Genomic DNA, 144,179 nt, shown 5'->3' with positions numbered 1-144,179 from the left:
TGACAGGCTCACCTGCAGGGCTCTAGAAGTGTCTCCAGTCTCTGGAGTTTGTCCCACTCTGGAGGCGTCAGGAGGACAAGTTTATGCTTTTGTTTATCCAGAGTCGCGGTTACTGCAGTTTGGTTGCGGATCAAGCGCTTCACCATCTCCAGCGTGGAGTTCCAGCGCGTAGGCACGTCCTGGGCCAACGGCTCCTGCTTGCGCCCCAGTGACACCTGCTCTGCGTTCAGCTCTGCTGTGTTTGCTGGGCTGTGCTTAAAATGGCCAACAATTTTGCGGCATTTGGCCAGCGCAGTGACAAAGCCACTGTCTGCGAGACTCACTGTGATGCATCTCTGTAGAATGTGCGCGGTACACGGCATGTGATTGAATGGCATGATGCGAGCCGCGGCGATCATATTGCGCGCACTGTCCGTGCCTACTGTTGTCACCTTCTCCTCAATTCTCCACCTGCGAGCAACAGTCTGGAACTGCTCTGCACAAGCCTCCGCAAAGTGCCGCTCTTCCGTTTTCATTATAGTCAGCGCAAAGGATGTCAGACCCCAGGCTTCAGTGATTAAATGCGCAGTAACTCCCAGGTAATTGTCATTACTCAATGATGTCCAGTGGTCTCCTGTCAGAGCCACGCATTCTGTGTGAACTAAAGCCTCTTCTTTTTTCTTTTTCTCCGTTTCATACAGTTCGTGGATTCGAATTGTTATTGTGCTTCTCGCTGGGGGCTTGTAGGACGCGTCCTGAGATGCAACCTTTAAAACATCCGCAAAGCCCTTGTCCTCCACAATGCTTAGCGGTCTGCAGTCCTTTGCTATCCATTTGGCTATATTGTCGGTCAGTTTGTCCAAAGAAGACTTACCGAGTGGCCTGCGTTCACTAAGAGTGGTCTGACGCAGGCCGGGTGAAGCTGCTGCCCCGACAAACGCGTGTTTGGCATTAAGGTGGTATTTTAAGGTCGAATTTGAACGGTGAAATTGAAACTCTTTACTACAGTGAGTGCAAATTACAACGCGTTTGTTTATTGTCCCATCTATGTTCTTCTTGTATTTAAATTCCCCATCCAGAAGGCCATCCGCTTCCTGCTTCTCCATTTTCAGTGGCGCGGTAAACAAATCAAGTGGAATTATGGGAGCGACTTATCTGCGTGTTGCGCTAAATAGTTAAATATTCTAACGTAATTAATTCCAAAATTTAATTATCGCAATTAACGCGTTAATTTCGACAGCTATAAATATAATATAATATAATATAATATAATATAATATAATATAATATAATATAATATATCATGTTGCTATTTAATGTTTTTTGTTCGTGTTGCAGCTGCTCTGTGAGCCAAGCTTTCGTTGTCTAAATTCAATGGCAATATATCTCTGCACCACACGATGGCGATAGATTCTCACAGACAGTCTGTGCTCTGCTTCCGCCACCAGTCATCTTTAAATCTTTTTTTTAATTCAATGAAACCTTTATTTAACTGTCCATCTCGCGGCATTACTTAAAAAAAATCATATTTAAATACAAAGAAGATTAAATACATGAACGACAGTAAATTGATAAAATAAGAGCAAATAAATATATTTACAAATGATAGCAACATCAATGGAATAAAAGCATGAACAGCAGCAGAAGGAGAAAGAGGCCTGTATCTACATTATTACTCTGGCAGCTCTCAGTCTCCATACAGACAGGACACGTTGCAGCGTAATTGCAGACAGGTGCGTGGGCCTGAGCTCCGCCCAGGCAGAATGACGAGTGGAAGAAAGCAGCAACACAATAAACATATGTAGCCTTGCGGAGCCGGCCGGGCAGACACCGAGACAGAGTGCAAAGATTTTATACGTGACAACACACACAAAAAAACACACACAACAAAAATCAGAATGTGTTTGTGATTTGGATTTTTATTTAAAGGTGAAACCTTTTTTCTTTTCTTGTTTTGCCAGATTAGACATTTTGATTCATTTCATTTAGTTTTTTTGTTTTACTTTGATGCTATAATAGATGTTTTTAAAATGTAGTCATATTTAATACTATATTGCATCATGGCAAAACAACAGTCTCCTCAAGCTGCTTTATACTGTAAGGTGAAAACACTACAGAAAAAGCCAGAAAACCCCAACAATCCAAAGATCCCCTTTGAGCAAGCACTGGGCGACAGTGGGGAGGAAAAACTCCCTTTAGGAAGAAACCTCCGGCAGAACCAGGCTCAAGAAGGGGCGGCCATCTGCTGCGACCGGTTGGGGGTGATGGAAAGAGAATAGAGGGAGACAAGATGAAGTATACTTCTAATGGCCTATTCCAATTGGTGGTAATACATCATAAGAATTGAGGAAAGGTGGTGTTGATGGAGACTCTGGGGAAGGCCTTCGTCTGCCAGGGTGTTTTGGAGCCACTTGAATAAATTTAGTTTGCACTGGAGGTGGACGAGGTTTAATCTGTGGAAAGATCTGAGACGGAGTCGGAGTCTCCCCATAACATCTCCCCATCACGCCTCTATGGACCAACGGTGCGAGCTTTTGTCCTTTCTGTTTTTCTAATTTAAGCTGGAGTTGAACGTCTTTCACTCTAGATTTTAGATGACCTATCTCTTTTTCTTCATTGCCAGCTTTTCTGATCATCTGGTTCACTGGTCCAATGAGCTCCTGTTTTTGTTTGAATAAAGCGTATTCGGAAGACTTTACCATATCATTGTACTGCTTTTTAAATGATTCCAGCTCCCGTGTTTTATCTAGTAAAGCTGCATCTAGATCCTTGCATCTGATACGTAGACAGTTCAGCTGTTTTTCAAGAAACTCCTTCGTTGTTCCAACAAAGGGGATGCCTTCCACACCGTCTACGTATTTCTTTTTCAAGTTGTGGAATATATCCCTAAATTCCACCTTTTCTTTTTCTCTGAAGTGACCTGCATGTGGAAATGCCTTTTCAAAGGACAAAACGCACTGGTACAATTCCTCTTGGAAGTGGCGCTTTTTCTTTTCCAGGCAATTCGTTTTTTGTGTGAATATTTCTGTTTGCTTTTTTGTGGCGCGCAGTTGCTCTTCCAGTGAGATCTTTTCAGCCAGTGCCTGATTGTGTGCCGTTTTTACTTTATACCTGTCCACTGCTGTCTTTCTGTGGTTTTCCTGCTCTGTGCTTAGGGCCTTTTTTAGGTCTTCATTTTTCTTTTTCAAAGAATCAACTTCATCTTCGACCATAGCCTTCATTTTCTTTTCAAAGGCCAGAGCCCTAATATTTCTCTGACATTTCCGTTTGATCTCCATATTCTGGGCCTTTTGGTTGTCTATTACTTTGCCCATTTGATCTTTCTCGTCTGTTAATTCTTTCACGGTTTTATCCATCAATTCATTTTCGTCCTGTAACTTTGTATTACGTGTCAGAAGACCCTCAATCCAACACTGCGAGGATTGATGTTGTTCCTCGCGTTCTTTAACCGCATTGACGGCCACACCTCTACTATTTTTTACTGTTCTCTCAAGCTTTTCTATTTTGGAATCATACATTTCCATGACCTCTTCTAACTTTCTGTCTGCAGCATTGGCTTTGTCTTCGAGTTTTTTTTAGTATTTTCCTCGTAAAATTGCTGCATCTTATTTTTTTCCTCTTTGTGGCGTTTCAATAATAATTCAACAACTTGGCTGTTGTGAAATTCCTGACGTACCACCTTTTCTTTTGCTGTTTCCAGCAGTCCTTGCAGGACTTCGACTTCGTCCTCATCATCTGTGATTAGGTATTGAAACAGCTGTTTACTCCCCAGATGTTTGTGTCCTCAAAGAAATTCCATTTAGATTTATGTGAATGTATTGTGCAGGTACTTTCTCTGCTTCGCCCTCATTGCTTGCTTTATCTGAGGACATAATCTGCCTTCTTTCAGCTTGGGGTAGGCCTCAGTTTATGTTTTAAATTAAAAAGCTTGAAGACAAAGTGAACTCTGGACAAGCGTGTGGCCTACCTGAAGCCCAGGTGGGCTTGTTGATAATCACATTTTCACACTCATCTCGGGGCACATCCGTGGTGTTCTGGTGCCAGCCTGTCCCCTCTGTTTTTGTGGGGGTCTTCCCCACATACGAAAATGGCCGCTTCTGCCTGGAGGGAGTTTTTTATTTTTGCTTTGCAGCTGCACAGGATCTGTATAGAAGTTTTAAACACTTCTATTTTAGGCAAATTTATAATATTTTAGACGACAGCACTGTTACGAGTTCAAAAATTGGGGATGGAGACAAGAGGAAAAACCACAATAACAACACTGGTCCGGCCGGGTTAAGTCAAACGATGATTTTAATGATCACACGCGTGGGAGATGGACACTGTATGCAGACAGCCTCAGATCTCAAAATGGTGGAGCATTGATCAAACTCTTATAGCCTCTGGTGCCCCCACCTTATCATAAAAGCCTAAACATTCACATGCTTTCTCTCACACGGCGCCTAAGCTACGACCTTGGCTCCCTGTTTATCTGCTCCTGCTGAGATGGGGCAGAAAACTCCAGCATGTTCCGTTCTCTTCTAATCAGACAAATAAGGCGATGACTTTTCTGCAAACAGTATTTCTTATAACTCAGCAGTATAATGCATCATGAAACAATATCATCCATTCACAATAAATCAGCAGTGTAATGCAAATCAGTTTAACAAATGCAATAGTTATCACCCTCTCCTAATTCAGGAGAATAATGCAAACTAAAACTACATAATAATTCACAATCTTTAATTAGGGGTCTAACATGGCATAAAATAATATTATAAATCTCACAGCACATAAAACACTGTTTGCTTGGATGTGTGTGTTTGTGTGTAAAAAGTGAGATGTTCAGAGGTCTTGCTTCATGGTATCGAACAGCCCACACAAAACAGGTTCTGTATGATTTAATTTAAGTGCTGATGTAAACCACAATGTTCAGCAAACATCTATCAGGTCATTGGACTGTATTTTTTTAAAGCTTAAGTATGCGCACATGGGATATATTAAAAACTGACAAGCCGTTTGAACACATGATGTGAAATCACTTAATCAACCTGCTGGATTTTCCAAAAGTTAAAATATTTATACTACTTTGGCACATTGCTCTTAACTTATTAAGGTGGCTATTAGTGAGGGTCATGATAATCAATTCAATTGAGCAGAAGTGACATTCTTACTTCGATTCGTCCAAATTCATGTGAGTTCCAGTCTGTTCAGCCTGTTTCTGTGTAGCACCAAGCAGTAGACCTAAACCTGGATGTGCTTCTGGGTTCTGCCTCTAATGAAAACGGATGAGTGTAAAATGCAACCATTGTTTGTAGTTTGCTGCCACCTACTGAGTGAAAAAAGAACTGAAGTTGTAAAAAGTCACTATTCCTAATGATAGGCTTCGTTTTGTTTCAGTTTCAGTTCACTATACAGCTCATCAAACTGTTTTCCCTTTACGTTTTGATATACATTGTGAAGTTTGGGTTGTCATGTCTACGTCTCATTATGTTTCCTGTTTTATTGTGAAGAGGTCTGGTGTTTCTGTGTTCATCGTGTTCAGTTTTACTCTTCCCCTGTGGCGTTGTTATGTTCATGTTGATCTACTGTGCCTTTCTGTTCCATGTTTCAGATCCCTATGTTCTGTCTCCCCCAGTCTGTTAAGTCCACATGTCTTGAGTTCCGTCAGTGTGTTTCCTGTTTTACTTTCACAGTCTGTTCTATGTTAATGTTTCTAGTTTTGCTTCCCTTGCCTCGTCCTGCTTAATTACTCTCAGCTGTGCTCTCCTCCTGTGGCTCATTCCCCCTCGTTATCCCTCAGTGTATTTAAGCCCCATGTTTCTCTTTGTCAGTGTTGCGTCCTCCATCATAGCTGTGTGATTTTTCCCTGTGGCTCCTTGTGCTTTAGTTTTTCCCAGTTTAGGTTATTTTGTATTGTTTTTCGTGTCCCACTCCACGCCAGCAATAAAGCTGTGTTTTTTGAGTTTAACTTTTGACTCTGTGAGTTTGCGTTTGGGTCCTTCTCCTGCCTGCCACACAGCCGAACTGTGACACTAAGTAAAGAGAAGGAAGAACACAGAAAGACAGCAGTGGACAGGCATAAAGTAAAAACGGCACACAATCAGGCACTGGCTGAAAAGATCTCACTGGAAGAGCAACTGCGCGCCACAAAAAAGCAAACAGAAATATTCACACAAAAAACGAATTGCCTGGAAAAGAAAAAGCGCCACTTCCAAGAGGAATTGTACCAGTGCGTTTTGTCCTTTGAAAAGGCATTTCCACATGCAGGTCACTTGAGAGAAAAAGAAAAGGTGGAATTTAGGGATATATTCCACAACTTGAAAAAGAAATACGTAGACGGTGTCATGGTCCTGAGTCTGAGGACTCAGTGTTTTGTGTTTCCTTATGCTTTTGTTCATTCCGAGTGTGTATTCTGTTGTTATTTTGCCATTTGTTAGGTTTCTGTTCTTTGCCTGCCTGCTCCCACTTCTCTGTGTTCCCTCTGTCTGTCCATGGTGTTTTTGTGTCTGCTCATGAGTCTGCCTGTCAAGTTCAGTGTCCTGTCTGGTTCTCTGTCTGTTAATTTCCTGTTTTATTCTGAAGGTTCATGTCTGATGTGAGTGTGTTCAGTTTACATTTCCCCTGTCCCGTCAGCTCTGATTTCTCCCAGCTGTGTTGCCCTCCTGTCTCTTATCCCCTGATTACTGGTGTGTGTATTTAAGCCCTGTGTGTTCTCCTGCCTGTTGCCGGTTCGTCTGTATTACTCCATGTAAGTCCGCGCTTTTCTGCATTCATCTGTGTCTCTCTGCGTCTCTGTATCCTCCGTCAGTCTGCGTCTCTCTGCCTTTCTCCCCGTGTCCTGTGGATTTCTAGTTGCTCTTTAGTTTTCCCAGTTTAGGTTTCCGTTAGTTTGTCTCATTATTCGTTTTCTGTTCCTGCCACTGACACCTTGTAAATAAACTCCACTAATCTTTTCATACACTGCTTGCTCTTGGGTCCTTTTTCCAACTCCACACGGCTCGCCTCGGCAGCCGTGACAGACGGTGTGGAAGGCATCCCCTTTGTTGGAACGACCGAGTTTCTTGAAAAACAGCTGAACTGTCTACGTACCAGATGCAAGGATCTAGATGCAGCTTTACTAGATAAAACACGGGAGCTGGAATCATTTAAAAAGCAGTACAATGATATGGTAAAGTCTTCCGAATACGCTTTATTCAAACAAAAACAGGAGCTCATTGGACCAGTGAACCAGATGATCAGAAAGGCTGGCAATGAAGAAAAAGAGATGGGTCATCTAAAATCTAGAGTGAAAGACGTTCAACTCCAGCTTAAATTAGAAAAACAGAAAGGACAAAAGCTCGCACCGTTGGTCCATAGAGGCGTGATGGGGAGATGTTATGGGGAGACTCCGACTCCGTCTCAGATCTTTCCACAGATTAAACCTCGTCCACCTCCAGTGCAAACTAAATTTATTCAAGTGGCTCCAAAACACCCTGGCAGACGAAGGCCTTCCCCAGAGTCTCCATCAACACCACCTTTCCTCAATTCTTATGATGTATTACCACCAATTGGAATAGGCCATTAGAAGTATACTTCATCTTGTCTCCCTCTATTCTCTTTCCATCACCCCCAACCGGTCGCAGCAGATGGCCGCCCCTTCTTGAGCCTGGTTCTGCCGGAGGTTTCTTCCTAAAGGGAGTTTTTCCTCCCCACTGTCGCCCAGTGCTTGCTCAAAGGGGATCTTTGGATTGTTGGGGTTTTCTGGCTTTTTCTGTAGTGTTTTCACCTTACAGTATAAAGCAGCTTGAGGAGACTGTTGTTTTGCCATGATGCAATATAGTATTAAATATTACTAAATTTTAAAAACATCTATTATAGCATCAAAGTAAAACAAAAAAACTAAAGTATACTTCAATGAAATTAATCAAAATGTCTAATCTGGCAAAAAAAAGAAAAGAAAAAAGGTTTCACCTTTAAATAAAAATCCAAATCACAAAAATTCTGATTTTTGTTGTGTGTGGGGGTTTTTGTGTGTGTTGTCAAGTATAAAAGTTTTGCACTCTGTCACGGTCTCGATGTCTGCCCGGCCGGCTCCGCAAGGTTACATATGTTTATTGTGTTGCTGCTTTCTTCCACTCGTCATTCTGCCTGGGCGGAGCTCAGGCCCACGCACCTGTCTGCAATTACGCTGCAACATGTCCTGTCTGTATGGAGACTGAGAGCTGCCAGAGTAATAATGTAGATACAGGCCTCTTTCTCCTTCTGCTGGTGTTCATGGTTTTATTCCATTGATGTTGCTATCATTTGTAAATATATTTATTTGGTGTTATTTTATCAATTTTCTACTACTGTCGTTCATGTATTTATTTATTTTTTTGTATTTAAATATGATTTTTTTAAAGTAATGCTGCGAGTTAAATAAAGGTTTCATTGAATAAAAAAAAGATTTAAAGATGACTGGTGGCGGAAGCAGAGCACAGACTGTGAGAATCTATCGCCATCGTGTGGTGCAGAGATATATTTCCATTGAATTTAGACTACGAAAGCTTGGCTCACAGAGCAGCTGCAACACGAACAAAAAACATTAAATAGCAACATATTATATTATATTATATTATATTATATTATATTATAGTGCAAACAGTGCAGGCTTCAGCTCTGGGGAAGAAGCTGTTCCTCAGTTTGGGTGGATTCTGTCACTCACAGCGTTGTTAGCCCTCTTGTGCGCGCAGACTGCAACCCCCCCCTCCCCTGCCCCCCCACTGTGCGTTGCCCTGATATCTGCAGTGTGAGGTTGGATCGCTCATTTTCATCCTCACACTGATGCCACTTATTTCGGTCTTTGTTTGACATAAAAGGGCATATTTGTCACTTTATTGCAACTATATTTGCACTCTTGAGCTCCTTCATTCACTGACTGATTATAAAGTTATTACTTGCGTTATGTATTCATCCTTTTGAACATAATTAATGAAGCCACATGTAATCACTAAAATTTGTATTTTGGGTACAATAAGAGAGTTTCAGATGGAATGCTGTTTTGTTTAAATTTCACCAACTTGCTGATGCCCACGGTTGTGAGTGCAGCTTCTTACTGTACATGGGTGGATGGTTGTAAATCACATCACAGATGCCAAAAACCTCTCAAACCAAGCCCTCTTGCCGGTGATGCTGTGCGCAACCTCGTGACAACCACATGACTGATACTAACTCCTGAGCTGACTGTATGCTAACATGCGCCACAAATAAGGGTCATATTTGGATTTAAAACAATCACCGAGAAGCTTCCACTGAATGCTACTTTCCCCTGCATGACACTGAAATCATTAACACATACTAACCCTCACTTATGCTCTTCAGTTTTCTCAGAAATGGATTAAGCCTACACCTAAACCAACGGATATGTTCACTGACTTTTTCTCTTAGTCTGGAAATACTTAGTCAGCCCATTACGCAATTGAATTGATTATCATGACCCTCACTAATAGCCACTTACTAAGCTAAGAGTAATGTGCAAAACCCATTAGCCAAAGTAGTATAAATATTTTAACTTTTAGCAAATCCAGCAGGTTAATTAAGTGATTTCACATCATATGTTCAAACAGCTTGTCAGTTTTTAATATATCCCATGTACGCATACTTAAGCTTTAAAAATAAAGAAAAGTGCAATGACCTGATAGATGTTTGCTGAAAATTGTGGTTTACATCAGCACCTACATTAAAATACAAAGACCCTGTTTTGTGTGAGCTGCTCGATACCATGAAGCAAGACCTCTGAACATCTCAGTTTTTACACACACACACACACACACACACACACACACAAGTGCAAGCAAATGGTGTTTTATATGCTGTTGTCTAAAATATTATAAAATAAACCGTCTCTTTTTATATGTGGGGGGGGGCACTCAAAAAACGGAGGGGACAGGTTGGCACCAGAACACCACAGGTCTGCCCCGAGATGAGTGTGAAAATGTGATTATCAACAAGCCCACCTGGACTTCAGTTAGGTCGCACGCTTGTCCAGAGTTCACTTTGTCTTCAAGCGTTTTAATTTAAAACATAAAGTGAGGCCTACCCCAAGCTAAAAGAAGGCAGATTATGTTCTCAGATAAAGCAAGCAATGAGGGCGAAGCAGAGAAAGTACCTGCACAATACATTCACATAAATCAAAATGGAATTTCTTTGAGGACACAAACATCTGGGGAGTAAACAGCTGTTTCAATACCTAATCACAGATTGTGCTCTCTGTTTTACACGTTTTTAGTAAGGCATAATTAACTAAAAGGCTAGAGAGATGAAAGGATGCCAAGCTGATACCAGGCCTCAGTCACATGGATTGTTTCTTAAATTCTGAAATTAAGTGGACATGCAAAAAGATCTGGCACTTCATATATTAAACTGAGAAGCTGTGCTGACCCAAGAAAGCGCCCAGAAATTTGGGCAAATGTCTGCTCTGAAGTTTTTAGCCAAACCAAACTGCAGGTCAGTTTAAAGCGCAAAATTGTGCAAGTAGTCCAAACTAAACCGTTCTTGAGATGCAGAAATGTTGTCACACACAAAAATCAGACGATTGTGCCTCCAAACAAATTGCACTTACAAATGCTTGTAACATAAATGATGAAAATAGTAACTGCAAAGTTGAGACTGAACAGTGTTTCAGTTAAAGTGATAAGCTAGCCATTCAGCTGACTCATTGGTGATTGCAATGATTGCAGGTTTCATTATAGAAGAATATCAAGGAGAAGACAGATGGCAGGGAGTCAGAAACGGGGGATGGAAATGCAAGATATTGAGGACAACTTATGAGCCCAGGCGTCAGGTGTGAACAACAACAATAACTGGGCTGTATTTAGGTGTACAGATCACATGACCATCAAAAGAGCAGTGTAGGAATGAGAGAAGATCAACAGGGGAGCACACAAAGAGGTTTATGGACACAAACTGGGAAAGGTGGCATGCTCAGTTGATCAGTAGAATACCACACTAGACTTTCTTCCAGGACGGTTGAGGACCCTGTTGTGGGGGCGAAGCTTGGGTCCAATGTTCCCTCTAATTTTTCATGTGTCTGAGCGAACACACAAACTCTCTGAGCGGTCCCTTGGACCACTGTGAGCAACAGCAGGCGTGTGCACTGTGGTCACGTCAGCATTGAATCCATCCAAGTTACATGGTTTATTAAAATAATCAAATTACAACATTTAAATTTATGTTAGACTTTTTTTTAATTAACTCCTTTAGCCCACTTACAACAAAAATTCAAAAAAAAATCTTGTTCATGACCTGTGTAGTATGTTAACACTATTGGAAGTAAAAATAACTTGAACTCCAATTTTGAAAACGCAACTTTCTTTTTTAAAAAAAAAAAAAAAAGCTCTGACTTGTATTATGAGTATGAGTCTGTGGTCTGGGAGAGAGTCCTGTAACTCTCTGTCTGCAAAATACAGTATATAATGACCAATGTTGGGCAATTAATTATATAATTACGTCTTCAAAAAAGTAACTGATCTATGCAAACAAAGTTTTTTGCAGCTGTTTACTTAAAATGCAGCCAAGGCGTTTTTTTAAATAAACATTTCAAACTATTTACAGAACAATCAGCTGTTCTGCATCAAATTTGATGCCACACAAATTATTTGTGCCACTCCAAAAATAATTTCAAATCAAAATCAAATCAAATCACTTTTATTGTCACATCACATGTGCAGGTACATTGGTACAGCACATGTGAGTGAAATTCTTGTGTGCGAGCTTCACAAGCAACAGAGTTGTGCAAAATACAATAATGTAAACAAGCAAAATACAAGAATGGCTACATCTGAAACTAATAAATATATGTACAATATATAATAGTATATGCATTTCTGGATGTGTATACTAAATATTTTTCTACGTGTGTGTGTGTGTGTGTGTGTGTGTGTGTGTGTGTACACATATTTTACAAATTAAATAGAGTCAACAATAAATAAAATATATAAAAATATACAGAGTTGAGACATGTGCAAAACAGTGGCGTTACTGTACAGTATGGAGTGCATAATGTTAAAGTTCCAGTAGTGAAGCTGAGGTGTCTATGAAGTGTTCAGCAGTCTGATGGCCTGATGGAAGAAGCTGTCTCTCAGTCTGCTGGTACGGGACCGGATGCTGCAGAACCTCCTTCCTGATGGAAGCAGTCTGAACAGTTTATGGCTGGGGTGACTGGAGTCCTTGATGATCCTCCCCGCTTTCCTCAGGCACCGCTTCCTGTAGATGTCTTGGAGGGAGGGAAGCTCACCTCCAATTATCCGTTCAGAGCACCGCACTACTCGCTGGAGAGCTTTGCAGTTGTAGGCGGTGCTGTTGCCATACCAGGTGGTGATGCATCCAGTGAGGATGCTCTCAATGGCACAGTGATAGAAGGTCCTGAGGATGCGGGGGCTCATGCCGAATCTTTTCAGTCTCCTGAGAAAGAAGAGGCGCTGCTGCGCCTTCTTCACTGTTTTGTTTGTGTGTACTGACCACGTAAGATCCTCAGCCAGATGTACACCAAGGAACCGGAAGCTGCTCACTCTCTCCACAGCAGCGCCGTTGATGGTGATGGGGGTGTGTACTTCTCTGCACCTCCGGAAGTCCACTATCAGCTCCTTTGTCTTTGCGACGTTGAGTGTGAGATGGTTGTCTTGACACCAGTGGGTCAGGGCGCTGACCTCCTCCCTGTAAGCCGTCTCATCACCATTGGTGATAAGACCCACCACTGTAGTGTCGTCCGCAAACTTCACAATGATGTTGGAGTTGTTAGTGGCTGTGCAGTCGTAGGTGTAGAGTGAGTACAGGAGAAGGCTCAGTACACACCCCTGTGGAGCACCAGTGTTCAGTGTGATGGGGGATGAGGTGATGCTGCCCAGTCTGACCACTTGGCGTCTGTCAGACAGGAAGCTAAGGATCCAGCTGCAGAGGGAGCTGCTCAGTCCTAGATCCTGCAGTTTCCTGTCCAGCTTCGAGGGAACGATGGTATTGAATGCTGAGCTGTAATCTACAAACAGCATTCTCACATACGTGTCTCTCTTCTCCAGGTGTGACAGGGCAGTGTGTAGTGTCAAGGCTATGGCATCATCAGTGGACCTGTTGTGGCGGTATGCGAACTGTAGAGGGTCCAGTGACCGAAGCATTTGCTTACGATGGGGGTCAGGGCTACAGGTCGCCAGTCGTTCAATGAGGAGATGGTGGAGGATTTGGGTACAGGGACGACGGTGGCCATTTTGAAGCAGGCTGGGACTACAGACAGAGAGAGGGAAAGGTTGAAGATGTGCGTGAACACTGCAGCCAGCTGAGCCGCGCATGACTTGAGGACGCGGCCGGGAATCCCGTCCGGACCAGTAGCTTTGCGTGCGTTCACCTTCCTGAAGCACTTCCGCACATCCTCCTCAGACACAGTGTGCGCACTGACGTCATCCGCGGTGCGCACACTGTCCGGTCTCATGGTGTTCGCTGTGTCGAATCTAGCGTAGAATACGTTTAGATCCTCACACAGAGAGGCCGTGGTCTGCGGTGTGCTGGTTTTCCCTCTAAAGTCTGTGATCGTGTTTAGTCCCTGCCACATACTCCGAGGGTTGTCGAACTGTTGCTCCACCCTGTCCCTGTACTCACGTTTGGCTGCTTAGATAGTCTTCCGGAGTTGGTAATGTGCGTGTTTGTAGTCCGATGTGTTCGCGGAGGCAAAGGCGGTGCTCCGTGCCGCCAGTGCCGCGCGAACATCTCCGTTAATCCAGGGTTTTTGATTTGGGAAGGATTTAACTGTTCTGGATGGGACGACATCTTCCACGCATTTCCTGATAAATCCGCAGACTGAGTCTGTGTACTCGTCAATGTCCCTAGCAGCCACGTGAAACATTTCCCAGTCCGCGTGATCAAAACAGCACCGCCCTCCGGGTTGGAGCTTCCTGTTTCAGCTTCTGCCTGTAGGCGGGCAGGAGCAGGATGGAGCGGTGATCTGATTGGCCGAATGGGGTGCGGGGGAGGGCTTTGTACGCATCCCGGAAAGAGATGTAGCAGTGGTCGAGTAGCCGGTCTCCACGAGTGTTAAAATGGATGTGTTGGTGGAGTTTGGGTGAGACTTTCTTCAGGTTTCCCTTATTAAAGTCTCCGGCTGTGATAAACGCTGCCTCTGGGTGTGCGGTTTCCTCACTGCTGATCGCGCTGTACAGTTCCCTGAGTGCTCGGTCAGTGTCGGCTTGTGGGGGAATGTAAACAGCCGTAATAATCACTGCTGTAAATTCCCTCGGTAGCCAGAATGGCCGGCACTTAATCATCAGGTACTCCAGGTCCGGTGAGGTCCAGGTCCACTTATGCTTACTCCAAGCACCGCTGCGAGTTTGGCCGTCAGTGTCAGTTTTCGGATTCGCCTGCTGAGCTGCTGGTGGAGATCCACCCGGACCCAGTGGCGTGTCTAGAAAATTTTTGTTGGGGGGCCAGGTAGGGGCACAGATTTGGAGAAGGGTGGCAGATGTAATTGGCAGATAATGTTTTTAAAAAAAAAATCTACCAACCGTTAACCATAATTCAATAATCCTATAAACCTAATAACCGAATGCGCTTTTAATTCTTATTAGAATGAGATTTTAACCACTATGGTGCAAAGTTTTTAGATACTGCGTTGATAAAGTACAAGAGATACAATCAGTGCTTTGTCAGTGTTTACTCAGCATTCAAGGACAGCAATATTTGCATAATATTTTTACTGACATATAGTGCACATATGTTTTGGGCAAAAACATTTTTGAATATTAAAATACGAACATTTGTAACAAAGAATTGACAAATTAGCCAATGCCAATGCAAAACCAATGCCTATTAAAAAAAAGAAGATAATCTTCTCACAAACTGGTGTTTGATTTTGAAACAGGAAAAAAGTGGGGAAACAACTGAAAAGACTAACATTTGAATAAAACCTGAAAGCAAGTAAATACTTTCTATGCTGCCTTATGGTAAACTTTGGTAATATTGATCAAGAACAACACTGGCTGATGATGAAATACAGTCAGCTGGCATGGTGACACTGCCAGTATTAACCTGCAGGGCTGGACTGGGACAGAAAATCAGGCATTTTGACTAGAGACCGGCCCACCAGGTATTAAAGCCATAAAGACTTTGACTGAAAACAAATGCTGTTGTGACAGTGATGTACACTGTCTTGTTGGTATATGTATGATTTCTATACATTTTACGTCAGATAAAAACTTTGGTTGTAAGATTTAGATAATTATTTAATAAAAGCTAGATATTTTAAATGAGAATAAGAAAGAAAAGTATTTCTTTGTGCCCCACCTTTCCCTGTTAATGCCCTACCTGGCCCCCTGGCAAAACTTTCCTAGATCCACCCCTGCACAGTTGCCAGCTGTCAGCTACATAAAAAAGGATCCTGGTGTTATTTGTGTCTCAGAAACAGTTCATAACTTCCCTTCAACTCATTCATGTGAACTAAAAGGTAAACCTGTTTCTCCATCACCTGTTCAGCTCTGATGATTCAGTAAGGACATCTCCTGGTTTCATCTTCATGTTTCCCTCTCACCACATATCCAAACCGATATCATGACCAGCAGCTTTTACAGCTGTGACTCCAGCAAACATCAGCTGATACTAGAAAGTAATATCAAATAAATTCTAACAACAGCTGATCAAGCTTAAATGTGCTGCTGTTGTTTAGCGCGACATCTGCTGGTTTCCTCTTTCTGGCGCAAAGTGGGCGATAAATAAACAAGGGAGAAAAGCCAATCAGCTGATCATTGATCAGTTTCATGATTGAAGTAGCAACAGGAGAGGCAGGGGAGAGGATGAGAGGAGAAGAGGCAGCTGTGCAGCGTAACGACAGAATAACTCCAGCTTTGTGTCTTTTTTTCATTATAGCGAAAGTCCGGGACAAACTGTGTTCCTTCTCAGCTCAATACGAAACGTGTAATATTTTCTCTGAATGAGGGACCATTCCATTTTTTTAAAGAGCCGTTGGCAACTCTACTAACTAACCTTATGAATAAAATAAAGTTCACTATCAGTAACGTCATAGCACCCACCCAGCTGTATATAAACTCTGTCAAGCTGGCTAGAACCAGTACTAGTTATTGCAACTGAGGGTAAAAAGTCAGCACAACGAAAATAAACTCCACCTAAACTTGGTTTATATCTGACCCAGATAGACTGCAGGTCATAACTTCTTACCTGAAGTTCAGTTCACCTGACACTCGGACTGGCGGTGTTCCAGATCTACTGGCGTTTAGATCAACTGGCGTTGGTCGAACAGATGTGTGGCAGTCTTGCGTTTCAGGAGCTGCTACCGACAAACCAGCAAAAAAACGCCAAATGTGTCATCTGTGACACTTGTGAGGTTATCTCAAACACACTCCGTCAGTCTTGATGCTGTTGAACAACAAAATGTTTAAAATGTGGCGAGTTTATCTGGTGATATCCTCATTCGCGACGCGATCGCGAAAACAGCAAACAATTAACACCACGCCGATGTTGTTCACAGGACAGCAAGAGTAAACGATCGGGAGACTCTTGTCGTCGTTATCGTTCCGCTCGCACGGTTTATTTCTCCGATTTCAGCGTTTTTGCTTCACAACTACAGCGAGCAGTTTACTTTGTGCACTAACATGGAGTCGAGTCAACCAGCGCCACCTCTGGCCAAGTGCCACAGCCTACAGCCAGATCAACCTGTGACACACATCTGCACCACGTTTGAATTCGTGTCATGCACATTTGTACCTTTCAACTGTGTCTGTTTAAATCACGGGCTTAAAATGGACCTGATATCAGGACAGGAAAGGGACATTACTGAACAGGGTTGCTTACAGTTCTTTTGTCTTTTTTCTTATTATTTTCTTTTGGGACTATATAGGAAATTGGACTAGAATGATGTTGCAGTTTTCAGCCAATCATTTCATTGACCCACAGATTTAGCCTAGGCTACCTTTGTTTTGTTTTTTTTATCACCCCCATTTTACAACAAATACCAGTAAAGCAGAGGTTGTAATTTATTTGCCATTATTCAGTTTTGGTTTTGCAAATAATCTGAATGAGCCTCTGTAGTAACTCAGAGGGTGACTGATATCAGGAACTTTCTAAACAATGAATCAAAGCTAGAGATGACTTAAGGCTTTCAGGATGACTTTTAAACACAATGAAGGATTCCCCTGTAGGCTACCAATCACTAATAGTATTGTATTTGCTAAGTGTGAGCTGGTTGGTGTCAGTTTATCTATGCAGACAAGGCATTACCTCCTGGGTTTCCACACTACCTGTCCCTCTGGAGGCACAGACAGCTTTGGGTGGGGCTGAGACTTAGTAAGGTGGTGGTGGTTTTTGAGTTTGTTAATGAGGCTATGCCACCCAGTAATCTGTGTGTTCCTCATTGAAAAGTGGAATTTATTTGGAAAAATATTTCAGTACATTATACATCTGTGATTTTAATTTGTACATTTTTCCTTTTAAAATTGCTTTGTCCACAAAACAGCAGCCATTGATCAGATCAGAAACAATATTATTTACTTGTGTATCCTTTGACAGGTATGACTGGTGGATTTTTGTTGTTTGAAACAGAAAAGCTCTGATTGTGTCAGAAACTATATTTAGATTGAGCACAAACGTTTGACTGTCTGACTAAGAAAGCCTCACTTATTTTTATGTGATGCTATATCGGTGCACTTCTATTTTGAAGGCGACACATCTAGGTTATTGTCTGTGAGCCAGTCACATGCTTGTGTTTGTAAATTAACACCCATTTGGGCTAAAAAAAAACAAAAAAAACAACACTTTTTTTTCTTTATTTATTTTTTTTTATAATGTAGCACAGTACTGCAACAGCAACTCTCTGGGTGCTCCTGCTAATGTCTCCTGGTGTTGTGCACAGTACTGGGCCAGAAAACTTGGCCAGTGGAGCCCACCATGAGTTGGTTTTGGAACTGTGTAATGTAGACCTGACCATAGGGACTGATTGCTTTTCCTGTCTCCTTGCCAGAGCTTAACCACAGAGAGGGAAGCTCTGCAGGTTCTGTGCGCTGTAATGGCAGTGGGTGGCTTTGTGTGCATGTATTTTAACATCTCGCAAATCACACACCTCAGATCAACCTTTTTTCGTTATGACATAAAAAACAGCCAGGGTGGTGAGCTGATATTTAAGTTGTGCCTTTCCTCTGAATGTTTCTGTGTTAAAACAGGGGCAGAGAATGGCTCCTCTTCCCAGGGTGTGGTGGGGCAGACCGGGCCTGTGGTCAGCTCCACGGGGGGAGTATCCAAGACCTCCAAGGGCCAAGGGTCTACAGAGAAGGAAGAACAAGCTGGTAACCAGAAAAGAGCCCGTCGGCAGTGGGAATCCTGGAGCGCCGAGGACAAAAACAGCTTTTTTGAGGGTCTTTATGAGGTAAAGCTTGCAACAACCTTTTACCAAGTTAAAAGTTTACCATGTGTAGATCTTTTGACGTCGTAGATTCACGGCTGCCCTCCTTTGTTCCCAGCACGGGAAGGATTTTGAGGCCATCCAGAACAACATTGCAATGAAGTACAAGAAGAGAGGCAAGCCAGCAAATATGGTGAAGAACAAGGAACAGGTCCGCCACTTTTACTACCGAACTTGGCACAAGATCTCCAAACACATCGACTTCGCTAACGGTGAGTTGCTTTTTTTCTCTCTCTCTTAATTCACCTTGGAATTTTTGATCCCCAAATATGAAGTTTGTACACTGTAATGACTTTATCGAATGACGCCTCATAAAAATGTGTACAACTCATACAACAAGGTGATGTCTTAGGCTGATCTTAATTGGTTTATTTTAGGTTTGTGTTTAGTTGTTTCAGTTATGCTACTTACTGCAGACACTGTGAATGAGAAGTAAAGAAGAGATGCTGTTAAACAGCCACATATATTATTATTTTTTCCTACAACAGAACTCACACTGACATTTTTGTTTTTTAGCAAGCAAAACATATGTTAAAGAAGTTCACCAGATAAGCTGGAGCTCTTTTCCCCTACAAAAAGCACCCAGTGTTACTCTCATGTTATCTTTATGTAGCACGCACAGGCCTCCACCAGTGTTGTGACTTGTGCTTCCTTTCCTTCTCAGTGTACTCCAGGGTGTTAAAGAAATCTTCTCAAGAACTGTACGGCCTCATCTGCTACGCCGAGCTTCGCAAAAAAGTTGGAGGATGTAAGTGAGGGCTGTGAAAGCGCTTGGATGCAATGTAGACTGCGTGTGTTTTGCTGTTTGTTCTGCTGGTTGTGGACACAGGGGATGTGATTAAACTCCAGATGATCCCTGTGGCTCGGGGCAGTTGCCCCTGAGGAGCATGTCTTAACTAGCTGTCTTGTGTTTTGTCTTTGACAGTGATGGATGATAAGAATGTGGCAAAGCTGAACGAACTCATCCAGCAAGGGTAAGTCTGTGGCAGAAGCTTTGGCTAGTGGGTTTACGTACACATCTGGGATTGTGATACTTTAAACTGATGCACTAGATCACATTTGGAAAGATACAGATTAGCACTTTGCTAGTATGAAAAACAAATCTGAGGGCTGAGTTGACAGTATGTAGTCAGATGCTTTCTCTGTGGCACGGCAAGGTTTAGAGCTTACAACATATATGAATAAAGATTCTTCTGTTCCACCAGGGCCACCACCGTGCGCTCTAAGGGGAGGAACCTGCGGATCAAAGCTCCAATGTGCCGAGCGTTGAAGAAACTTTGTGATCCAGATGGTGAGTATGAGCCTGCAGAAACCCAGCACACGCGTTACAGAACAAGCACTGAAAACCTCACTGATGGTGAGACTGGGGGGTTCACGGGGGCGGGGCTTTTTTACAAAAACCATGGCATCAAGTGGGCTGGTGGTGTTTCCATGGTAACTTTGGGTGCAAAGTGAGGAGGATGAAGGAGATGACTGTTCTGACCAGCTGTCATCAACCCCTCTGCTCAATAACACCCACTCATCACACTTACTGAAAATATTTGCTTTCATCAAGGGTAGAAAAAGACTGTCTCTTGTCATTGTTGTATGTAAATCTGTGAATGGATCCCACCGAGATTGATGGCTGCCTTTTCATTTTGTCGTGGTTGATTAAGTGAGAGAGCATAGTTGAGTTTATAGGTTTTGGGCTTTTCTTATAGTGGCTGAATCTGTAATTTTGTGTCCTGCAGGAGTGAGTGATGAAGAGGACCAGAAGCCGGTGCGTCTGCCCTTGAAGGTGGCAGTGGAGCTCCAGCCACGCAGTAACCACTCCTGGGCCCGAGTTCAGAGTCTTGCCCACAACCCTCGCCTCAGGTCTGACATGGATAAGAACCACAATATATTTTCAAAAGCATAACATCCAAGAGTCGGAGAGATGTCATACCTTCATTAATTCATTTTCTATTATTATTTTATTTATTTATTTTATTAGTTCAAGCCATGGTGATGCAACAAAGCCTGAGCTAATTTAAGAACCTCTTCTTGGCTTCAGACTGCTTATTTCAGTTTGATGGTTTGCATGTTTTCCACCGTTTTCTGGGTCAGCTCTTTTTTTTTTTTTTTTTTTTTTTGTGCAAATTAAATATGTGTGTATATGTTTTTTTTTTAAGCTAACTCGTGAAATTTGAAAAGTGTAAACACCCTCAGACATGATGCTGTTCAAAGTTTAAACTCTATTTCTTTCATTTTTAATTTTTGTTCTCAGTTCAGTTTTCAGTTAGTGTTCAGACTGGGTTTGCTTCTTTTGAGGTTCAGTTTCGTTTTTACTGGTTTCAGTGTTAGGGTTTTTTTTTGTTTTTTTGTTTAATTATTATGATAATAAGGGTTATTTATCATGGGTAGGTTGAAGAAGGGTAAAGACTTTGTGAAAATGGCTGAATTACAGCAATGTCAGTATGCATTTGTTTGCAAACGTGACAAAACAAATATAGTAAAACTATACATTAATGAACATTTCTGTTTTATTTTAGTTATTTTTGGAGCACGTAGTTGGCGTTTTGATTTTTCCCACACAGGATTATTTCGGTTTTAGAAAACTCTATTAAATTTGATCCACAGTAGTCTAAGTGTAAAATGTAGAAGTAGTTTATGTCAGACGTATTCGACCTGGTAGTGTTGTATTTTGCAAAGTTGACATCAAATGTTTTTTCTGTTTTCTCAGGATGGTGGTGGAGCTCCACAGGAAAGTTTCCAGCCTCATAGAGTATCTGAAACAGAAGTGGGCTTATCATGACCAGTGGATTGTATCCTTTTTAAAAAAAACATTACAGTGCAATATGTATGCAAAACTCTTCAGAGTGTTTTTCATTCCTAGTGTACATATTAGAAATGTACTGCTCTAACATGCTGCTTTCTGGGGCATATACAGTGGGGCAAAAAAGTATTTAGTCAGCCACCGATTGTGCAAGTTCCCCCACCTAAAATGATGACAGAGGTCAGTAATTTGTACCAGAGGTACACTTCAACTGTGAGAGACAGAATGTGGAAAAAAAAAAAATCCATGAATCCACATGGTAGGATTTGTAAAGAATTTATTCGTAAATCAGGGTGGAAAATAAGTATTTGGTCAATAACAAAAATACAACTCAATACTTTGTAACATAACCTTTGTTGGCAATAACAGAGGTCAAACGTTTACTATAGGTCTTTACCAGGTTTGCACACACAGTAGCTGGTATTTTGGCCCATTCCTCCATGCAGATCTTCTCGAGAGCAGTGATGTTTTGGGGCTGTCGCCGAGCAACACGGACTTTCAACTCCCGCCACAGATTTTCTATGGGGTTGAGGTCTGGAGACTGGCTAGGCCACTCCAGGACTTTCAAATGCTTCTTACGGAGCCACTCCTTTGTTGCCCGGGCGGTGTGTTTTGGATCATTGTCATGTTGGAAGACCCAGCCTCGTTTCATCTTCAAAGTTCTCACTGATGGAAGGAGGTTTTGGCTCAAAATCTCACGATACATGGCCCCATTCATTCTGTCCTTAACACGGATCAGTCGTCCTGTCCCCTTGGCAGAAAAACAGCCCCATAGCATGATGTTTCCACCCCCATGCTTCACAGTAGGTATGGTGTTCTTGGGATGCAACTCAGTATTCTTCTTCCTCCAAACACGACGAGTTGAGTTTATACCAAAAAGTTCTACTTTGGTTTCATCTGACCACATGACATTCTCCCAATCCTCTGCTGTATCATCCATGTGCTCTCTGGCAAACTTCAGACGGGCCTGGACATGCACTGGCTTCAGCAGCGGACCACGTCTGGCACTGCGGGATTTGATTCCCTGCCGTTGTAGTGTGTTACTGATGGTGACCTTTGTTACTTTGGTCCCAGCTCTCTGCAGGTCATTCACCAGGTCCCCCCGTGTGGTTCTGGGATCTTTGCTCACCGTTCTCATGATCATTTTGACCCCACGGGATGAGATCTTGCGTGGAGCCCCAGATCGAGGGAGATTATCAGTGGTCTTGTATGTCTTCCATTTTCTGATGATTGCTCCCACAGTTGATTTTTTCACACCAAGCTGCTTGCCTATTGTAGATTCACTCTTCCCAGTCTGGTGCAGGTCTACAATACTTTTCCTGGTGTCCTTCGAAAGCTCTTTGGTCTTGGCCATAGCGGAGTTTGGAGTCTGACTGTTTGAGGCTGTGGACAGGTGTCTTTTATACAGATGAGTTCAAACAGGTGCCATTCATACAGGTAACGAGTGGGGGGACAGAAAAGCGTCTTACAGAAGACGTTACAGGTCTGTGAGAGCCAGAGATTTTCCTTGTTTGAGGTGACCAAATACTTATTTTCCACCCTGATTTACAAATAAATTCTTTACAAATCCTACCATGTGAATTCATGGATTTTTTTTTTTTCCACATTCTGTCTCTCACAGTTGAAGTGTACCTCTGGTGCAAATTACTGACCTCTGTCATCATTTTAAGTGGGGGAACTTGCACAATCGGTGGCTGACTAAATACTTTTTTGCCCCACTGTACCAGCTTGTGTCGAATATAAACTGGTCCTTAACTTTGAAAACTCAGCTTAAGAGTCTCATGGAGAGAGAGGCTCTAGAAGGCAACCAGACCAGCACAGCCTCTCCCAGCATAACTCAGAAGGAAGAACTTTTTCTTTTTCCAGCTGAGAGCTGCACATTGACTACACTGCCTGGGGTGGCACGTGTGGTTCACTCCAAAGCGTCCTGCACTGTCCATTGGATCGAGAGTGGCAAGAGCCGACCTAATGCCAAGGAGTTGCCAGCTGCCCAGATCCTGGGCATCCATGCAGCTCCACAACCTCGAACTGGCAGCAAATCTGGGCGGGGAAGCGCTGCTGTTGCTGGTGCTTCACTGACTATAACGGGTGATGCTCGTCGAACTGAAACCCCCAACCCTGATCCATCAGCAGACAGTTCTGCAAAGGTAGAGGAGAAGAGACTTCAGTCCCCTTGTGTCCCAGTTTCCTCTCAGCTGACTGTCAGAGAAGAGGGAGATGGGATGGGATCTTCTGATCCAGGAAAGGCCTGCACTGGCGTTGAGGTCAGTGGTGGTTTAGCCATGACCAGAAGCACGGACAGGTCATGTAGTGGTGCCGATGGCTCCGCTGAGCAGTACAAAGAGGAGCAGAGCACCAGCGCGTCTTCCTCGGAGGCAAATCAGCCTCCTTCAGTCAAACCTCCAGTGACTGGCTCAGACGAAGCCGTGTCGCAAGCTTCCCCACCAGCGACCAAAGAACGGGTCGTTGAGCAGATCAGAGAGGAAGGCTGGAGCGCCCGTGACGCAGAGAACGTCACCCTGGCCGAGCTGTACCTGATGTTTGGGAAGCCAGGCAAGCTGCAGCTGGAGTACGAGTGGCAGCCGGTCACAGCTCCACCCAGCAACTCAGAAGAGGGACAAGCCTCAGTGCAGCCAAAGCCCGACAGGACAAATCGAGTTTTGCGCTGCTTACTCAAGCTGGTTTCCACTGAAGTCAACCCCAAACCTCTGGTAAGTTTTCCCTTTTCTGTCTTCCAAGATTGTGGCCTGGTGTGTTGTTTAAATTACAAGTTGAAAAGATGAAAAATGTGTAATTATCAGTGGCATTAAGGCTTAAAATTAAACATTTTTAAGATGCAGCAGTGTGAAGAGTTTATATTCCGTACAAAGCCAGCTGATGAAAAACATGTTACTGGTTATGTACTATGAACACCACAGGTTTTTTTTTTTGTTTGGTTTTTTTTTGTCTTTTTCAATGAAAGTGCTATTTCGAGATAGGAGCATATCATGTGTCTTTTCCTTCAGGCTCCAGAGCTGTGCTCCACAGCCACATCACCCCTCAAGACCTATCAGGAGGAGCAAAACCAGGTCCTCACACCTCCGGCGAAGGGTCCTGTTGCAGGCGCCCGTAGCCCCAGCTGTGGGCGGCCGCAGGCGTCTTTGCGCATGCCCAAGTTACAGCTGCCAAGTGCTGGAGGTATTTATGTCTCTCTCCTGCTGGCTTTTGTGATAAAGTCTTTTCTGTACTTACAGTGCTGTAGTTATTAAACAGCGAGAAGTAATTATGCAGCACCGATGCTTCCTCTTTAGAAGTTGTCTTCAAATAGCTGCCTTTCCTGATGTGGCACCACATCTGTTTCAATCCTGTTCAGGTGGGCGCAACCTTACCCGCTCTCTGCTGGGTTCTACTGCAGTTGGCGAATCAGAAAGCAGCGTGTTCGCAGTACCCACCACGCTGCCACCCAACAGCTCACGGCACAACCGAATGTTCTCCCCTAACAAAGAGGCAGAGCTAGCCTTCAGACAGCAGCTCGACTCGATCAGTGTAAGCCAGAATAATGCATCATTTTTTGTTTATGCCAACTGTACAGAGACATAATTCATGTATTAACGAGCATTAATATGTGCTTTTTTCTTTTCTTTTTCTCACAGATGCAGTCAGATCTTTTCCTTTCTAGACAGAGAAAACCTCGGAACAGACAACTTCGCAAACCACTTGTAGTTCAGGTGAGAGCAAGATCATTATCCATTCATCAGTTCTGGGCTTGGTTGGGTGGAAGGCGGGTTTTCCTAAGTGTGTTTTTGTTTGGCCACTTCTTTCTCGTTCACAGCGAACACTGCTGCCCAGAACTACAGGAGACACTCCTCAACACGTCTGCTCCTTCTCCATCCTCTCCAACTCCTCTGCCACAGGTACTCCTCAGATGGCAGGACAGAACGATAGAATATGTCGTCAGCTGAGGCTGGAAATGTTTAGGGCGTAGTTTTACAGTATGCATTAATGAAATCACAGCTAAAAACGATTTCTCTTTCTCAGCAAGACCCTCTGGTAATTGTCTGCTCTCTCACTTCCTGTTTCTTCCTTCAGGAACTGGATCTTTCCGGCCGATCCATCCCCGACTAGCTCCTTCCTCTCGCTCTGTCCAAACTAAAACAACCCCAGCAACATCCAGCTCTGCGGGGGCCAGCCAGCTCTCTAGTATGGACTTCTTCTGTTATCTACTACATTTTTCTGTTTTATTGAAATATTGATAAACTCTACACCAAATATACTGCAAAAAAATTACATATTGTTGTTTTTATGGGGTCAACAACTTTGCTTTTATAAGCACCCAGTTTCACACCTTGGCTCAGGCGATTAGAGGATCATCAGGGGTCCTTTTGTCCCTCTGTGGGGGGATACTCCCACTAGGTTTAAATCTGGGACTCCCCACCATTTGACCTTAGAACTGAAGAAGCTTCTCGGATGAGAGGTGAAACGTCTTCAAGTAACTTAAAGAAGTCCAGATGCTTTTCTTTGTAAGCTCCTTTGACTACGATGACCTGGATGACTGAGAACCTTCACAGACATATTTTATAAAATTGCTTAAAAACATATTTAAGGTCCAAGTTGTATTTGTGTAAGATTCCTGTGTCAAAATCTAGAACTCTGAGAAGGTCAGTGACAGACAGTATTTCTGTGCAGACGACAGAAGCAAAAACATTTTTCCAGAAGACCTTGGACCATCCTTTTTTTTTTTTTTCTTCCTGCTCTGCTCTTCACATGCTGTTGCTGTTGATGCTTATCAGGAGTGATATGACAAATCTCTCGTTTGCCTGAACTGTTAATACTTTCAGGTGCCATTGACCTGGCAGCTAAGTCTGCAGGCATCATCCCAGGCAGTCCCTGTCGGGAGGTGGATTCTTCCACTGTGGATAACAGCGCTCTTCTCGCCACCACTCCCATTGCTGATGCTGAGCCAGACTCTCAACTCCACCAGCAAAATGTTCCAGAGGTCAGAGACAGACACACACACACACACACACACACACACACACACACACACACACACACACACACACACACACACACACACACACACGGACTAGAACCCTCCTTCATTTGATGTCTCCTCCTTGCCTGTGGCATTAGAATAAATGCTATTGCCCATTACCATCTTGGAGTGTTACATTTAAAACGGTCAGTTTTTGATTTATCTTACTTTAATGAAAGTTATTGCTCACTCTAATGATTTTCTGTTTATCTGTGCGGTGTAGGCCAGGTTTTGCATAATGTTTTTCTTTTTACTGTGCATCTGTCGTACAAGACTTCACAAATGATTTAGTAATTTTTATAGATTTTCTTTGTAGACATTATTCTTGCATACAGTTGTCATATTCATGATCACCTGTTTATTTGTCTGTTACGGTTTAAAAACAAGCTGCTCCAAACAGTTTGCCCTGATGGGATAAATAAAGCTGTTTGTATCGCCATCAGAGCGTTTCCTTGCTCACAGTGGACCTTTGTGAGGGAACACTTGGCTTAGTTAAAGGCAGTGAGTCTGCGTAACCTCATTTGTTTTCCAGTCGTAGCTGATCACCATTTGGTAAAGAAAATTGTCAGCTATGCTTGAATAAATGGTTTAAAAAAATGTGATGTGCTAAGTTAAATCGCTCTTTCCATAGAATGGCGTACCACCTCCGTCTCCTGGAGTCACCGGCGGGGGAGACTCACTCCTCTCTCCCCCGAGCGTTGCCTCGCTCCTTGATATCTCACTCCCAGGCCCTCCTGAAGAGGCTCTAACCCCCGGAGAACCTCAAACGCAGATCAGCGACTCCATCATCGAGCTTGCCATCAACTCCACACATTACGGTGCGTGCACGTGCAGACGTCTTACCCGAGCCATATTGACAAGAAACTGCTAAATAAAGCTTGATGATGTTTGTTTAGTGAAATGGAAAGTGAGAGTAGGTTAGAAAGGTTTTGTAATTACCACTGAGGTCAGCTTTGTGGCTCCACAGCATTAATTCCTCTGCAGGTTGTGGAAAAGAGTGCACGTTGACATCCAAGCAGCTAAACATCTGAGCCTGCTGAGTTTAATCGCTGATATCTCATTTCTGTTTGCCTGCTGCACTGCAGGTGAGGAGGCTGCTCTCTCTCCAGCCAAGCTGGGCAACAGCGACGGCTCCAAACTGCTGGCCTCGTCTCCCTCGCTCAGCCCATCCAGAGGCTGGATCCCTTCACCCAGCCACGACCCTCAGTGGTACCCCAGCGACTCGTCTGACTCCACACTGGGATGCCTCCTTTGTAAGAGTTTTTTTGCTTCCTTTCTCAAGAGTGTGCCAGAAGTTACATTTTAGGCCAAGAAGAACAGAATATTAAGTGGATGTATTTTTATCATTACTTCCCACTAAAAATGCTGCATACAGCAGCACGTGCAGTCAACATTTACAAAGATTTGTTTGTAAAATCCCCAATATTACTAACACAGCTGTATGATGAAAGGCCATTTACTCAGTCTTTTGCTCTTATTTTCCTTGCAGCCAGCATGGTCTCTCCTGATAAGGGCAGACGGACCACCCTAACCCCCACTGGCCCCTCCAGTGGCACAGCTCTACTCGGTCCTAGCCTCCTGGACTGCAATTCTCATGATTCTCATGATTCAATCCCGTGGCCTTCCTGATGTGGCAGAGGTAAGTAAATGCTTGTTGATTAAATGAAAGAAAGTTGTGACTGAGAAGCAACACTTGCCACAAACACAACACAGTCTGAATCTCAGCAACCAACATGTTATATGTTATTAATTAGTCTCTAAAATGTAAATGTAAAAACATCACTTCCCATTTTAAAAATAACCTGCATTTATATCCACTCTGAAAATGTGGTTCTTATCCCCTTTTGGATCTGTCCTGCTGTGCAAGTGGACTCTGACCCAGAGCCGGTTGTGTTAGGGACCACATGGTACCTTTTGGATAGATCAGCTTCTGGGCTGATCCACCAAATTTTAGGTGATTTTTAATGAAAAACTTGTTGAGTCACACCCTGAGATTCAGACACCATACCTTTTGAAATGCTGACAGCATTTAATATCTGAATCTCAGTCTGTGAACACGTTTCCATTTTTAGTGCTCTCTCTCGCTCTCTTGCGTGCTTTGATAGCGACTTTATGAAGAAATGAATCGGGAGTGTCAGTTAGCTGGTTCAGGTGTGGCAGGAGGGGATGAGGCAGAGAGAAGCTCTAAGTTTGTTAAAGATAACCTGCCAGTGAGCAGGTTTAGTTCAGATTGTGTTAAGTGATTCATCTCAGGGTTAACAAACGCAGACTTGTTAGCTTAAACCTGTTTCCTGGGATGGGGCCCAAACCTGCCTGGGAGGTGAATAGAGCCCGGTGACTGTTGCCTCCTGTGTTTGGACTAACACATCTGCTTTTTCAGTAAATAATTTAATTTCATTGACAGATATTGATGTGATGAACTTTTCCCCCCCTGCACTCTTGACCTAAAGTATGAAACTGTTCGAGGGATGTCTGGAAAAATCTTGTTTTTTGGGGTTTTTTTCTCCTTCTTGGATTTGCCCTTGTTGTCAGTCTGAAAGCTCTTTGGTGTTGCTTGCAGATGGATTCTCAGCTTGCTTGTATGATGAGTGAGAGCAGCATAGACTACATCGCTCGCTTCAATGATCTGGCTCAGGAGCTCGCCGTAACTGAGCCCTCCATTCCACCTCCCTGAGGAAGACTCCACCAAGCCATGGTCATCTGTACCTCTAATCTACAGCCAGTTCCAGGCATTTCCACAGTTCCAGGAGAGAGAGACACAAACTTCTGGGCCCACACTTGGAAGCAGTGACTACTGCTAGAAATTCAAAACCGATTTGCAGCCAGCAGCTGCAAATTACCCCAACTTTTACCACGTCTGGTTCTCACACCTGTCGATAAGCAGGCCATTCCTAAAAAGAGACCAAGGCAGAACTTTGCTCACCTAGAGCATCATGTTGTTGGTGACAAGAGGTACTGTAAGTGAGGAGAGGAGAGGTTTCCTCTCTGTCTTCTCCCTGTTTGGAGAAAGAAGACTGGGGAGAAAGGCCAACCCCATCCCCCCTCAAAGCCATCCATGGCCTGTTTGTAAAAGTGCAATAATAGGTGGTCAACCGTGACCATTGTTCAAAAGCGAGTTGCGTTGGTTTCACTGAACTGTTCTCTAAGGAACAATTCCCTTTAAATACAAACACTTTAGATAAAACAAATGAGTTTACAAAGATACAACCTCATGTACAGGAAAATACTATGCCATATCCGAACAAAATATCTGATCTTTCATGTCTCTTCCTGCTCTCGGTGTGTGAGTGCATGAATGTATCTGTGTGTGCGTGTGTATTAAAGGCTGTAAGGCTGACCGCTCAAAATGTGCAGTTCAGATCATCAGCTGGTGGCAAACAGCCACTGGACTGTGATTTTTATTAAAAGTAATGTCGGTGAGAAAGAGATACTTGGCATAGTTCAGTAGCAAAAGTGGAACAAAACAAAGTGATGTGTAGAAGTTCATTTTTCCTGTTGGCCTCCTTTTTTCTTTTCTTTTTGTTCCTCATCTCTTATGAGTTCAGGTGTTACAGATTGTGTTGTAGTCACACGTGTTTGGAATCGGGTTCTTCATTTCTCAAACCCACATTTAAAAAAAAACAAACAAAAAAAACAAAACAAAAAAAACAAACAAATACAAATAAAAAATGGCAGCTTGTTGGTTGACTCCACTTGGGTAGCTCCACAGATGCTGAAAATGTTATTGGAATTATTTTATTGTTGCATTCATTTCTCATTAGTTTTGTGTGCAGAGATGCAAGTTCAAATATTGGATTTTGTTGCATAAACAGGAATACCTTTTTAGATATTTAAGCCCTCTTCACACGTGTGGTATTTGGAGACTGAATCAGAATGTTTTAAAGAGTCTGTGCTGACAGTGCTTATAGCCACAAACAGCATAATGTGCGTAATGTACTGTTCTTCATGGTTGTTGCGTCTGAATGAAAGCCTTGAGGAACGTTCACATTAAAACGTTTCCTTTGACTCGGCGCTTTCCCAGCTCCTCATTCGCAAGCTGCAATAGGGAGAATTTCCCTCCTGTATTGTAGATGTGAGCGTGAATTGCACAGGAAGGTTTTAATGAAGGGAGATGAACAACTCAAAAAGATGCGCGTGAGCGGCAGCACTCTGATGCGTGCCTGTCTGTTAACATACATTCAGGCTTGCGCTGTTTTAAAAGGTGACCTATCCAGACCTGAAGCTGCCAGATCAACAGCAAGGAGGGCGTGTCTTTGTTTACTTTTGCTGTCGTTTTCAGTAACGCTGACACAACAGGTGGGCGCTCTCTTGCCGACGCCATCGATTACAAGGAAATCTAACAATGTTGCTCATTTACTTTCCTTAGTTCTGTTGCTTTCTTGCCGTCCTAATTAGTTCAAACAAATGAGCTGGCTGCAGCCACACATTCATTTTGTTTGACAAACTAGAATTATGAATGTCCTGGCTACTATTGAGTTCCCAGTAGAAATACACTCCATAAGAGCGAGCGGTTAATTTAATGAAACACTAAAGCCATAGTTGACTCCATTTATTTTAATTTTTGTTTTTTATTATATGCCCCCAAATTACTTTCCTCTGACTAGTGGATGCTAACAAAACACTATGACTAAAGAGTGGCTCTTGCATGTTACAGAAGCAGACATCGTTTCTCTGAATTTTTCATGCAGTACAGACTCATTGCCTTCACATTTAATTTGATCAACCAGCATCATCTCTATGCAGCTGTGTGAACCCGTTTGGTGTAAACTGTTAGACCTCTTTGTCATTCCACAAACGAGATTGTAAGACGATCTAACAAATGTAAGCGCTCCTGTGGTGTTAGTTTGTGAACATTTGGAAACGCTTGATCTTGTCACACTAGATGATTCTTAATAAGGAATCCTATTGAAGGATGTATTTGTACAAATGGAAATTCCAGTATTCACTGCGCTTTTGTAACATAATGTAAATCATTATTTGGACTATTTATTGTTAATATTTCTGAGACAAGTGTTTTTTCTGTTTTAATTTAAGGTGACATCCAAGAAAGGAGGAAAAAAAAATACTGTTTTCAGTTTGTAAAAGGTGTTTTATTCTGTGCATAAAGATAGTTATAAAAACCTGCCTGTTTTCTTGTATTCACTGTGTTTGGGGGATACACAGCAGTTCATATGCAAGCTTGTACAAAGTTCGGTCTTTGGCCTTGGGCTTGTTTCTGACAGGTTTGTCAGCTTCTCCAGAGATGGATGAGTGGTTTATCCGCACAGACTCCACACTGAATTCCTCGCTGCTCCCAATAAAAGTACAATCATGCTCCAATCCAGACGACACTTTAAAGTGACAAAGAATATTAGCCGGAAACAAAAACTCGACTGCACATACGTGTGCTGAAGTGACTCATTTTCAGTGATGTGCTCTGCATACTGCATGGAAAATATGACCCAGAAACAGGTCGGGTGCTGCACCATTTTTCAATGAGAAATTGTTGGCAAACGTTGACTTTGTAACCACAGTAGATATTTTAAAGGAGAGTAAGTGACACAGTTGTGGGTAGACATTCTGCCAAAACATCAGACATGATTCCTTTACCACAGTTTGGTTTATTTAAGCTGTTCTGTTTGCATCAGGAGTCCCAAATTATGGAGTTCAAATTAAACCATCTCTTCTCACCAGCCTGCAAAATGTGATACTGCAGGCTTTTGCCAACAATTTTTGTTGTTTTTGGGTGGGAAGGGTAAAAGTTTCTCAGACATGACAGACAATATCAACATGTAAATTAGACATTAAACAATGAATAGTACAAAAACCCACTCCAGCTCTGTCCCAGATGTTATAAAACAGATCTCCTCATTTCCTCCAAAGTCTTGCTTATTTCAGGTCCTAGACCTCACCAGCTCGAACATCACTTATCCTTAGGTTTTTGCTCCTTTCGAGCGCGCGAGGACATGAGCTTGAAGAAAAGTGCAGGCCAGAGTGTGCGGAGGTATACTGCAGCAGTGGGCAGAGGGCCGGCCAAAACCACGTCTTTACTTTGCTGACGAACAGCCTTTAGGACTTCCCACGCCACGTCCCTGGGGTCCCAGCCCGTAGCTGTAGTTCTGTCCAACACTGAGCGGTAGTTGCAAAGACAAGAGACATGTTGCATCATTGATACAAGAGAGTACAGATTACTTCAATTAATTCAAATTACTTTTATTTATATAGTACCAAATCACAACAGCAGTTGCCTCGAGGTGCTTTTTAATGTAAGGTAAGAAAGACCCTACAATAACTTATAAATTACTCTGGTTATGTTGCTTCTTACTTTTATTATTTAGTTATAAAAATCCATTTGGCTTGTAGTCTTTTCCTTATGTAGTCAAAAAAAAAAATCAGTAAGAAAACACAAAATCCCAGCTGGCATCAAAGATCCACACACATTCCAACACCACCTTAATAACTCTGAGATTTATCACCTGTTACCAGCTGACTCTTAAAAATGCTGCTTTTGCTACTGTTACTCTTTTGTTCCATCCTCTCACTGCCTCACCTCCATACTTGGATCCATCTCCTGTGACAGCATTGATCGACAGGTTGGTTCAGATGTACCCGGGGCTGATCACAGTCACTGGGATCCCGTAGCGCTCCATCTCTGCCCGCAAGCAGTCGAAGTAGGCCTGGGTGGCGTGCTTGGACGCAGCATCTGACCAGCATGAGACAAATCAGAGGCTTGCTTTAGTTACCCTCCTCCTGCTGGCAAACTCATGTTGTGTTTGTTTGCATTAATCAAAGACGACTTACAGGCTGACCGGTAAGGAATGGCTATCTTCCCCTGGACGCTGCTAATCACTACAATATGGCCGCTGTGCCGGCGAACCATGGAAGGCAGGAGAGCTGTGGAGAGAGGAAAGAAATGAAAGAGAGAGGGCTGACTCATATTCATGATAATCTTCACCCAAATCTCTACATAAATGACTTATTAACTTCACATTTAGCTCGGCTCTTTCAACCACAAGCCAAAATAAATGAAAACATCCCGTACGCTGAAACCAACAAGATTAAACAAACCTTGTGTAAGAGCAACGGGCCCGAAGTAATTTGTCTCCATAACATCCCGCTGAACTGAAATGTGAGTCTCTAGTATATTGCCAAGGTAACTGATTCCAGCATTATTAATGAGGATGTCCACTTGTCCGTAACATTTCAGGATCTCTTCTGCAGCTCTCTCCACCGTGTCTGTTTTAGCCAGGTCGAAGACAACAGTACAGGGAGTGTGAATCTGGTGGATAACCAAAGCGAAACAAAACGACTCTTTACAAATGGATCCTTAGAGGCTAAGCTATAGTTCAGACAGACCAGACTTTATTGTGTTACTCCTTTGTGTGTATATACATACCAGTTTCTGTGTGTTTGCTGAACTCGCTGTTAGTTCTTGGACCACCTGCTGCAGGCGAGCTGCGTCACGTCCACACAAGCCGTGCACCTGCAGCGTGGAAGACCCGCGCAGACTCTACAATGCAGAATTCTCGTTGTAGATTAGTGAGCATAAAACAGGGGTGGGTGCAGAGAGCCACACCACTAAGCTGAACTCAAATCTGCTCAGTATCTCTTTAATTCTTACCAGGAGCACTTTATAAAACTGAAATAAGCATAGAAGAAAACTGCTAACATTTTTATCATGATATAATAAACATTCCCCAAAACAATTGTGCACAAAATGTCCATATTTTTGCAAAATTTAAAAGACTTAACTTTATTTTAAAATAAGTGCTATTGCTATTTTTAATTATTTTTTCTTGCTCAGCTACAGGAATCTAGTCCGTCTTGAGTTTCTACAAGTGCATCCAGTGAATCAACAGTGCAACAAACTGAAGTTAACGGTTTTAGTTACAACACCAACAGCATGGTTCACTGACTTGCACAACACCTTCTGCTGTACGATTCAGCGGGAAAAAAAAGCAATTTTACTTCTGGCTTCATTTCAGTCACTTTATCTTGCATCTGCTTTAAAAGTCCCACATTTTTCCCTGTCAGATTTTGACAGGTGTAAGTTGTTTACAAACAAACAAACCTTGGTAGTCCCTTTTACTGAGCCTGTGGCTGCTAAACTCTTTTCGTTGTCCCATGTAAAAAATTCATTAACAGGGCTGGGTCATCACAACTGTCATCCACAGCCACCAAGCACTCTTTGATAAACTCCTCAGAGGATGGCTTGTTTGAAATCACAAAGCTGGTCTTGCCTGCTCCATCCCTGGATGTGTGAGGCTTAGTGAAAAGTCCTGTTGCTTTTCGCAGATTTGCTAGCAACAGTCCAGCTCTTTTCTCTCTCTGTTTAGTCTCACAAAGGGGATTCAATCTGTAATCCATAAACAGAGCACTCTGCTCTCCACAAACTAAACACATGGCTTTACCTCTGACTTCAGTAATTAAATATTGAGAAGTCTACGTCCTGTTAAAAACTCTACACTCCGTATCAATCTTTCCTGTTTTTAAAGGTCAGCTGACATCTTTCGGGGCTAGAAACTCTCAGAAACAAAAGATCAGGCACACTTACAGAGGAGATGCATTCGCTCACAAACATGTGTTTGTAAAGTAAAAAAATAGCATTCATGTTCAAAATAGAAGTGACAAATTTGTAATGTGGTTTCCTACAAAAATCAGGAATCCACTCTCTGACCAGGAATTTATCAAAGAGTGTTTGGTGTCTGAAATGGGACAAAATGATTCATGTATACGTATATATGTTTAAATCCTAATTTCCCATTGATCGCACGCAGACTGGTCCGAGACAACCAACGGGCAGTACAATGTCCAAATCTGATAAAGAACTACAACTACATGTTGGCATCTGCACAACAACACTGAAGAATGAGATTGCACATTATCTAAATAAAAGCCTACTAGCACTAAAGCAGTATGGTTTAGAGAGTTTGCACATGTAAGCTGAAATGAATGAATGGAGGCTGACCTTTCCCGAGTCCAGAGCTGGCCCCAGTTATGACCACTACAGCACCTTGGACTGAAGCCCCTTTTCTGAGACGTACAAGTATCCGGTACAACAATACGACTCCCAAACCGGTTAAAACCACCGGTAGCATTCCTCCTCCCATCACACGCTCCATTACTTGGCAATCACCAGCTACCTGCAGGTAAAAAATAATCAGTAAATACCTTATAAGAAATTATTTACTGTACCTTTAAAGTCCATCTGAATGCAACTACCAACATGACAATAATAAACACACATACAGCCAAAAAAGCGGGGGAATTAAATGGTAATTCATTGTAATAAGAACAGTAGGAGTTATGGATCTTCCTTTATCTTCTTAACCACTTAAGCCCCACCTGCTAGCAACAACCAATAACTTGATATCACCAGACTTCGGACAATCTTATTAAGCAAATGTTAACTAAATACATGCATCACTTAGCACATTAATATTCGCATGGTTAAAAAGTACAGTTCAGTATGCCAGGTGAACACCTTGCACATGCACACACTGGGTTTAGCACTAGCTTGTTCTGCGCAGGCAGTGTCAAAATAACGGCTACTGAGGCTAAAGCTAACAACAGCTAGCATCTCTAGCAAATACTAACAAGTGTTGGTTTGTAGTTCTGTTTTTTACAGGTCTCACCTGAGCCGAGCTGCTGAGCAGAGCAGCAGTAATGTGTCAATGTGTCTCCTCTTCTTTTAGCTGATCTTCTTCCTTCTGTTTTGTCTTTATTGACGGTTAGAAAAACAGCTTTTGGTCGCTTTAGCGCCACCGTCTGATCTGGAGTATGCACTTAACAAAATGCGCTCTTTCAAATGATTAACAAATAAGGAAATAAGCTATTATTTCTCGTAAAGCTCATAATTTGATAATTTGCTATATTAATGCTTTACATTTATATTTAGAGGTCTTTTTAAACCACTAGTGCCTATTTAATCAGCTGCTATCTTCTTCATTGCTACATGATCCATTAGAAGTGTGCTCTACATCTCATTTCAGTTTTTCTTTTTAATTATTTAAAAATTCTTAGTTTACTTTATTTTTTATTATTTATTACAAATTGTAGGGTATTTGTCAGGTTCATATTCTTCAGAAGTCCATCCATCCATCCATTCACTTCCGCTTATCCTTTTCAGGGTCGCGGGGGGTGCTGGAGCCTATCCCAGCTGTCATAGGGCGAGAGGCGGGGTACACCCTGGACAGGTCGCCAGTCTGTCGCAAGGCTAACACACAAGGACAAACAACCATTCGCACTCACATACATTTGCACATTCACACCTAGTGACAATTTGGGTTATCCAATTAACCTATCCCCACAAGCTTCATGTCTTTGGACGGTGGGAGGAAGCCGGAGTACCCGGAGGGAACCCACGCAGACACGGGGAGAACATGCAAACTCCACACAGAAAGACCCCGGCCTGATGTTGGAATTGAACTCAGGACATTCTTGCTGTGCGGCAACAGTGCTAACCACCGTGCCACCGTGCTGCCCTTCAGAAGTTCAGAATGGAAATTGCATCACAAACACAGGAAGTTGACTCAGAGTCATGCAGACATCCTGAGTGTGAATAAATACAGCTGAGGTCAGAAGTTTACAGGGACTCACTATGGACTTTAATTTCATGATCTCTTTGAATTGTCCTGGGTGAAATGATTGTACAGCACACATTTTTAATTTCTTTAAAATGAACAAAAATTAGGTAAACAAGTTTGAACTGGTTTTGAACTTTCTCTAATCCAAGGTTACACGAGGTCAAACGTATGTACCTCTAAGGCTGTTGCAAGTTAAAATTTGTGCTTTATAAATATAATTATAAACGATTTTAATGTAACGTTTTTTTCAAGGGATGATTATACAGCGTACATCTTTAATGACTTTTAAAAAAAGACTTCTTTATTTTGGATTTTCTCTAATCCACACAGGGTCAAAAGTATATATAGGCCCAAATATATACATACACCCCCAGTAATATTTGGTTAAATGTCCTTTAGTAAGTTGTACTTCAACCAGATGCTTTTTGTAGCTATTGATGCTACCACCCTGGTTAACACTGTTACTAAGTTTTAAAGACTCAACATTACTGCCCTGAACTTACCTCTTGTCATTGTGGCCAAACAGGTCAATCTTTGCTTCGTCTGACCATAACACTCCGATTTATAAATCAAATCAAGGTACGGTTTATCATCTCATGTGACTTCTGATGTAGATGTGAGTTCCGGCCACATTTGAGACCTATCCAACACATTTCCCAAGGATACCAAGAATACACCGTTGTGTGGATTGTGATCTGGACTTTCAGAATCAGAATAGTTTATTGATCCCTTGGGGCAATTGTGTAGAAAGCATTATTTTTGCAAGAATTAGTTTCCAACCTGTGTGGTGTTGTAAACAGGGACTATAACTGTTTTGTTTTTTTAAAATCATGTCTAATAGGATTCTTTTTTTGTTATAGTTGTTGATGCATCTTTAATTAAATCTTTCCCTGCAGGTCTTCTATGGGTGGAGCCTCTAACCTGTTTGTGAGTCAGTTTTCAGTCCAAGCAAACAGTGTTTTATGTGCTGTCGTCTAAAATATTATAAAATTGCCTAAAATAGAAGTGTTTAAAACAGATCCTGTGCAGCTGCAAAGCAAAAATAAAAAACTCCCTCCAGGCAGAAGCGGCCATTTTCGTATGTGGGGAAAACCCCCACAAAAACAGAGGGGACAGGCTGGCACCAGAACACCATGGATGTGCCCCGAGATGAGTGTGAAAATGTGATTATCAACAAGCCCACCTGGGCTTCAGGTAGGCCGCACGCTTGTCCAGAGTTCACTTTGTCTTCAAGCTTTTTAATTTAAAACATAAAGTGAGGCCTACCCCAAGCTAAAAGAAGGCAGATTATGTTCTCAGATAAAGCAAGCAATGAGGGCGAAGCAGAGAAAGTACCTGCACAATACATTCACATAAATCAAAATGGAATTTCTTTGAGGACACAAACATCTGGGGAGTAAACAGCTGTTTCAATACCTAATCACAGATTGTGCTCTCTGTTGTACATGTTTTTAGTAAGGCATAATTAACTAAAAGGCTAGAGAGATGAAAGGATGCCAAGCTGATACCAGGCCTCAGTCACATGAGTGGAGATGTGGACATGCAATAAAGATCTGGCACTTCATATATTAAACTGATGAGAGGCTGTGTTCACCCCAGAAAGCTTCCAGAAATTTGGGCAAATGTCTGCTGTGAAGTTTTTAGTCAAACGAAATTGCAGGTCAGTTTAAAGCGCAAAATTGTGCAAGTAGTCCAAACTAAACCGTTCTTGAGATGCAGAAATGTTGTCACACACACAAAAATTAGACGATTGTGCCTCCAAACAAATTGCACTTACAAATGCTTGTGACATAAATGATGAAAACGGTAGGTGCAAAGTTGAGATTGAACAGTGTTACAGTTAAAATGATAAGCCAATGGCAATAGTTCTATTAAAATAATTAACGGCTCCACCCCGAGATTTGACCTGAAACGTGCTATTCGCCAAGGATGTCCTATTTCACCATATTTATTTTTACTTTGTACACAAATTCTTGCAACTAATAGTTCAAACAGTGTTGTACAAGGAATCACCATAGCTGATAAGGAGCTCGTCATCAGCCAGTTAGCCAATGACACCACACTCTTCTTGAAGAATGCAAACCAAATCCCTGCAGCCCTTACTGTGATTAGTGATTTCTCTGAGGCCTCTGGTTTATGCCTAAATCTAAAAAAGTGTGAGTTACTAGCAATTAAAGACTGCCCTGCAAATACTATCTGTAATATCTCTGTTAAACAAGAAGTCACATACTTGGGACTGTTAATATCCAAAGACCAAAAATCAAGATGCTCTTCAAACTTCACTCCAATTATACAGAAAACCCTAAAAAAGTTCAACCAGTGGCTGCAAAGGGACTTGTCTTTGAAAGGTAGAGTGTTAATTACTAAAGCAGAAGGGATATCCCAATTAACATATGCTGCTCTCTCCTTACATCTGGATAAGAAAATTAGTAAAGATATTGACCGTATGCTCTTTAATTTTATATGGAAAAACCGTACGCATTATATTAGAAAAACTGTTGTGATGAATAAGTACAAATCAGGTGGGCTTAACGTCTTAGACTTTTCTACTTTAAATAACACTTTCAAAATTAATTGGGCTAAACATTTTCTTAAAAACTACCTCTATCTGGAACTTTATACCATATTATATTTTCTCTCATTTTGGTGGCTTTAATTTTATTTTAAATTGTAATTACAATGGTGAGAAACTCCCTGTAAAGCTTTCATCCTTCCATAAGCAGGTCCTCTTAGCGTGGACCCTCATTTATAAACACAACTTCTCACCTCACAAATACCTTATCTGGAACAACAGAGATATTTTATAGAAAAATAAATCACTTTTCCTGGAAACTTGGCTCCAAAATGGGATCCTATTGGTGGCTCAGCTGGTTAATAAAGAGGGACAACTACTTACTTACAACGACTTTATTGCACTATATAATTTTCCAATCAGTGTTCAGGAATTCTCAATGGTGCTTGGTGCCATACCCTCAGGGACTTTAATGTTATATAAAAACACTGACAGCTCAATATCTACCTCAGTCACTCTCCCCGATCCAGCTGAGTCACCAATAGGAAAAATCTGCTTTTCATAGGAACTTGGTAACAGCAATAAGAGAATACGTAGTTTATTCCAAGAAGATATCGTCTCTCTCCCATATATAACATCTTATTGGAACCGATATGTTCCAGATATCAAGTGGAAGACAGTCTGGGTGGTCCCCCATAAATATTTGATTGTAAATAAGGTGAAATAAGTCTCTTTTAAAATTCTACATAAATGTTATCCAGCCAGTCACTACATGGTCAAATTTAAAAGGGATATAAATACTAATTGTACTTTCTGTGGGGATCATCCAGAAACTGTGACACATCTTTTTTGGTACTGTTCTTTTACACAGAGATTCTGGAAGGAATTTAGCAGGTTTGTTATTGTCCATATTTTAAGGGAGTTTTCTTTACGATGGGAAAATGTTTTATTCTGTTTCTTTAAGTTCCCCAAGAAGTATGAGAAAAATTTTTTTATGATAAATTTCTTAATACTTTTAGCTAAATTTTTGATCCATAAATGTAAGTTTACTAACAAAACACCATATTTCTGTCATTATTTTAAGGATGTGGAAATGTACATACAATCAATATCAGACTCCAGCAACAAAAAGGCTCTCAAAACAATATATGTATGTGAATTTTTGCGTGTATTCTTATAATTGTTACCTTTTTCTTTTACCCTTGGCTTTTTGTGTTCATGTTCTGTTGTTTTGTATACTTCATCTGTTCGTATATTGTATACTCATTGTTTGATAAATAAAGTTTAAAAAAAAAAAGACACACTTTGTTTAGACCCCCAAAATCCTTTCCACGCCCACCCCCGTGACATCACGCTCCAAAGCCCTATTACCACAGAACGTGGTGCCGTTTAATGACATTACGTCACAGAACGTGGTGATGTCATAGTGACAGTCGTTTCATCCTTTGATGTTCAAGTCTATAAATAGAGGAAAGCTGTCAAAGGGAATTCATTGAGCTATCGTTTTGTTGGAGTGATACAGCACATAAAAAAGCAGAAATGACTTCGAAACCTAACAAAGACAGAAATGTTAATTTCTTGAAAGCAATGGTTAAAAAAAGTGAAAAAGAAAAAGAAACATATGCCAGACAGTTCGACCAAAGACTGCAGCCAATGATTGATGAAGTTGAAAAGCTTAAAACTGAGCTTGACTACTTCAAAAAACAGGACACAATCAAGAACAAACGGATCGAGGATCTAACTAAAGAAAACAAAGAACTTTGGCAGAATAATGAGATGCTGTCTTCTGTTGTGGACGACAGGACCAGTATCTCAGACAGGTTGGACTCGAGAAAAGATGACAACGAAGCTCTCATAAAGTTCCGCGCAGAGACGGAGAAAACACTGGCTGAACTTAATAGGAAACATGAAGAAGATGTTGAAGTGCTGCAAGCATTGCTGGAAACGGAAAAAGAAAAAGTTGCGCGTCAGCAGTTTCACAACAGCCAAGTCGTCGACTTACTGGTGAAACGCCACAAAGAGGAGAAAAATCGGATGCAGCAATTTTATGACGAAAATACATCAAAACTCACAGACAAAGCATATGCTGCAGAAACAAAGTTAAAAATCGTCATAGGCATTTATGATAAATATATTGCAAAGCTTGAGAAGAAAATGGAAATTGGTAAAAGTGTGAGCATCAATGCAGTCAAAGAACGTGAGGAGGAACATAAATCCTCGAAGTTTTGGATCGAGGGCCTTTTGACGCATAATGCAAAGCTGCAGGACCAAAACAAATTAATAGGCAAAACGGTGAAAGATTTAACAGATGAGAAAGCTCAAATGGGGAAGACCATCAACGAAAAAACGGCCCAGCAAATGGAGATGAAACAAAAATGTCAGAGAAATATTAGGGCTCTGGCCTTTGAAAAGAAAATGAAGGCTGGGGTCGAAGATGAAAATGATTCTCTGAAAAAGAAAAATGAAGACATAAAAAAGGCCCTAAGTAAAGAGAAGGAAGAACACAGAAAGACAGCAGTGGACAGGCATAAAGTAAAAACGGCACACAATCAGGCACTGGCTGAAAAGATCTCACTGGAAGAGCAACTGCGCGCCACAAAAAAGCAAACAGAAATATTCACACACAAAACGAATTGCCTGGAAAAGAAAAAGCGCCACTTCCAAGAGGAATTGTACCAGTGCGTTTTGTCCTTTGAAAAGGCATTTCCACATGCAGGTCACTTCAGAGAAAAAGAAAAGGTGGAATTTAGGGATAAATTCCTCAACTTGAAAAAGAAATACGTAGACGGTGTGGAAGGCATCCCCTTTGTTGGAACAACGAAGGAGTTTCTTGAAAAACAGCTGAACTGTCTACGTACCAGATGCAAGGATCTAGATGCAGCTTTACTAGATAAAACACGGGAGCTGGAATCATTTAAAAAGCAGTACAATGATATGGTAAAGTCTTCCGAATACGCTTTATTCAAACAAAAACAGGAGCTCATTGGACCAGTGAACCAGATGATCAGAAAGGCTGGCAATGAAGAAAAAGAGATAGGTCATCTAAAATCTAGAGTGAAAGACGTTCAACTCCAGCTTAAATTAGAAAAACAGAAAGGACAAAAGCTCGCACCGTTGGTCCATAGAGGCGTGATGGGGAGATGTTATGGGGAGACTCCGTCTCAGATCTTTCCACAGATTAAACCTCGTCCACCTCCAGTGCAAACTAAATTTATTCAAGTGGCTCCAAAACACCCTGGCAGACGAAGGCCTTCCCCAGAGTCTCCATCAACACCACCTTTCCTCAATTCTTATGATGTATTACCACCAATTGGAATAGGCCATTAGAAGTATACTTCATCTTGTCTCCCTCTATTCTTTTTCCATCACCCCCAACCGGTCGCAGCAGATGGCCGCCCCTTCTTGAGCCTGGTTCTGCCGGAGGTTTCTTCCTAAAGGGAGTTTTTCCTCCCCACTGTCGCCCAGTGCTTGCTCAAAGGGGATCTTTGGATTGTTGGGGTTTTCTGGATTTTTCTGTAGTGTTTTCACCTTACAGTATAACGCAGCTTGAGGAGACTGTTGTTTTGCCATGATGCTATATAATCTTAAATATAACTGAATTTTATAAACATCTATTATAGCATCAAAGTAAAACAATAAAACTAAAGTATACTTCAATGAAATTAATCAAAATGTCTAACCCTACGGTGGCCCTGAGAGGCCAAACGGACACCAGCAGTAAGAAAAATGCTGCAAAAGCACACAAAACACAACGGAAATAGGAAAAACAAAACAGCATTTTTCTTATCGCTGGTGTTTTCTAAAGTTGCAGTCCGTTTGGCCTCTGAGGGCCACCGTACTAACCTGACCAAAAAAGAAGAGAAAAAATGAATAAATAAATAAAAATCCAAATCACAAAAACCTTCTGATTTCTGTTGTGTTTTATTGTGTTGTATGAAAGGACTTATATTGCAAGGTAAAATCCCCAATATATAAACCAGAAATCCCAACAATAGCAAGTCATTTCACACTTGCTAGAATTCCAAAAACGTCCAAATCTTTTGCATCTGTGTGAGTTTTTGATACAATTTTATATCAGCTTCAAAAGAAACAGAGCAATAAAGTTTTTCTCTTGAGTTCTGCATCTCCCTGCCCTTTTACAACATTTTTGTTTTGGTGGCTGAGTGGCAATTTAGAAAGCTAGCATGTGATTGACAGTTTCCAATTGGCTGAAAGAAGAGATTTAAATTAAGTTTGATAAAACCTTATCTGGTTTCATAATTTATGCTGCTAGTTTGGTGAGTTAAAGTTTATGACGCACTCATCTGATAATTCATCGAGATAACTTTTGACTTCTTTCCTTCTTTATTATTATTATTATTATTATTTAAAGGAACCTATTAAATCTTTTTTGTAATGAAAATCAATCAATAGTAATTGTCGATAGAATGAAAGTCAAAATGGAATTTCTTTACAGATTTGTTGTCAGCTCTTAAGGATTTACGTATTACATGATTTATGACTCATTACATTTTTGTTATTGTTGGAGCTATTTGTTCTTTATTTATTTTTTTTTAAATTAGTTAAAGTTTGTTGTTAGTTTACTTATATTTTGGGGTTTATTTGTCGGTTAATATTTTGTTTTAACCCTTGTATGGTGTTCGGGTCTGTGAGACCCGTTTTCAGGCTGGCACCAGAACACCACGGATGTGCCCCGAGATGAGTGTGAAAATGTGATTATCAACAAGCCCACCTGGGCTTCAGGTAGGCCGCACGCTTGTCCAGAGTTCACTTTGTCTTCAAGCGTTTTAATTTAAAACATCAACTGAGGCCTACCCCAAGCTAAAAGAAGCTAAACCTATACACCATGGACAGAGACAGTCTGATTGAGTTTTATTTTAGGCTGGGAATGAGCTACAAACGCATTTTGAAAAGCCTGGCAATGCAAGGAACCATCATTACGGAGAGACATTTAAACCGGATATTGAGAGCCAAGTCGCTTTACAGACGTAAGTACGACCTGGACGCCGGGATAGATTTTATTGTGAACCAACTGCAAGGGCCTGGGAAGGATCACGGTTATCGGTGGATGTTTACAAAGTGCAAACAACACGGCACTGCGATCAGGAAAGAAGACGTCAGGATCCTCATCTCTTTACTGGACCCATTAGGTTCCCAGGTTCGCCAGACCACACGTCTCAGAAGGAGGCAATATTTTGCTCAGGGGCCTAACTTTGTGTGGCACATAGACTCTTATGACAAACTAAAGCCATATGGGATATGTATTAATGGATGCATCGACGGTTTCTCACGCAACATCATTTGGCTGCGGGCCGCACACACTAACAGTGACCCAAAGGTTATCGGAGGTTACTTTGTGGAAGCAGTGGAGAGTCGTGGGGTTGGCCTACCCCAAGCTAAAAGAAGGCAGATTATGTTCTCAGATAAAGCAAGCAATGAGGGCGAAGCAGAGAAAGTACCTGCACAATACATTCACATAAATCAAAATGGAATTTCTTTGAGGACACAAACATCTGGGGAGTAAACAGCTGTTTCAATACCTAATCACAGATGATGAGGACGAAGTCGAAGTCCTGCAAGGACTGCTGGAAACAGCAAAAGAAAAGGTGGTACGTCAGGAATTTCACAACAGCCAAGTTGTTGAATTATTATTGAAACGCCACAAAGAGGAAAAAAATAAGATGCAGCAATTTTACGAGGAAAATACTAAAAAAAACTCGAAGACAAAGCCAATGCTGCAGACAGAAAGTTAGAAGAGGTCATGGAAATGTATGATTCCAAAATAGAAAAGCTTGAGAGAACAGTAAAAAATAGTAGAGGTGTGGCCGTCAATGCGGTTAAAGAACGCGAGGAACAACATCAATCCTCGCAGTGTTGGATTGAGGGTCTTCTGACACGTAATACAAAGTTACAGGACGAAAATGAATTGATGGATAAAACCGTGAAAGAATTAACAGACGAGAAAGATCAAATGGGCAAAGTAATAGACAACCAAAAGGCCCAGAATATGGAGATCAAACGGAAATGTCAGAGAAATATTAGGGCTCTGGCCTTTGAAAAGAAAATGAAGGCTATGGTCGAAGATGAAGTTGATTCTTTGAAAAAGAAAAATGAAGACCTAAAAAAGGCCCTAAGCACAGAGCAGGAAAACCACAGAAAGACAGCAGTGGACAGGTATAAAGTAAAAACGGCACACAATCAGGCACTGGCTGAAAAGATCTCACTGGAAGAGCAACTGCGCGCCACAAAAAAGCAAACAGAAATATTCACACAAAAAACGAATTGCCTGGAAAAGAAAAAGCGCCACTTCCAAGAGGAATTGTACCAGTGCGTTTTGTCCTTTGAAAAGGCATTTCCACATGCAGGTCACTTCAGAGAAAAAGAAAAGGTGGAATTTAGGGATATATTCCACAACTTGAAAAAGAAATACGTAGACGGTGTGGAAGGCATCCCCTTTGTTGGAACAACGAAGGAGTTTCTTGAAAAACAGCTGAACTGTCTACGTACCAGATGCAAGGATCTAGATGCAGCTTTACTAGATAAAACACGGGAGCTGGAATCATTTAAAAAGCAGTACAATGATATGGTAAAGTCTTCCGAATACGCTTTATTCAAACAAAAACAGGAGCTCATTGGACCAGTGAACCAGATGATCAGAAAAGCTGGCAATGAAGAAAAAGAGATAGGTCATCTAAAATCTAGAGTGAAAGACGTTCAACTCCAGCTTAAATTAGAAAAACAGAAAGGACAAAAGCTCGCACCGTTGGTCCATAGAGGCGTGATGGGGAGATGTTATGGGGAGACTCCGACTCCGTCTCAGATCTTTCCACAGATTAAACCTCGTCCACCTCCAGTGCAAACTAAATTTATTCAAGTGGCTCCAAAACACCCTGGCAGACGAAGGCCTTCCCCAGAGTCTCCATCAACACCACCTTTCCTCAATTCTTATGATGTATTACCACCAATTGGAATAGGCCATTAGAAGTATACTTCATCTTGTCTCCCTCTATTCTCTTTCCATCACCCCCAACCGGTCGCAGCAGATGGCCGCCCCTTCTTGAGCCTGGTTCTGCTGGAGGTTTCTTCCTAAAGGGAGTTTTTCCTCCCCACTGTCGCCCAGTGCTTGCTCAAAGGGGATCTTTGGATTGTTGGGGTTTTCTGGCTTTTTCTGTAGTGTTTTCACCTTACAGTATAAAGCAGCTTGAGGAGACTGTTTTTTTGCCATGATGCAATATAGTATTAAATATGACTACATTTTAAAAACATCTATTATAGCATCAAAGTAAAACAAAAAAACTAAATGAAATGAATCAAAATGTCTAATCTGGCAAAACAAGAAAAGAAAAAAGGTTTCACCTTTAAATAAAAATCCAAATCACAAACACATTCTGATTTTTGTTGTGTGTGTTTTTTTGTGTGTGTTGTCACGTATAAAATCTTTGCACTCTGTCTCGGTGTCTGCCCGGCCGGCTCCGCAAGGCTACATATGTTTATTGTGTTGCTGCTTTCTTCCACTCGTCATTCTGCCTGGGCGGAGCTCAGGCCCACGCACCTGTCTGCAATTACGCTGCAACGTGTCCTGTCTGTATGGAGACTGAGAGCTGCCAGAGTAATAATGTAGATACAGGCCTCTTTCTCCTTCTGCTGCTGTTCATGCTTTTATTCCATTGATGTTGCTATCATTTGTAAATATATTTATTTGCTCTTATTTTATCAATTTACTGTCGTTCATGTATTTAATCTTCTTTGTATTTAAATATGATTTTTTTTAAGTAATGCCGCGAGATGGACAGTTAAATAAAGGTTTCATTGAATTAAAAAAAAGATTTAAAGATGACTGGTGGCGGAAGCAGAGCACAGACTGTCTGTGAGAATCTATCGCCATCGTGTGGTGCAGAGATATATTGCCATTGAATTTAGACAACGAAAGCTTGGCTCACAGAGCAGCTGCAACAGAACAAAAAACATTAAATAGCAACATGATATATTATATTATATTATATTATATTATATTATATTATATTATATTATATTATATTATATTATATTTATAGCTGTCGAAATTAACGCGTTAATTGCGATAATTAAATTTTGGAATTAATTACGTTAGAATATTTAACTATTTAGCGCAACACGCAATAATTCCACTTGATTTGTTTACCGCGCCACTGAAAATGGAGAAGCAGGAAGCGGATGGCCTTCTGGATGGGGAATTTAAATACAAGAAGAACATAGATGGGACAATAAACAAACGCGTTGTAATTTGCACTCACTGTAGTAAAGAGTTTCAATTTCACCGTTCAAATTCGACCTTAAAATACCACCTTAATGCCAAACACGCGTTTGTCGGGGCAGCAGCTTCACCCGGCCTGCGTCAGACCACTCTTAGTGAACGCAGGCCACTCGGTAAGTCTTCTTTGGACAAACTGACCGACAATATAGCCAAATGGATAGCAAAGGACTGCAGACCGCTAAGCATTGTGGAGGACAAGGGCTTTGCGGATGTTTTAAAGGTTGCATCTCAGGACGCGTCCTACAAGCCCCCAGCGAGAAGCACAATAACAATTCGAATCCACGAACTGTATGAAACGGAGAAAAAGAAAAAAGAAGAGGCTTTAGTTCACACAGAATGCGTGGCTCTGACAGGAGACCACTGGACATCATTGAGTAATGACAATTACCTGGGAGTTACTGCGCATTTAATCACTGAAGCCTGGGGTCTGACATCCTTTGCGCTGACTATAATGAAAACGGAAGAGCGGCACTTTGCGGAGGCTTGTGCAGAGCAGTTCCAGACTGTTGCTCGCAGGTGGAGAATTGAGGAGAAGGTGACAACAGTAGGCACGGACAGTGCGCGCAATATGATCGCCGCGGCTCGCATCATGCCATTCAATCACATGCCGTGTACCGCGCACATTCTACAGAGATGCATCACAGTGAGTCTCGCAGACAGTGGCTTTGTCACTGCGCTGGCCAAATGCCGCAAAATTGTTGGCCATTTTAAGCACAGCCCAGCAAACACAGCAGAGCTGAACGCAGAGCAGGTGTCACTGGGGCGCAAGCAGGAGCCGTTGGCCCAGGACGTGCCTACGCGCTGGAACTCCACGCTGGAGATGGTGAAGCGCTTGATCCGCAACCAAACTGCAGTAACCGCGACTCTGGATAAACAAAAGCATAAACTTGTCCTCCTGACGCCTCCAGAGTGGGACAAACTCCAGAGACTGGAGACACTTCTAGAGCCCTGCAGGTGAGCCTGTCATTGTGACCATAATTGTAGGTTTAGATTAAATGTATCAAACATACATCTTAAATCAGTTTTGTTATTATGAAAATGTCTTATTTAAAAAATAAATGAAATCAAATATTTTATTAATATTACCTAGTATTAAAAAGCTTTTTTTAATTTGCTGTCTTATCTCTCTCTCTCTCTCTGTGTGTGTGTGTGTGTGTGTGTGTGTGTGTGTGTGTGTGTGTGTGTGTATTCCACTGCAGATATGTGACTGAACTGCTGGGAGGAGAGGCCTACGTCTCCTGCTCTGTAGTTCTACCAGCCTTCTGCCACCTGCGCCGTGTCATGGAAGTAACTGATGAGGACCCTGCATATGTGGTGAGGTTTAAAGAGAAGTTTAAGGAAGACCTTGCTTCCCGCCAGGAACATACCAACTATGCATGGCTCCAGATCGCAACTGCACTGGACCCACGTTTTAAAGACCTACGCAGTGTGCCCAAGACTGACAGAGAAGCAGTGTGGACCACACTGGCAGGCATGCTGCATGAAGACTCTCCTAGAAGATCACACACTGCAGAAGAAGGTCCAGCCAAGAAGACTGCAACCCCCCCCCACTGTGCTTTGCCCTGATATCTGCAGTGTGAGGTTGGATCGCTCATTCTCATCCTCACACTGATGCCACTTATTTCGGTCTTTGTTTGACATAAAAGGGCATATTTGTCACTTTATTGCAACTATATTTGCACTCTTGAGCTCCTTCATTCACTGACTGATCATAAAGTTATTACTTGCGTTATGTATTCATCCGTTTGAACATAATTAATGAAGCCACATGTAATCACTAAAATTTGTATTTTGGGTACAATAAGAGAGTTTCAGATGGAATGCTGTTTTGTTTTGTTTAAATTTCACCAACTTGCTGATGCCCACGGTTGTGAGTGCGGCTTCTTGCTGTACATGGGTGGATGGTTGTAAATCACATCACAGATGCCAAAAACCTCTCAAACCAAGCCCCCTTGCCGGTGATGCTGTGCGCAACCTCGTGACGGAGTCAAGCATATTCAAAACACCCCCTCACCTCCCGTGTCAAACTCAAATGTCAGCCTATTTCATGTGTCACTTTTGGAGCAGTTGCCATCCCGACGAGCCATGGAGAAGTTCGTGTTTGTGTTATTTTACTTATTTGGTGTTCTGGTGTGTTTGGGCACCGGTCAGCACCATCGTGTTGAGCACGTGTTGGACCGTGGACACACCGGATTCAGTGGGAGAATAACGGTCAGGTGTACAGTTTACTGAGCACTGGGACTCAGTATCGTTTACCAGCACAGACACGGAGACGCGCTCAGCTTCTATTGAGAGCAAACAACCAAGTGAACCCTCCGGCTGCGTCCAGTAGACGAGACACACCGTCTGGGCCGGGAGCTTTCCGAGCATTCAGACTCTTAAACTGCTTCCTCGCATCTGCTTCATGAATATGAAGGGTTGTGGTGGGAGGAGGTGGTGTGAAATCCTCTTTTGTGTGGGGTGAGGAGGGGGGTGTTGTAAAAGTCCCCAAGAGCAATGATGAGAGAGTCCGGGAATGTCCGCTCCATGTGCAGTATCTGCTCCGCGAGTGCGCACTGAGCTGCCTGCGCATCCGCATCTGGCGGGATGTAAACAGCGGCCAAGATGAATGAAGCAAACTCCCGCGGAGAATAAAACGGTTTGCAGTGAATAAAAAGGTATTCCAGAGAGGAAGAGCAGTGCTGAGCAATCACTGTTACATCTGTGCACCAGCCACTATTAATGTAGAAGCAGACACGTCCACCTGTGGTCTTACCAGAGAGAGAGGCCTGCCGGTCCGCGCGCAGCAGATGAAAGCCCTCCAGCTTGAGCGCGCTGTCCGGGATGTCCTCACAGAGCCACGACTCCGTAAAACACAAGACACAGGAGGAGGCAACGTCTCTGTTCATGCTTCTCATCAGGGCCAGCTCGTCCATCTCATTCCTGAGTGAGCGTACGTTGGAAAGGAAGATCCCAGGAAGAGCAGTTCGCAGTCCGCGTCTCCTCAGACGCACGAGTGCGCCGGCTCGCTTTCCTCGCTTTCGGCGTCTCACTTTCCTGATCAGAGTCTGCAGTAAATCTGCCGCAGATGCGACAAATATTGGAAGTAAATCCACAGGTGTTGTAGTCCTGTAGTTAAGAAGCTCTTCTCTAGTGTAAGAATATCCAGAGGAGTGCCCAGACACAGAAGTTATGCACAAAAACAAAACAGAAGTAACGCACTGAAGCACCGGGGCATCCATACGCGGCGGCGCCATCTTGGAACAAGGGACTTGTCTTTGAAAGGTAGAGTGTTAATTACTAAAGCTGAAGGGATATCCCGATGAACATATGCTGCTCTCTCCTTACATCTGGATAAGAAAAGTAGTAAAGATATTGACCGTATGCTCTTTAATTTTATATGGAAAAACCGTACGCACTATATTAGAAAAACTGTTGTGATGAATAAGTACGAATCAGGTGGGCTTAACGTCTTAGACTTTTCTACTTTAAATAACACTTTCAAAATTAATTGGGCCAAACATTTTCTTAAAACCCTACCTCTATCTGGAACTTTATACCATACCACATTTTCTCTCGTTTTGGTGGCTTTACTTTTATTTGAAATTGTAATTACAATGTTGAGAAAGTCCCTGTAAAGCTTTCATCCTTCCATAAGCAGGTCCTCTTAGCGTGGACCCTCATTTATAAACACAACTTCTCACCTCACAAATACCTTATCTGGAACAACAGAGATATTTTATAGAAAAATAAATCACTTTTCCTGGAAACTTGGCTCCAAAATGGGATCCTATTGGTGGCTCAGCTGGTTAGTAAAGAGGGACAACTACTTACTTACAACGACTTTATTGCACTATATAATTTTCCAATCAGTGTTCCAGATATCAAGCGGAAGACAGTCTGGATGGTCCCCCATAAATATTTGATTGTAAATAAGGTGAAAGAAGTCTCTTTTAAAATTCGACATACATGTTATCCAGCCAGTCACTACATGGTCAAATTCAAAAGGGACATAAATACTAATTGTACTTTCTGTGGGGATCATCCAGAAACGGTGACACATCTTTTTTGGTACTGTTCTTTTACACAGAGATTCTGGAAGGAATTTAGCAGCTTTGTTATTGTCCATATTTTAAGGGAGTTTTCTTTACGATGGGAAAATGTTTTATTCTGTTTCTTTAAGTTCCCCAAGAAGTATGAGAAATGTTTTTTATGATAAATTTCTTAATACTTTTAGCTAAATTTTTTATCCATAAATGTAAGTTTACTAACAAAACACCATATTTCTGTCATTATTTTAAGGATGTGCACATGCACATACAATCAATATCAGACTGCACCAACAAAAAGGCTCTCACAACAATATATGTATGTGAATTTTTGCGTGTATTCTTATAATTGTTACCTTTTTCTTTCACCCTTGGCTTTTTGTGTTCATGTTCTGTTGTATACTTCATCTGTTCGTATGTTGTATACTCATTGTTTGTTAAATAAAGTTTTAAAAAAAAAAGACACGCTTTGTTTAGACCCCCAAAATCCTTTCCACGCCCACCCCCGTGACATCACGCTCCAAAGCCCTGTTACGTCACAGAACGTGGTGATGTCATAGTGACAGTCCTTTCATCCTTTGATGTTCAAGTCTATAAATAGAGGACAGCTGTCAAAGGGAATTCATTAAGCTATCGTTTTGTTGGAGTGATACAGCACATAAAAAAGCAGAAATGAGTTCGAAAGCTAACAAAGACAGAAATGTTAATTTCTCGAAAACAATGGTTAAAAAAAGTGAAAAAGAAAAAGAAACATATGCCAGACAGTTCGAGCAAAGACTGCAGCCAATGATCGACGAGGTTGAAAAGCTCAAAACTGAGCTTGACTACTTCAAAAACCTGCATACAGTCAATAAGAAACGGATCGAGGATCTAACAAAAGAAAACAATGAACTTTTGCAGAATAATAAGCTGCTGGGTTCGGTCTTGGATGACAGGACAAACATCGCAGACAGGTTGGACTCGATAAAAGATGACCACGAAGCTCTGGTAAAGTTCCGCGCAGAGACGGAGAAAACTCTGGCTGAGCTTAAAGAAAAACACGAGGACGAAGTCCAAGTCCTGCAAGGACTGCTGGAAACAGAGAAAGAAAAGGTGGCACGTCAGCAATTTCACAACAGCCAAGTTGTTGAATTATTATTGAAACGCCACAAAGAGGAAAAAAATAAGATGCAGCAGTTTTACCAGGAAAATACTAAAAAACTGGAAAACAAAGCAAATGCTGCAGACAGGAAGTTAGAAGAGGTGATCAACATGTATGACTCCAAAATAGAAAAGCTGCAGACGGCAGTAAAAAATAGTAGAGGTGTGACCGTCAATGCGGTTAAGGAACGCGAGGAAGAACGTCAATCCTCGCAGTGTTGGATTGACGGTGTTTTGTGGCATAATACACAGTTACAAGACGAAAATGAATTTATGGTTAAAAACATGAAAGAATTAACAGAGGAGAAAGGTCAAATGGGCAAAGTGATAGACGACCAAAAGGCCCAGAATATGGCGATCAAGCAGAAATGCCAGAGTAATATTAGAGCTCTGGCCTTGGAAAAGAAAATGAAGGCTATGCTTGAAGACGAAGTTGATTCTTTGAAAAAGAAAATTGAAGACGTCAAAAAGGCCCTAAGCACAGAGCAGGAAAACCACAGAAAGACAGCAGTGGACCGGCACAAAGTAAAAGCGGCACACAATCAGGCACTGGCTGAAAAGGTGGCGCTGGAAGAGAAACTGCGCTCCACAAAAAAGCAACGGGAAAGATTTATATCCAAAGTGAATTGGCTGGAGAAGAAAGAGCGCTACTTCCAAGAGGAATTGTGCCAGTGCGTTTTGTCCTTTGAAAAGGCATTTCCACATGCAGGTCACTTGAGAGGAAAAGAAAAGGTGGAATTTAGGGATATGTTCCACTACTTGAAAAAGAAATACGTAGACGGAGTGGAAGGCACCCCCTTTGTTGGAACAACGAAGGAGTTTCTTGAAAAACAGCTGAACTGTCTACGTACCAGATGCAAGGATCTAGATGCAGCTTTACTAGATAAAACACGGGAGCTGGAATCATTTAAAAAGCAGTACAATGATATGGTAAAGTCTTCCGAATACGCTTTATTCAAACAAAAACAGGAGCTCATTGGACCAGTGAACCAGATGATCAGAAAAGCTGGCAATGAAGAAAAAGAGATAGGTCATCTAAAATCTAGAGTGAAAGACGTTCAACTCCAGCTTAAATTAGAAAAACAGAAAGGACAAAAGCTCGCACCGTTGGTCCATAGAGGCGTGATGGGGAGATGTTATGGGGAGACTCCGACTCCGTCTCAGATCTTTCCACAGATTAAACCTCGTCCACCTCCAGTGCAAACTAAATTTATTCAAGTGGCTCCAAAACATCCTGGCAGACGAAGGCCTTCCCCAGAGTCTCCATCAACACCACCTTTCCTCAATTCTTATGATGTATTACCACCAATTGGAATAGGCCATTAGAAGTATACTTCATCTTGTCTCCCTCTATTCACAGAGCAGGAAAACCACAGAAAAGACAGCAGAATATGCATCTTCTTTTTGTTTTCATATTTTAATCTATATTTAATTGTTTTGTGGTTTGCAGTGTTTTGTGTTGTTTCACTTTAAATTTGTAAAAGGAAAAAGCTGAAAATTTAAATAGTTAAAAGTTGAAATGTGAATATTTGATTTTTGTATTATATGATTTATTTATTACATTTTATGTGAAGTGAATAAAAAGTATATTTACGGTTGCCCCTACAGACAAAGCACATACAAACTTCAAATCACGTATGAACTCTGAAGCACATACAAACTCCAAAACACGTAAAAACTCTGAAGCACGTAAAAACTCTGAAGCACGTAAAAACTCAAAACACGTACAAAAGACAACAGAAGTGCTCCAGGATGCTGGGCGCAGTGTTGAGCTTTTGTTACCTAGTGGCTACACAAGCCAGCAAGTACCAACGACCGGATTTGGTGTGTGGTAGTAACAGGTAAATGAACTTTTTTTTTTAATTATTTGGATATATATGAGTGCGTGTGTATAAATACACAAACAATACACACATGCTTTTAATTGTGTAATTTAAGTGATCTAGTAGCTCTGCTTTGGAAGTTCAGTTCATGCTAGAAATGTGTTTTGAAGTTTGTACGTGTTTTGTCTCTAGGGGCCACCGCATATATTTATATATAAACATATATGAATAAAACCACTTTTTTTTACGCTAGTAATTCCTTTTGTGCATAATTTTATATTATTGTTAATAATAAATTAATTAAAGCAACAAAACAACCCGAAGAGCCGGTTTGGAGCCGAAAGAGCCGGCTCTTTTTAGTGAGCCCAACCAAAAGAGCCGGATCTCTAAAAAGAGCCGGAAATCCCATCGCTATTAGGGTGGGTTAGGTTAGGGGAATGGAAATTCCTCCCTGCACAAGGAGGGCAGGAGTAGGTGCACGCTCCGCACCATGACCCTTCCCGAGACCCGCCATCCCATCTACCGTATCCGGCAATCCCCAGGTCCGAATTGAGGTAAGTACCGTCCTTTTCTTTTTCAGGTTCAGGTAAGTACCAAATTATGTTTAATTTTACCAAAGTTGTGTTTTATTTGTCCTGTTTTTTTAGGTTTCTAACTGTGTTTTAATAAAATTTGATTTCTCAATGAATTTAGTCTGTGTCATTTTTAATTCCAATTTTTAGGCTTTTAAACTGTTTTTATCCATAAATTATCCAATTTTTAGGTTATAAATTTATGATATTCCAATTTTTAGGCCAGTAAATCAATATGTAAATGAAAAAAACATCAAAAGAAACCCCCCCCCCCCCAAAAAATAACAAACTAAAACAACAAGCAAAAACACTTTTTAGCGCTGACGCATGGCTGTAGCTACATTTCGGCTGGGCTGTGCCTTCTTCAGGGTGTGCACATGCGTCGCTGGCCAAATTAAAATGAAGAAACTCTTCTCTGCCCCTCCTTTTATAGTGTGCTGTGTCTCCTCCCACTCTTGGGATTTCTGTTTTATTGGGGGTTTTTTTGTTCAGTATCTTTAATGTTTGTCCTGTGTTAGCTTAGGCTTTTTTTGTTTTTATTATTTTTCTGGCACCTCCTTCTGTAATGTCTTTTCCATTATCCATCCTTATTTTTCTATTGTTATGGCACCCCCTTCTTATTTGTCCTTTCCGTTAATTTTTTCGTGATTTTGTTCCTTTCCTGTGATTGTCCTATTCGTCCTGCTCTGTCCTTGTTATGAGATCCTCCGTGACCTTTTGTGCTATGTTGCGTTTTATTGTGTTGTCAAGTGGAATTTGTGCACACTTTCCCGAGGTTTCTTCCCATCATCTGGCACCTGGGAGTTTTTCCTTGTCTTCCTAGAGAGCCAGCTTGGCCTGGGTCAGGAGCTCTATCACAGCAAAACAACAAAAAAAAGACTTTTATGAAAGAACGACTTGAATTTTGTGTTATTTAAAAACACGTATTTAATTATTATTCAGTGTTGTGTGTGATAGCAAACTGCCAGCCTTAAACCTGAAAAAAACTCACGATTTTATAGAACTAGACAATGCATTTCCTGAAGAAAATTTCAATGTAATGATTATTTATTAATACGTTTTGTATTCAGTATTTAGTTTTATAAAGTAAATGCTGACCACACAAGTTTCCTTCTGGATTAATAAAGTTTTAAAAAATATCTGTAAAGTGTTATGAAATATAAAAATGTTTTTGTTGAGAATATGTCCACACAAAATAATTAAATAGGGCATTTTCTGTTATTTAACAGAGGTTTTCTGTTTTATAATTACACTGCAGTTTGGACGACGAGCTTCTGGAACGTTTTTAGGCATTTGTTCACATTTTGCAATTTAAGCCCCAAGAAACATAAAGATTTTATTATTTTATTCCAGCAGCACTCCATTATCATGTACACTGTAAAATCTAACATTGTGTTTAATTAAAAAAATGTAAGGATATACTAAACTCAATTTTTATCAGTTTGTTTAAATAAGTTACCAGTAGTTTTTATTCAAAAAGCTGATCAACCCAGTTTATTTGAGTTGTCTTGAATTGGAAAAACTAAGTAAGCTAGAAATTTTGCTTCTCAGTGCAGGCTTTTAAAAGATATGGTTTGAAAATGCCATGTCACTGCTATCCTCCTCACTTTGCACAGATCAGTCTGCATGTTCATGGCACCCACATTTTTTTATTGCATTAGTTTGAGCAAACCTGGGTTCAGATGGAGCAGCTTGAGCTCAAGAGATAATTTCTGTGATTTTTTGCGTGATACTCTGGCTTGGAAGTAAACTGTTTTTGTACCTTCTTTCAGTTTAGAACCAGGTTTTGAACTTGCTAGCTAGCCAGCTTGTTAGCCTAGCATTAGCCTAGCGTTGCTGCTGCTTCTCAGCTCATGTTACGTAGAAAATTAACCCCAAGTGAAAAAGATAAGCGCAAAATCACAGACAGACAGTACGCAAAATGCCTATGTCCTGTTGTGTTTACGGATGCTCCAGTAGGTCGACCAGAGAAACTGATAAACGGTATTTTAGGGTACCAAAAATAGCCCAACGAAGAGGAGAAAAATGGAAAATTCTAACCGAAAAACGTAGGAAAAAATGGATTTTAAATTTACGTTTACAGTTGGGAGGAGCAGAGTCTGCCAATGCCCGTGTCTGCAGCGACCACTTCGTCAGAGGTAATGTTATGTTTGCAAACGAACTTATTAGCATTAGGTTGTCGTTAAATTCTCGTTTACTTAGTGCTTTTAAGTTAGTAGTCTAATATTGACTTGATTGGGACTATAGGCTGCCCAAGTGCTTTGGATGACGACGAGTCGGAGGACTGGGCTCCGACGGTCAATCTCGGCTACGAACGAAAACCCAGATCGGAATCAGTTCTCAAACGAGAGAAAAGAATGAAGCTTAAGGCAGAACAGCATCGATGTGCAGAGGCGATTTTGGATATGCAACAGACGGCTGAGAGCCCGGATTTGAGCCTAGTGACAGTGGAGAACCCCGAACTGCAGCTTCCAGCTGAGAATCCACAACCAGAAGACTTCAGTGTGAATGAGACATTCACTTATCCAGGTAAGATATTGTGCTGAGATGTAAAACAAACAAGAATCATGTCAAAGAGAAAAAGATGCCATTATCTGTAATGATTATGGTCCAAGTTACATATTACATGTTTGTGATTTTTTTTAATCACAGAGTAAATCCATACCATTTTATTCAGAAAAAAAGAAAAAGTGGCACTTATTACCGTCAGGCACACACCACAGGTTTTTGTACACTGCTATGGTTCTTATATTGCCAGATTCCAGACAGTCTCCTTTCACAGATAAGTAAAGATATCCGTAATGTAAGGTTTCTGTGGTGAGAAACATATAAATATATTTTTTGTTTAGACGCAACATGTTTTTTTGTTGATTAAAAAAAATAATTACATTAAATTAACATAGTGAATTAAACACATTACACCAGATTCTAATAGCCCACTAAAAAAACTCCTACAGTGAAAATGAGTAAAAATTGAGGTTGCCTCTATTATGCTGATTATGCTCCCCCACTGTTATATTGCAGGCTGTGCGGATGCTGGATGCCAGACAGAGCTGACGATGGATGACATCGAGAAGATGGAGGATGTTTTGAGACAGAACACAGCAGAGCTGGTTGATCTTCGGAGCAAGGCTCTGGACACACAGTTCAGCCAGGAGGCTTTTGAAAAAAATGAAGACAAGACAAAGTTCTACACAGGGCTCCCCAACTTCTTAGTTTTAATTCAGATTTTTGAACTGTGCGAGCCCTATATCACCTCGGGACCTATGTCTTTGTTGTCCAAATTTGAACAATTCATACTAGTTTTGCTGAGGCTGAGACTAAATCTGCCCCTGAAAGATTTAGCTTTCAGGTTCAATATTTCTCTGTCCACTGCTTCTAGAGTTTGGCATAAAGTAATTGACATACTTCATAAAAGGTTAGAGTTCCTAATTGAGTGGCCAGAGCGACATGTTCTTCAAGCTACGATGCCACTGAGTTTCAGACAGGCATTTGGATGTAAAGTGGCTGTGATTGTTGATTGCTTTGAAGTCTTTATTGAGAGACCATCTAATCTTCTTGCACAAGCTCAAACTTGGTCCAACTACAAGCACCATCACACTGTAAAATTTTTGATTGGTGTTGCCCCCCAAGGCTACGTCACTTACATATCTTCTGCCTGGGGAGGGAGAGTTAGCGATAAGCAGATCACAATAGAGAGTGGCCTCCTAAATAACTTGTTACCTGGAGATATTGTCCTTGCAGATCGTGGGTTCAATATTGGCGATAATGTGGGGTTTTACTGTGCTTCACTACAGACACCGGCATTCACTAAAGGGAGAAAACAGCTGTCAGCCTATGAAGTGGCAGAGACAAGGAAAATAGCCAATTTGCGTATCCATGTTGAGCGAGTCATAGGTTTAGTCAGGAGGAAATATCAAATTCTGCAGAGCAGGGCTATGCCAATAGAGAACATGTCCACAAAGCCAGGTGAGACACATGCATTGATCGACAAGATTGGGGTAATTTGTTGTGCCTTATCAAATCTCTCCGAGTCTGTTGTCCCACTGGAGTAAGGGGGGTGGGTGGTAATCAATCAGTTAAAAAAAATTAAATGTCTTGTCACTGTCACGGCTCACAGAAGGGGGTGGAGAGGAAGAGTAGTGTCCAGTATCTGCTGCTTGGCTCTGGTGATAAGTAGAACAGGGTAGAGTAATAGTAGTACCTAAGTCCTGACTCCTGATTAGTCTGTAAATGTTTTCAAATGAAATATTTTTCTCCAACTGTCAAATTGTGCTGGCAGTTTGTACAGTATTATACTGTGAGATGGATTGCAATCTATTTTGTTTATTTGTTTAAAAGTCTAATCTTGTAAATAAACCACCAATGTATTATTATGCTGCCTCAATAGCATTTAATCATTGTGTAGTGTTACACAACACTTAAATGACACAATTAAATGTACAATAAAATTAAATGACAATTTGTGCTCTAATGCTACGTCAGAGCAAATACAATAGCCAGAACTCATGACTACCATCAGGTCATAACAATATTCAAAATGTCATTATGTTGTCGTCCTTTTATCACATTACACATGTATGTTTGTAACTTGCTGTCCCAGTATTTCTGGGAGTATACTGTTTCTAAAAAAACACTCAACTTTAGGAATCGCATCATCCCAAAACTCAAGGTCAGGCAAAATCCTTTCAACAAATATGTCATTGCGGTTCCACACAACAAAGTCACAGTACTCTGCATTTGCAATGTGAAGCTGTAAAAAAAGTTACGTTTTTACTGTAACACCACAAACATTTTTAACAAAATATCTTCATAACTTGAAATGCAAATAGAAATTTTTAATTTAAAAATGTATCCACAAGTTTTGCAAACAACAAAGTTACATGCAATCTTTTACCTAAAAATGCAGCAAAGGCTAAAACCGGTGTTTGTGAAACCACGTTAATGACACCGTGTACAACCATTGGAGATGTGAGCAGGACAGACAGATCAATTGATGGAAAAGTGTGGACTTTATACTAGTTTTTAAATTGTGTTGATAGGCCACGTAAAACCAGAGTTATGCTAAAAATATATGCAATGTTTGTTTTTCTTCCTGAATACTATCGCTGTTTATATTTACTGCAAAAAGAAACAGTAAAAACTGCGTTTTATAAGGAAAACGTTCAAAAGCCTGTGAGCAAAAATCAAACCATTGAAATGTGAGAGATTTGAGACATTTAGCGCAAAACTTGTGTAGTGTAGTCAATAGTTTTGTTGTGTGTGTCAGAACAATGAGGCGACTGTTGAATGTTACAGGTGTTACAGGAGTGATACATCTCCTGTTGTTCTCCTTTATCTCATAGTGGACAGAAATTCCTCAAGTCATGCACGGCTCAGCTGGCTGCAGTGTTCACGCACATCTTCAACCTTTCCCTCTCTCTGTCTGTAGTCCCAGCCTGCTTCAAAATGGCCACCATCGTCCCTGTACCCAAATCCTCCACCATCTCCTCATTGAACGACTGGCGACCTGTAGCCCTGACCCCCATCGTAAGCAAATGCTTCGAGAAGCTGGTCAGGGACTTCATCTGTTCTGCACTACCCGACTCACTGGACCCTCTACAGTTCGCATACCGCCACAACAGGTCCACTGATGATGCCATAGCCCTGACACTACATACTGCCCTGTCACACCTGGAGAAGAGAGACACGTATGTGAGAATGCAGTTTGTAGATTACAGCTCAGCATTCAATACCATCGTTCCCTCGAAGCTGGACAGGAAACTGCAGGATCTAGGACTGAGCAGCTCCCTCTGCAGCTGGATCCTTAGCTTCCTGTCTGACAGACGCCAAGTGGTCAGAATGGGCAGCATCACCTCATCCCCCATCACACTGAACACTGGTGCCCCACAGGGGTGTGTACTGAGCCTTCTCCTGTACTCACTCTACACCTACGACTGCACGGCCACTAACAACTCCAACATCATTGTGAAGTTTGCGGACGACACTACAGTGGTGGGTCTTATCACCAACAGTGATGAGACGGCTTACAGGGAGGAGGTCAGCGCCCTGACCCACTGGTGTCAAGACAACCATCTCACACTCAACGTCGCAAAGACAAAGGAGTTGATAGTGGACTTCTGGAGGTGCAGAGAAGTACACACCCCCATCACCATCAACAGCGCTGCTGTGGAGAGAGTGAGCAGCTTCCGGTTCCTTGGTGTACATCTGGCTGAGGATCTTACGTGGTCAGTACACACAAACAAAACAGTGAAGAAGGCGCAGCAGCGCCTCTTCTTTCTCAGGAGACTGAAAAGATTCGGCATGAGCCCCCGCATCCTCAGGACCTTCTATCACTGTGCCATTGAGAGCATCCTCACTGGATGCATCACCACCTGGTATGGCAACAGCACCGCCTACAACTGCAAAGCTCTCCAGCGAGTAGTGCGGTGCTCTGAACGGATAATTGGAGGTGAGCTTCCCTCCCTCCAAGACATCTACAGGAAGCAGTGCCTGAGGAAAGCGGGGAGGATCATCAAGGACTCCAGTCACCCCAGCCATAAACTGTTCAGACTGCTTCCATCAGGAAGGAGGTTCTGCAGCATCCGGTCCCGTACCAGCAGACTGAGAGACAGCTTCTTCCATCAGGCCATCAGACTGCTGAACACTTCATAGACACCTCAGCTTCACTACTGGAACTTTAACATTATGCACTCCATACTGTACAGTAACGCCACTGTTTTGCACATGTCTCAACTCTGTATATTTTTATATATTTTATTTATTGTTGACTCTATTTAATTTGTAAAATATGTGTACACACACACACACACACACACACACACACGTAGAAAAATATTTAGTATACACATCCAGAAATGCATATACTATTATATATTGTACATATATTTATTAGTTTCAGATGTAGCCATTCTTGTATTTTGCTTGTTTACATTATTGTATTTTGCACAACTCTGTTGCTTGTGAAGCTCGCACACAAGAATTTCACTCACATGTGCTGTACCAATGTACCTGCACATGTGATGTGACAATAAAAGTGATTTGATTTGATTTTGATTTGAAATTATTTTTGGAGTGGCACAAATAATTTGTGTGGCATCAAATTTGATGCAGAACAGCTGATTGTTCTGTAAATAGTTTGAAATGTTTATTTAAAAAAACGCCTTGGCTGCATTTTAAGTAAACAGCTGCAAAAAACTTTGTTTGCATAGATCAGTTACTTTTTTGAAGACGTAATTATATAATTAATTGCCCAACATTGGTCATTATATACTGTATTTTGCAGACAGAGAGTTACAGGACTCTCTCCCAGACCACAGACTCATACTCATAATACAAGTCAGAGCTTTTTTTTTTTTTTTTTTTTTTTAAAAAAGAAAGTTGCGTTTTCAAAATTGGAGTTCAAGTTATTTTTACTTCCAATAGTGTTAACATACTACACAGGTCATGAACAAGATTTTTTTTTGAATTTTTGTTGTAAGTGGGCTAAAGGAGTTAATTAAAAAAAAGTCTAACATAAATTTAAATGTTGTAATTTGATTATTTTAATAAACCATGTAACTTGGATGGATTCAATGCTGACGTGACCACAGTGCACACGCCTGCTGTTGCTCACAGTGGTCCAAGGGACCGCTCAGAGAGTTTGTGTGTTCGCTCAGACACATGAAAAATTAGAGGGAACATTGGACCCAAGCTTCGCCCCCACAACAGGGTCCTCAACCGTCCTGGAAGAAAGTCTAGTGTGGTATTCTACTGATCAACTGAGCATGCCACCTTTCCCAGTTTGTGTCCATAAACCTCTTTGTGTGCTCCCCTGTTGATCTTCTCTCATTCCTACACTGCTCTTTTGATGGTCATGTGATCTGTACACCTAAATACAGCCCAGTTATTGTTGTTGTTCACACCTGACGCCTGGGCTCATAAGTTGTCCTCAATATCTTGCATTTCCATCCCCCGTTTCTGACTCCCTGCCATCTGTCTTCTCCTTGATATTCTTCTATAATGAAACCTGCAATCATTGCAATCACCAATGAGTCAGCTGAATGGCTAGCTTATCACTTTAACTGAAACACTGTTCAGTCTCAACTTTGCAGTTACTATTTTCATCATTTATGTTACAAGCATTTGTAAGTGCAATTTGTTTGGAGGCACAATCGTCTGATTTTTGTGTGTGACAACATTTCTGCATCTCAAGAACGGTTTAGTTTGGACTACTTGCACAATTTTGCGCTTTAAACTGACCTGCAGTTTGGTTTGGCTAAAAACTTCAGAGCAGACATTTGCCCAAATTTCTGGGCGCTTTCTTGGGTCAGCACAGCTTCTCAGTTTAATATATGAAGTGCCAGATCTTTTTGCATGTCCACTTAATTTCAGAATTTAAGAAACAATCCATGTGACTGAGGCCTGGTATCAGCTTGGCATCCTTTCATCTCTCTAGCCTTTTAGTTAATTATGCCTTACTAAAAACATGTAAAACAGAGAGCACAATCTGTGATTAGGTATTGAAACAGCTGTTTACTCCCCAGATGTTTGTGTCCTCAAAGAAATTCCATTTTGATTTATGTGAATGTATTGTGCAGGTACTTTCTCTGCTTCGCCCTCATTGCTTGCTTTATCTGAGAACATAATCTGCCTTCTTTTAGCTTGGGGTAGGCCTCAGTTTATGTTTTAAATTAAAACGCTTGAAGACAAAGTGAACTCTGGACAAGCGTGCGACCTAACTGAAGTCCAGGTGGGCTTGTTGATAATCACATTTTCACACTCATCTCGGGGCAGACCTGTGGTGTTCTGGTGCCAACCTGTCCCCTCCGTTTTTTGAGTGCCCCCCCCCCACATATAAAAAGAGACGGTTTATTTTATAATATTTTAGACAACAGCATATAAAACACCATTTGCTTGCACTTGTGTGTGTGTGTGTGTGTAAAAACTGAGATGTTCAGAGGTCTTGCTTCATGGTATCGAGCAGCTCACACAAAACAGGGTCTTTGTATTTTAATGTAGGTGCTGATGTAAACCACAATTTTCAGCAAACATCTATCAGGTCATTGCACTTTTCTTTATTTTTAAAGCTTAAGTATGCGTACATGGGATATATTAAAAACTGACAAGCTGTTTGAACATATGATGTGAAATCACTTAATTAACCTGCTGGATTTGCTAAAAGTTAAAATATTTATACTACTTTGGCTAATGGGTTTTGCACATTACTCTTAGCTTAGTAAGTGGCTATTAGTGAGGGTCATGATAATCAATTCAATTGCGTAATGGGCTGACTAAGTATTTCCAGACTAAGAGAAAAAGTCAGTGAACATATCCGTTGGTTTAGGTGTAGGCTTAATCCATTTCTGAGAAAACTGAAGAGCATAAGTGACGTTCTTACTTCGATTCGTCCAAATTCATGTGAGTTCCAGTCTGTTCAGCCTGTTTCTGTGTAGCACCAAGCAGTAGACCTAAACCTGGATGTGCTTCTGGGTTCTGCCTCTAATGAAAACAGACGAGTGTAAAATGCAACCATTGTTTGTAGTTTGCTGCCACCTACTGAGTGAAAAAAGAACTGAAGCTGTAAAAAGCAAACACGTTACAATAAAGTTGCTCCTAAATTCCTAATGATAGGCTTTATTTTGTTTCAGTTTCAGCTCACCATTCAGCTCATCAGACTGTTTTCCCTTTACATTTTGATATAATAATGATGGATTGCATTTATATAGCACTTTTCTAGGCACCCAAAGTGCTTTACAATTCCACTATTCATTCACTCTCATATTCACACACTGGTGGAGGCATCCCCAGAGCCACGGTCGCCCCATAATAGCTTTTTTGTACTACTGATACACATATTGTTAATTAATTACTGCCTTTTTCTTCCATTAGAGTAATATTTTCTTGAGCTGTGTAACTGGATTTGTTCAAATATTGTCCTTCAAGAGAAGGACATTTGCTCTCAACTCTTTCCTTGTTGAAATGTTATTCCAAGGAAGTGAGTTTCCTACAGGGTATGGAGGGTTAGTATGTGTTAATGATTTCAGTGTCATGCAGGGGAAAGTAGCATTCAGTGGAAGCTTCTCGGTGATTGTTTTAAATCCAAATGTGACCCTTATTTGTGGCGCATGTTAGCATACAGTCAGCTCAGGAGTTAGTATCAGTCATGTGGTTGTAAAATGAGTAAAAACAACCTCAGATTATCACATATTGACTACATCTATGTTTATGTAGCAAAAGTTGAGTCAAAATGCAGAAGCAGTATGTGAAAAACTATACTGTTACTGTTTCCATGGGAATTAAAAGGGTAAGAAGCAGTCATTTGCTGCTAATAATTTAATGCAAATGCTCTAGATTGACTTGTTGCACACTCTGTGCATCTGTCTTTAATAAAGAAGTGGAACAGCCTGACTCCTCGTTTCTCTCAGATGAGTGACATGAGGGGGTGGAGCTTCATTCAGCTTCCACTTATTTCACTCAGGTGTGCCCACATCCTCATTTTAGGTTTGACAGTGGCTGTATCCCAATTCAGGGTCTGCACTCTGCAGCCTTAAAGTACGCAGCCTTAACGGTCCACAAGGGCCGCGTACTCAAAGACCGCTAAGGCCAGAAGTGCGAGGCCTGTGAAATGGGACGGTCCAGCCTCTGTCGCGCTGCCCAGGTTGCCCAGCAACCATGATATGAACTGCTGGAAACGTTTCAAACAGCTTTGTTTGACAGAAATGAAGGAGAAAATCTTTTGTTCATTTGTTTGTTTGTGTCAACATGAGCTTTGCGTGATTTGATAAGTATCTGAGGCTGAGACCAGAGGACTGTAAAACATGATTGTTGGGCTTCATGGTTGTACTGAACAGTCATTTTAGGATTAGTTAGTAAATAACAATTAGCTAATGTTGTTCATGAGACTAAAGTCATCTCACTTTGGTAATGTAAATATAATATGGCCAATATTAAAGTTAGTATTATATTAATCAATATTAGTTATTACAGCTTCAGTAAAGATTCAAGTTGCAGTTATTTATATTTCCTATCACCTTAAATCTTCACTCAAAGACAAGTATCTCTCACAGTTTATATATACACACACATGTATTATATATAAGAGACAAATATTGTTCTTTTAACATGTTGGCTCAATGCTTACATTAATGTGTAAAAAGAAAATGTACGAGCTGTGATAACTGTTTCTGATAGAATGAAGAGTAGACTGATATATTAAATATTCCTTTATTGGGTGAGAAAATCAGACCATGTCATAACTGCTTTAAGTCACACAGAATAGATATCAGAGCCTTAAACAGGCTGACTTCTGCTAAATGGGTCTAACTGGGCAGAAAGTATACAAACACATAATATCCTTATAGAATATGATGTAACACTATAGATCAACTTACCTCAGAATATATAAAGCATATAAACAATTACAGTAATGTGATGCAACAAACACAGCAGTGCTACTAATCCAAAATACTCAAAGCTTCATAGAACTGAAACAAACATTTATTTTTAGGTCCATTCTGCTGCTGATACATACTTTATGTTTCTGAATATTAAACTTGTTGCTGCCTTTCATGGTGTGTAACTTGAAGGCCCTGAGTACTTTCTCCCACACTGAAAACACTGGGATGATAACATTATTTGAACATTACCTAATAAGACTGATTCAGGACAGACAATTAGTTATTTTAAACTTTTCTAGCAGTCCTTCACAAACAGGGAACAGTCTGTCTATTCTCTCCATCTGTCAGCTGCTGCTGGCTCTTCCTCCTCTGCTTCCTCACACACTGCTGAGTTTGTCCTGATGGATCATCAGGGGTGCAAAGCCTCACAGATGATGTGCAGCAGTGGGTCCCTCAGTCTGTCTGCAGTTGTCACACATGGAAATCAAATGTGTGAGAAGCTGCAGGATTCAAACACAAGTGTAACTTATAAATACATGTTCATACTTTTATTACACAATCAGAAAGAAAGACAAAGAGAGAGAGTGCAGGACAGACAGACAGGTGACAGTCTCAGGTGTATACACTGCTACAAACAGCACAAGAGAAGGAGGATTTGGTGTTTGTGTTATTACAAGTGCTAAACAAGAAGAGTTCCCAGATGATTCAGTGGACACATGTGTGACTCCTGTGATTAAAGCATCTTTCTTTCAGCTTAACGAGTGAACCGCCAGCTCGTTCAAAGACACGTTAAAGTCTGTTTGGTTCGACATCACCGAACAGAGGCAGCAATATAACATAGCTAAAGTTAACAGTGCAGTGAATCCTGCTTGTGCCGTGATATTCAGGACTGCAAACCGAACAGCATCACTGACTTTCAGCTTGTTGTGTTTGTGGATATATGACTGACTTTAATTATCCATAAAAACATCAAATTCTCTGTAAGACTAAGGTTGACTATTGAGCGGAGTATATTTGAAAGCTTCAGCCGTCTGCTGTTTTTTCTGGCAAAATTATCCACACCCACCGCCATGCTATGAAGTCTGGGATATGTTGGGCCATGAAGGATACACATACCCATCCTTAAAATTCAGGGAAATGAAGGATGCATTTGAGGGCCGCATTTCGAGCCGCCTTCGAATTGGGACAGCCTTTGTCGCGTCGCTGTGACGTAATTGGCCTTAAAATGAATTTGAATTAATGATGGTGCCTTGTATGTGGGGCTGTCCAAATTCATGGGCTGCATCCTCCTGAGGCCGCATTTGTAGGCCTACAATCACTTGACCCATCCTTCAAATTCGGGGAAAAGGAGGACGCATTTGTAGACTGCATTTGGAGGAGTCTACGAATTTGGACAGTCTTTGTCGCGTCGCTGTAACGTAATAGGCCTACAAGCCGGGAGCGAGCTGGAAAAAAGCACACGCATTTTTGAGAAGGAGGCGGCTGCTCAGCCCCGGCTGTGTAGTCCAGAAAGGTCAAGTCAAGTCAGAAAAACTGGTCTGTTGAGTGCAATTACCAAAGTCACCTTGAATTTGGTTTTTATTAAACCTTTATTCATCCAGGTAAAAAAAATCTCATTAAAAATCTAATTCCCAAGAGAGATCTGGCATCGTGGCAACAAAAGTCAAAATACACATACGACATAAGGATAAGGTTGCTACTTTTATTATCGAGATTACGGTAAGGGTGCTGAGTAGCTGAATAAGAAGTCTGTGCTGCAATTTTGAAACTGTTAATTTATTTGCAAAAGTTTCATTCTGCTACTTAATTCAATACAGGTTTTTATAATAAATTATTATGCATACATTATAAATCATAACTGTAGTTGCAATTCCTTTACTTTTGAAAGATCAAACGTCCCACAACTTAAAGTCCACAAGCCACTGCTGCATTGAGGTAATATTTCGTACGCAGGCAAAAGAAGTCCATTGTCCAAACATTTTAGTTGAGAGTTTTGGTTTATTTATCCATCTTGGCAAGCAATAACAAGATCCTTCCTGCTGCTTCTCCTGCTCTGGTAAAAAACCACAGGCCCACCCCAATGCATGCTGGTCCTATACCAGTCTCTTTATTCATAGAAACAAAATGGCCCTACAGCTCTTACTAATTTAACAAAATAACAACAAACAAAACAAATCATTTAACCCTTGTGTGGTGTTCATATCTTTATTACTCAGCCAGTGTTCATGGGTCTGGTGGACCCGCTAGAGTTTTGGCTTTCCAAATTAACACTATCAAACAATTTTATGTTAAATTACTCAACAGATGTTTACTTCATCCCAATTACAAGCCATATGAACAGCAAACATGGTTAATTTTTTCCCTTTACCTTTGTTAGATCACATTTATGAATTAATGTGCTTCTCTTTTTTCTTTCTTTCTTTTTTTTATAAAATGTTATAAAAAGCCCCTCTCTCTTCCAAAATCAATTGGATGGCCCTCGCCATCTTTTGCCATCTTGTTCAGTTGTGATAAAGAACCACACTGGCAAAGTCTTATTTATAATATTTATGCCCCTAATTTGCCAGTGTGGGACAGGGTATGAGAGAATAAAATTTGGATCCCTCAAGAAAGAGGGTAAAATGTGTGAGGTGTAAGAGCAGACGGTGTTGATAGTTGAATTTTCAACAATGTTGCAACTTTGTGCGGGAGCAGGAGGGGAAGAAAACACTATCAGCAGCACCAGAAAGGAGGAAGACAGAGTGTGGGAACACAGGACCTGCACTTTCAACACTTTTATTAGACCTGGGTCCAGTGGACCCGAACACCTTGTATGTAATGTAAATGTGTGGGGGGAGGTACAGTATGAGGCCATTGAAAATTAGTTCGGATTTATGTTCTTCACAGAAAATAAGCCAAAGCCAATGAATTTCAGGTTGAAAAAATAATTAATTGTTTAATTTTTCTTTTGAAAAAAACTGAAAACGGGTCTCACAGACCCGAACACCATACAAGGGTTAAAACAAAATATTAACCGACAAATAAACCCCAAAATATAAGTAAACTAACAACAAACTTTAACTAATTTCAAAAAAAATAAAGAAAGAACAAATAGCTCCAACAATAACAAAAATGTAATGAGTCATAAATCATGTAATACGTAAATCCTTAAGAGCTGACAACAAATCTGTAAAGAAATTCCATTTTGACTTTCATTCTATCGACAATTACTATTGATTGATTTTCATTACAAAAAAGATTTAATAGGTTCCTTTAAATAATAATAATAATAATAATAATAAAGAAGGAAAGAAGTCAAAAGTTATCTCGATGAATTATCAGATGAGTGCGTCATAAACTTTAACTCACCAAACTAGCAGCATAAATTATGAAACCAGATAAGGTTTTATCAAACTTAATTTAAATCTCTTCTTTCAGCCAATTGGAAACTGTCAATCACATGCTAGCTTTCTAAATTGCCACTCAGCCACCAAAACAAAAATGTTGTAAAAGGGCAGGGAGATGCAGAACTCAAGAGAAAAACTTTATCGCTCTGTTTCTTTTGAAGCTGATATAAAATTGTATCAAAAACTCACACAGACGCAAAAGATTTGGACGTTTTTGGAATTCTAGCAAGTGTGAAATGACTTGCTATTGTTGGGATTTCTGGTTTATATATTGGGGATTTTACCTTGCAATATAAGTCCTTTCATACAACACAATAAAACACAACAGAAATCAGAAGGTTTTTGTGATTTGGATTTTTATTTATTTATTCATTTTTTCTCTTCTTTTTTGGTCAGGTTAGTACGGTGGCCCTCAGAGGCCAAACGGACTGCAACTTTAGAAAACACCAGCGATAAGAAAAATGCTGTTTTGTTTTTCCTATTTCCGTTGTGTTTTGTGTGCTTTTGCAGCATTTTTCTTACTGCTGGTGTCCGTTTGGCCTCTCAGGGCCACCGTAGGGTTAGAGATTTTGATTAATTTCATTGAAGTATACTTTAGTTTTATTGTTTTACTTTGATGCTATAATAGATGTTTAGAAAATTCAGTTATATTTAAGATTATATAGCATCATGGCAAAACAACAGTCTCCTCAAGCTGCTTTATACTGTAAGGTGAAAACACTACAGAAAAAGCCAGAAAACCCCAACAATCCAAAGATCCCCTTTGAGCAAGCACTGGGCGACAGTGGGGAGGAAAAACTCCCTTTAGGAAGAAACCTCCAGCAGAACCAGGCTCAAGAAGGGGCGGCCATCTGCTGCGACCGGTTGGGGGTGATGGAAAGAGAATAGAGGGAGACAAGATGAAGTATACTTCTAATGGCCTATTCCAATTGGCGGTAATACATCATAAGAATTGAGGAAAGGTGGTGTTGATGGAGACTCTGGGGAAGGCCTTCGTCTGCCAGGGTGTTTTGGAGCCACTTGAATAAATTTAGTTTGCACTGGAGGTGGACGAGGTTTAATCTGTGGAAAGATCTGAGACGGAGTCGGAGTCTCCCCATAACATCTCCCCATCACGCCTCTATGGACCAACGGTGCGAGCTTTTGTCCTTTCTGTTTTTCTAATTTAAGCTGGAGTTGAACGTCTTTCACTCTAGATTTTAGATGACCTATCTCTTTTTCTTCATTGCCAGCTTTTCTGATCATCTGGTTCACTGGTCCAATGAGCTCCTGTTTTTGTTTGAATAAAGCGTATTCGGAAGACTTTACCATATCATTGTACTGCTTTTTAAATGATTCCAGCTCCCGTGTTTTATCTAGTAAAGCTGCATCTAGATCCTTGCATCTGGTACGTAGACAGTTCAGCTGTTTTTCAAGAAACAGCTGAACTGTTCCAACAAAGGGGATGCCTTCCACACCGTCTACGTATTTCTTTTTCAAGTTGTGGAATATATCCCTAAATTCCACCTTTTCTTTTTCTCTGAAGTGACCTGCATGTGGAAATGCCTTTTCAAAGGACAAAACGCACTGGTACAATTCCTCTTGGAAGTGGCGCTTTTTCTTTTCCAGGCAATTCGTTTTTTGTGTGAATATTTCTGTTTGCTTTTTTGTGGCGCGCAGTTGCTCTTCCAGTGAGATCTTTTCAGCCAGTGCCTGATTGTGTGCCGTTTTTACTTTATACCTGTCCACTGCTGTCTTTCTGTGGTTTTCCTGCTCTGTGCTTAGGGCCTTTTTTAGGTCTTCATTTTTCTTTTTCAAAGAATCAACTTCATCTTCGACCATAGCCTTCATTTTCTTTTCAAAGGCCAGAGCCCTAATATTTCTCTGACATTTCTGTTTGATCTCCATATTCTGGGCCTTTTGGTTGTCTATTACTTTGCCCATTTGATCTTTCTCGTCTGTTAATTCTTTCACGGTTTTATCCATCAATTCATTTTCGTCCTGTAACTTTGTATTACGTGTCAGAAGACCCTCAATCCAACACTGCGAGGATTGATGTTGTTCCTCGCGTTCTTTAACCGCATTGACGGCCACACCTCTACTATTTTTTACTGTTCTCTCAAGCTTTTCTATTTTGGAATCATACATTTCCATGACCTCTTCTAACTTTCTGTCTGCAGCATTGGCTTTGTCTTCGAGTTTTTTTTAGTATTTTCCTCGTAAAATTGCTGCATCTTATTTTTTTCCTCTTTGTGGCGTTTCAATAATAATTCAACAACTTGGCTGTTGTGAAATTCCTGACGTACCACCTTTTCTTTTGCTGTTTCCAGCAGTCCTTGCAGGACTTCGACTTCGTCCTCATCATCTGTGATTAGGTATTGAAACAGCTGTTTACTCCCCAGATGTTTGTGTCCTCAAAGAAATTCCATTTTGATTTATGTGAATGTATTGTGCAGGTACTTTCTCTGCTTCGCCCTCATTGCTTGCTTTATCTGAGAACATAATCTGCCTTCTTTTAGCTTGGGGTAGGCCAACCCCACGACTCTCCACTGCTTCCACAAAGTAACCTCCGATAACCTTTGGGTCACTGTTAGTGTGTGCGGCCCGCAGCCAAATGATGTTGCGTGAGAAACCGTCGATGCATCCATTAATACATATCCCATATGGCTTTAGTTTGTCATAAGAGTCTATGTGCCACACAAAGTTAGGCCCCTGAGCAAAATATTGCCTCCTTCTGAGACGTGTGGTCTGGCGAACCTGGGAACCTAATGGGTCCAGTAAAGAGATGAGGATCCTGACGTCTTCTTTCCTGATCGCAGTGCCGTGTTGTTTGCACTTTGTAAACATCCACCGATAACCGTGATCCTTCCCAGGCCCTTGCAGTTGGTTCACAATAAAATCTATCCCGGCGTCCAGGTCGTACTTACGTCTGTAAAGCGACTTGGCTCTCAATATCCGGTTTAAATGTCTCTCCGTAATGATGGTTCCTTGCATTGCCAGGCTTTTCAAAATGCGTTTGTAGCTCATTCCCAGCCTAAAATAAAACTCAATCAGACTGTCTCTGTCCATGGTGTATAGGTTTAGCTTCTTTTAGCTTGGGGTAAGCCTCAGTTTATGTTTTAAATTAAAACGCTTGAAGACAAAGTGAACTCTGGACAAGCGTGCGGCCTACCTGAAGCCCAGGTGGGCTTGTTGATAATCACATTTTCACACTCATCTCGGGGCACATCCGTGGTGTTCTGGTGCCAGCCTGTCCCCTCTGTTTTTGTGGGGGTTTTCCCCACATACGAAAATGGCCGCTTCTGCCTGGAGGGAGTTTTTTATTTTTGCTTTGCAGCTGCACAGGATCTGTATAGAAGTTTTAAACACTTCTACTTTAGGCAAATTTATAATATTTTAGACGACAGCACTGTTACGAGTTCAAAAATTGGGGATGGAGACAAGAGGAAAAACCACAATAACAACACTGGTCCGGCCGGGTTAAGTCAAACGATGATTTTAATGATCACACGCGTGGGAGATGGACACTGTATGCAGACAGCCTCAGATCTCAAAATGGTGGAGCATTGATCAAACTCTTATAGCCTCTGGTGCCCCCACCTTATCATAAAAGCCTAAACATTCACATGCTTTCTCTCACACGGCGCCTAAGCTACGACCTTGGCTCCCTGTTTATCTGCTCCTGCTGAGATGGGGCAGAAAACTCCAGCATGTTCCGTTCTCTTCTAATCAGACAAATAAGGCGATGACTTTTCTGCAAACAGTATTTCTTATAACTCAGCAGTATAATGCATCATGAAACAATATCATCCATTCACAATAAATCAGCAGTGTAATGCAAATCAGTTTAACAAATGCAATAGTTATCACCCTCTCCTAATTCAGGAGAATAATGCAAACTAAAACTACATAATAATTCACAATCTTTAATTAGGGGTCTAACATGGCATAAAATAATATTATAAACCTCACAGCACATAAAACACTGTTTGCTTGGATGCGTGTGTTTGTGTGTAAAAAGTGAGATGTTCAGAGGTCTTGCTTCATGGTATCGAACAGCCCACACAAAACAGGTTCTTTATGATTTAATTTAAGTGCTGATGTAAACCACAATGTTCAGCAAACATCTATCAGGTCATTGGACTGTATTTTTTTAAAGCTTAAGTATGCGCACATGGGATATATTAAAAACTGACAAGCCGTTTGAACACATGATGTGAAATCACTTAATCAACCTGCTGGATTTTCCAAAAGTTAAAATATTTATACTACTTTGGCACATTGCTCTTAACTTATTAAGGTGGCTATTAGTGAGGGTCATGATAATCAATTCAATTGAGCAGAAGTGACATTCTTACTTCGATTCGTCCAAATTCATGTGAGTTCCAGTCTGTTCAGCCTGTTTCTGTGTAGCACCAAGCAGTAGACCTAAACCTGGATGTGCTTCTGGGTTCTGCCTCTAATGAAAACGGATGAGTGTAAAATGCAACCATTGTTTGTAGTTTGCTGCCACCTAAAGAAACTGATGGACATTATGAACAATGCTGGGCATCCTCTGCACACGGCCATAAACAATCAGAAGAGTCTGTTCAGTGACAGGTTGCTTCTCCCCAAGACAAGAACTAACAGACTTAAAAACTCCTTTGTCCCACACGCCATCAAACTGTTTAACTCCTCTCGGGAGGGGAGAGGGAGGGGAAACAGGAGGACAAAGGAGGGGGGAACAACTAAGCTGTAGTGCCTCTTCACCTCACTGTACAATACCTTGTGCAATACTTTTTGTAAATAGTCAACAGTGCAATAGACTCAATACTTGAAATGTGCAATTCACTTGTATTTTTATTTTTTATTCCTATTTATTCTATTTATCCCCTTTGTATATTTTATTTATATTTGTCTCTGTATTTATATATGTGTGTGTGTGTGTGTGTGTGTGTGTGTGTGTGTGTGTGTGTGTATATATATATATATATATATATAACAATTCTGTAACTGTAACTTCGGTCGTTGCTGTGCTTTTTGGAAGTCGAATTTCCCAGAGGAACCCACCCGAGGGATTAATAAAGTTCTATCTTATCTTATCTCTTACCTACTGAGTGAAAAAAGAACTGAAGTTGTAAAAAGTCAGTATTCCTAATGATAGGCTTCGTTTTGTTTCAGTTTCAGTTCACTATACAGCTCATCAAACTGTTTTCCCTTTACGTTTTGATATAATAGCTTTTTAGTACTACTGAGACACATACTGCCTTTTTCTTCCGTTAGAGTAATATTTTCTTGAGCTGTGTAACTGGATTTGTTCAAACATAGAGGTAGTTTGGATTCACTGACACAGGAGCCATACGCCCTTTCTGCAGTTTCTATGCTTCCTTAGCTCGTTTATGTCGCCATTGTTAATCCTGTCCTGTGCAAAGAAAAGCCCAAGCTACACTTGTCTGACTGACAGAAGGTTCAAGAGAAGGACATTTGCTCTCAACTCTTTCCCTGTTGAAATGTTATTCCAAGCAAGTGAGTTTCCTACAGGGTATGGAGGGTTAGTATGTGTTAATGATTTCAGTGTCATGCAGGGGAAAGTAGCATTCAGTGGAAGCTTCTCGGTGATTGTTTTAAATCCAAATATGACCCTTATTTGTGGCGCATGTTAGCATACAGTCAGCTCAGGAGTTAGTATCAGTCATGTGGTTGTCACGAGGTTGCGCACAGCATCACCGGCAAGAGGGCTTGGTTTGAGAGGTTTTTGGCATCTGTGATGTGATTTACAACCATCCACCCATGTACAGTAAGAAGCTGCACTCACAACCGTGGGCATCAGCAAGTTGGTGAAATTTAAACAAAACAGCATTACATCTGAAACTCTCTTATTGTACCCAAAATACAAATTTTAGTGATTACATGTGGCTTCATTAATTATGTTCAAAAGGATGAATACATAACGCAAGTAATAACTTTATAATCAGTCAGTGAATGAAGGAGCTCAAGAGTGCAAATATAGTTGCAATAAAGTGACAAATATGCCCTTTTATGTCAAACAAAGACCGAAATAAGTGGCATCAGTGTGAGGATGAAAATGAGCGATCCAACCTCACACTGCAGATATCAGGGCAACGCACAGTGGGGGGGCGGGGGAGGGGGTTTGCAGTCTGCGCGCACAAGAGGGCTAACAACGCTGTGAGTGACAGAATCCACCCAAACTGAGGAACAGCTTCTTCCCCAGAGCTGAAGCCTGCACTGTTTGCACTATAATATAATATAATATAATATAATATAATATAATATAATATAATATAATATAATATAATATAATATAATATAATATGTTGCTATTTAATGTTTTTTGTTCGTGTTGCAGCTGCTCTGTGAGCCAAGCTTTCGTTGTCTAAATTCAATGGAAATATATCTCTGCACCACACGATGGCGATAGATTCTCACAGTCTGTGCTCTGCTTCCGCCACCAGTCATCTTTAAATCTTTTTTTTATTCAATGAAACCTTTATTTAACTCGCAGCATTACTTAAAAAAATCATATTTAAATACAAAAAAAATTACATGAACGACAGTAGTAGAAAATTGATAAAATAACACCAAATAAATATATTTACAAATGATAGCAACATCAATGGAATAAAAGCATGAACAGCAGCAGAAGGAGAAAGAGGCCTGTATCTACATTATTACTCTGGCAGCTCTCAGTCTCCATACAGACAGGACACGTTGCAGCGTAATTGCAGACAGGTGCGTGGGCCTGAGCTCCGCCCAGGCAGAATGACGAGTGGAAGAAAGCAGCAACACAATAAACATATGTAACCTTGCGGAGCCGGCCGGGCAGACATCGAGACCGTGACAGAGTGCAAAACTTTTATACTTGACAACACACACAAAAACCCCCACACACAACAAAAATCAGAATTTTTGTGATTTGGATTTTTATTTAAAGGTGAAACCTTTTTTCTTTTCTTTTTTTTGCCAGATTCGACATTTTGATTAATTTCATTGAAGTATACTTTAGTTTTTTTGTTTTACTTTGATGCTATAATAGATGTTTAGAAAATTCAGTTATATTTAAGATTATATAGCATCATGGCAAAACAACAGTCTCCTCAAGCTGCTTTATACTGTAAGGTGAAAACACTACAGAAAAAGCCAGAAAACCCCAACAATCCAATGATCCCCTTTGAGCAAGCACTGGGCGACAGTGGGGAGGAAAAACTCCCTTTAGGAAGAAACCTCCGGCAGAACCAGGCTCAAGAAGGGGCGGCCATCTGCTGCGACCGGTTGGGGGTGATGGAAAGAGAATAGAGGGAGACAAGATGAAGTATACTTCTAATGGCCTATTCCAATTGGTGGTAATACATCATAAGAATTGAGGAAAGGTGGTGTTGATGGAGACTCTGGGGAAGGCCTAGTCAAGCTCAGTTTTAAGCTTTTCAACTTCATCAATCATTCACACTCAGAAATTAAAGTACAGAAATGTACCTATAGGGGTACAATGGCTTGTCACTGGGGTGGTACCCTCTAAGGTACCGTTCTGTACCCTAAACTGTGGGTACTGATTTGTACCCTTGTAATTTGTACCTTTTACATGTCAAACCTGTACTTTAAAGGGCAAAGTTGTACCCTTAGTATAAAGTACAAAAAAGAACCCTTAAAAGGAGTACAAAAATGTCTTTCTAAAGGTTCAGTATCTAAACACAGATTTCCTACATTTTTCCTCTCAAGATTTGAAAAATTGAAGATACAAAGTCAAAAATACTTGTCACATTTATTACCTTCTTAAATACATTGCTTAACTGTTACATACAAACTGTTATCAACAGAGTATGTGTCATAAGCTGCAACATCAATTTCCTGTCCAGGTTTTAGCAACGTCCATTCACTATCAACTCTAACACTGTATGAATGAAAATGGTTGTCATATAACAGAGGAATGAGAATTTTTCCACAAAAGACCCACATTGTGTCAATATTAAATATGTACTTAATTTGCCAGAACAGAGGAATCTTCTCTGAATGCAGTACATCAATGACAAACACATCTCTTACACAGTATTTGACACTGTTCACAATTACTTCTGACACACGCTGGAAAGCTTTCTTAGCACTATCAACTTCAGAAAAGCCACAATAGACTGTCAGTGCTTGTTGCAGTTCCAGTGGTAATGACAAAAATGGTGTAGTCACACTTTTTCCAAAAACATTTTCAAATTCACCAAGTAAACTTTTGTTAGAAAACTCCCAGCACTGTCTGAACTGATGTCTGTTGCTCAAAGTTGTAGCAATGTTCATAAAATTTCTACAATTGCGGGACAACGTTTTGAAATACTGGTGCTTACTTTCAAATCTCATACACCATAACAAACGTAGAGGGCCGAACATTTCAATCAGTCTTGCATAGTGGATTAAATAATGACACTTTGGTGTAATTACATCCCCAAATACACTTTTCAGTTTTGTGAGAAACTCATGGACAAGCAACTTCAACAATAAAATATTCTCTTTTCGCACTTTTTTAGCCATTACAATCTCTGTTATTTCACGACATAGAAGAAAAACATGCCAATATTTACAATTAGGTGGCACACGGTCTGCCATCAGAAATGGCAGCAATCTGAACAGGCACCACTTTTGAGATGCTGATCCAACAATACCAACACTCTGTAGTCTTTCTGATAACTGTACTGGTTTGTTTGTTTTGTCATTCTGACCAATGGGCATTTTTTGCAATTCTTCATTGATCTCTCTAATTGTAATATGCTTCTCAGTGTGGGCTTTACAAATCACTAGTTTCATAACTAGAGGAACTACACCTTCCAACAGATCATGCATTACATCAGGTGGTAAAGCTTGTGTAACACTGAAATAACTCAGTCTGTCAAAAGGACATGAACTATTTACACCATATATTGTTTTATCATCCGGAAATTCTTGGATTCGTGCAAGATGATACTGGTGAACCTCTGATGTTCTTAAAACAAAGCTTTCTTCCTCAAAGGATTGTTTCATATCTTCATAAGAAGCCATGCAATACCGACAAATTCTACCAGTGTTAAATGACATAGAAAAACCACCAATCATGTGAGCTGATAAATTATCACAAGATAAAGTTGCAAGAGCAGCATGAATAGTGTGTTCAGTTTTATCAATGGTAAAAGTAAAGCCATCAGTGGAAAGTTTTTCCAAATCATCAAGCAAAGGTTTAAGGATAACATGCCAACCACACCGCTTAACGAAAGAATAGCGTACCAATAACGCTAGATGAATGTGCCTCTGCTGAGAAGTGTACCTTTTGTCCAAATTGCCTACAGTGTAATAAAATGCACTAAGTTTGTGTTTGGATCATTTAGATCCTAGAGGATTAAGTACTTCAAATTCATCCTCATAAAAATGGAGTCGCAGTGCATTTGGGTTATCCTTGAAGAATTGATGATGTCTGAAGATTTCTCCATCAGAGTAATCTGTTAGAAATTCATCAGTTTCCGAATTGCCACTTGAAAAAATGTGATCTTTTATGTCTTCATGAGAAAGATAATTTTTTAGCACCTTATCAACAGGCACATATGAATACGAGCTAACTGTATGACCCACAGAGTCTCTTAATTTGCAATGAACAGGCTCTGTCATGTTGATCTTTGATTTGCAATGTTCTTTGACTAAATAAGGAGATCGAATAGCTGTTGAAGCCTTCTCAAAAAATTCATTTGAATGCAGGACATTTTTAACCTCTGGACACAAAGACACGTCAAGACCCATTTTCTCTAAATGATATGCTATAAAAGCATCGTAGTTCTCCTTGAAAAAACACATCAGAAAATTTACGTCTTCCACAATTTCTTCCTGAACAGAGACCGGTAAAGAATTTTTCTCTCTGCACTTAAGAATGAACTTGAAAAGATTGTCTCTGAAATTTATCAAAAATTCATCCCAGGATGGAGGGGTTTCAATATTTTCAGTTATGTCATTTGCAAATTCATTTGGGTGTGGACTGACTACCTCCTGCTCATTTTCATCTAAGTCTTTATGGGGACACAACACTTGCTCTCTGTGTTTCCTATACACATGTCGTCTGAAAGATTCATATTTTTTGAAGGAAGAACAGCAGTCACTGAGTCCACAGGTTATATCAAAATTGGCATCATGGGAATGAATAAGTCCTATGTGCTGAATAAGCTTTGTCAAACTAAAGGTTCTTCTGCCACATTTGGAGCACTGATATGGCTGAGGCATGGTGGTCAATACAGAAGATTTATTTGTCTGGTGACTGTGATTGGCAGAGGCCGGTCCTCACCCTCATCTATTTTCACAATGTACTTTTGGAGAAAAATCAGGGTGTTCTTCAGATGTTTTGGATAAGCAAGGTTGAAGACAAAATACAAGCAGAAATAAGAGATGATTCCTTCAAAAATACACGAGCTTCTGCACACTTCACTGCCATCCAACTTCACAATGTTTGGAGCGCTTCTGGAGAACACTGGTTTCCAGTCTTCATGAAGTAGCTGAACAGTTGGATAGGGGGTTTTCGGATGAACCTTTGAAGTCAAAAGAGAAGGTAGAGGAAAGCAATATCTTAGTCTCTTAACAAAAGATACATTTGTTTTCCTTTTATATATACTAAATATTTTAATACACACACCTCTCCAAGTATGACAAAGAGATCCAGTTTCTCCTTGAAGACGTATGGCAGGAATAAAAGTGCAGCCCTTGTGTCAAGATCTGCCAAAAAAACAACAAAACACAAGATCACCCATGCATTTTATCTGGCATTTCCAGTTACCTATAAAAATTATATAAAATGGAAGCCTTGAAGTTAAAAAAAAAAAGCAAATACCTGGTAGGTCATCAGTGAGAGCCTCCTCTCTTGCATCAAGGTAGAGCTGGTAGAGTGGGGTTTTCCCTCGTGTAAGGCCAATCACCTTCGCTGGCTTACATTACCCGTTGTTGGTTGGATCCACCTGAGTTCGTTGCACAGCTACAAGTAAAAAATTCATTTTCAGTACAAAATAACAGTGTATGAAAATGAAATAATCTAAAGTTGATATTAATTATGTATGGTGCTGCATAATTATTTTTTTTATAGAATTTAACAACAATACTGTAAGAAGTTACATGAACATACAAAAAAAGGAAAGAGGGACAGATGAAGAAAGCAAGGTCAAGGGCAAATAAAATATACTACTATAAACATGTTAAATGTGACAGCTATTTCCAAGTTCAATTCAGCTTTCTGACTTACACCAGTAGGCATCCCTAAGAAGGGGTACTTCTTCAACACATCTTCCACAGGCATACCATTTGCAATTTCTTTCTGCCGCCAAGCAAACGTTTGCTGCATACGGTTATGAACCACCATGGTATCTGGTTGCATCTTCTGATATTGGCACTGTATGACCTTTAAGTGGGCGTCTATGGATAATAAATCCTCTCCTTGGACGCATGGTCCCTTGAAAGAAAGCAAGAGTGAGAAGAGAAAGTCAAAACAGATTAGAAACCCAACATAAGACTAAATATACAATTAGAGCTGACACGATCTGTGCATCACAAAGAACTCGTATCGGTTAAAGTTAACCGATACCATGAACCAATATTTAAAATATGGAAACTCTGAAATAATTTCACATAAAATCTTAATTGTTAACTTGAAATTTTAGTTTTGGAGTCATATTTAAAATGGGTTTTTTTTGTTTTTGTTTTTTAAATCTAGTTCACCCTCTTTTAGCGCCTTCCAATTAATAATTTTTTGTGAGGTAGAAGTATTAGCACTGGTACTTTGTATTAGCAAGTGCTCTAATCCAAGTATTGGTATTGTTTCGGTTTGAAAAAAGGTACAGTTGCATCCCTAATCCTTAGTTTTAGATGTAATAACAGAGGCAAGAACATTTTATAGCTCAAGGTGTCCCTCACACCAACCTGACAAACATTTCTCTGACTTGTTCGTTGACATTTATTAGGCTGCCCTCTCCTCGTAGAACCAAACTTCTCCTTACAACGCCTCACTGCCTCACTGTCGACTAGTGGTGCCCGCTCTGATTTGAATTTACGTCTCAAAGACATATGCCATGTGTGCTTGTTGAACAGAAACATAAGTTACTGTAAAAACAATCTACACAAAATACACCCAACAAAGAATCAGTAAACATATGTTACAGAGTATAGCATGGTGGAAAAGGATGGAGAGAATCCCCCACTAAGCTTTTGGGTTGGCATTTCTTTAGATTTTGTTTTGTATTAATTGCATGCTTTGGTGTTTTTTTGTGTTTGATGTGAGGTGTGGGCCACACCCATGTGGGAGTGGAGATTCTACTCTAGTCCAGCTGCCAGCTATTTGGAGTTGAATACAGGGAGCAGCTGATTGGGGAGGATTGGAGCCCTTCTCTATAAAGGGGAGAGGAAACAGGAAGTAGGGGTTGTCGTTGTTTTTTTTAGTAGGACACTGGTGAAGCAGGGAAGCCTCGAAGATCCAGGATGAAGTGTGCACATTTTAATGGAAAAGATTTTTAACCTGGCCTGGTTTTGCTTTTAAAATAAACTGAGGATGTTGGAGGGAGGACTCATTCTTATTGGGATGTGAGTGGATGTGCTGGAAGGCAGGAAAACAAACACTGGACTGGAGACTCTCTGTGCCCCTGACAAGGAAACTGGACCAGTTTTGGGGAAGTTCCAGCTCCCAGGATGTGATCTGGAGACCCAGCCTCGAACGAAGTCAGGCCTGAAAAGGCTAACAACCCTGACCGCGGTGGCTTTGGGCCTTGGATTCCTGGCCAGAGTTGTGTCTTCAGCCAGTAGTTTTACCCGGAGAAAGAACAAATAAATCTTGTGTAACCCATTACAGTGTGCGTGTGGTGGTTCGTTACTGGTCAATATTAGAGCTACTACTTTCTTGTACGGAGGCCATTTTGGGCCTTACGTAACACATACTTCATACAAACCTACTGAGAGGCTACAGATTGTCTTACTAACAAAACAAGATCGAAAAAAGCTTCACTTTTACTTTGTAATCTTGAAGGAACCTTATGCTAATTTTAAATTTAACTTACATAACCATTTCCCTCATGATCCTTGAGGAAAGGATACTTCGTTACCAGCGTCTTCACAGCTTGCACATATTCAGAATTTGTGGGATACCTGTAATATCAGAAGAAACAGAAGTGTTAGAGCAACTGCTGACAAACAAACTTTATCAAGTGTTAGTTATTGTTTCTTAGTAATGTAGCGTTTATTTTCAATATGACAGATTCAGCTTTTTCTAAAGCAACAAGCTAACATTACCCTGATTAACTTACATAGTATACTGTGCCACAGCTTCATATAGAACTCTGATTATTGTGTGTCTGTCCCTTGGATTTTTATGGCACGGTTCTTTGTTGTCCAGTTTTAGTTGCAGATTTTTGGGAAATCTTGGAATTTCAAAAGAGGCTGGCAGTCTCAAAGTATTTTCATTGCTGTGAAAACAGTTAAGTGTTTGTTTTTATTGCATGAATTGAAGTATAAAACACTACAGTAACAATACATATGGTAGAAACAATGATCATATTAACTAAATCCTAAAAGTGCATAACGGCCAACATGTATGCTTCAGACATACTAACTTCATTATAAATAAGAAAATACCTTATTGAAGTTGACGAAGTAGATGGTTGCCAGTCTTCTGGAGAGACAGTCTGTAGAGTCAGACTGACTGAAGATTCCTTCATCCTTGACACAAACTGGTTGAATTTAACCTGCTTTTTGAAGGATCCTTGGAAAAGGTATGCAACCATAGTCTCAGTAAGACCGCAGTCAACTGTGTCACCATCAACCTCATTGTCTGCAAGATAAATGGTAGTACAAACTCTAAATTCAATGTAAGGATATTTATCACCACATTTTTACATGGGTAAAAACCGTATATCACACACATTAAAACCTTTTGTACAACTTCTTTCAGTTCAAAGAAATATTCATTTAAAAAAAATCAGTAAATTAAATAAAATAAACCAAATCTTTAGAGTGAATCCTCTCGATATGCAAAGTTTTCATTTTTAAATTTAGATGTTTGTTTGGGACTACTGGACACAGGAGAGCAGAGTCTGAGCATGCTTTTGTGCCCTTTCAAGTTTGGAAGAAAAAAAAGACTAGAATGCTGTAATGTGTTAATATTCACTACTAAGGTGACTCCTTTCTCCAGATTTCCGACAGTTTCTGCCGTCTGTTCTTTCAGACCGATTACTTATAGTGATAACACCGTATTACAAGCTCAGATTACATGCTGAAAAAGTTCCCACATTGCTTAAAACGCGACTATCAAACCCCAGCTGCGACACCCTTGTTATATTTTAAACAAGTGCGGCGTCAAGATATTTCCTTTAAACGTTATTATCAGCTGCCCATGTGTGTTAATGGCCTTGGAATGGATGTAAAAACGTGATTTTATTAAACCATTAATACACTAACGGTAAACTGCATTCAGCTACCAGGGAATCAAATTTCGCGCCGGTGTTCCAGATCTACTGGCGTTTAGATCAACTGGCGTTGGTCGAACAGATGTGTGGCAGTCTTGCGTTTCAGGAGCTGCTACCGACAAACCAGCAAAAAAACGCCAAATGTGTCATCTGTGACACTTGTGAGGTTATCTCAAACACACTCCGTCAGTCTTGATGCTGTTGAACAACAAAATGTTTAAAATGTGGCGAGTTTATCTGGTGATATCCTCATGCGCGACGCGATCGCGAAAACAGCAAACAAGTAACACCACGCCGATGTTGTTCACAGGACAGCAAGAGTAAACGATCGGGAGACTCTTGTCGTCGTTATCGTTCCGCTCGCACGTTTTATTTCTCCGGTTTCAGCGTTTTTGCTTCACAACTAAAGCGAGCAGTTTACTTTGTGCACTAACATGGAGTCGAGTCAACCAGCGCCACCTCTGGCCAAGTGCCACAGCCTACAGCCAGATCAACCTGTGACACACATCTGCACCACGTTTGAATTCGTGTCATGCACATTTGTACCTTTCAATTGTGTCTGTTTGTGCGTCATGCAAATAAACCTTTGAAATGAATGAAATGATATCATATATTCCTTATTGGCCTACATTTGTACAAAATTCCAAATTATATACACAAAGTCATAGACATCACCACTCCAATTGGTCATCATGATTTTGATATTCTCTTTTTCCATAACAATGAAATACGCCTTGGACAAATATGACACATCAATATTTCATTAGTGTTGTCACATCACATCCTGTAAGCATCATCTGCCTGTGTCCTTTCCCTGGAAATGAATATTTCCAGCCAATATTGGCAATCCATCAACATGGCTGGAGAGTTGGTAGTTATATACAGTCTGTATAAGTGTGGTTAATCTAATGAAGATTTGTAAGGAGACGGCAGTTACTGTGAATTCACAGCAGTTACACAGTGATTAGTAATAAACAGTCAGTGAGTGTGAGTGGATATGACTGTTCCCACCACTAACACATGGCCCTACGCTGTGTTCACTGCATCATTCCATGTTTGGCACTGATCACCACCTGCACTCATGTATATATCTATCTATCTACTTAGCACTTTTAATTCTTATTTTTATTTTCATGTCTATTTAAGCTTAATTTATAACAGTATGTTTGCACTGAAGCACCGCAGCAATTTCCTAATATCCTAACTCCTAACTAGAAGGGGGAATTATGTTAAAATGCTCTTCATAGACTACAGCTCTGCATTTAACACCATAATTCCCTCCACACTCACCACCAAGCTGGAGCATCTGGGACTCAGCTCATCTATGTGTCAGTGGATCTCCAACTTCCTAACTGGCAGACCACAGGCAGTAAGGATGGGCGGACATGTCTCAGCCTCCACCACTCTCAGCACTGGAGCCCCCCAGGGGTGTGTTCTGAGCCCCCTGCTGTACTCTTTGTACACATATGACTGTGTGGCCACTACCAGCTCCACCACCATCATCAAGTTTGCTGACGACACCGTCGTGGTGGGCCTGATCTCTGATAACAACGAGACGGCCTACCTGAAGGAGATTAGGAATCTGGAAAACTGGTGCCAGTGGAGAGAGTGGACAGCTTCAAATACCTCGGAGTTCACATCACGCAGGACCTGTCATGGTCCTGTCACATCAACACCGTGGTGAAAAAGGCCCGACAGCGTCTCTACCACCTCAGACGCTTGAGAGACTTCCAACTGCCCTCCAAGGTGCTCAGGAACTTTTACTCGTGCACCATAGAGAGCATCCTGGCGGGAAACATCTTAACCTGGTTCGGGAACAGCACCATGCAGGACAGACGAGCTCTACAGAGGGTTGTGCGGTCAGCTGAGCGCACCATCCGCTCCGAGCTCCCTGACCTGCACTCAATCTACAGCAGGCGGTGCTGGACCAAGGCCAGGAAGATCGTGAAGGACCTCAGCCATCCCAACAACAGACTGTTCTCTCTGTTGAGGTCAGGAAAGCGATTCCGCTCCCTGAAGACCAACACAGAGAGACTGAGGAGGAGCTTCTTCCCGCAGGCGATACGGTCTCTCAATCACACCACCACACAGTACTGACCCACACATATGGTTCTTACACACACACTGGACTTTCTGGACATTGTTTTTGCACAACACTGGTCACTATATTCTTCATTTCCGGTTAATACTTGTACAGCTGCTGTTATTGTGTATATATTTATTTATATTTAGATTTCTTCATACATTCTTATATAGTTCTATATTGTGTATTTTGTTGTACAGTTATTTCATTTTTAACCTTAATTTATATTTTATTCCTTCCTAGTTAAATTTACCCTTTTTAATTTTTCATATTTATTTCCTATCTTATTCATAGCCTTTTCCTTTTTTGTTCTCTTTAGGTCACGAGCAGTTGTCCAAGCATTTCACTACATATCGTACTGTGTATGACTGTGTACGTGACAAATAAAATTTGAATTTGAATTTGAATTTTTGAATTTAATGTTGTAAACCCGCTCAACATTTGGCAATAAAACCCATTCTGATTCTGATATAAGAAAGTCAGTGACTCAGGTGTGTCGCTTGCTTTGTCATCTGTTTGTGAGACTGTAGGAGACGTAGAAATCTTTTGTTTTAAATCTTAGTTAGGAAGGTTCCTGTTTGAAAACAAGCACTTTTTGTGAGAAATGCAAGAAGTACATCTGCAGAAAGCACACCGTTACATTCTGTCCATCATGTGGACAAAATCGAAAATGTTGAGCATTGAAAAACTGAGAACGTTGGGCAAGTTCAAAAGAAATGTGTTTGTAAGAACGAAAAACCAAATTGTTCCTAAAATAGTTATGGAAAGTCTAACTGTTGTATGTCTGTGTTCTACATGTTTATCTAATCGAAAATAAAGGTGCTATTGTTTTATTGCAGTTTTTGGATAATTCTGAGTGGATTTACACAGTACGGGTCAAAATGACCCGCAACAAAATGTCATTTTTTTGTTCTTCAACATAATACAAGGGTTCATTTCCAAAACTTGCTTATGATCTTCAATTTGTAGCAGATCCACTATCACACAGCAGCTGGAGCAGTTTCAAATGGGGGTCAGTCCACTGCTGCCACCTGTGGCCAAGTGCCACAGCCTACTACTAGATTAACTTGTGACACATCTGCACCTGCTGCTATGATCACAGTGAGTAGAGGCTGAGTGGCTGCACTTACCCCGGGTACATCCAAATCTACCCACAAACATGTTGAAAGATGCAATGGCAGCAATGTGGATTGTCAACACTAAAAACAATCAGTAAGCAAAGACAACAGGGATCAATTTTTACTGTTTATTTAGTACCCACAACATTTGTAGTCGCCTTCGGCACAGGGAAAGTCCACACACACTGTGTGGTACCACTTTCCACAGAAGGTGCAATCTGCAAGATTGAATGAGATTGTCAGAGTCATTGTCTGACTGTTTATTACTAATCACCTGCTGTACATTCACAGTAACTGCCATCTCCTTACAAATGTTTATTAGATTAACCACACTGTATATAACAACCAACTCTAAAATGTTTGTTCGCAGAGAAAAGACACAGACAGACTACGCTAACGACATGTGATGTTACAACACTAGTGAAATATTAGTGTCATTTCATTCTTTTCAAAGGTTTATTTGCATGACGCACAAACAGACACAGTTGAAAGGTACAAATGTGCATGACACGAATTCAAACGTGGTGCAGATGTGTGTCACAGGTTGATCTGGCTGTAGGCTGTGGCACTTGGCCAGAGGTGGCGCTGGTTGACTCGACTCCATGTTAGTGCACAAAGTAAACTGCTCGCTGTAGTTGTGAAGCAAAAACGCTGAAATCGGAGAAATAAACCGTGCGAGCGGAACGATAACGACGACAAGAGTCTCCCGATCGTTTACTCTTGCTGTCCTGTGAACAACATCGGCGTGGTGTTAATTGTTTGCTGTTTTCGCGATCGCGTCGCGAATGAGGATATCACCAGATAAACTCGCCACATTTTAAACATTTTGTTGTTCAACAGCATCAAGACTGACGGAGTGTGTTTGAGATAACCTCACAAGTGTCACAGATGACACATTTGGCGTTTTTTTGCTGGTTTGTCGGTAGCAGCTCCTGAAACGCAAGACTGCCACACATCTGTTCGACCAACGCCAGTTGATCTAAACGCCAGTAGATCTGGAACACCGCCAGTCCGAGTGTCAGGTGAACTGAACTTCAGGTAAGAAGTTATGACCTGCAGTCTATCTGGGTCAGATATAAACCAAGTTTAGGTGGAGTTTATTTTCGTTGTGCTGACTTTTTACCCTCAGTTGCAATAACTAGTACTGGTTCTAGCCAGCTTGACAGAGTTTTTATACAGCTGGGTGGGTGCTATGACGTTACTGATAGTGAACTTTATTTTATTCATAAGGTTAGTTAGTAGAGTTGCCAACGGCTCTTTAAAAAAATGGAATGGTCCCTCATTCAGAGAAAATATTACACGTTTCGTATTGAGCTGAGAAGGAACACAGTTTGTCCCGGACTTTCGCTATAATGAAAAAAAGACACAAAGCTGGAGTTATTCTGTCGTTACGCTGCACAGCTGCCTCTTCTCCTCTCATCCTCTCCCCTGCCTCTCCTGTTGCTACTTCAATCATGAAACTGATCAATGATCAGCTGATTGGCTTTTCTCCCTTGTTTATTTATCGCCCACTTTGCGCCAGAAAGAGGAAACCAGCAGATGTCGCGCTAAACAACAGCAGCACATTTAAGCTTGATCAGCTGTTGTTAGAATTTATTTGATATTACTTTCTAGTATCAGCTGATGTTTGCTGGAGTCACAGCTGTAAAAGCTGCTGGTCATGATATCGGTTTGGATATGTGGTGAGAGGGAAACATGAAGATGAAACCAGGAGATGTCCTTACTGAATCATCAGAGCTGAACAGGTGATGGAGAAACAGGTTTACCTTTTAGTTCACATGAATGAGTTGAAGGGAAGTTATGAACTGTTTCTGAGACACAAATAACACCAGGATCCTTTTTTATGTAGCTGACAGCTGGCAACTGTGCAGGGGTGGATCTAGGAAAGTTTTGCCAGGGGGCCAGGTAGGGCATTAACAGGGAAAGGTGGGGCACAAAGAAATACTTTTCTTTCTTATTCTCATTTAAAATATCTAGCTTTTATTAAATAATTATCTAAATCTTACAACCAAAGTTTTTATCTGACGTAAAATGTATAGAAATCATACATATACCAACAAGACAGTGTACATCACTGTCACAACAGCATTTGTTTTCAGTCAAAGTCTTTATGGCTTTAATACCTGGTGGGCCGGTCTCTAGTCAAAATGCCTGATTTTCTGTCCCGGTCCAGCCCTGCAGGTTAATACTGGCAGTGTCACCATGCCAGCTGACTGTATTTCATCATCAGCCAGTGTTGTTCTTGATCAATATTACCAAAGTTTACCATAAGGCAGCATAGAAAGTATTTACTTGCTTTCAGGTTTTATTCAAATGTTAGTCTTTTCAGTTGTTTCCCCACTTTTTTCCTGTTTCAAAATCAAACACCAGTTTGTGAGAAGATTATCTTCTTTTTTTTAATAGGCATTGGTTTTGCATTGGCATTGGCTAATTTGTCAATTCTTTGTTACAAATGTTCGTATTTTAATATTCAAAAATGTTTTTGCCCAAAACATATGTGCACTATATGTCAGTAAAAATATTATGCAAATATTGCTGTCCTTGAATGCTGAGTAAACACTGACAAAGCACTGATTGTATCTCTTGTACTTTATCAACGCAGTATCTAAAAACTTTGCACCATAGTGGTTAAAATCTCATTCTAATAAGAATTAAAAGCGCATTCGGTTATTAGGTTTATAGGATTATTGAATTATGGTTAACGGTTGGTAGATTTTTTTTTTTTTAAACATTATCTGCCAATTACATCTGCCACCCTTCTCCAAATCTGTGCCCCTACCTGGCCCCCCAACAAAAATTTTCTAGACAGCCACTGGGTCCGGGTGGATCTCCACCAGCAGCTCAGCAGGCGAATCCGAAAACTGACACTGACGGCCAAACTCGCAGCGGTGCTTGGAGTAAGCATAAGTGGACCTGGACCTCACCGGACCTGGAGTACCTGATGATTAAGTGCCGGCCATTCTGGCTACCGAGGGAATTTACAGCAGTGATTATTACGGCTGTTTACATTCCCCCACAAGCCGACACTGACCGAGCACTCAGGGAACTGTACAGCGCGATCAGCAGTGAGGAAACCGCACACCCAGAGGCAGCGTTTATCACAGCCGGAGACTTTAATAAGGGAAACCTGAAGAAAGTCTCACCCAAACTCCACCAACACATCCATTTTAACACTCGTGGAGACCGGCTACTCGACCACTGCTACACCTCTTTCCGGGATGCGTACAAAGCCCTCCCCCGCGCCCCATTCGGCCAATCAGATCACCGCTCCATCCTGCTCCTGCCCGCCTACAGGCAGAAGCTGAAACAGGAAGCTCCAACCCGGAGGGCGGTGCACTGTTGGACGGACCAATCGGAGTCTGCGCTGCGGGACTGTTTTGATCACGCGGACTGGGAAATGTTTCACGTGGCTGCTAGGGACATTGACGAGTACACAGACTCAGTCTGCGGATTTATCAGGAAATGCGTGGAAGATGTCGTCCCATCCAGAACAGTTAAATCCTTCCCAAATCAAAAACCCTGGATTAACGGAGATGTTCGCGCGGCACTGGCGGCACGGAGCACCGCCTTTGCCTCCGCGAACACATCGGACTTGAAGAAAATATAATCTGATCAAACATTATTCAGCTTTAAATATTGTTCAGCTTTAAACATTATTCAGCTTTAAATATTGTTCAGCTTTAAAGTTACTGTGCAACTGTGTAATAAAAATGTGCTCATGACTTTGGCCTTGAGAGCGATAAGAAGCGATCGCCTCAGCCTGCAGGTGAAAGATATCTGCAAGCGAAGAGACTAGAACACCCAAGGCCGATTTCCTTTTATGGAGTTGTTTTTCTGCTAATGCAGCACTTTCCTCACAACCCCCTCCTGTAAGTTTTAGAGAATATATACTCATCCTCACAGCAAATATCAGGAATCTCTTGATGTGAGCTGCGTTGAGAGTTTGTCTCTGTCTCAATAAAAGTTCACTGATTCCCCATCTGCAGCAGGTGTCCGGTTGTCTTCATTCTCCGCCAGCCTGGTTAAGTCAATTCCTCCTTAACATCTAAAAGAACCTATTTAATGAAGGAAGACGGGTTCACTTTGTGTTTAATATTATTCTATTGCTGTTGTTGTTTTTTTTTATATCCTTCAATTGGCGTCACGGAACAGGATCCGCTCCAGGTCAACTGGACGGAGGGGAGGACATCGGCTGTGGTCTGAGTGAACGGAGTTTGGACAAAAGCTGTGTGCACACAAAAACAAGGTAAGCAGACCTTTTATTTCTGCTATATTGAACATTATAAAAATACTTAGTGTCCAAACTCCTAGTAATTCATAACCAAAATTGTCTGGCTTACTTAAGGCTTGTTGAGAATCAGACAAGTGAATAAGAGATAAGTGAATAAGAAATAAGTGAATAAGTGAATAAAGATAAGAGTGAACTGAGGTCTGACCACGGTTGCGGCCGACGGGTCGCTCTCCGGTGTCGGATAAATACCTCAGCAGGTCTGGGACCTTGAAAGGGTTTATTAGTAACGCCTTTCTAAACAAATTAAAAGGTTAAAGGCCTTGAGAATATTTTTTAGTAATATTCTCTAAACTACAGAAGGGTTAGGAAGGCCCAGAGGACTTTATTAGAAAAGATCCTCTAAAACTTAAAAAAGAGAAGTACTGGTTGGAGTCCAAAAGGAGGGGTCCCTTTGATCAATAGGAGAAAACGGATCTCTTCTTAAAACCCCGATGATTTTAGTGTTTTAAATGTTTTGATGTTCTGTTTGATATTGGACACACATAAATACACGCTGAATGCTTGCTGTGGAACACTGGGCAGGACATTTTGGTTCTCCGTTGTTCACAGATTACACAATTAAAGGAACTAGGTTCCTCTTTTGGTTAAAATAATACACCACACATAGAATTTTTTTACACATTTATTACATACATAAGGAGGGTAATGAGTGACTGCAGGTAATGTATGAAGTGTGAATGAGACGTGTGAACAAGGTGACAACCAACTAGCACCCCTATCAGGAAGCTCTAGGCAAGGTTACCCGCCAGACTCCGGTTTGGTAGAAGCTTGGTAACACCTGAAGGGATATTTCAGTGCTGACTCACCTTTAAAGCAGCGCCCCAGCTGATTAGTGCCTAACAGAGGCAGAAACCCAGCTGGCCCAAATTCTCCTTTAAAATCAATAAAAGAATACTCCTCCATTGACAGTAAAATGGATGGAGAATTAGATCGAGAAACTAATGATGATGGTTGGGGTCCCGGTGTTATGCTTAGCACATTGGGAGAACAATTAACATGTGTTGAGACAGTCATCAACTCCACACACCAGCCTAAAGAAGCAAAAAAGCAGAAAGAGTCATTGAGGAAAACAGCTGAAAGGTTAATGAAAGAAAAGGGAAAGGACGAGGGGAGTAGTGGTAACTGGGGAATAATTTGGCAGAATAAGGCTATGCAGGCAAAAGAGAAAGAGGAAGAAGCCAACTCAGCAGCAGCAGGTGCAGGTGTGATAAGCGGGGTGAGACACAGAAAGGAAGCAGATAAGCACGCAGGCCGCAAAGCTAAATTTAATCACTGGGTGTGTTTATGGGAAACTGCAAAACCACACATGAAGAAAAATAGGTCTCAGCCACCTCCCTATTCTGCCTCAAATTCTGCCTCAATTCCTCCCTCAGCAGGCATATATCCGGTACTTAATATCTCTGGTGGAATAATGACTATTGGAGAAGAACCGCCCGTAGCTCCAACTCCCATAGATACCAAGCATTTTTGCCCAGGAAGCTCCTCTCTGTCGGCGACATCCTCAGCCAGTAGTAGAGCCCCCTCCTCTATGTCCCATTGTTCTGGAACCGGATCTGAGGGCCTAACCGACCCATTTGCGAGCGCACCATTTGCAGTTCGAATGAACAGACAGGAACCCACTGAACAACAATTAACTGATCTAGAAGCAGCATTACGCAGCTGCTTAAATGAACATAGGTCAGTGGTCCAGGTGAATAATCGTGTTGCGTCAGCCCCTCTTTCCCGGTCCAACCCCTTTGCCAGCACTCCTGTCGCTGTTAAAGGAGATCTGACCGCTACTGCAAAAACTGAGCCTGGCACTTCACCAAATGTCACAGTTAACATGTCTTTGGTGGGCCGTCAGGAGCCGGAAACACAGATGAGTTTAGCCCACGCTTTTGCTGACACTGCTACCCCACCAGGCGGGGAAGAAACTGAGGATACTGATGATGAACTCAGTAACCTTAACAATACACCCCCCTCTACCCCTCACAGTTTAGGATATCAGACTAGATCTAAGGGCCCTGTGCCTCAGCCTCCAGGCATGTTTCCCCTGGTCCAGACTAAAGCGCAACGTAGACCAGTGTATCAACCTTATTCATTCGGAGATGTCCAGGCCCTAGTGGACAAACTCCCTGACATAATGGAGGGAGGGAATGCCTGGTTGGCTGGTTTGGATAAATACACAGCTGGACAGGACCTCGCACTGGGAGATTTTAGAGCTATTATAACTAGGTGCACATCCCGATCTCAGGCAGCGGACCTGGAACAAAATGCGGGTACTACCACGCATGAGAATGAGGTGCCACTAATGCAGGCCTTGAGGTTTATTGGACCGGCCCTGCGCAAACAATTCCCACCCAAAAATCAAGGCACCTTACAGAAATTTAAATGGGAGGGAAAGCAAAATCCCACCCATTATCTAAATCAGGCTGTTGAAGACTGGGTGAACCATACAGGTCATCACCCCAGTAGGACTTGTTCACAGAGCATGTGGTTTAGAAGGGCGGTGCTGAGGGGCATTCCGGAGTCAGTAAGCCAGAAAATGGAGGATAATCCTGATTTGCAGGACTGTGACTTTGCAATCTGGAAGAAACATTTGATTTTTAATCTTAACAAAGTGCAGATTAAGTCTGATGATAAAGCGGAGAGCGTCGAAGATTTACAGTTGCAACTGTTGAAGGTTCAGCTGCAGAAAGCGAAAAACGACCTGGGTGGAAAAGGTGACAAGCCTAAAAAGCAGCTTGTGGCCGCTGCGGCTCCCCCTCCTGGTCCAGTTGCCCCTGATTTGTATCCGAACCCATGGCCAACTGATCCACAGCCCCCCCAGTATGGTGCTTATCACTCCCCGGCCCCTTATGGGCAGAGAGGTTCCCCATTTGGAGGAAACAGAGGTGGTTTCAGGGGAAGAGGTCAGATGGGAGGTGGTAGGGGAGGCCAGATGTATGTTTGTTTCCGGTGTGGACAACCTGGACACTGGGCTAAAGCGTGCCCTTTGAACCCGGCTGCTGGAAGAGGCAGGGGAGCCCGTGGTGGGCCCTATCAGCATCCTGGCCACAGAGGTGGACCTCGTGGTGCTTTAGTTGAAGTGCCCCCGGCCCCACAGATGCCTGTGATGGGGTGGGAGTACTACGAGGGTGGTCCCCAGCTATAGGACACCCCACAGACTGCCCAGGACGGTGAAGGGACTACGGCGGACCCTATGCTGTCCATAACTGTAGATAGAAGAAGAAGCAGCTTTTTAGTGGACACTGGAGCTACGTACTCCACCATTAAGGATGTTGCTCGTGAAAGACTTACTGACACAGTGATTACAGTGGTGGGCATATCTGGGGAACCTAAAACTCTGCCTTACACCGTGCCACTCCCCACAACGGTTGGAGATCAGACTTTGTTACACAGCTATGTTTGTTCAAAACAGGCGCCTGTGAATTTACTGGGAAGAGACTTGTTGATTAAATTAGGAGCCACAATACTCTGCTCTTCACAAGGCCTAACTGTGACTCTCCCTACTGGTGTTGTGCTTCCCTGTTCTAATGGGCCAGAGGGAGGTGGTCAGTTTCTGCTGCAACCCTCCTCCTGTTTGGCGGACTCTGCTGACATCTACTGGGCATTATTGGAAGTTGAAACACCTGCTGAACCAGGAGTTTGGACTGCTTTTCAGCAATGGCGGCCGTGGCTCTCACTCCTGCATCCTTATGTCCCTCCCCCTGACCCACCTCATGTTACACTGTTTTATGACAGGCATGACACCACCTGGTACCAGCACATGTTCCAAGAGCAGTGTGAGGGGCGGGCTTGGTCTCTGAACATGTCATGCATTTTTGCGGCACCGGAGGGTGTGGCAGCAGCGGTTACTTTTACAACAGATCAATTACAGTGGTACATGATGTCTGATGAGGCAGCTCCCCATGTGTCACTGGCCTTACATCCTGGACACCAGGCTAAGGAGCTGGGTGGAATGGTTAAACGTTCCCTTGCGGCCACTGACTGGACACCTACAAAACTCCCACAGGTTTTGTTTTCTCCGTCTACCAACACATACCAAATTTTAAATGATTGCTTTAATTCCTCAACACTGCAGCATGGAGTTGTCAGCGGGTCACATGGCAGAGAACACACAGACCACTGTGATGCTGCGCCTTTACTCGACTCTCTTCCAGATTGTTTGTGGTCCCTTGGACCCACAGATGTAGGTTTAGTTGATGTGGAGCCAGTCTCTTTTCAACTGTCATCTGCTACCCCTTTGTGGCAGCCTCAGTACCCACACAAACCGGAGGCTGAGGCTGGGATTGCAGAAACAATTTCTGGTTTGGTCGCTGCCGGTGTCCTGGAGCCCTCCTGCTCTAAGTGGAACACGCCCATCCTACCCGTTGAGAAAAAAGGCACGGGGAAGTTCAGAATGGCACATGATTTGAGAAGGATTAATGCCTTACTTGGCACTCCTACTTTGCCTGTGCCTAATCCTTATGTTGCCTTGACCAACCTCCCACCATCTCATGCCTGGTTCACCTGCATTGACTTGGCTAATGCCTTTTTCTGCCTCCCACTTCGTGAGTCACTGCGTGACATTTTCTCATTTACATTTAGAGGCCGCCAATGGCGTTACACTCGCTTACCACAGGGATTTTCCCTCTCCCCAGGACTGTTTAATCAGTGTTTGAAAGAGTTTTTACAAACCAGCCCACTACCATCTGACTGTATGTTAATACAATATGTGGATGACATTTTGCTGTCTGCCCCCACGGCTGACATCTGTTTGGAGGCCACCAGAGTGGTACTTCAACACCTGGCCAACACAGGTTTTAAAGTAAGCAAAAACAAACTACAGATTGCAAGAAAACAGGTTTCTTTTCTAGGCCGCATGGTCTCACAGTCCGGTATTTCCTTGTCCCCAGAACACAGGAACTCCATTTTGCACCATCCAAAACCTCTAACTGTAAAAGACATGTTGTCATTTTTGGGCCTGACTGGTTACAGCAGGACCTATGTCCCAGACTATGTTGGCCTTACTTCCCCTTTGCGCGCTTTGGTAAATGAACAAGGCATGAGAAACCTCTCTGCTCCCCTCTCATGGACTACAGAAACAGAACAGGCGTTTATAAAGTTAAAACAACAGCTTTCTGTCGCCTCTGACCTTGCTGTGCCAGATTATGCTTTGCCTTTTCATCTTGATGTTTCTGGAACTGGAACCCATATCAATGGTATCCTGTTCCAGAAAAAAGGGGGAGAGAGAAAAGTGTTGACATATGTAAGCGTAATGCTTGACAACACTGAAAAACGCCACCCACCGTGCACACAACACGTTTCTGGACTTGCAAAAATCATTCAGAAAACAGCACACATAGTGATGAACCACCCACTAAAAATTTTGACATCACACAGTGTGGTGGCCTACGTCTCCTCACAGGCCTTCACACTCACTTCACTCAGGCAGAGACGCCTCAGTACCATTTTGGAAGCACCACACATCACCTACTCACATGAAGGCATAAACATGGCTGATCACATGGGATCGGGGGAACCACATATGTGTGAAGAGGTTGTGCAGGTACAGGAGAAAATCAGGCCAGATCTGCAGGCAGAACCTCTAATGGATGCAGAAAAAGATTGGTTCACAGATGGATGTTGTTTCAGAACTGAAAGTGGAATGTTGAAGGCTGCATGGGCAATAGTGGAACAGACAGACATGAGATGGAAAACAGTGAAGGCAGAGCAGTTGACAGGACAACAGTCTGCACAGAGAGCTGAACTGAGAGCGGTGATTGAAGCCTTAAGGATGGGAAAGGGACAGAAAGTGAATATATACAGTGATTCAGCTTATGCTGTGGGAGCAGTGCATGTGGAGCTCAAGCAGTGGCTAAGAGCTGGTTTTTTGACAGCCAGCGGGAAGCCTATTAAACATGAGATAGAAATGAGGGAATTAGCGGAAGCACTGTTGTTACCTGTTAAGGTGGCAGTGGTAAAATGCAAAGGTCACAGTGCCGGATTGGATTTAGTGGCATTAGGTAACAAACAGGCCGACTTAGTAGCGAAGCAGACAGCTGGTTACTTACCCTCCCTGATTATGGTAATGGACCCAGAAGCCACACCCCCTCCAGAAAGACCACCCATACAACTAGGCCTAGCCACAATCAGAGAGTTACAGGACAAAGCCAGCCCCCAGGAAAAATCATTATGGGTAACAAGAGGGGCCACAAACACAGACGTCTGGCGTGGCCCAGATGGAAGGCCCATTCTACCGCCAGGGGTCAGACAGACAGCAATGGAAGAGGCACATGGAGTGGGGCATGTCGGACCTGCACAAATGATGAGAAACTTAGCCGTCTGGTGGCACCCTTATCTAAAAGACATGACAAAATACATGGTTAAAACCTGTAAGGAGTGCAACCAATTTGGAATCAAGCCCGCCTTCAAGCCAATAGCAGGGTACTTCCCCATCCCACTTTGCCCAGGGAAAGAAATAATCATTGATTACACAGACATGGTGGACAGAGTAGGTAGTTACAGGTACCTGCTGGTGGCTGTGGATGCATTTTCAGGTTGGCCAGAAGCCTGGCCGACAGCAAGTGAAAACAGTAGAACTGTGGTGAAGTGTCTGATTAATCATTATATACCACAGCATGGGTTTCCCGAGGTCATAAGGTCAGACAATGGTTCACATTTCAGGAACCACGACCTGCAGAGGGTTGAAGCCGCATTAGGTTTGAAACATAAGTTTGGCTCAGTTTACCACCCCCAATCCCAGGGGAAGGTGGAAAGAATGAATCAAACTCTAAAAACTAAATTGGCTAAAATCTGTGCACAGACCAAATTAGATTGGGTTAAGGCATTGCCTCTTGCATTAATGTCCATAAGATGCTCAGTAAATCAAACCTCTGGTTACACTCCATTTGAGTTGGAGCATGGCAGGCCTTTTCCTGGCCCCTCCTCTCGCCTGTTAATGTCGGAGGAAGCTGATTCAGACCTCAATCCGAGGACATATTATAACATGCTCCGCAGTTTTGTTGCCCAGTATTCCTCACAGGTCGCTGAAAGAAACCAGCAAGAGCTGAAAGAGGCGGCTACACCTGGAATGGACTACGTCCTCCTGAAAGTCACAAAGAGAAAGTGGGCTGAGCCTCGCTGGACAGGCCCTTACCGCATAACAGAGCGGACCTCCCACGCTGTCAGGCTCGAAGGGAAAGGTGACACCTGGTTTCATTACACACAGTGCGCTGCTGCCACCGAACCAGGAAGAACCTTGAGAGAGGTGCAGAAGGACCTGTCAGAAGGAGCTGCAACAGCATCACCAACCACTTGAGGGAGCCAAAGCTCAACCTACAAGCCGGCTGGTTACAAAAGGGGGTGTTCTTCATACTGAACTAAACATTTTTTATTTTTTAACATCTTTTATGACTTTGCTTTTATATTGGCTTGAGTTTTTAAGATTTACATTTTACATTGCAATAGTTTTAACCGCTGAAAGCTCATTTAAAGTTGTGTCACTGATACTTTTTGTTGCTCTTTAACTCCTAGAACACGCCCTTGGCGAGGTGGGGGGAACTGGACCACCTTTCTGTGCCCCATCATCCTCTATTAGACGACATCCAAGCTAAGTAAACATGTCTTGGCCCTTTCCCCCTGAAATGACAGGCAGGCAAAGATGTTGCGTCTTTGTTTGCTTCCTGGCCCTGGGTCTCATTCCCATTGGCATAATCCTGATCTGTGAAGGGCCCCCGACACTTCTGACACCTTCAAGTTCAAAAGCTTCGCCCCCTTCTGACAGTCCCAATCTGACAAATGTAGCCCCTAGGGGCTTGCCCACCACTTCCTCTCCAGTTTTGCCCACGCCCGCTCCATTTAGAAAGAAACGACACACGGTTACCTCCTGCACCCCAAGTACGACTAGAATGATTACTCTCTGTGTCCCCAACAATAAAAGTTGGGTAGTCGAAATAGATTTCGCTAGCTTCCCAGTCACTCCCGTCACCAAAGACCAAGGGGGGGATCTTTTTAACCTTGCAGTACATCTCTCCTCCTCAGTGTGGTATATAACCCTGGGAGGTTGGCATCAGTGGAAGTGGTCCAGTTTAGTGTCAGAAACGGACCTCGATTGGTCCAAGCACTCTAGGGGTCAGGCTTTGCACTGGAGAAACCAAAATATGCTCAGAATAGCAAAAAAACCGGATCTTTCAGGCTTAATTTTTACCCTAAAGGATCTGGCCTTGACCTCCTGTCAACAATTTATACTTGCCCCTTGGACTGATCGCACCGCCCTGTATTGGCAAATGGAAATATGCCCTAGCGTTGGTGCAGCTCCAAGCTCTGTAGTTAAAGATGATAACCCCACCTTTAATGGCCCTCCGGTGACATATACAAACGGGGGGAGAAACGGCCGAATACGCATTGTAGACACAAATAAAATGTCTAAAGATGACCTCTTCCAAATTCTAACCGGTATTTCTGGAGCAACAAATAACTGGTTACTACTAGCTGAACAAGCTGCTGACACGACGGCTTCCGACTGCATAGTTTGTATGGGAGCACGCCCCACTTTACGAGTTGTACCGGCGCCAGTCAATAGTGCATGCCTCCTGCATCTTATGAACAATACAAAACGAGGTCATTGCTCATATCTGGAAAACCACTTTCCTAAAACTCAACGCTCGGTCTCTAATAAACCACCTTTCTTTTCTTCAGATGTAGCTGTGAACAATTTCACTTGTATTAACCTGACTGGCAATGCAGTAAAACTAGGTAGCTTGAACTCTTCTTGGTGCACTGAGATGACGGTTATGAAACCAAACTTCCGACCTACGGCTAGGGCTGATTTGTGGTGGTGGTGTGGCAATAACAAGTTATATGATGGTTTCCCTCGGGATGCGTCAGGTCTTTGCGCTCTCATAACTCTTATTTTACCTGTTTCAGTCACTCCAGTAGATCTCTCTATAGAAGTACACGAAGTTGGCCTCCCATCCTCCTCTGAACGCCGCTCTAAACGTTCTCTAATCCCAGGTTCAGCTCATAATCCAACCTATATTGATGCTGTAGGTATACCCCGTGGGGTCCCCGATGAATATAAACTGCGAGACCAGGTTAAAGCAGGATGGGCCTCGATACTTTGGATGGTTGAAATAAATGCGAATGTAGACAGAATTAACTACATTCACTTTAATGTGCAACTGTTGGCTAATTACACTCGAGATGGTTTTGAAGCTGTGCATGCACAGTTATCTGCCACTTCCCTAATGGCTTTCCAAAACAGGGTCGCAACGGATTTTCTCCTCGCAGAAAAAGGCGGAGTCTGCAGCCTTTTTGGTCAGGAGTGCTGTACCTATATCCCCAATAACACAGCTCCTGATGGTTCCCTCACTAAAGCTATTACTGGTCTCACAGCTCTTACTGTTAAAATGAAGGAACACTCGGGCGTTGATACTGCCATGTGGGACTCTTGGCTTAACATGTTTGGCAAATATAAGGCCCTTGTAGCTTCCATCCTAGTTTCCATCTCAGTTTTTGTTGCTATCCTAGTCACCTGCGGTTGCTGTTGTATTCCATGCATTCGATCCCTCTTCCAGAGACTGATTGTTACAGCTCTCACTCCTGAGGATAAGGATCTCGCCCGGCAAATGCCTTTATTGGCTAGTCAACTTCCCACCTCCTCGCCAACGGATGATGAAAACTCTGATCGTGAGGGTGACGAACATTATCGTCTTTCTCTTGTTTAAATGCTTCTAGAATGGTTGTTTCTCTGTGGTGTTTTGTATTAGGCTTGTTATTAATTGTTTCCCTCATCCACTTCCTCTTGAAGGATATATCTGGTTGAACTGTGTCTGGTCGGGTTGTGAGGGTTAAGCGATGTTCTCAGGGTCTCCGGACTTAAGCCTGAGCGAATGTGTACTCCCACCACTGGATATCAATTGTTTTTTTTTTTTCCACACCCCTTCCTCACGTTTTACCATGTTCACTTTTGAATGTCCTTAGCAGTTACCGTTCTGAGTTTATTTTACGGTTGATTTATTCTTTCACATTTTCACGTTTATATCTCTCATTATTATAGTATACTCTGTACTCTCCACATTTTTATCATTACTTATGTTTTTTAGTTACTGAGTTACAGGAACTGTTAATTTTGTGTCACTACCCTGGTTGCACTAACTCGTTGTATCCGTGTGTGCAGGACAGCTGTTACTGCTTTCGTCGGGAACCGAGACTGCTTGCAGCCGACCCCTGGGCAGGGTGGTGCCTGGACTCTTTTCTCCTCATCTGCAATGACAGATAAAGACAAATGATAAGACCCGAGGAGTTTTTCGAGCCAGGCTTCGACACGTCTCTGTGTTCCTTTGAATGTTACTTATTTTTGTGTGTTGACCCATTTAAGATGGGTCAAAAGGGGGATTTGAAGAAAATATAATCTGATCAAACATTATTCAGCTTTAAATATTGTTCAGCTTTAAACATTATTCAGCTTTAAATATTGTTCAGCTTTAAAGTTACTGTGCAACTGTGTAATAAAAATGTGCTCACGACTTTGGCCTTGAGAGCGATAAGAAGCGATCGCCTCAGCCTGCAGGTGAAAGATATCTGCAAGCGAAGAGACTAGAACACCCAAGGCCGATTTCCTTTTATGGAGTTGTTTTTCTGCTAATGCAGCACTTTCCTCACAACCCCCTCCTGTAAGTTTTAGAGAATATATACTCATCCTCACAGCAAATATCAGGAATCTCTTGATGTGAGCTGCGTTGAGAGTTTGTCTCTGTCTCAATAAAAGTTCACTGATTCCCCATCTGCAGCAGGTGTCCGGTTGTCTTCATTCTCCGCCAGCCTGGTTAAGTCAATTCCTCCTTAACATCTAAAAGAACCTATTTAATGAAGGAAGACGGGTTCACTTTGTGTTTAATATTATTCTATTGCTGTTGTTGTTTTTTTTTATATCCTTCAGACTACAAACACGCACATTACCAACTCCGGAAGACGATCAAAGCAGCCAAACGTGAGTACAGGGACAGGGTGGAGCAACAGTTCGACAACCCTCGGAGTATGTGGCAGGGACTAAACACGATCACAGACTTTAGAGGGAAAACCAGCACACCGCAGACCACGGCCTCTCTGTGTGAGGATCTAAACGTATTCTACGCTAGATTCGACACAGCGAACACCATGAGACCGGACAGTGTGCGCACCGCGGATGACGTCAGTGCGCACACTGTGTCTGAGGAGGATGTGCGGAAGTGCTTCAGGAAGGTGAACGCACGCAAAGCTACTGGTCCGGACGGGATTCCTGGCCGCGTCCTCAAGTCATGCGCGGCTCAGCTGGCTGCAGTGTTCACGCACATCTTCAACCTTTCCCTCTCTCTGTCTGTAGTCCCAGCCTGCTTCAAAATGGCCACCATCGTCCCTGTACCCAAATCCTCCACCATCTCCTCATTGAACGACTGGCGACCTGTAGCCCTGACCCCCATCGTAAGCAAATGCTTCGAGAAGCTGGTCAGGGACTTCATCTGCTCTGCACTACCCGACTCACTGGACCCTCTACAGTTCGCATACCGCCACAACAGGTCCACTGATGATGCCATAGCCTTGACACTACACACTGCCCTGTCACACCTGGAGAAGAGAGACACGTATGTGAGAATGCAGTTTGTAGATTACAGCTCAGCATTCAATACCATCGTTCCCTCGAAGCTGGACAGGAAACTGCAGGATCTAGGACTGAGCAGCTCCCTCTGCAGCTGGATCCTTAGCTTCCTGTCTGACAGACGCCAAGTGGTCAGAATGGGCAGCATCACCTCATCCCCCATCACACTGAACACTGGTGCCCCACAGGGGTGTGTACTGAGCCCTCTCCTATACTCACTCTACACCTACGACTGCACAGCCACTAACAACTCCAACATCATTGTGAAGTTTGCGGACGACACTACAGTGGTGGGTCTTATCACCAATGGTGATGAGACGGCTTACAGGGAGGAGGTCAGCGCCCTGACCCACTGGTGTCAAGACAACCATCTCACCCTCAACGTCGCAAAGACAAAGGAGCTGATAGTGGACTTCTGGAGGTGCAGAGAAGTACACACCCCCATCACCATCAACGGCGCTGCTGTGGAGAGAGTGAGCAGCTTCCGGTTCCTTGGTGTACATCTGGCTGAGGATCTTACGTGGTCAGTACACACAAACAAAACAGTGAAGAAGGCGCAGCAGCGCCTCTTCTTTCTCAGGAGACTGAAAAGATTCGGCATGAGCCCCCGCATCCTCAGGACCTTCTATCACTGTGCCATTGAGAGCATCCTCACTGGATGCATCACCACCTGGTATGGCAACAGCACCGCCTACAACTGCAAAGCTCTCCAGCGAGTAGTGCGGTGCTCTGAACGGATAATTGGAGGTGAGCTTCCCTCCCTCCAAGACATCTACAGGAAGCGGTGCCTGAGGAAAGCGGGGAGGATCATCAAGGACTCCAGTCACCCCAGCCATAAACTGTTCAGACTGCTTCCATCAGGAAGGAGGTTCTGCAGCATCCGGTCCCGTACCAGCAGACTGAGAGACAGCTTCTTCCACCAGGCCATCAGACTGCTGAACACGTCATAGACACCTCACCTTCACTACTGGAACTTTAACATTATGCACTCCATACTGTACAGTAATGCCACTGTTTTGCACATGTCTCAACTCTGTATATTTTTATATATTTTATTTATTGTTGACTCTATTTAATTTGTAAAATATGTGTACACACACACACGTAGAAAAATATTTCGTATACACATCCAGAAATGCATATACTATTATATATTGTACATATATTTATTAGTTTCAAATGTAGCCATTCTTGTATTTTGCTTGTTTACATTATTGTATTTTGCACAACTCTGTTGCTTGTGAAGCTCGCACACAAGAATTTCACTCACATGTGCTGTACCAATGTACCTGCACATGTGATGTGACAATAAAAGTGATTTGATTTGATTTGAAGTGTTTTCCATGCTGCCATGAAAACACAGAAGAGCCTGCTCTGTACTTGATTCTCTTAAGTACAGAGGTGGGAAGTGACGAAATACAAATATTTTGTTACTGCTGCATTATGTGGTGTGAAATTGTGCCTATAAATTAATTTCCAGTAGACAAGAACCTGTTGATGAAAGTCAGAGAAAGTGGTTGGCAATCTATGAGATTCAAAGTCAAAGCGTACTTAAAAGTCTATTCCTCCAGAATTTAAAAATATTACATGAGGCATAATGAACCAGAATGACTGTTTGCTATAAGGAAAGGACTTTACCCATTTAAGCTTTAAAACACCATGACACCAAAATAACTTGTTAGTTGTATAAAGTGCTTTGAGTGCTCAGATACAGTAAAAAACAAAAAGCGCTATATGAGAACTGGACAATTTACCATAGATGAGCCCAGACAAACAGCACATCCTTGTCTTATCCCCTTTTTGATTTCAAATATCGGACATGCTCCATGACCTAAAGCTACTGAGCTCTTGATACTGTTATATAGCATCCCAGTTACCTGGTTTTAAGGAACGTGTGAATAAATCACTGTCGTCAAGCAGATGAGAGGCTTTTTATTAATCTGTACGGATCAGGTAATACCGCTCTTCTTCTCAGCTTCTGTCCCCACACACCTAACTTCCTTTCAGAATTCCTCCACCAATCACAGAACGCTACCAGGTGCTTCTCCGTACATGAATAGGTGTATTTTTTTCCATTACTGTCTTTGTTTGCCAGATCTGTGCATCCTTCAAGTTTCCAAAAGCAGCTGTTAGATCAGCTTAGTACAATTCAATATGAGTCCTTAACTACTGCACTGCTGGTTCACAGAATGCAGGTGGTCGCCCTCTGGTGGACTATGTGGGAACTGTATCTTGTAATTAGATTAACAAGAAAGACGCAAAGGAATAAAGCCACGAGGTTTAAAATGTTGATGTTAATCTTCCTTTTCTGACTTGTTTTTGATCCTGAACTTATATCTCATCTTAGCTGAAAAGAACTAAAATGGACCAGTGCCTGTGACATGCAAGAAGTAAAACTGTTACTGGAGAATCATCCTTAACAAGAAAATCATCCGTGGAACAAAAAGAAAACAGACAGAAGCAAATCCTTCATCTTTATCTGCTGTGATGATCAATATCTGAGCTACACAAACATAACAGCCACACAAGTAGGATGTTTTGGGTTTTTATGGGGGTTTTTTTATTTAAAAGAAAGAGAATTCCAATTTTTACATCATGAATTAGATCTTTTCTATTAATTCAGTAGTCAAAACATAATATAAATAAAACACACGGTTAAATATAATTAGCATTTTGATTGTAGCATCGCTTTTAAATACAGTTCATTAGCATTATCAGCTTTAAGAGTACAAAGATAATTCTGGAAGTCACCATTTCTATTGCTTACAATCTTTTGAAAGTCACTTTTACAAGTACAGACAAACTCTCCTCAAACAAGCTTAATCAACAGGAACACGAAAAACATAGTAAAGCAGAAATAAAAGAGAATCTGATCGGGAATGTGTTCAAGTTAAAATACAGTCACAGCAGTTTTGAGCAGCTTCTGGCTCATACAAATTGAGAAGCTGAGTGATACTGTAAGAACGAACAGTAGCCACGATGGCTCTGCTCTGCTAATTCGGATTGAACCATTTAACATATAATATAGTTCTATTTTTGGTGCCTATAGACCTTGAGATTTTTAGTTTTGCAAACTTGAAAATTTGATGTGGGAAGTTTAATTCTTCTAGTAAAAATTTGGCTAAATCTTACAATAAAATACAATTTGTTTAGGTGAGATCTTACCTTTTGACTGTCACCGGACTTCCGGTAAGAAAAACGTTACTGCCAGTTGTTTACGGTGTGGTTGTCGTCAGGTTTCCGTGTGACAGCAGACTTTCAAGGCGTGTGTTACAACCAGCAGCGCGTCTAGCCGAGCCCAGGCGGATAAATGAAGAGCACGCACCCCAATCTTTTCTGGCAAGAATTTTGTGTTTTTGTTGTTTCCTTTATCTTTTCTGAGTTCTCTCTTTGTTACGAGAAAATATTGTTTGGTTTCTTTAAGTACCCCATGCACAGGGCAAACGAATTTTATTTCATTAATTTATTGATATTATTGGCTAAATTTCATACACATAAGTCGAAATTTTCTAACGCAAAACCATCCTTTCAGTGCTTTTTAAATGAAACCAAACAATATGTTAAAACCATACAACATTCTCAAAATCTAAACGCTGTCAAAACCATAAACTAATGTTCCCTGTTCAATATCATGTGATTCTTTAATAGACTGTCTATTTTGGGGTTTTTTTTATACAAACCCCCTGAAATTGTGTTTGCTATTTTGTATTTGTATATCTGTATTTTGTGCTTTGTCAATAAAGTGTATTCAAAGAAAGAAAACAGGGCGCACCCCGCCCGCGTTAGGTGTCGCGCAGAGGCGGAGGAAAGGCAGAGTTGATGTTCGAATCTTTTGTTTAACAGTCTTACTGTACATGGGTGGATGGTTGTAAATCACATCACAGATGCCAAAAACCTCTCAAACCAAGCCCTCTTGCCGGTGATGCTGTGCGCAACCTCGTGACAACCACATGACTGATACTAACTCCTGAGCTGACTGTATGCTAACATGCGCCACAAATAAGGGTCATATTTGGATTTAAAACAATCACCGAGAAGCTTCCACTGAATGCTACTTTCCCCTGCATGACACTGAAATCATTAACACATACTAACCCTCCATACCCTGTAGGAAACTCACTTGCTTGGAATAACATTTCAACAGGGAAAGAGTTGAGAGCAAATGTCCTTCTCTTGAACCTTCTGTCAGTCAGACAAGTGTAGCTTGGGCTTTTCTTTGCACAGGACAGGATTAACAATGGCGACATAAACGAGCTAAGGAAGCATAGAAACTGCAGAAAGGGCGTATGGCTCCTGTGTCAGTGAATCCAAACTACCTCTATGTTTGAACAAATCCAGTTACACAGCTCAAGAAAATATTACTCTAACGGAAGAAAAAGGCAGTATGTGTCTCAGTAGTACTAAAAAGCTATTATATCAAAACGTAAAGGGAAAACAGTTTGATGAGCTGTATAGTGAACTGAAACTGAAACAAAACGAAGCCTATCATTAGGAATACTGACTTTTTACAACTTCAGTTCTTTTTTCACTCAGTAGGTGGCAGCAAACTACAAACAATGGTTGCATTTTACACTCATCCGTTTTCATTAGAGGCAGAACCCAGAAGCACATCCAGGTTTAGGTCTACTGCTTGGTGCTACACAGAAACAGGCTGAACAGACTGGAACTCACATGAATTTGGACGAATCGAAGTAAGAATGTCACTTCTGCTCAATTGAATTGATTATCATGACCCTCACTAATAGCCACCTTAATAAGTTAAGAGCAATGTGCCAAAGTAGTATAAATATTTTAACTTTTGGCAAATCCAGCAGGTTAATTAAGTGATTTCACATCATGTGTTCAAACGGCTTGTCAGTTTTTAATATATCCCATGTGCGCATACTTAAGCTTTAAAAAAATACAGTCCAATGACCTGATAGATGTTTGCTGAACATTGTGGTTTACATCAGCACTTAAATTAAATCATAAAGAATCTGTTTTGTGTGGGCTGTTCGATACCATGAAGCAAGACCTCTGAACATCTCAGTTTTTCAGTTTTTTTCATCTCAGTATTCGCTGTTTAAATCTTTTCCCATGGGTGCTGGGTGCGTCAAGTAACCCCAATAAATGTAGAAAATCTTTGACTGAAAAACTGCTTCTTAACCTGTCTGCACCTTCAAGTGTGTTATCAGTTTATATTGTTACTAAACTTTTTTCCCCTTTAGACTTGGCTCATGTGATCAGGTAGAGGATCATTAGGGGGTCCATTGTCCCTCTTGGGGGGGACGATCCCACAGGGTTTAAATCTGGGACTCTCCACCATTTGACCCTAGAACTGAAGACATTTCTCGGATGAGAGGTGAAACATCTTCAAGCAACTTAAAGAAGTCCAGATGCTTTTCTTTCCAAGCTCCTTAGACTACGATGACCTGATTGAGAACCTTCACAGACATCTTAAGTATGCAAACTGCTGTTGGAAGCAGCTGGTACCAGTATCAGGTCAGCTGACAAATAATTAGCCTGCTCTGGTCACAAACCTGCAAACTAATGAGGTTATCTCAGACCACTTGCCTGCTGTCTCCTCATTTCATTTCTTGCCCTTCCAACAAGTTATAGAAATTTAGGTTCAAGCTGAGCAGGTTAAGGGCTATGATTTGGAAATGGTTATTGTTTTTCCAGACCCAAGAGCGAAAACACATCAAGGCTGAGTTTGAAAAGTCTGTATGAATAAAAACCTTGCTAACTGACTCTCCCTGACCTTCCAAGCATTTAGGTCTCAGTTGTCTGAGGCATTTTCATCCACTCTGTACAACACTTAAAAAACAAAACAAAAACAAAAAGAACACAATTTAGCAAAGCACCATCCTGACATTTGGAAAAACAAGCAATTTTAGGATAACTTCCTTAGGTACACCAGTGTAACTGCTCATTAACGCAAATATTTAATATCCAAAGACATGGCAGCAACTTAAGGGATGGAGACGTGCTCAACACAACCTGTTGAAGTTCAAACTGAGCATCAGAATGGGGGAGAAAGGTGATTTACTTACTCTGAATGTGGCATAACTGTTGGTTCCAGATGGTCTGAGTATTTCAGAAACTGCTGATCTATGTAGATTATTCCACATAACCATCTCTAGGGTTTACAGAGAACAGTCTGAAAAGGAGAAATGGCTTGTTGTGGTCATAGAATGGCCATTCTGATAGGAGGGCATCAGTAACTGAAATAACCACTTGTTACAACCAAGCTATGCAGAAGAGCATCTCTGACAACATGTTGAAACTTGAAGCAGATGCATTACAGCAGCAGAAGACCACTCTGGTCCGCTAAGAACAGAAAACTGAGGCTAAAGTTCACACAGGTCCAATAAACTGGACAACAGATTGGAGAAATGTTGATGCTATAAATCATGGATTCATCATGCCCTATATTAACAATTCAGCCTGCTGCTGGTGGTGTAATGGTGTGAGAGTTATTTTTTTGGACACACTTTGAGGTTTTCTTAGTACCAAGTGAGCATTATCTAAATGCCACAGCTTACCTGCTGTTGAGCATGTCCATCCCTTGAAGTTTTTTCATTTTCTGATGGCTGCTTCCAGCACGACTAACAGTTCATTTCACAAAGCTCAAATCAAATCATCTCAAACTGGTTTCTTAAACATGAGAATAAGTTATTTGTTCTCAAATGACCTCTTCAGTGACTAGATCTCAATCCAATAGAGCACATTTGAGATATGGTGGAGCAGGAGATTCTTTTGATGGAGTGGAACCAACAAATATTCAGCAACCGTGTTATGTTATCAGATCAATATTAGAAACAAACTAAAGAAATTTATATTCTGAAAAGCTTCCAAATTTACTTTTGTCTCCAGAAAATTTAAGAACACAGGTACATTATTATTATTAAACAGTTTAACACAAAATCTCCTTTAACAAACTATCACTTAATATTTAACTGCATTTGCCTTATACAGTTACAATTTCTGCTTCACTTCATGTTATTATTTATTTTTATTATAGGATAAATAGACAGATGGCAAATTTAAAAATTTTTTTAAAAAAATGCACACAGCAAGCTACTTTATTAAGTGTCACTTATTAAGGTGTTGGGCCACCATGTGCCACCAGAGGAGCCTCAATCCACCTTATACTTGAGTCTCAAGCTCTCTGAAACTCTACAGGTGGGAATACCTTTAGAGTTAATGTTTGCAACATTAACTGTTTCCAAAACAAAAAGTTCCATTATATGACTTTCTGGTGTGTCAGTTCTGTGTCCGTCCAAAATGTCACACACATTGTTGAAATGGGTTGAAAGGTGGTGACTGCAAAAGGAACATACGATCATTTCCATCCTCCTGACGTTATTTGGAAACTGGAAATCTTTCATCAGTAGGACAGTAGGGTGATCACTCACAAAAACTTTGTATTGATTTACAGGGATCGGTATTTCTAAGGAACCCAAACCGTGACAACACACATAAACTTGGCTTCATTTTATCTGTTGACTCAAACAGTCTTAATTTCAGAATCAGAATCAGAATCGTGTTTATTGGCCAAGTATATGTGCAGACACATACAGGGAATTTGGTTCCGGTAGATGGTGGCTCTCAAGCACAGCAATTTTGTCTTTTAATTATTTAATGTAGACACTACTGGTCAAAAGTTTTATAATACCCCAGTTCTTCTAGTTTATTAACTGAAATTCAAGCAGTTCAAGTCCACATGAATAGCTTGAAATGGTATAAAGGTAAATGGTGACCTGCGAGAGGTTCTGCAGCAATCGAAGTTGATCAAGACTTGAAAGTTGGTTCCTACAGGTGTCCCAACTTTTTCTTGATTACTGACAACCTCCCGAGTCTACAAAAATATAGTGTTGGAACACACTGTGGCATCATACACTTGTGAGCATTGTTCAAACAGTATTGTATTAAAGAAAGTAACTTTTTGACCAGAAAAATAGTGAGGAAAAAGGCAATTAACAATAGAAGAGACAAACCATCATAACATAAAAGTGTAGGTTTTTCCTTCAGAGAAATTGTGAAGAAAGGCAATGTATCAGGGATTACAGTCTCTTTTACTATCAAAAGGCACTGAGGGAATCTGACAGGAAGAGGTCTGCAGAACCCAAAGCCACAACAAAATCAGAAGGCAAGATAGACTCAACAGCTAGAGTGATAGGTGGCTCACGGGACCACAGCTTAATAGTAAGCAAGTCTCAGTTTCAACTGCAAAAAGCAGACTTTGAGATACAGGACTGACAGATCAAGTTGCAGCAAGGCAGCCATAGCTTTGACGTGAGAATAAGAAAAAAAAAAAAAAAAGCCTTCCCTGGGCCATGAAACACCACCAATGGACCACTGAAGACTTTCAAAATTTGAAATCTTCCGTTCATCATTCAGGATTTTTGTATGCCATTGAGAAGGCGAAAAGGAGGTTCCTCAGTCTGTGACATCAAATGTCAAACATGGCAGAGGAAGTGTGATGTTCTGGGGCTGTTTTGTTGGATCCAGGGTGAATGACTAGTACAGATTGAGACTAGTACAGAACCAACAGCTACAACGAGATTCTGCATCAACATGCAGAATCTTGGTATGTACCAAGTCAGGGGTTTATCCAACAGCAAGATAATGACTCAAAACATACGTCCAAGGTATGGCAGACTTACCTTAGGAAAAAAACAGAACAAGATGGTAAGCTTGAAAAAGAAAAAAAAAGAAGAAAAAAAATAGGGTTGCTGGTAGGGATGGGTATCGAAAACAGGTTCTTGTTGAGAACCGGTTCCCACTGTTTCAATTCCTTGGAATTGTTTGCCATTTTTGCAAACGATTCCCTTATCGATTCCAGTCGCCCCGAATGACGTCACCACGTTGCGGGGCGTCATTTACCTGGCAGGAAACACGGCGCGTAAGCGGCTCAAACGCTCAAAAGTTTGGTTACACTTTACTGGAACGGATGACAACAGGGCAACTTGCAATACTTGCAAAGTAGATACTTCATTTAAGGGAAGAAACACAATATGCAAAAGCATTTGCTCAGAAAACACGTGATAACCTTAAATGAATGTCGTGTTTTTAATTCCGCTCCGGACTCGTGAATCTCAACCCAGCAGCAGCGGTAACGTTTGCACGTCCTCTCCCGTTAATGCGGCAGGTAAATAATCAACTAACAGTGCATATTATGTTAGCGCGATCTGCCTTATTACAAAACCTGCCATTACTGTGCATTTAGGTGACCATGATGAGAGAGACAGACAGAGTCTGGCTGGCTCAGATGCTGGCAGTTCTCGCTGCAGTCTACCGGTAGCGTCTCCTTTCAGGCCAGGATAGACAAATGTCACCGAGCAGTGACTCGGTTTGTGGTAAAAGGCTTGAACCCATTTGCCACAGCAGATGCCCCCGATTTTAGGTAAGTGAATGTGTTTAATTGTAGGCAGGGACATTACTGGATATTCTTGTATAATTGCTACTGAATAATTTGTTATACTTTGTTATTGCTACAGAAGAATATTTATTTTATTATTTTACATTTACAATTTTTTTTTCCTGGGGACCCTGTGACACCCATTAAAGAGCCGTAGGCTGGATCTCTTAAGATCTCACTGTTGGGTTTGTAAGGCCATGTTACTCTTAAATTTCTATTTTGTTCAAAGAGAAGATATAAAACGAAGTTCCAAGCTAATCGAACTTAGTGTTCTCCTTTCTTATAAAGAATCGATAAGAGAATCGATAAAGAATCGAATTGTTAAACAGAATCGAAAATGGAATCGGAATCGTGAAAATCTTATCAATACCCATCCCTAGTTGCTGGTTTGTTTTAAGTTAACTGGTCAGAAGAATAAAAGGAAAGCAACACGTAAATGCCACACATTTGTGGGAACTTCTAAAACAGGGTTGGGAAGAATATTTGATTTCCATTGTAGAGGAAACTGCCACAAGCTGTTATATCTGCCAGAGGTGGATGCTTTGATGAATCAAAGGTTTAGGAAACATTTTGATTTATAAATGATTTCCGATATTTTCTTTAAAAAAAAAATAAAACTTCAGTTGTTTATTTGTTTTCATTCAAGAGTACAATGACACATTATACTGCCTGAATTTCAATAAAAACAGGAAAAGGTGTTCTAAAATTTTTGACCAGTAGTGTACATAGTTAGTGTGCATGGGTTTTTGTTTAAAAAAAAAAAAAAAAAAGAAGAAAAAAAAAAGATATTGATCCCCATTATTAATATGATAAGACCTTACTTGCACTCGTTCAAATCAAACATGAACAAGACACAATCTCAAAGAAGTTGGATCTACTTGCTCCTTCCCAGACATCGTGTTGAATCCATTTAATGTAAAAAGCAAAATACAGAAAAGTGAGTTTGAAATATCCTAATGTTTAATGAAATGGTGATGTACTGATCAGCAAGAAAGGGGTACAGTAAAACTACGAGGAAAACAGGGAAAGAACTTGGTACACAAAACATGTCTGTCCATTGTCATTCCAATACACCTCTGTCCGGAGGAACTGCTGCCATACCCTTGTGCGCTAACTTGTTGTGTGTCAAGGATGGAGAAAGTGGGGGAGAGGGTGAGAGTGTACTACAGAGATAAGTGTGCAGTTGTTGTCACATAGAAGTAAAGGAAATGTAAAAGGGGAAAAAAAAACAATTCCTTCTAGTTTTAACTATATCCCTCTGATCAAAGTTCAAAAAAGAGGCACCCACCACACGTGGAGCTGACTGCTGAACTTGATTGTGACTTCTTTTTCCTTACATGGGGGGTGGGTAGGTTCTGTTTTTTTTTTGTTTTTTTTTTCTCGGTTTTCCTTTTTTTTCTGTTGGTTCTTAAATCCTCTTCAGAGTGCACTCATACCACATAGAGTTCGTAGATCTTCTTGGCGCAATACGCCAGGGCAGCCAGTGCTATCGTATTATGGAGTCTCTTTCTGTGGATGTCATCCCTGCGTACCAATACCACGGGCGTTGAGGAGGTCAGTGTATGCAGGGGCAGCCGCGAGAGTTTTTGGCTGTCATATTCCACCTGGTACTTGCAGCAGGGGTCAAACTGCCACGAAATCCCATAGAGGGCGGCACAGGCCACGCTGAGGGCGCCAGCGGGCAACGCCACATAGCGCAAGTACTCGACAGGCAGCGAAAGTGGCGTCAGGAGGCACGCAGCACCTGACAACACGGCTGTCTTGTGCAGGCAGTTGCCAACAGTAATCCAACGGGCCGTCTCGTCTCCGATCCGCGTGGGCTCGATAACAATGTATTTATACTGGGCCTCCAGCGCCTGCTCCAGCTCATACTCAAACTGGTCCTGTGCATTCTCCCCATTGTAGATCTCGTGCACGATGTAGCAGTCTGACGCCGCCATCACACCCCTGTGCAGAAACACAGGAACAGGCAGGCAACAGTGAGTGTAAGAACAGATGACCATAAACACACTTTAATTAAGCAAAGACTGTATTTCCCCTTTTCCTGCCTGCTGAAATGTCCACTCTATCACCATCTAACAAACATAAAAGGGAAGGATATTTCTCTAACCAATAGCCAGAGGCTCATTCACCCACTTCTAACAGGTGGGTCATATGATTGTTGGGTTTTTCTCTGTATCTATGAAGCGCCTTGAGGCGACTTTTGTTGTGATTTGGCGCTATATAAATAAAATTGAATTGAATTAACACCGTTTTAAGTCGATAACAGGAGTGTAAGCATGGTCATGTCTATACAGCCCGCAACTGTTCTGACTGCTCCATCAAGTATGGTTGATTCATTCAGTGCTTTTCCAGCTCAGTAACTGAATGCATCTTTGCAGGACTAATAATCAGAAGCCTCAATATAAGCACACAAAGGTGGCAGGCAAATTCCTGGAGGGAGATTGCTGAGAGAACATACAGAAAAAACCTTTCGGGACCAATATAATTGCCTTTGAAATCAACTGACCACAGCAAAGGAGGAAAAGAAGTCTCAGAACGTTATTTGTTTCTATCATGGCTGCCTTTGCATCGAAAACTCCAGGACACAACTGCACAGAAGGTGTTGGCAACAGCGTTGGCCACATACATAGGAAACATTGTAAGCTTTACAAAGATTCACTGCAAAACTCTAAATCGGATGTTGGAGTAAGAATGAGAGCAAGACCATGTGGCTAAAAGCAGTCTTATGTGTGGTTACGCTTTTCGAAATTCCACGCAGACAACACAAAATTCACAGACAGCCAATGACATACAACAGCTGAAAACTGGATTCAGCAGACCTGCAGCTAACTAGCACATTTGTACCCAACGCATAAGATGTTGAATGCTATTATCTTTTTCTAGTAATTAATTAGACAGCTGGACAAACTGTTGTCCGAGAAACCGCACTGTTCAGGTTGATGTTTTAGTCGGGACTTTTACACTGACGGCACTAAAGTTTCACCACGTTAAACTGACTAATCCTATAGCAGTTAGATTAGGTTAGGTGTTCGAAATGTTGTGTATAAATAACAAAATGTTTCAATCAAAAGTGTGGACATTTTGTGTGCGTGAAAGTGTTGAATTTATGATTTCAAAAGAAGTTAAAGACCAAAAATCCACCACCCAATCGTTGTAATTAGGGATCATAACATCATAATGGTGTCCAAACAGCACACAGATCTTAACATGTGTATGACCACATTTAAAAACATAGGACTTGGGGAAGCTGCTTTCCATAAAGTCCCAATTAACCAATGCTAAAAGTACCAAATGGTCACAATATAAGGCCTTCTTTTAGACGAACAAACAAACATTAAAACACTAAACACTATGCTTCTCACACCAGAGGTGTGAAGTTTTATGACATATTAAGATACTAGGGAAAATCGACTGAGCCTCACGGAGCAAGGGGAAAGTTGTACTTCAGTTAGGTGCAACAGAAAACTCGCTTGACTGGCAGAAAGTTGGAGGACCGGCCAGCTAAGTTACAGAGCGAGCAGGTCGACCAACGAGGCGGTCAACACTCCGAACCGAGCCAATACCGTGAGGCACATCGACAGTCACATACAGCACTGCTGTTTGCCCCAACGAGCGGCAAAACCAAACTTTTCCCAGTCAATCACTTGCTGTGAAATCATCAAAACATCACATGAGCTGCTCGTTAGCGACAGCTAGCCGTGTGCGTTAGCCCGCTAACATGAGCTAACCCTGGGTTAAAAAAAATCCAGACTTCTCCCGTTGACATTTAACTCTGAATCCCAAACGAGAAGCACGTTCGGAACCTGACAAGTAGTGTCATCGACCAAACAATACTTCATATTAAAACACGTTCTTTTAATGGCCAAGATGTGGAGTAACTGACCTCTCCCTGCTTACTGGGACACCGCGCCTCCTTCCCAGCGACGCCATGTTGGAGATACAACTGTGATTGCGGTTGACGTAAGACAGCGCCCAGTTTTATGGGTATTGTAGTGTGTAAAAAAAATACAGTTTCTGTTCGACTCACCAGTTGAATTCGAATGCAGACTACTATTCCCATGATGCTGTTCGGACAGAGTACCTGCCTTTACGTATTTTATAATGGTACATAGAAGTTGGGGAGGTCAGAACACATTCTGAAAAAATTTAACAAACTGAATGAAGGTATGTTTATTTAAATTTGGCGAGCCATGAAGTTAGCACAGCCAAACTAAGCAGGAAAAATACCGGCTCCATTTAAATATTTAAACCCATAATAATCCAAACAGACTACATGCATAGTCAGGTCTGTTATAATATATGACACATTGTTCCGTCATCTCGTTTTGTAATAGGATTTATGTGGAGACCTTTGGGTACTCACCCATAATGTGTCCTCGCGTGCTCTGGCTGTGTTCGTGCGCGCTGCCTGTCCGCGTGCTGAAACCTGACGCGCGCTGGCTGTCACAAGTATAATGGCTACGTTCAGGAATGTGAGATGGTTGGGAACAAATGCTGTGCCAGCACGAATCACATCAACCAAGGCTATTGACAGCTGTGGCTTTCCAATGATATTTAAGCCTGGTAATTTTAAGAATTTAGTGAGGAATTGTCTATTCCGATAAGGACTGTAGGCTATTTAAAGGTGCATTTTTATTTATTTTTTTTTAGCTTAAAACACATGTAGACATGTTAAATAAATTAATGGATTTATCAATTTAAAAGAAGTCAAGAGAAAGAAAGTAATTCCAGCCACACATTTTGAGTTATTAGCAAGTACCATGCTTTTTCAGTGTACCAATTACCTTTTTTGAATATATTTTTTAAATTAAATGTATTAGGTCAGTGACACCAACACCACCAGGAATAAACCATCAACTTGAAGCTGTGAAACAGGACTTCTCAAACGTCTGTCTTTTACACAGTCCACGAGTTTTAACTTGTTAGCAATGGAGAGCATTTATATCTAATAACTTCAATTTGCCACTGGATGGCGCCAATACATACATATATACGTACAGATATTTGTCATCAGTAATCTAGAACACGAATCTACTCCATCACTAGCTGTGACGTGTGGGACTGATAAATATATTCAGTGGAGGGTAAAAATTCCACCTTTTCTTTCATTTTAAGTCTTACACTATTACTTTTACACTGTGCATCTACATGTTAGAAGATCAAGTATTTAAAAAAAATACAGCAGTCCTCACTCTGTATTTTGAAACTATTCTGCCACCTCGATTTTCTACATTTACTCTAATTGAATAATAAGCGAAAGCCCATACCATTAACACTCTGGTTTGCCAGTGTAAAAATAGTTTAGCTTAAGTATTGAAGGAGTTTGCATGCTGAAACTATTAACAGCACAAGACGAACTGCATTGTAGATAATTATTATCAGTGTATGACCACCGTAGTGACGACTGCACAGTGGTTATAAAAAGTATATTGTACACAATCACATGTTTTCTCCATAAATAATCACAAATGTTCCTCTGCTCCTGCCAAGGTACATAAAGCATTAGTCATCTGATGTGTGTTTGATTTATTTATGCATTTATTGACAGCAAGTACAGAAAAAAAGTCCAAATCACAAAACAGTGTAATATGGATTGGATTTTGATGCCTCTGTGAGAGCCACTCGCTCAAATGAAACATTTGCTTCCTTCCAAGGAAACACACAAATTTAGACAAAACACATACACAGAATGAAATAGTACCTCGAATACCTTGGCCTATCCTTAGGTGTGTTGCACCCAAAGGGAAGTTTAACAAAAGGGAAATTCCTGCAATTAACTCAAGGTGAGCTCAGCAGAAAGAATCTGCACTGTCCTGCCAGAGTGTGCCGAGTTACCTGAGGTATCTTTTTCTCCTCAACCCTTAAGATTGTCAACAGCAAAACCTCCTGAAGAGTACAAAAAAAACAAGGGGTGGGTGGGGGGGATATTTTACTTTTTAACAGAGATCTTTATCATTTTGATATCAGCTGAGCAGAGTAGCCTTGTGGGCAAGAGGAAATATGGATCAAATAACAAAACAGCCACAGCCACCCAGTGCAATTCCTCAATGACAGGACAATGGGCCGTCTGACACCACATAAATGTGAATGCCCTGAAAAGAACAGTGCCGTTTTTGTTTGCTGGTTCGAACAGAGACATCTATACATACACACACTGATGTGTCACACCACACCAGGACCCCGTTCATCAGCAATGTCTGTAACATTTAATGTACGATGGAAAGAGCAGGAGTTATCTTGAGGCTCAGTCAGACATCGTCACTGTTTTCTACACCTTTGATCGCTCGGTGAATTGATATACGACTGGAATAACTTCATTTTTGTTATGTGGAGGAGGAATGAAAGTAGATGGAGTGATGTTTAAAACAAGGCTCTCTGAGGAGGAATATTGGTCAAATTCAGATTCGGCTTTCCCACTTTGACACTTACAAAACAAATTTATATTTGTGTTGTTGTTTTTAAGCCTTTTTGCATACATAACCTTCTACACTAGCATATCAGTTCTAAGAAACAGAATTTCTAAAAACTTGAGAAGAAGGGGTTAAATTGAATTATTTGCAAAGAATAAGAAAAAAAATGAAAAAGAGAGGTTGCAATTTACATAACACAAAAAAAAAGAGTATTTGAGCATCAGTGGAGTCATCAAAGACAAAAACACCAGGGGTGGTCACCTTGTAGTGCTGCTCATGACCAGTGAGTCCAGTTGAGGACAGAAATCTGCAACACACTGTAACATTTGACTCAAATCTGCTCTGTCAGTGTTGGGTCCTGGAAGTTTCTGTCTGAGGTAACAGGCTTCACCTTTGGTTGCTTTGTTTGTACAAGTCGTGATAGGCTGATTCCCCTCCTGCCTGTGGCGAGTGTGTATCCTCATGTTTATGCAGAGAGCTATCAGTCGATCAAACGGTCAACTCACAGGCGTCTATGGTCCGAGATTCAGCTATTTCTCTGGATTCAGTCACTGTTGTGTTTAACCATGCCTAGAAGATCCTTTGTCGCGTGTTCTCCTGTAACTCCAAAGCATGCCGCCACGCAGTATTTCTCTCCTTGGAGTCCATTTTGCCACCTTCCTTCGCTGCCATGCAGGATCATTGATAAATATGTTCAAAGTATTGAGGCTGAGGATTCTCTTTCACGTATTTCTGAATGTACCAGCAGGTCAGGTGAGCTTTCAGGTCCTCTTCCACCACAAAATCCATGGCTGCCTGCAATGACATGGTGCATAACAGCTCACATCAAAATCATCTGGCCTTTCCTAGGACAACAATTTAAGTGGAAACATTTTCGATTCTCAATGTATGGTACACTTTTTTAGCTGCTCATAAATGCAAATATCTAATCAGCTAATCACATGGCAGAACCTCAAAAAGGAATGTAAACATGATCAAGGAAACCTCCTGAAATTCAAACCATGCATGAGAATAGAGGAGAAAGGTTGATTTAAGAGACTTGGAATGTTCCTGGTGTCATATTAGCTGATCTGAGATTTTCAAAAACAAGCTGATCTACAGGGATTTTCCAACACAGCCATATTATGGGTTTACAGAGAATGGCAATAATCGAGAAACTTGCTTGTGAGGAGAATGCACAGACTGTTTTAAGATGATTAGAAGACAATAGTTACAACTTAGATAACCAGTAATTAAAACTCAAGTATGAAGAAGACCGTCTCTGAATTAAGACCATGTCAAACCTTGAAGGAGAAGCGCTACAGCAGCAGAAGACCCCACTACGTGCCACTCCTATCAGATAAGAACAGGAAACTGACGCTACTATTTGCACAGGCTCACAAAATTGGACAACAGAAGATTAGTAAAACATTGAGTCTTAAGCTCTGATGTGACATTCAGAAGGTAGGGTCAGAATTTAGTGTAAACAATATGAAAGGATAGCTCCACCCTGCTTTACGTCAACAATTCAGCCTGATGGTGGTTTAATGGTGTGGAGGATATTTTCTCGGCACACTTTTGGCACCTTAATACCAACTGAGCATTGCCAGAGCCTACCTTCTTGTTTCGTGAACAAACGCAAAATCTGGGTTTAAAAAATTACTTTGGCAAGGTGTTTGGCGATTCCTCTCCCTCTGTAAGCATCTGGAACTTCGGTGTGCTGCAGGTCCACCGTCTTTTTCCCAACATACTCGTACAGAAGAACCGCACGATCATGGGATCCTAAGAGCAAACACAAATATTATCTCTGGCAGAGGTTGGTCTTCACCTCCACTATTGCTAGGATTTACTAATTATCGGAAAAAACATGACCCCCCCCCCCCAAAACAAACAAAGAACAGAACCTGCAGAAGCCTGCCACCCTGCTTGTGCACACTACAAGTTTCATCCCACAATTACTTCAACGTTTCAGCATTTTAAAGCTGACTCTAAGTGCCCCAGTTACATTATTAAGGTGTGGTAGCAGATTTTAATTTGCATGTAGCGCTGCAACATGGCTGCAGGGAAAGACGAGGCACGAGTGGCCAGGTGCAGGCATGCCCTTGTGAAGGAAGGGTCGTGTTGCTGGGTGAAGAAAAGATAAAGATCTCCATTCAGCACAACAATGGCATCCACCATTTTCCTCTTAACAGCTGACCCACAACTGACCAGGACAAACACGACTACTGACACACTTAAAACAGTAATATTAGTGTGTCGTAAAGGATTAATATATATAAAACGAAGAAGACTGTGTAAAACTTTAAAATATGTTTAAAGCACTTGAACTGAACGCTTGAAAGGAAGTAGCACAGCACATTTGGAGGCCTGGCAGATAAAATGCTGACTCTGGAAAGCTGAAATGGTGTTTGAATCTTAATATAACCGTAGGGGAAGGTATTTTGCTACAAATGAGTTTTACTTGGAAGATTAATACTGGAATTTGTGTATTTGGGATTGTGTGCTTTTCAAATTTGCGTGCTTGGTTTGAGGTCTGGAGGCCAAATACTTTGGTCTCGCCGAAAAGAAAGAAAAGTAAAGCACCGGTACTGGTGGTAAAGTCAGAAGACAGGCTCCGTCTATATGTGAGCAGCCATCTGTGTCTGAAATGGCAGCTGTAGGTATCAATAAAGCAGCGACGACGTTAGCAAGAGCGAAAGCTAACACTAGCATCAGCTGGCACGCTAATGTTTACATGTTGAACTCACCATTCAGCCTGATGACAAACTGCCGACGTTTCTTATCGTGTTCCACCCTGATTGGAGAGTTGTTTGCATCAAAGGCATTAGTCTGTGCCGCCTGTGCCATAGTAGCGCCGTTAAAAAGTCACAACAATGACTGCTACGCTACCCTACGGGATTGCTAACCAGAAATGGCTACAAAAGCAAAACACTTCATCCAACGAAATCAGCTGTGAGGTCACGTGACGCGCGGCCAATCGCAGGCGTCGTCTTTAGAGAGGCGAAAACAGAGCGGCTTTGTAAGATAACTCCCCTCGAGATCATAAACTCTAAACGCCTGCTGAGAAACGATAAAACCAACTGTCTGACTCCGAACGCAAACGTTTCACATGCTGCATTCACGTGACGTGGGATCATAAACAATTATGTCCGTTAAAGACCTGTTAAAGTGGGTCTTATAAAAGGAACTTGCTGCTTACACGGGGTTTTTTTTTGTACCTTTTCTGCTCATTTTGTATTTTTTTACAATCCCTGTGAATTATTATATCTTTGCTACTTTATTTCTTTATTATTATTTTAAAATAAAGTTTAAGAGAATTGAAATGTAAGTTTTGTTGTTTAATTCTGGTAGGAATAGGTATAGTATAAAGTCTCTAAATACAATTGCTATAAAATATATTGATTTGTTCATCCGTCAGTTTGAACTGATAAATGATCGGCCCTGTCCCTAACATCTTCATCTGTCACACCAGCCCTCTGCATGTCCTCATTCATGGATGAGGTCTCTGAGGTATTTTCTTTTCCTCCTGCCTGTCAGCCCCATTTTGCACTATCCCTCCTCTGCACATGTCCAAAACAGCTCAGCCTTGCCTCTCTAACTTTGTGTCCAAACCACTCGGCCTGAGCTGTCTCTCTCATATACTCATTTCTAATCCTGTTCATCTTGTCCTTCTGAGTCAGTGCCAACATCTCTAAACCACACATCATAGCTACACTAATACCTTAAATCACCCCTGACACTTGTCCTCACCTACTCCACCTTGGCTTGCACTCTCTTCTTCACATTTCTTATGCACTGTCTATTGCTTTGGATGCCTGGTCACAGGTATTTAAGCTCATCCACCTTCACCACCTCTGCTCCCTCCAGCTTCACTATTACACCTGTCTACCTATCAGTCACACACGCATTCTGTCTTGCTTCTACTGACTTTCATTTCTCTTCCCTCCAGTGCAGAGAAAACAGGTTTGTAAAAGTGTGTCGGAATTGCATATTCAATATCATACACACATATATGTATGATATATGTGATATATGTGATATATATATATCAGAATGTGAGACAGAATGTGAAAAAAAATCCATGAATCCACATGGTAGGATTTGTAAAGAATTTATTCGTAAATTAGGGTGGAAAATAAGTATTTGGTCACCTCAAACAAGGAAAATCTCTGGCTCTCACAGACCTGTAACGTCTTCTGTAAGATGCTTTTCTGTCCCCCACTCGTTACCTGTATGAATGGCACCTGTTTGAACTCATCATCTGTATAAAAGACACCTGTCCACAGCCTCAAACAGTCAGACTCCAAACTCCGCCATGGCCAAGACCAAAGAGCTTTCGAAGGACACCAGGAAAAGTATTGTAGACCTGCACCAGACTGGGAAGAGTGAATCTACAATAGGCAAGCAGCTTGGTGTGAAAAAAATCAACCGTGGGAGCAATCATCAGAAAATGGAAGACATACAAGACCACTGATAATCTCCCTCGATCTGGGGCTCCACGCAAGATCTCATCCCGTGGGGTCAAAATGATCATGAGAACGGTGAGCAAAGATCCCAGAACCACACGGGGGGACCTGGTGAATGACCTGCAGAGAGCTGGGACCAAAGTAACAAAGGTCACCATCAGTAACACACTACAACGGCAGGGAATCAAATCCCGCAGTGCCAGACGTGTTCCGCTGCTGAAGCCAGTGCATGTCCAGGCCCGTCTGAAGTTTGCCAGAGAGCACATGGATGATACAGCAGAGGATTGGGAGAATGTCATGTGGTCAGATGAAACCAAAGTAGAACTTTTTGGTATAAACTCAACTCGTGTTTGGAGGACGAAGAATACTGAGTTGCATCCCAAGAACACCATACCTACTGTGAAGCATGGGGGTGGAAACATCATGCTATGGGGCTGTTTTTCCGCCAAGGGGACAGGACGACTGATCCGTGTTAAGGACAGAATGAATGGGGCCATGTATCGTGAGATTTTGAGCCAAAACCTCCTTCCATCAGTGAGAACCTTGAAGATGAAATGAGGCTGGGTCTTCCAACATGACAATGATCCAAAACACACCACCCGGGCAACAAAGGAGTGGCTCCATAAGAAGCATTTGAAAGTCCTGGAGTGGCCTAGCCAGTCTCCAGACCTCAACCCCATAGAAAATCTGTGGCGGGAGTTGAAAGTCCGTGTTGCTAGGCGACAGCCCCAAAACATCACTGCTCTCGAGAAGATCTGCATGGAGGAATGGGCCAAAATACCAGCTACTGTGTGTGCAAACCTGGTAAAGACCTATAGTAAACGTTTGACCTCTGTTATTGCCAACAAAGGTTATGTTACAAAGTATTGAGTTGTATTTTTGTTATTGACCAAATACTTATTTTCCACCCTGATTTACGAATAAATTCTTTACAAATCCTACCATGTGGATTCATGGATTATTTTTTTCTTCACATTCTGTCTCTCACAGTTGAAGTGTACCTCTGGTGCAAATTACTGACCTCTGTCATCAGAGGTCTGAGATTATCACTTTTTTGCCCCACTGTGTGTGTGTGTGTGTGTGTATGTATGTATGTATGTATATATATATATATATATATATATATATATATATATATATATATATATATATATATATATATATATATATATATATATATATATATATATATATATATATATATGTATATGTGTGTATATATATGTATATGTGTGTATATTATATATATATGTGTGTATATTATATATATATATGTATATATATATGTGTGTATATTATATATATATATATATATATATATATATATATATACACATACATATACACATACATATATATATATATATATATGTATATGTGTGTGTGTATATGTATGTGTATATATATATATATACATGTATATATATATATGTATATGTGTGTGTATATGTATGTATATGTATATGTGTGTGTATATGTATGTGTATATATATATATATACATGTATATATATATATGTATATGTGTGTGTATATATATGTGTATATATATATGTATGTGTATATATATGTGTATATATGTGTATATATATGTATGTATGTATATATAGATATAGATATAGAGATATAGATATAGATATAGATATATATATCTATATATATAGAGAGAGATATATAGAGATATATATATATATCTATATAAATATAGATATAGATATAGATATATATATATCCTAAATGTGTGATTTCATGCAAACTGTGAAGCGCGAGCTGTTTTTAAAAAAGTGCCGTACAAATAAAGATATTATTATTATTATAACTGTATCACAGTTACACCTTTCCCCCCGTACGACTAATTTATGGCACTTTAGCTTTCATTTCATGGTGTGATATTTTAAAATATGTTTAACAGATATAGAATTTGTCTTAAAGAGGGAAATGGCACATTTGCACACAAGAAGGGATTTTATCCAGACAGGTGTTTGTGTCTGAGAAATTGCTCTTGATAGCTCAGGTCAGGTCACAGCTCAGGGATTCGCAGTGGCAGGCGCGTCTTCAGCACATCAAGCGTACAGTCAGCGGACGATAACCCAGGACACAAACTGAGCTTGTGTGTTTTTCTCCACTATACACTTGTGCCTATGTGAGAGGAATACTTGACAGACATCAGGAGTAGGCTATAAGGACAATGTAAGTCTACATTAACTTCACTAAAATTACTGTGTAGTAATCCAGTTAAGATGTTGACCTAATCCTGCAAAACTCTAATGGAGTTTGCCAACTCGCTGTGGGATTACGTGTGCGTGTGCATGTGATGTGTCTCTCTGGGACTCTGTGGTACAGACCTGTATGTGATTTGCTCTCTCTCTCTCTCTCTCTCTCTCTCTCTCTCTCTCTCTCGATCTTGCCAGAGTAAAACAGAGCTCACATCTACCAGACAGATCACAATGTGAGCCAAAAGTTCTTGCGTTTAGTTAGTCTCTGTCAGGGTGTTAACCTTGTATGACTGAAAATGATGTCCAAGAAGCCAAGGTAGGTACCTATTTACTTATTTATTACATTAAAACAAGTCGATATGAAGACAGGTATAAACTAAATGTACCTTATACAACAGTTCTTCTAATTTTTGGCTTTTTTTCTCAGTTAAAGTAAAAACTTTAGCAGATTGTTACATCATTATGCTTGTTAACCTCATAGTCTTTCATGAATCAAACCTAGTTTGATGTTTGCTGTTTACTTGGCATGTGAGCCTCATCGTTATGTTTTCATGAATAAAAGTATCTGCGCAGGTTATCATTTTGACCAGCAGCAGTCATCACTGGCTGTGTGCTGTTGGGTTTATTTCACAAGCTCTCTTACAAGTAAAATATAATATCAATGCAGCTGTTGTGAAACTAGTAATATGAAAAAGAAAGGTAGTATCTTTATCTTTGTAACCAAATAAAACAATAACATTAAATAAGTGTTTTGGGAAAGTTCAGGTTGTCTGTTGCCAGGATTTATGTGAAGCTGCCTTAATCTTATCTATCGCAGGTGGCAGGAGACCCCAATGAACACTAAGACCAACAATCCCACACAGAAGAAAGGGGGAAAGGTAAGTGCAGGTTTAAAACTCTCAGTAAAATCATTTAGTGTTGCTTTTATAGATGTAATTACGGGGATTATTATATGTTAAAATATGTTTACAGATTATAATCCAACAAGTTATTTTCAAACATCTAAATATTGTAATTTAGGTTTGACAGGACACTGGTCTCATCCTTTTTAAACCCTTCCTAACATACCTTAGATCAGGGGTAGCAAGCCTTAGGCCTGGAGGCTAGAAGTATCCCGGAAAATACTCGAATCCAGTCCACTGGATGTTTTTGGAAAATTTAAAGGAGCACATAAATGAATGAAATTGCAGAAAAGTTCCTGTTTTTCACTATCTACAATAGAATTTATTTTTAAATGTGTTCACAGTAAAATAAATAAATCTAATAAGAAATTTTCTGTGAATTACCAAAATGTTTTGTTTTAAAATTACAGGGTTGTCTTGACAACAAGCTAGCTTTAACATTTATTTCTTACAATTTAAGCCTAAAGAGTCGTGCTAACAGATGTATTTCATTAACTACAGCAACATTTCTTTATCATGTAAAAAAAACGAGCCGTTCTGTTGCAAGTGCACCTCTTTTTTGTTCTATTTAGATAACTCGGGGATTAAATGTGCAGTTTAACTACTTTACACTGATGGAAAGGGGTGTTTCACTGGGAGGTGTGGGCTGTATGTGGGCCACAATGTAAATGAGTTTGACATTAAACCGCACTGCCAAGCTTTTAGTGAAAGAATGTGCTGTGTTATGCTCACAAACAAAACAAAACAAGTATTTCCTTTTATGATTTGTATTGATCATCTGCAGCAGATACACATTACAGTTGAAACAGCACCCCTTTCTTTAGTCTCAGACTGTGTAACCACGCACAGTTCCCTCAGACTGAGTGCATGTTTTTTGTTTTTTGTGAGATTTTCACGCATTTGATTTTGATTTACGTAGCCATTAATGGCTAAAGATCAACATGGTGCAGTTAAAACCTGCACATATCGCCAAGTCAGGACTTAGTCGAGCATCTTCTAATTGATTTCTCTGTCGTGAGATCCAGCCGCAGATTCATTACCTCTGCAGTTAGTGAGGGTGCATCTACTGAGACTGGAATAGATTTGCTGGCTCTCTGAGTGCGCTCAAGCGCTCAAGTGTGATTAAGTTTACAGCTTGTGTGTGTGTGTGTGCGTGTTCATGGTTGCAGTGTCGTCAGATGGTTCTTAAGCAAATTAAGAGCTCCGATCAGGATTAAATTGTGCTCTTCATTGTGTGTGTCAAAGACGGGAAGTTAGGATGGGAGGGTGAACATGAGATATAAGTGAAAAACATGCAGAACTTCATCATTTTGTGATTGATTTCTCCTCACACAACCACTGAGGCTCCGTTTTCTCTCTCTATCACTTACGTAGGACCTCACATCACTACCAGCACCTGGAGGGAAGCAGGCGGGCAGCAGTGTGTCTAAAGCCGGTGTCAGCAGCGGACGGAGCAGCAGCCTGGGCAGAGGCAGCAACTTAACTGCAGCTGTTAGTAAAGTTGGCGGGAGTTTGAAAAGAGGCAGCCTCAGCCACCCGGGCTCTGCTGGTCACCCGGTTGCCAGACAAGCATCCCACACAGCCAGAGCAGGTCCCCGCCTCTGCAGCAGCCGAAGCTTTTCATCCCTCCACACCACCTCCCTCTCTGCTGTTCCCTTCATGAGAAGCAGCCGCTCTCTCAACAGGCTCGACCAGAAATCTGCCGGAGAAGGTAACTCCACGCATGTTTCATCTTTGTGTCTAGTTTTCTAGTTTTAAAATAAATATTCAGACTATCCATTAAGGCTAACTTCCTAAATAGTTTTCTTAATCTAAAGATGAAGAAGTTGCTGATTTAGAAAGAAAATAATGATAAATACACTGAAAAGGACTCACAGATTGTTTTTTATCTTCACTGCTGCCTTTATGTCAGAGTCAGACGGTGCATTAGGGAAGTCACAAGCTAAGAAAGGACAAGCCTCTGGGAAGAAGACCCTGAACTCTAGTCGGTTGTCTTCCTCTTTGGAGAAAATCAGGTTTGGTTAAATTCGTTTAAAACGCTGAAATGCTGCTGTTTTTCTAATGAAAAATAAATCTTACATATGGTCTGCAGTCAGTATTTCCTGTTTTGTCCATCTGCTTTTATGTTTTTAATCAGAGGTAGCAAAGAGCCATGCCATGGAAATAATGCTGACAGAATGAAAACAAGCAGCTCCCCTCAGCTAGCAGAGCCTTCCTCCTCTTTGGTTTCCACCAGTGCACAACACCATCACTGCATCAAAGCAAAGAAACTGGTACTGTTAATTTTGAGATCTTATTTATGTATATATGACAGTTTTCTGTTTAAATCTTAACACGCTCATGCTGATGAGCTACAGACCATTCTGTAAATATCTTATGATAGTGGGTTGAAAATCACTCCACATAAAGGCAAACCCAAGAATTTAAATATCCATATTTATATATTTAGACAGTAGGAATGGTCCTGGCTGGAGTTATTCAGGCTATTAAATCTGTGCCACAGGCATCTGTCATTGGCTTTGCACCATTCACTATTTTTGAGAAAGGACAACACCTTTATTACACTACAACTCCCATTACTGCCCTTAAATGTGGGCGATTGTGGCTCAAGAGTTTGCAGTTCGTCTTGTAATCGGAAGGTTGCTGGTTCGAGCCCCGGCTCCGACAGTCTCGGTCGTTGTGTCCTTGGGCCATTTACCATTTAAATGAGCAGTTACTGCATAAAACAAAACTGACAATAAAGGGCAAGCATCTGTGCATTAGTGCATGGGCTGGGTAGCAAGAATCCAGCTTGTTATTTGCTTCCTTCTTGATTTTTTTAATACATTTGTAATACTTTAATGTTTCAGATCATTAAACAAATTTTAATATTAGTCCAAGATAAGTTGAGGAAATATTAAATGCAGTTTTTAAGTGATGATCGTTTATTTCGAGGAAAACTTGTTTGATATTAAACATTAAAGTGTGACAAATATGCAAAAACCCAAATTTATCACAGCCCTGTAAGTTTTCTAGAAAAATAACAAAGTCATCCAACATTTTAAGTAAAGATACTGGTGTCACTGCAGTGGGAAACCGTTTTAAGCCAAAAAAATCCTTAAAGGTTCGGTGATAAAAACTGTGTCCACTTTCACAGACCACAGACGGGGTGTACACGCTGTGTGCAATGACTGCTGGGATGAAACGGAACTGGGTCCACGCAGTGTTCAAGAACGTGCGGCCCAGTTTTACACATGACAACACAAGGTAGACTTTTTTAAAAGATAAGTGCTGCATCATTGGAGTGCTGCGTTATATTAATATATATTCTAGTGGGTATGGGATGATTTTTGGAAGGTTTATGATAGTCTAAATACTTATAATCAAGCTTAGTAGATGAATTTACTTAAATTGTACTCACAGCTCTCTTTCAGAGCCGGAGACTCAGCAGCTGCAAGAACATGGAATGAGCAACCAGAGAGAAGTTTCACATCAGCAGCAGGAAAAAGAGGACTCCAAAGTGCAGGTAGAAAGAGTGCAGAGCTCAGTCAATGGAAACGCTTCATTGTCTCTTCTCCCTGGCTTACCTGGTGCTCCAGCTCCTACCGATTCTCCATCCCAGGTGGAGGAGGAGGGCACAGCTGCTCACCAATGCTCATTTCTTAGTGGAACCACACAAACTGGTGAGCCATTAAACGAACTCAGACTTAGGTAACTTATTCAATGATCTGCTGTGAAATCTAAAATCATATCTAGTTATACTGACACATGCCATAAATATGAATCTAACAGAATGTATGTTAACATATTATATATATATACTTTTCTTTTTTTAAAAAAACAAACAAGCATGTGGTCTTCTGTGCAAAGGGTGGGAAGAATGCCAAAGTCTCAGCTCAGTGGTGCTGCCAAAGGACGTGGTGAATGACAGTTTGAACATGCAGACTGCAAGTGAATATCAGACTAAACAGAGTCTCCAGAGGGAAGACCAGCAGGTAAACAGCACCTGTGATTGCACAAAAGTTGAGGAAACTCTGGCATGTGAGCAGCAAACTGGGCAACTTGTCAAAGAGGTGAGATTGTATTTGCATTTCCACCACAATAACAAGAACACACGTGATATATTTTCTTATGCATCAAACCAAAAAGCAGAGTCCAACTTATATAGGTACAAAAGTCTGATCTTTGGTCTGCATTTTTAGGAAACATCAATACAGATATCTTTAATCTACTAAAGAAAAATGAATGAATGAATCAGTCGAATAAATGAACACATCCAGTTTATTACTCTTTTTTATCAGCTGGAACAAACTCAGAGGGAACTGTCTCGACTCCAGCAGTTAAACAGGAATCTGCAGGACGAGCTGCAAAGAGAGAAAGAGATCCATTCAAGGGATTGCTTTGGCGCACAGGTATAATGCATGAGACTCCTTAAGTCTTCTATTTAAATCTAGATTATATCAATTTTCTCCCAGAATCCACACGAGTCAGCTCACCACACCTGACTCCGTGCACAGGGACAGACTGTTGAATATAACAATAATTCCAAACTGTAACAAGAGCAAGAGTAGAGCTTCACTGTCTGCTTTCAAGGCAACAACCCAGAGCAAGACTAACCCACTGTTGCTTCCTTATGAAGCTGCCCAAAGAAGCTCATCAGAGCAATGCGGAAAGGCCAGCACACACACACACACACACACACACACACACACACACACACACACACACACACACAAAGAAAGAGGGAGAATGGAGACAGACATGGGTACATGACCTGGGACACAACTGGGTTACAGGATATTGAAAGGAGGCACAAAAGATGAAACTAAACTCACAGAAACTAGAACAAAGAACATAAACAGCAGACTGAAGCTCAAACACAAAACTTATCATAACTTAGAAAACAACATATTCAGACAGACATCGTTATATTACACTTTCAAAAACGCAAGTCCAGAAGTCAAAATCTGACTCCGGGACCGTGACATATATCTAGTCCGATGGCAGACTTTCCTTCGGAGAGCATATTGAGCACTTGAAAAAAGGGAAGGTTAGGCTGAGTTTGAAATAGGGCCTGTCTTAATGTATCTGTTAAGAAAACACATGTACAAGCTGCTTTTTTAAATGCGCTTGATTACAGTTAAATAATTTACATGCAGGCAGCTTGTTCTGTAAAATATGTCAATCCAAACGTGCTGAGCTGTGTGCTGTGCTGACTGTTCATGAATAATGCAACAGTCGAAAGTAGCTTTTTACTTGTTGACTTCCTTTCATACTGGTGTGGATTCTTTGGCAGGTCTCCTTTGAAAAATAAAAGGTAAAGATTAAATTAAAATAAATAAACAAATAATAAATAACTAAATAAATGGTGATTTCCCTCTTTGTTGGAACAAAACCAGGGAAGTTTAGCAGTTAACCATCAGCCATGGACACTGATAAATGCCATGATAGTATCAATTAGCAAGGGCATTGTTGGCTAGTAGTGATATTCAGTTCATATTCCGGTGCATCCTTAAATGTTGAGCAAATTTCCAAGTTAAAATGCTTTAAAGCAGCAGATTCCATCCATGAAACGTTAACTTTTCTTTACTGTCAGAGTTTCTAGCCCTAATACAATACAATACAATACAATACAATATAAAGTTTTCTCTTAATCAAAACCTTTTGTCTTGTAGAATAACACCAACTCATCTTCACAGCAATCTTTGGCTCTACAGCGACTGCAGAAGATAAATCAGGACCTTCGCTTTGAGCTGGAAGCACAAAAGAGAAGTCAGGAGGAAGCCAGAGAGGCAGAACTACGGCGAAGAGTAGATCTCTTAGCCCAGCAAGCTCAGCTGCTGGTTACGGGTGACGCCACTGCACTCGCACAAGCCCATATCGAGCAAGATCGCCAGAGGTTTGAGGAGCGGCAGGTGGAGTGGGAGCGCTGTGTGGCCTCACTGAAGTCCCAGCTGAACATCAGCGAGGAGCAGAGGAGGGAGTCCGAGTCTCGCTTGACACAGCTTCAGCAGGAATTAGATAGCTACCAAAACCTTCAGCTGGAGGCTGAGAAGCTGCGGCAAAATCTTGATGAGGTGTCAGCAAAGCTTCATAACTATGAAGAGACTCAGGCTCAAAAAGATGCTCGGCTACAGAAGCACCTCATGCTTCTTCAAGCAAGTCAGGAGAGGGAGCGACGGAGCTTGATGGCAAGCCTGGCGCAGGCTGAGCAGCATTCACAAGATCTCCAGGAGAAACTGGACAGGTCTGAGCAGCAGGTGGAGAGTCTCACTAAGACCCAGACGTGGACGAGAGAAATCGAGGTGGCACAACGGCAGCTTCAGGAAGAGCTGGCACGTACAATATCTGCCATACAGCGACTCCAGGAGGAAAGGGAGCAACTCGATCGTCGCTGCCTTGAGCTGCAGGATCAGTTAGCAGAGGCAGACAGGGAGGTGGGCAAGCTGCAGGAGCGCTTGAAAACAGAAGAAACGCACTACTACAACCTGGAGCACACGTATGAGAGAGTCTGTGAGGAACTGCAGGTGGCACTGGGAAAACTGCAGCAAAGGGAGTCTGATACGCAGGACATAAGAGAAGGATATGAGAGACAACTTGATAGGAAGGAGCAAGAGCTGAGTGAAGTTTTGCTAAAGATGGAAGTCTTGGGTAACAGCTTGGAGGAGACGGAAGTGAAACTGAATGAGGTGCTGAAAGCATGCACCTGTGCCTCTTCTCAGCTGCAGGATAACTCAGCAGAGACTATTCAGCATAACAAGAGGCAACAGCAAGCAACACAGCATATCAATGTGGAAAAGGATATAGACAGTTACCAGTTGTCTAACAGGTCCAATATCGCAGATGTCAGCCTGATGAATTCTAAAGAACCTGCAGCAAAATCACTGGATGAATCATATCAATACCTCATCACTGCAGGAGATGACCCAGAGCGCTTTATGTCTGTAATCCAGCTGCTTGAAACCAAGCTTTATGTAACGGAGGAGAAGCTAAGAGACATCACACAAAGGCTGGAGGAACACCAGAGTCACATCAGCTGCCGGGACCCCCAGCTTTGCTCCCAGCTGACCCAGAGTCGAGCGACTACCCAGCACCTCAGTCTACTTCTTCACAATCAGGCCAAGAAGAGCCAGCGCTTTGCCCAAGAGACAGAGAATCGCTGCAGGATGCTAGTCGGCAGGTTTCAGGTGGCTCAGAACATCATACAGGCCTGCAGAGAGAGACTTCATGCTAGTCCCCTCGATATTCCAGACTTGGAGAAACAGCTGGCTACGGTCGCTGCCTGTCTTCAGCAAGGAGAGAAAGATGCAGTGAAACACCAGCATGAATCATATAATGTCAGCAAAGGAGAGGGCAAGATCCTCAATGAAGAGAAATCAGCCGGGGCTAAGAGTAACATGAGTAAACCGACTAATACTTGGTCCTCTTTGGATGAGGGTGGAAGTGTTGAGAGGTGCTTAATGAGGGAAATATTCGTAGTAGAAAAAATCGTGTCTGTCCTTCAGAGCCAACATGGTCAGATAACCTCAATATCAAGAAACGATGAGGGGGATGTGGCACAAAGGTACAAAAACATAATCGCTCGAAGAATAGCGTTAAAAGCACAAGAAAGGATGCGATCTGAGAGAACAGGGTGTGACAGCGATGAACTTTTAGAAAGTTTAATCTGTACAGTTTGTGCTGAAGAGGAGCTAATTTATGCTGCCTTAAAAATTCATCAACAGTACGAGGGTGTGACTCCAGTAAACAGCAAAGACGCTGAGGACCGAATGACGGGTCTGGCAGATATCAGTCCCTCGGAGTTGGCTTCTTATGAGGAGAGACTGCAGGAAGATGCCAGGGGCTTGGAAGAACCAGAAGAAGAGGACCAATCAGATAACAAAAAAATGGAGGAAAAGAAAAAACCAGACTGGTTAGAGAGGCTAATATCCCGGCTGCAGAGAAGGGCTACATTTTTACACCAGCTCTGCCTGGTAAACTCTGGTGACAGCAGACCTGTCGGTGGTGATGACATGGAGCATAGAGGGAAGGAAGCTGCTGCCTTTGACTTAAAATGTATGCTGGACCACGCAAAGTTAATTTATTTGTCAGAGCGGATGTACATGGATTTAAAGCAGGAGTTTCAAATTGACGTGAACAAACTGGAAGAGCAGCGCAACGATGGAATAGAGGAGCAGGAGGCCTTAAATGACACAATATGCCAGCTTCAAGAAGACAACGGCGCGCTGAGAAAAGAACTGGAGCTGGCTGAAAAGAAGATAATATCAGTAGAGACCGGGAACCAGAAACTCCTAGAAGACATACAGAAGATTGAGGATTATCATGCAGAACGAGTGGAAAAACTGGAAGGCGAGTTTCAGGAGAAGATAAAGGAACTGCAGCAGATCCACGAAGAGGAGATGAAGCACTTACATGGCTACTACACCAAGTCCTGTGTTTCCAGAGAGAAACAGAGCAAATCCCGCACAGAGGCACCTCTTTACATCCCAAATACATCTTGTCTACCAGAGCAGAGTGTGATGGAGCGGGAAACAGAGGAGGACTTTGGGATCCAAATGAATTACAAGAAAGATTTGGAAAACATTCAGGTAACCAAGACTTTGCATCACGTGAGATAATTAGTCTTAAAGTATGTATTTTTAAAATTCATTTTACAGATTTATTTTTCTCTATCAAGTTCAAATTCTACTTTCATCACTTTATTCATTACTTTACTTAGTTGAAGCCTTAAATCAATTAGGGTTACATCAGAATTAGCAAGGCTACAATGTAACTATGGAACAAACACTATTCCTAAAAGTAAAAATACAATCACTCAATCAGCCACAACTGTAAAACCACCTGCTTGATTTTGGTTTCCCTCCTCCTGGGAAATCAGCACTGACTTCTGCCTTCCCCTCAATTCATGCTTACTCCATCTGCCATTACCTATTAGAAATGCTGTTAAATCTAAATGAGGATGTGGTCCCAGCTAGTCAATGAATATACCGCAGCATCCATGATTTCTCAGCAGAACATTGAATTCTAAATAAATAAATGATACTGATTTTACCTGTTGCTGGTTTCAGTGTTATGGCTGCTGGTGTAGATTTCTCTACACTTTACATATATAATAATCAGCCACTTTGTTAGTACCCCAGGCTGGTACAGAGTTGGGCATGCTTTTGCCTTCAGACCTGCCTTATATCATGGCACAGATTCACAGTGATGTAAATTTAGTCCCTATTGATGTGACAGCATCACACATTTCCTGCAGATTTGTCGGCTTTACATCCATGACACGAATCTCCTGCTTCACCAAATCCCAAACTAATTATAGGGTATAAAAATTTGTATCTTGGTAGATTTAAAAAAATGTATTTAATGAGATTTTTCCAATGCCTGACTAAAGCTGGCAAGGAAACAAAAAAATTGTCTGCAGTTTGTGGAAAATTGTTTTTTACTATAATTTATAGTACACTATAATTTTATTTATTTATTTATTTTAACGGGTTGTACAGAAGCTCCAAACGCAATTTCATTGTTCTTTGACAATGACAATAAATAAATACTTGATACAAAGGTGCTCTGCTGGATTGAGATGTGGCGATTGTGGAGGCCATTTGAGTACAGTTAACTCTTTGTTATGTTTAAGAAAGCCGTTTTGAGTGTATATAGACTATATCAAGCACAAAAGTTATTTTTGGCTGCTCTCTTATTCACAAAGGTCGTCGCAGCAGCTACCTCCCCCTCCTGACACACCACCCGATGGATTTGGGTATCCTCCTAAAATTAAACCTATTAGGCAAATGTGAAAACCGTCACACCACAGAGCCACTCATATCGCACAACAACCACCTTTAAATATCATTATAGGCTTCCTGTGAACAGGAGTTGACTGCTGTGGAGGAAATGCACAGGGATCTGATAGAAGACTTGCAGCAGCAGCATCAGAAGGAGGTGGCTGAACTTCTGAAGGAGAAAGAGCAGCTCCTGCAGGAGGAGACAGCCGCGACAATGGCAGGCAAGCAAGAAAACATGGAACATAAATGCACTGTTGTCAAAACATTTTTATTGCTAAGTTGTGTTTAATACTAATTAATAATACATTTGATTAATTAGTTGTAAGAATGCTATATTAGAGTTATGCCTGATAGGAATAATTCCACCAAGGCAGTACTGAAAGTAAGTTCTGCTTCTCGACAGCTATTGTGGCAATGAGGAGGGCTCACAAACTGGAGCTAGAGAAAAGCAGACAGTCCCAGCGCATCATGGAAAGCGATGATGTCACGCTGCTCCACGGCGAATACGAGTGAGTGACGTGTGGTTTCAAAATGTTTGCCAACCCCCCCCCAAAAAAAAACCAGCTTGTATTTTATTGCAGCATTTACTGTAGAGGTGTTGTACTGCATTTGTACTTGTTACCTGTACTTCATATCGTGAGCAGGTAACAGTGTTAATGGTATGAAATGTTTCTAGAACTGCAGGTTAATTCGTGCTATTTTTTCCCTCTGTGTGCAACATCATTTTCATTTACAGTTTTTTCTGAATGCTTAAACCCTAACTGTGATTCCTGTAGCACAATCTCTAAAACTATTCAGACTTATAGCAAAACCACTCACTGAGTTTGCAAAACTAAAAGCACAAAAACTGCTTTGCACTCAGTTTGCAATTTTGTAACACACACTTTGCAAAACTGTAGGCACAATTCACTGCACAACACTCAATTACCAAATTTCCAACACACTCCTAGCAAAAGTATACACATGTATGGCTATCATTAACACTAATTTGCCAACTGTCTGGCACACTTTCACATGTGAAAACTTTTTTAGATAATTAGTTCACTTTGCAATCAGCCTAAGCACTATAATACAGGTAAGCTGTGTGTGCGGAATACAATGGAGGGAGCAGGAAGAGTGAGAAGTAGAGGAGGCCGAGGAAGAGGACGTGGAGGTGAAGAAGTAGGATGAAGAGGACGACAAGGACAAGGAGGAGCAAGAGGAAGACGAGGAGGGGGGAGAGGAAGATGAGGAGGGGGGAGAGGAAGGGTAGGAAGAGTAAGAAATAGAATTACTGATGACATCAGAGCTACAATAGTGGACCATGTAATCAACCGTGGAATGACCCTGAGGGTAGCTGGCCAACGGGTCCAGCCTAACTCGAGCCGCTACACTGTAGCAAGTACCATAAGGACATCTTGAAATGAGAATCGGTTAGTACAGTCACTTCGCACAAAGATTTGTAGCACTGCCATATGCCAATGAGAAACACACCAATACCATTGATGTAAAAATACTGAAATTGTTACTTTACAGAATTGCTAGATGACCAGATGCTGGGGCAGAGGAAGCATGTTCACTGCAGACCAAGTAACCCATATAGTCATTATGGCGATTGCAAATAATCCTGTACTTGGAAATAAACACTTGTGTTTGTTTTGATGTGTTTGAATAAACAGCAGTACTTGAAGTTTGGATCCCTCTATGCTTATGGATCTATGACAGAAGTATGAGCTCAAACTGACATAGCCTACCTTGTGCACAGAGAAAGCAAAAGCCAGATGTGTTTTGTATTCATACCATCAGTGTGCAGTTGGCGCATTGTGTGCTTAGTAGATGATGGCTTGTGTGTACTGTTTGATACGGAAACACCATTTTTACGAAGGTGTGAAGGGTTAATCTAGCTGTGTTTGCTTTTGCAAGAGAACTACAATGTTTTGATTATTGGGTGACAGGTTTTCTTATTTGTGTGAAGAGTTTTGCAAAATTAGGCAATAGTTACAAAAAATGTGCTTAAGCAATCAGAAAAAACTGTAACAAGATTGTAAATCTGTGGGATGTAAACTGCATTTTTAGATTTAAAATATGTTTCAATAAAATATTGTTGTTGAATTTTGCTGTCTTTTTAAGTTTTGCATTGTGTTATTGTTTTGGCCATAAGTTTAACAGTTTTGAAAACAGTATGTAAGCACATGCAAAATGTCCTGTACGTACAAAGATTTTTGGCAGTTGTTGTGTCTGAGTGAGAAAATAATTCATGAAATTTGAGAGATGTAGTCATTGAATGCATTTTGTGCCAAAACAATGATAACTGATCCTCAGTTTAGCCCACATAGACTTCTGTTGTGCTCACCGTGTGAGGAGTTTTGCAAAAGTGACCTAAGTATTGAGAAATGTGTCCTAGCGTCTGTAAAAAACTGTAATGAGAGTGGTCATCATTGGAAATCTGTTAAACACAGACGGCAAATGACAAATACACATTCTTTTATAATAGCTGTTTTAAAACACAATCTTTACTTGCAATAAGATTCATGAATTAATAAACCAGCGCAGATCATGGAGGAAGAGACAACTGCTTGCTTTCCCGTTCGTCATCATCTGTGCTTTGCTTTGTCATCAAAGGAAGGAGATCCAGTTATTGCAGAAGGAGCTGGAGATGCTGTCGGTTCAGCACACCGAGAAATGCCTGGAAAACTCTCAGCTCAGAGAGGAACTGCAAGATGAGAGAAAATCAATGATGCAGTGCCAAAAAGAAAACCAGGAACTCAAAAAGAAACAGGTAGACAGACTTCTTTTCACTGAGCTTATATCAGCATCTCAGGAGAGACGCACAGAGAGGGAGTGCTCCCTGCTGTCCATACAACAGAGTCCAGAAAATACAGCTCCTGTATGTTTAATTATTCCAAACAGGCATCAGCAACAGCAATAGTCCAGTTCCTTATCTGCTCATCTCATTTATATTTAATATAGTTAGACGGAAATTATAGGCTGTGTGTGTGTGTTGATACGATTAATCTATGTTACAGGTGATTCTGAGGTCGAGGGAGGCAGAAATTCAGTTTCTCAGACAGGAATCTCATTCTCTCAGAGAAGAGTTGAAGATTGCTCAGATGGTAGTAATTTTAATTTATTATTATCTTTTTTAACTTTGTTAGACTAGACTTTTGTTATATGTCAACTTTTATGTCGTGCTTTATATTTACTTATTTACTGGAATTAGTGGATAAATATAACAGCAAAAAAACAAAAACAAAACCCCCCCAAAAAAACAAGTGATCCACATCAACCATGTTTAATTTACAATTTAACCTAATATCCTGTATGTAGTAATATATATAACCTAATCCAAAGTGTGTGTGTGTGTGTGTGTGTGTGTGTGTGTGTGTGTGTGTGTGTGTGTGTGTGTGTGTGTGTGTGTCACACAGGACAAAATATATGCTGAGAATAGGCTCAAGACCCCCTATACAAACAGCCAAGGTGAACCCCACCAACATGTCAATAGGCTTGGTGAAGATTTTAAGTTCTCCACCTGGTCTCCAAGAAGAGTCACTGCAGGGCCGAGCCACGGTGAGACACGTTTCACAATGTGAAAGTGTGAAGTGTGTGACATTCATACAAAGTGTGCTGCCTCAGTGTGAAGCCTGATATCATTTATCAGCACATAGGTAATAAAGTTAAACTCAAGTATAGACTGTTTTGTCTTTCCTCTTTCCCCCCCTCAGATGACTCTGAGGGAAAGACAAACACTGCTACTTTTCCAAAGAAATCATCCCTCGTGCGACAAATAAGAGATGTCAGATCGAAGGTAAGAGCTGATGCGTCTTCAGTTTGACCAGAAAGCAAAAGTATCAGTTTTAAAATCTTTAAAAAGTAGATTCTACTGTTGCAATCTTGTCTGCAAACACTTTAAAAAAGCACACTTACAGATTCCTCTTATTAATTCCATAGAAATGAAGAAGGTAAGTAGCAGTCAGAAGCTGCTAATCAAAGCTTCTGGCTGCTACTTACCTGATCATCAGCAAGAGTGAGCAACTCCATGTAATCAGAATTTGTCTCAGTTTGCTGGTCTGCAGGATTCAGGTGTGTTATAGCACAATGCCACAATCTTCCCAGGAGTGGGCGTCCAGCGTGGACTCCTGGCAGCTCAGTTTAGGTTTGCAAAGATGTATCTAAACAAACCACAAGACTTCTGGGACACCAAAATTGAGATGTTTGGCCGTAATGCAGAGCACCAGAAAACCAAACAGAGCATATAATCGTAAACACCTCATACCAACTGCCAGCACGGTGAAGGAGGGATGAGGAGTTTGGCATCTTGCACTCATTGATTCTACCATGAACTATTCTAAGGTGAAAAAAACCTCAATGAACTGAGGCAATGTTGTAGAGAAGAGTGGGCTAAAATTGCTCCACAACAACGTGAGAGACTGATAAAGTCATGCAGAGACTGATTACTTCAAGTTATTGCCGCTAAAGATGGTTCAAGTAGTTAAATGAAGAGGTGTAGTCAGGGTTTTTTTTATAGGGGTTCACTTTCTCTATCACATGACTACAACTTTTGCCCTCTATCATGACAAAAGACATTTAACAGATAAGATTTATTATTTAAATCATTTTTGTGCATCTCTTCATTCCTCAGAGTTTAAAAGAGGGCCTTTCTGTCCAAGAAAGGATGAAGCTGTTCGAGTCATTCTGATCCAGAGAAGATGACCAGCTGACATCAGAGCTTTTCAGAAATCTGTTTTATTATAACCTTTTTGTGTGTTGAATGATCAGAACAGGACACTAGAGGGCGCAACAAACACAGGTCATTTTACACATGCATTCAGTGCATTACACAGAGGTTTTGTAACTTAAAGACAAACTGTATTTTTATTGAAACACAGCTCACATAAGCGTATTGGATCACTTGTATTTGACATTATAGGCCACATAACGCAACATTTACCCTTCCAGCAGAGGAAATACATTCCTGAAAGAGAAGAGATGCTACTGTACTTTTATTACCTTCATATTTATTCGAAACAGCTGCTTTATGACTTCAAATAAATGAGCTTTCAAGTAAAACAAGGTTGGTCAAAAATAATGTGGTTCTGTTTTCTTATTTTTTAAACAACCATTAACTAAAGTCAGTGTTTCTGTGCTTGTTTTGATTTTTCCTACAAACAAAATAACACTGACTGGATTTCACACAATGTACACAATCTTACGCTTTCAGGAAGAAAAAGGGACTTTAAAATCATAATTACCCTGCAAAAGGAAGAAAAACAGTTTAGAATGGGGTAATATCATTTAACATAAACTCTGGTAATGAAAGGAGGAAAGGGAAACATGGTTTCCTTGTATGATCTGTTAAACAGTACACCAAAGCACAGTGTTTACACCTTACTATAATTTGTTGCTTATATATTGCTTAGATCTTATGTGTCTCCTTGTCTATCTGACTTACCTTTTGTGACAGCGACACATCATCTATTTTTGTGTCTCGCTGTGTTATGACAGCTGAACTAAAACTATTAGTCACTTATAATCAGTGAATTTGTTGATTTTATCAGTGATTTATTAAATTGTTTGATCAATCAGAAAAAAGAAAATGATGGCCTTAAACAGACAAATTAAAACAAGTGGAGAGCAATAAAGATTTACTTATATTTAACTGATGTAAAGTACAGCCCAATTTTTTTTTAAAAAAGCAAGAAAATCGTGTAAAATGTGATTAAAAACAGAATGCAGAGATTCTCTGTACTGATGATGACATATTCACAGTCATTGTAATCTTACATTGAGACACATTATTCTGAAAAGGTTCCATAATTTGTAGACGTAGGGTTTTTTTTTGCAGTTTAATGAAACTCTGCCTCTCTTAAGACGGTCTTTTTTATACCCAATCACTAATTTAACCTAATGATCCTCAAACTTCCTCATACTGCTGAATTTTTTTTTTACCACCACTTAATTTTCCAGCTGATTTTCCCAGTCCTGTCACAACATTTTAGAGACGTGTTATTACCATCGAATTAAAAATTACCCACTTAAACATTTAAACTTCTAATGTTTTTATGAGATTTCATTGCATTATGTTTTTATTTACGTTCTTACACACAGTGTCCAAACCTAAACAGAAACCATTAGAGGCATCTGACCTCAGCATGTAAAATGTGACTCTAGTGATCTTATAATGTTTCCTGGAAACTGCCCCTTGAGGACAAATGACGCAAAAAAATAAAGTTAACTGAACTCATTTTACATTGAGGCCCACATACAGACCACTTTACACTTAAGTGGACCGGATGAGTGAAATTCCACTTCCTGTCAGTGAAAAGACATTTAACTACATATTCAATAAATTATGATGTCCTAATATAAGATAAAGAAGTATAATTTCAACAGCATGTCTCAGTTTTTCCGCATGATAAATGTTTGAAACACAGAAAACATTCTGGTCGCTCAATGGCCAGACTCTTCCATGTTTATAAAACATAAAGTTTTAGTTGATTGATGTTTTTTTTTCTTTTTTCTAAACAAAATTTAGTATACAATGAAAAAAAGGAACTTTTGTGTCATTTAATTGTTTATCTGTTGATTAACTATTTCGATGTAGTGTGAATGACTGAGGGGAAGCTAAGTATCAGAAGAAAAAGCTGTAAAACTTGTAAAAATAAATTTAAAAGTCCAAAAATTTATGCCCTCCTTTATATTTTCCAATTTATGCCTTTGCTGGGCTACCTCTGCCCCCCGGGATTTATATTTGACGCCCCTGCTAGTCTGGATCAGGCAACATACCGGTAGCATACATTACTCCAGAACAAAAAAAATCTTTCCAAAGCATAAAAAAGTTGACTAGACTTTATGTTTATGCAGAAATGTTCATTTAACTACTCACAGGACATCCCGTGTGTAGATATAGCCGAGCTGTTAGGGTTACAGGATGAAGCCAGGGTGTCTGGTCACCAAAAACCTGCTGCTGCACAGCTCAGGATCAAACTGTGTGTCTCTTCCAAGGTAGAAACTGTCTTCTAATTACTTCTAAAATAACTGTCTTACTAAACAGACTTGGTTCATATTACTCAAACACAGCTCAGATAGCTCCTGAAGATTTATGTATGCTAAAATGTATTTATTAATTAATTTGTGTAATCAGCAGAGCATTTCTAAGGGCTTTTTAAAACATGTTTTTAAGCTTTATTTTTGGGAAACACTGACCCACATCTCCAGAGATCACATTTCTGTCTAGGTCACAGCTCTCAGTGCTTTTGCAGAGCACATAACTTTGAAGGTACCCTGTTCTTTGGAGTCGCATTTCCAAAAAGGAACATCGCACCTCATTAAAACCCAACACCCATCTTTCCTTCCCTGTGACTGCCTGTGAAACTCCAGTCATGGTAGTTGACACTTTGAAATACCAAAGCTGATTCTTTGTGTTATGCATCATGGATGTAATTTGTAAGCTGGTGTGTGAAAATCCATGTTCGTTTTATTTTTGGACACAAAGTAAGATTTTGCGTCCTAAAGTGACAAATATGCTTTCTTACTGAAAAGTTAAGTATTTGCTGCAACTCTCGTGTGGCATTTCAGCAAGTGCTGTTGGCAAAACTGATGGAATTGAATGCAGAAAAGTACCATCAGATAAACATTAACTGAATTTCTTTGTAATTTAAGCATTTTATTCCAGATCCTAATGCCCCGTTTC

The 144,179-nt window shown here is 41.2% G+C and overlaps 4 protein-coding genes, 4 long non-coding RNA genes and 3 pseudogenes across 12 annotated transcripts in view; 5 read left to right on the top strand and 6 right to left on the bottom strand.

Moving 5' to 3' along the window:
• The window catches only part of LOC309704402, a 1,570-nt gene extending 1,256 nt beyond the window's left edge, over positions 1–314 (bottom strand). Inside the window, exon 1 of the long non-coding RNA XR_014276249.1 lies at positions 13–314. This is a non-coding gene — a long non-coding RNA (uncharacterized lncRNA). The remainder of the gene's footprint in view (positions 1–12) is intronic.
• Positions 315–17,856: 17,542 nt separating this feature from the next.
• LOC309705662 (protein cramped-like) lies at positions 17,857–30,180 on the top strand (annotated as a pseudogene). Its single transcript has 19 exons — positions 17,857–17,860; positions 18,129–18,331; positions 18,426–18,579; positions 19,032–19,115; positions 19,293–19,341; positions 19,573–19,658; positions 20,098–20,221; positions 21,069–21,150; positions 22,931–23,872; positions 24,167–24,338; positions 24,514–24,686; positions 24,794–24,868; positions 24,973–25,054; positions 25,230–25,340; positions 25,979–26,136; positions 26,807–26,993; positions 27,261–27,428; positions 27,665–27,814; positions 28,736–30,180. The product of its transcript is annotated as a protein cramped-like (transcript).
• A 569-nt stretch (positions 30,181–30,749) lies between these two features.
• On the bottom strand, positions 30,750–35,895 carry LOC309704393 (dehydrogenase/reductase SDR family member 7B-like; annotated as a pseudogene). Its single transcript has 7 exons — positions 35,790–35,895; positions 35,123–35,297; positions 33,551–33,664; positions 33,223–33,433; positions 32,956–33,048; positions 32,705–32,857; positions 30,750–32,283 (listed from the first exon to the last, which is right to left on the bottom strand). The product of its transcript is annotated as a dehydrogenase/reductase SDR family member 7B-like (transcript).
• Positions 35,896–53,961: 18,066 nt separating this feature from the next.
• Positions 53,962–62,593, top strand: LOC309704909 (uncharacterized protein). The gene is made up of 4 exons (XM_082530399.1): positions 53,962–57,246; positions 57,356–57,637; positions 58,133–59,077; positions 60,540–62,593. The coding sequence occupies exons 1-4, from the start codon at positions 57,030–57,032 to the stop codon at positions 61,760–61,762; spliced, it is 2,667 nt and encodes an 888-aa protein (XP_082386525.1). The 5' UTR covers positions 53,962–57,029; the 3' UTR covers positions 61,763–62,593.
• Positions 62,594–77,588: 14,995 nt separating this feature from the next.
• Positions 77,589–82,842, bottom strand: LOC309704469 (sterile alpha motif domain-containing protein 3-like; annotated as a pseudogene). Its single transcript has 5 exons — positions 81,750–82,842; positions 81,076–81,282; positions 80,671–80,811; positions 80,476–80,555; positions 77,589–80,371 (listed from the first exon to the last, which is right to left on the bottom strand). The product of its transcript is annotated as a sterile alpha motif domain-containing protein 3-like (transcript).
• An 8,230-nt stretch (positions 82,843–91,072) lies between these two features.
• LOC309705542 lies at positions 91,073–92,453 on the top strand. Its single transcript, XR_014276571.1, has 2 exons — positions 91,073–91,502; positions 91,634–92,453. It is a non-coding gene; the product is annotated as an uncharacterized lncRNA (long non-coding RNA).
• A 1,603-nt stretch (positions 92,454–94,056) lies between these two features.
• Positions 94,057–102,525, top strand: LOC309705544. The gene is made up of 2 exons (XR_014276573.1): positions 94,057–94,645; positions 95,303–102,525. It is a non-coding gene; the product is annotated as an uncharacterized lncRNA (long non-coding RNA).
• On the bottom strand, positions 99,437–102,669 carry LOC309705543. Its single transcript, XR_014276572.1, has 2 exons — positions 101,392–102,669; positions 99,437–100,083 (listed from the first exon to the last, which is right to left on the bottom strand). It is a non-coding gene; the product is annotated as an uncharacterized lncRNA (long non-coding RNA).
• A 10,871-nt stretch (positions 102,670–113,540) lies between these two features.
• Positions 113,541–117,234, bottom strand: tmem11 (transmembrane protein 11). Of its 2 annotated transcripts, none has more exons than XM_082529523.1 (2): positions 117,141–117,234; positions 113,541–114,721 (listed from the first exon to the last, which is right to left on the bottom strand). In XM_082529523.1, exon 2 carries the CDS (start codon positions 114,712–114,714, stop codon positions 114,205–114,207), a length of 510 nt encoding a protein of 169 aa, XP_082385649.1. In that variant the 5' UTR covers positions 114,715–114,721; positions 117,141–117,234; the 3' UTR covers positions 113,541–114,204. The 2 variants fall into 2 exon arrangements, with proteins under 2 accessions (XP_082385649.1, XP_082385648.1); XM_082529522.1 differs by lacking the exon at positions 117,141–117,234 and adding an exon at positions 116,661–116,736.
• LOC309704377 (uncharacterized protein) lies at positions 116,896–141,561 on the top strand. The gene is made up of 18 exons (XM_082529483.1): positions 116,896–116,941; positions 126,043–126,163; positions 126,665–126,725; positions 128,124–128,460; positions 128,662–128,764; positions 128,887–129,022; positions 129,886–129,995; positions 130,152–130,411; positions 130,599–130,801; positions 131,030–131,140; positions 132,404–135,316; positions 136,584–136,731; positions 136,914–137,019; positions 139,112–139,268; positions 139,516–139,602; positions 139,915–140,056; positions 140,212–140,294; positions 141,129–141,561. The coding sequence occupies exons 2-18, from the start codon at positions 126,144–126,146 to the stop codon at positions 141,183–141,185; spliced, it is 5,034 nt and encodes a 1,677-aa protein (XP_082385609.1). The 5' UTR covers positions 116,896–116,941; positions 126,043–126,143; the 3' UTR covers positions 141,186–141,561.
• natd1 (protein NATD1) lies at positions 118,294–122,210 on the bottom strand. The gene is made up of 3 exons (XM_082531065.1): positions 121,914–122,210; positions 120,830–120,948; positions 118,294–119,982 (listed from the first exon to the last, which is right to left on the bottom strand). Exons 1-3 carry the CDS (start codon positions 122,011–122,013, stop codon positions 119,866–119,868), a joined length of 336 nt encoding a protein of 111 aa, XP_082387191.1. The 5' UTR covers positions 122,014–122,210; the 3' UTR covers positions 118,294–119,865.
• Positions 141,562–144,179: the final 2,618 nt, after the last annotated feature.

This window comes from Aulonocara stuartgranti (assembly GCF_965226115.1).
Source record: "Aulonocara stuartgranti genome assembly, chromosome: 4".
NCBI lineage: Eukaryota > Metazoa > Chordata > Actinopteri > Cichliformes > Cichlidae > Aulonocara > Aulonocara stuartgranti.
Note: the sequence above shows the minus strand (reverse complement) of the source record. Positions and strands in the feature narration are given on the sequence as shown.

What these genes read in the sequence shown, in the direction of transcription:
- tmem11 (XM_082529522.1), bottom strand. Translation starts at nt 116,707, where the DNA reads ATGGCGTCGCTGGGAAGGAGGCGCGGTGTCCCAGTAAGCAGGGAGAG. An exon ending in GTCCCAGTAAGCAGGGAGAG is followed by an intron (nt 114,722 to 116,660) that starts GTCAGTTACTCC and finishes GTTTCTGCACAG; the next exon opens with GGGTGTGATGGCGGCGTCAG.
- natd1 (XM_082531065.1), bottom strand. Translation starts at nt 122,013, where the DNA reads ATGGCACAGGCGGCACAGACTAATGCCTTTGATGCAAACAACTCTCCA. An exon ending in GTTTGTCATCAGGCTGAATG is followed by an intron (nt 120,949 to 121,913) that starts GTGAGTTCAACA and finishes GTTTGCTCTTAG; the next exon opens with GATCCCATGATCGTGCGGTT. An exon ending in TCGCCAAACACCTTGCCAAA is followed by an intron (nt 119,983 to 120,829) that starts GTAATTTTTTAA and finishes ATGTCATTGCAG; the next exon opens with GCAGCCATGGATTTTGTGGT.
- LOC309704909 (XM_082530399.1), top strand. Translation starts at nt 57,030, where the DNA reads ATGCCTATGTCCTGTTGTGTTTACGGATGCTCCAGTAGGTCGACCAGA. An exon ending in CAGCGACCACTTCGTCAGAG is followed by an intron (nt 57,247 to 57,355) that starts GTAATGTTATGT and finishes TTGGGACTATAG; the next exon opens with GCTGCCCAAGTGCTTTGGAT. An exon ending in TGAGACATTCACTTATCCAG is followed by an intron (nt 57,638 to 58,132) that starts GTAAGATATTGT and finishes GTTATATTGCAG; the next exon opens with GCTGTGCGGATGCTGGATGC.
- LOC309704377 (XM_082529483.1), top strand. Translation starts at nt 126,144, where the DNA reads ATGATGTCCAAGAAGCCAAG. An exon ending in TTTACACATGACAACACAAG is followed by an intron (nt 129,996 to 130,151) that starts GTAGACTTTTTT and finishes TTGTACTCACAG; the next exon opens with CTCTCTTTCAGAGCCGGAGA. An exon ending in CTGCTCCACGGCGAATACGA is followed by an intron (nt 137,020 to 139,111) that starts GTGAGTGACGTG and finishes TTGTCATCAAAG; the next exon opens with GAAGGAGATCCAGTTATTGC.